The sequence below is a fragment of the Symphalangus syndactylus genome, chromosome 12, assembly GCF_028878055.3.
Source record: "Symphalangus syndactylus isolate Jambi chromosome 12, NHGRI_mSymSyn1-v2.1_pri, whole genome shotgun sequence".
NCBI classification, from domain to species: Eukaryota; Metazoa; Chordata; class Mammalia; order Primates; family Hylobatidae; genus Symphalangus; species Symphalangus syndactylus.
In genome coordinates this window covers 56,992,040-57,136,218 of record NC_072441.2, presented here as the reverse complement: position 1 = coordinate 57,136,218, position 144,179 = coordinate 56,992,040, and the positions used below count along the sequence as shown (strand labels likewise).

The 144,179-nt window shown below is 35.0% G+C and overlaps 3 protein-coding genes and 1 pseudogene across 11 annotated transcripts; all 4 read right to left on the bottom strand.

The window, feature by feature from the left end:
- Positions 1-30,284: 30,284 nt before the first annotated feature.
- Positions 30,285-38,614, bottom strand: AMY2A (amylase alpha 2A). The gene is made up of 10 exons (XM_063624382.1): positions 38,341-38,614; positions 37,849-37,995; positions 36,840-37,037; positions 36,161-36,391; positions 35,273-35,406; positions 34,336-34,458; positions 34,143-34,242; positions 32,061-32,179; positions 31,822-31,947; positions 30,285-30,508 (listed from the first exon to the last, which is right to left on the bottom strand). The coding sequence occupies exons 1-10, from the start codon at positions 38,506-38,508 to the stop codon at positions 30,319-30,321; spliced, it is 1,536 nt and encodes a 511-aa protein (XP_063480452.1). The 5' UTR covers positions 38,509-38,614; the 3' UTR covers positions 30,285-30,318.
- Positions 38,615-71,248: 32,634 nt separating this feature from the next.
- Positions 71,249-96,733, bottom strand: LOC134733753 (pancreatic alpha-amylase-like). Of its 2 annotated transcripts, none has more exons than XM_063624372.1 (11): positions 96,636-96,733; positions 79,647-79,860; positions 79,155-79,301; positions 77,823-78,020; positions 77,143-77,373; positions 76,309-76,442; positions 75,287-75,409; positions 75,093-75,192; positions 73,017-73,135; positions 72,778-72,903; positions 71,249-71,470 (listed from the first exon to the last, which is right to left on the bottom strand). In XM_063624372.1, exons 1-11 carry the CDS (start codon positions 96,731-96,733, stop codon positions 71,281-71,283), a joined length of 1,680 nt encoding a protein of 559 aa, XP_063480442.1. In that variant the 3' UTR covers positions 71,249-71,280. The 2 variants fall into 2 exon arrangements, with proteins under 2 accessions (XP_063480442.1, XP_063480443.1); XM_063624373.1 differs by lacking the exon at positions 96,636-96,733 and adding an exon at positions 93,266-93,381.
- On the bottom strand, positions 80,026-85,875 carry LOC134733756 (actin, cytoplasmic 2-like; annotated as a pseudogene).
- RNPC3 (RNA binding region (RNP1, RRM) containing 3) lies at positions 96,507-126,200 on the bottom strand. Of its 8 annotated transcripts, none has more exons than XM_063624380.1 (16): positions 126,051-126,200; positions 125,592-125,787; positions 124,113-124,160; positions 117,993-118,111; positions 116,990-117,073; positions 116,374-116,485; positions 115,616-115,684; positions 114,326-114,468; positions 110,334-110,459; positions 108,364-108,512; positions 106,708-106,833; positions 105,446-105,540; positions 104,747-104,805; positions 100,686-100,818; positions 99,966-100,037; positions 96,507-98,474 (listed from the first exon to the last, which is right to left on the bottom strand). In XM_063624380.1, the coding sequence occupies exons 2-15, from the start codon at positions 125,781-125,783 to the stop codon at positions 99,978-99,980; spliced, it is 1,515 nt and encodes a 504-aa protein (XP_063480450.1). In that variant the 5' UTR covers positions 125,784-125,787; positions 126,051-126,200; the 3' UTR covers positions 96,507-98,474; positions 99,966-99,977. The 8 variants fall into 8 exon arrangements, with proteins under 8 accessions (XP_063480450.1, XP_063480448.1, XP_063480449.1 ...); XM_063624378.1 differs by having other exon boundaries at positions 108,364-108,515; positions 126,051-126,198; XM_063624379.1 differs by having other exon boundaries at positions 96,507-96,711; positions 108,364-108,515; positions 126,051-126,198.
- Positions 126,201-144,179: the final 17,979 nt, after the last annotated feature.

Sequence of the window (144,179 nt, the reverse complement as noted above, 5' to 3'; positions counted from 1 at the left end):
CCAGTTAGTATCAGAGCCAGGAGTGCAACTTGAGTTTCTGAATTATCATTCCAGTGACGTTGCTATCACTCCACTCTACATTGATCTTTATAATAAATGCAATCATTAGTTATACAACTTACTAAAATAATTTTCTTTATTGAATCCAATGATATTCAAGATATTAAATAATATATTTAATTTATATTTTCTTTGAATATTTTAATTGATTATTCTTTGTGTTTACATGACAATGTGATTATGTGTAGTCACAATTTGTTACTTTTAAAAATTACAGTTCAAAGTGCTGCAGAATAATATAATTGCTAAATTAAATTTTTAGTGCTATGTAGTCAATTTTTATTTATTTACATTTGTAATTCAATACATATAAATCTACTTTATAAAATCAAAAACTTAGAGATATTTAAGGAAGAGGATCTTTTGAAGTAATTAAACAAGTTTCTATCTCAATTTATAAAATTACTTATTTACTTATTATTTGTAGTCCAGATAAAAAGGTTTTATTGGAATAAGAACTATAATTTGTTGCATGTTCATGAGGGTAGGGATTGTGCTCTCTTACTCCATTTCTACAACTTCTCTATGAGATAAATATAATCTACTATTATTAGCTAAGGACATTAAAGCATAGAGAAGTTAAATAAATTATCCACAGGCTCACAACCAAGTTGCAGACATTCAGTTCAAAAAACCTAGGTCTGTCTCACTCAAAAACCCTTATTTTTACCAATGAGAAAAATTGGTTCTTCATTTTCATTTATTAATATTTTTACTCTATGTATTTGTATTGATTTACATGTAGGTTGTTTTTCAGAGGCTGTGTATTAGTATCTAATGAGGAAATACATTTTCTTTTAATTACTCACTCATTAATTCATTCACCACATTTTTATTTAAAGAGCCATTTTGTATCGATAGCACACTAGGTGCTAAAGATTTAATGTACACTTAGATGTGAATAAATATTTGAATAATTGTGAAGATTTGTCTTTCTCAACATTTGTTTATTTGATGGGCTTTTCTCAAATTATTATAATATTTATGGGTATAACAAAATTGATATTAATACAATGATTTTTCAATAATAAATTTTGAAAGTATTTTTTTAAACAACTCTCTGAGATATTTCCTCCCCCTTGGAAACATGCCAAATTCTTCATTTAATTTTTTTTCTCCAAAATCTCTGGAACTCTGAGAATATAGCTTTGCCTGACCAAAACTATATTGAATATAGTTTCTTAGCCTTTTTTTTAATGAGTCCCATAATGTTGATTCATACTTGCACAGTATTCATCCCAAAGCAATAAAATCTAGGACAGTAATGACAGGAAGACTCGCCTTAATTGGCAACATGTCAGCATGTTTTTGGGTGACATGTAATGACGGACTTGGTGGCAATAAAAGCGTGGATAAACCTGACCGAGCAGCATGTAAGGTATTCACATAATGCAGATGATTTAATTCTATAAGCAGTCAATATTCCCAGGATAAATCATTTATTTTTCTCAAAATAAACCTATCATATTTTTAAGATTCAAAACTCATGTATTAAAAGACAGTCTTGACTCTAATAATCTACCAAGGATGACTTAAATAATACAAACCTGTTCCAAATCTACTTCAACTAATTTGATGGAAGATACAAGGTCAAGAGCACCTTGTTCAATTAATTTGATGAAAGATACAAGGTCAGACACCTTGTTGAACCTACTTTGATTTGTGTCTAAACTTCTAGGAGAGTTTAGAGAAATCTTCGCTTCCAGGAATGAACTGAAACTCACACTGGGACCCCCATATTGGCCTATATAAGTCCTTATACATCAAAGACAAAATGATATAAAGTATTATCTAAAGCATATGAGATGAAAAGAGACTATGAAATCTTTATAGGGATTATTTTATTATACCTCCAAACATAAACACCACCAATCTCTGGTATATGTGGAAGAACATTTATTTAATATATATCCCTGAAGAGTCTACCATATAGATACCCATTTTCACTGCCTCTAGCTCCATTATGAGCCACCACTTACTTCTTCCCTATTTGTCACATTCCATAATTATTTTGAAGAACACTGCTCTTCCACTTACGTGGCAACAGAGGGCCCTGGCCACTCTTACCTTTTATTGTTCTAAATCTTTATCTTCCTTATGTGCATTTTAATCATTATTAAAGGATGGGAGAAACTAGAGTCAAAAATAGGAGACGAGAAATTCAAGACAATAGCTTAATTTACCACATAGTTCAAAGAAAAATACAGAACAGATACTTAGCAAACAGTTTTTTTCCCTAGCATACCTTATTCCTAAAGATTAAGCCCATCATCAAGTCTGCCCTTCTCTAGGAGCACCTATTTCTTCAAAGTGCCATAGTACAGATATATAACACTTATTAGTAAAATTAAGCTTTGCTCATCATGTTGGTCATGCTGTAGAATACATGTTTCTCCAAATTCCCCAGGTGCAGTGAGAGACAGCTCCTCATTTTCCAAAATCTATTAACACCATGAAGTGACTACAGCAGGACTACCCAGGGTTTGACCTAACATAGATTTGCAATAGGCAAATAATCTATGCCTATGACTTCAGAAAAGTTGAAATTGGTAAAAAACATATTTTGGAACAAACTTGTATTTTGTAAAATAAAATCATGTCATAAAAAGTCATAATACAAGCCCAAAACTTTGTTAGAATTCCTTGCACTTATACGTAATTTAGCATTTTGTTTGTTTTTTTAATACAAATAAGGTAGCTTCCAAAATTATTTCAGTAGTTAGTAATTTTAGAAATTTGAACCTAGAACTGCTTTTGGAACTCCAATTCTGGTGACCTTTGATAATTATAAATTAATGTGAGGTGCAGAAAAAGGATTCTTCTCTTTCTCCAGGAGAAAATTGCTGTGAAAATCTCTCTATCTCTCTCTCTCTCTTTCTCTCTCCCCCCCTCTCTGTTGTGGGTATTATGAATCAATTTCCAAATTTAGAAGATTATAATTTAGCACTCCAATATATCCCTCATACATATTTTCTGTTTCTTATTCTCCCTAATGGTTTTATTAGTCCAAATTCAAATTTACTGTCTTCAGTGTTATGGCTATATAAACAATTTTTATTCAGAGCTAAATATTATGCCAATACAGCCATGTATTGCTTAACAACTGGTTTATGTTTTGAGAAACGCAACTTAGGTGATTTAATCGTTGTATGAACATCATAGAGTGCACTTACACAAACCTAGATTGTGTTGCCTAATATAAACCTAGGCTATATAGTATAGCTATCATTCTATTGCAGTCCATCATTGACCAAAATGTACTTATGTGATGATGCATGATTATATTTCATTGCCTTTCTTAGACAATAATTTTTGCTTTTTATAAAGTTATATTTTTATTTGCTTGGCATCTTCAAATCTGCCTAAGTCTTTCCAAACTTCCAACAGCTTTTTAAAATGCCTTTCAATTATTCATATGGTCAAACCTGTCAGAAGATATATCAACTTTATTTTACATTTTTTAAAAAACACCTTTTTCTCAAAGTGTACTATAACCTTGATCTAATATTTATTGGTCTGCCTCTAGCTGCTGGAACCCTATTGTCATTCTATTGATAATTCCCTTAGCCTCTCTTCTATATTGGAGTTCTTCTATCTCAGGAAACTTATTTTTCTCTTTCTGATTTAAATACTCATTTGGGGGAGAAAAGGTACATGAAAGTTTTATTGTTTTAGCTTTTTGCATATGATTCTTATCTATTTTACCCAAGAAATCATGACTTACAGTTTGTCTGGCTGCACAATTCTAAGTTGGAAATCATTTCCCTGGAAAAAGAACACGAATAGACATTTTTTTTTTCAAAAGAGGACATGAAAATGATCAGTAGGTATACGAAAAAAATGCCCAACATCACGATCATCAGCAAAATGCAAATCAAAATCACAATGAGATACTATCTTACCCATGGACATATGGCTATTCTTAAAAAGACAACAACAACAAAAAACGGATGCTGGTGAGATTGTGTGGAAAAAAAGGGAACTCTTCTCCACTGCTGGTGGGGACCTACAGCTACTATGGAAAACAATGTGGAGATATCTCACGAATAAAAAAATAAAAGTAGAATTATCATCTCATCCAGTAACCTCATTACTAGCTATTATACAAGGGAAAAGAAATGAGTATATCAAAGAGATAACCACACTCTCATATTTATTGCACTATTCACAATAGCAAAGATATGAAATCAACCTGTGTCCATCAATGGATGAATGAATAAAAGCAATGTTATAAATATACACAGCAGAATACTTTTTGTCCACAAAAAGGAATGAAATCAAACCATTTACAGCAAGATGGATGGAACTGGAACTCATTCTGTTAGGTGAAATAAGCCAGGCACAGAAAGGCAAATATCACATGTTCTTACTGTTACGTGAAAGCTAAAAATATTGATCACATGGAGGTAGAAAATAGAATAACAGATAGATACTAGGGGCTGGAAAGAGTTTCTGAGGTGGCAGGAATAAAGAAAGGTTTGTTAATATAAGGTCCAAACATACAGTTAGTTGGAAGAAATAAGTTCTAATGTTTAATAGCAGAGTAAGGTGACTACATATAAACAGCAATGTATTGTATATTCCAAAATAGCTAAAGGACTTGAAATGTTCATAACATATGGAAATAATACTTGAGGTTATGGACATCCCAGATACATGGACTTGATTATTACAAAGTCTAGGCGGGTAACAAAATATTACATGTACCCCATGCACATGTAAAAATATATTAATGAAAAAAATTCCTCTTCTACAATAAAATTTTATTATTGTTAATCTGACTAATTGAGAATTCATGATGATTTAGAGATTATTTGGCAAAATGTTGCCTGTGCAAAGCAAGCTTTCTTCCTATATTGTGCAAATTATTAAAGTAATATAAATATGTATATAACTTCAAAAATGATTTTTAAAATCTTGTTCTACAGTACTCAAGCTTTTAATGTCACTGCTATTGTGTTTTCTATTAACAGGTAATAATTTAGCACTCCCTGTAAATCAAGTTCTCTATTAGCCTATTTATTTTTTTCAACAAACTTACAGATAAGAAATTTAAATAGCTTGTCTCACATTACTTAGCAAATATATTGTATTTTTGAGATCTGACTCCAAACTCTATCTATTGTTTTGAACTAGTACTCCAATGCTAATCTCATTTTAATCCACCAGAGGAGAACTATTTATTCTCTCTCTCTGGAAACTTTTAGCAAACTTTTTATATGTTAATTTGAAATATAACAATAATATTTCTATCAACATTTTATTTTTTTATCTATGTATATTGTTAAGCTCATAATTTTCTTTATCCTATTTTCCCTAAAATTTATTCAAACTCATTTAAATTAGATTTTTAGTTTTATGGTGGTATACTTAACAAATAAAACATACATATTCAATGTGTACAATGTGAGGTTTCGATTTTTTTTTTAATTAACCCTAGTTGAGAAAGGTAAATGCTTACTGGTACATACTAAAAAGTATTCAGGGCAATGCTGCTTAATATAAACTTGCTAAAACAATCAATAGACTACTCAAATGCTTGTTTAATAAGCAAAAGCTACAATTGTAATTAGCACGTTTTTACTGATTTCCTTTACACTGCAGCATTTTTTTCAACTAATATATATCTAACATATAGTAAAATACATAAATCTTAAGCATATAGCATTATAATTTTTATAAGTCTATATATCCCTATCGTCATCACATAAATCAACCAAAATATGGACTACTTCCAGCTCCCACTCCCCTGTCTCTTGCCCTTTCTCAACAAGTTACTCACCAAAGGTCATCATTATCGTGAACTCTATCACGATGGATTTGCCTGCTCCTCAATTTCATATAAATGGAAACTTGCTATATGTATTCTTTTGAGTCTGACTTCTTTCGCTTAGTTGGAATTTGTAAGAATCATCTATGTTGTGTGTAGCAGCAGTCCATTGTTTTTAAATGCTGCGTGGTATTCCACTGTGGGAAGCAAAAGTAATTTATTTATTCATTCTACTGTGGATGGGCATTTGCGTTGTTTTTAGTTTAGAACTTATGACACATCAGTCATTTTATTTGATAATAACACTAGGATTTGCTGAAGTATATAGAATTGATAGCCTTACACACATTGTTTAAGTTGTGCCTACTCTTTTACGTATGTCATCCTTGGTCTGTTTGTCTCTCTACTGTTTGAAGCAAACCTGGAGCTCCCTGTAGGAATCTGATATCTTTTTTTTCTTTCTCAACTTCTATTTTAGGTTCAGGAGGTACATGTGCAGGTTTGTTACATGGGTAATTGCATGTTGCTGGGGTTTGGTGTACAAATGACTTCATCACCCAGCTAGTGAGCATAGTCCTCAGCAGGTAGTGTTTTGACCCTCACTCTCCTCTCATTCTGCCCCCATCGAGAATATTTTAAATTGATTTTCACAATCAAGCTAATTAACATATTCATCTCTTCACATCGTTATGATGTGTTGGGGAAGGAGAATACTTAAGATCTACACTCAGTGAGTTTAAAGTATACAATACATTATTATTGACTATAGTTACCATGTTGTACATTAGATCTTATAACAGCAAGTTTGTATGGCTGTACCTGTAGTATTTTTCTTTCTCTGCCTGGCTTATTTCACTTAGCGTAACATCCTCTAGGCTCATTCATTTTGTTGCAAATGGCAGGATTTCCTTCTTTTTAAAACTGAGTAATATTCCATTGTAGTAGGTAGATAGATAGATAGAAAGATGATAGATTTAACAATTTACATACCTACTTATCTATCAACACTTAGGTTGTTTCCATATTTTGGTTCTTGTGAATACTGCTGCAATGAACATAGGAATGCATATATCTCTTCAAGATAGTGATTTTATTTCCTTTGTATATAAAAGGAAAAGTATGTAAAAGGTATATACTTTTTTTTTTTTTTGAGACAGAGTCTCTCTCTGATGCTCAGTGCAGTGGTGTGATCTCGGCTCACTGCAACCTCCACCTCACGGGTTCAAGCAATTCTCCCTGCCACAGCCTCCCAAGTAGCTGGGATTACAGGTGCCCACCACCACACCTGGCTAAGTTTTGTATTTTTTAGTAGAGATGAGGTTTCGCCATGTTGGTGACTCTGGTCTTGAACTCCTGACCTCAGGTAATCTGCCTGCCTCAGCCTCTCAAATTGCTGGGACTACAGGCGTGAGCCACCACACCCACAGGTATACACTTTTATACCTAAAAGTATAATTGCTGTATTATATGGTAAGTAATTATTTAAGGAACATCCATGCTTTATTCCATAATGGTTGTACCAATTTAAATTCCCACAAAAACCCTATAAGGGTTATCTTTTTGATACACTCTTGTCAACACTATTTATCTGTTGGCTCTTTGATATTGGCCATTTTAAAAGATATAATGTGACATCTCATTATGGTTTCAGTTTATATTTCCCTCATGTTGTGCATCTCTTTATACATGTGTTGGCCATGTGTAAGTCTTCCTTAGAAAAAATGTCTGTTCAGGTCTCCTGCTCATGTTTTAATCAGGTTATTTGTTTGCTGATTATGAGTTTCTTATATATTTTAGATATTAACCCATTATCAGATACATGGTTTGCAAGTATTTTCTACCATGCCATGGGTGACCTTTCTATTTTTATTTATTTATTTTACTGTGCAGCAACCTTTTAGTTTGATGTAGTCCCATGTGTTTATTTTTGTTTGTATTGCCTATATGTTGGGATTCATATCCAAAAAATCACGCCTAGGTCAATGTCATGTAGGATTTCCCTGTTTTCTTCTAGGGATTCTTTGGTTTCAGATGCTATGTTTAAATTCCTTATCAATTTTCAGTTTATTCCTGTGCATAGCATAACAGTTCAGTTTCTTATTTTGCATGTGGGCCTCCAGTTTTTCCAGCGCTATTTATTGAAGAGACTATCCTGTCTCCATTAGGTGTTTTGGGCATGTAAGAAGTGTGGTACCTCCTGCTTTGTTCTTCTTGCTCAAGATAATTTTACGTAATTAAGGTCTTTTGTAATGTCATACAAATTTTAGAATTTAGTTCTGTTTCTGTGAAAAATGCCGTTTGGCTTTTGATAGGGATTACATTGAATCTGTAGATTGCTTTGTGTAATAGCATTTTGACAATATTGATTTCTCCCATTGATGAACAAGAATATCTTTCAATTTCTATTATTTTTCTACTCTATATTTCTTTATTTTGCTTTGATCTTTCTTATTTTCTTTCTTCTATTAACTTTGGGTTTAGTTTGCTCTTCTTTTTTAATAGTTCCTTGAGGTTTAATGACAGATTGTTTATTTGAGATCTTTATTTTTTTAATGTAGGTGTTTGTCATTTATTTTCTTCTTAGAGCTGTCTTGATGCATCCCACAAGTTTTGATGTATTGTGTTTCCATTTTTGCATCAAGATTTTTTTATTTTCCTTTTTATTTCCTCTTTAAACCACTGCTTGTTAAGAATGTGTTATGTTCACTTATTTTTGAATTTTCCAGATTTCTTCCAGTTATTGATTTCTACGTGTATACCACTGTCATCAAAAAAGATATTTGATACAATTTCAATCTTCTTAAATGTATTAAGACATTTTGTGACTTTAAAGTATGCTCTATTTTGGAGGATGTTTCTTGCTAGCTTGAGAAGAACACCTGTTTTCTGGCTGTGGATGAAATGTGCACATACATCTGTCAGGTCCATTTGGTCTAAAGTGTAGATCAAGTCTAATGTTTTTTCTTTATAGATTATCTGTCTGAATGACCTATCCATTATTGTAACTGGACTATTGATAATTGCAACTATATCAATAGGGTTACCTATATCTCTAATATTATTGATTGCTGTGTATCCCTCCCTCCAGATATTAACGTTTGCTTTATATTTTCAGGTGCTCCAATGTTAAGTGCATATTTATTTATAATTGTTTCATCCTTCTAATCAACTCACCCCTTTATCATTATATAATGACGATCTTTATCTCTTGTTATGATTTTATCTTAAAGTATATTTTGCTTGATATAAGGATAGCTATCCATGCTCTTTTTGGTTTTAATCTGCATGGAATATCAAATTTTCTCATCCCCTACATTCATACCATATGTGTCCTTGAAGCTGAAGTTAGTCTCTTGTAGGCAGCATATTGTTGGGTCTTCTTTTGCAATCCATTCAGCCATTCTGGCTTTTGACTGTAGAATATAATGAATTTATCTTCAAGGTAATTATTGAAAGTAAGAACATACAATTGCCATTTTGTTCATTGTTTTTTAGCTTTTTAACATATTACTTGTTCCTTTATTTCTCCCTTGCTGTCTTTCTTTGAGATTTTATGATTTTCTGTAGTGACATACTTTGATTTATTTTTATCTTTTGGGTATCTGCCATAGGGTTTTGCTTTTTGATTAGCATGAAGCTTACATATAATATCTTGTAGTTGGAGCAAACTATTTTAAACTGATAACTTTGATCATATTCAAAACTCTATACTTTTACTCAGCCTAGCATATGTTATATATTTGATGTCACATTTTTATATATTTTTAATATTGTGTATCTACTATCAAATTATCGTAACTATAATTATTATTACTTTTGTATTTTAACCTTCATACTAGCCATAAAAAAGAGCTACACACCACTATTACACTATTAGTGTCCTGTATTTTTTATATATTTACCTTAATCAATGAGTTTCATACTTTTCTGTGCTTTCATGTTGCTCTTTAGCAACCTTTTACTTCAAATTCAGAAATTCTTTAAAACAATTATTTTGAATTCTTTGTCATGCAATTTATAGATTTTTGTATTTTGGGGGTCAGTTATTGGAAAATTAATGTGTCCATATGGTGATAACATGTTTGCACAGTTTTTCATGTCAAATAATTGTTTTAAAGGAGAGTAATGAGGTACAAGAGAATAAATAGGCAACTTAAAACTTGAAAACAACAAAACACAAACAAAATGAGAAGTTCAACAGAGAGGTGGAAAAAATAGAACTCAAACTAAAATTCTGGAGCTAAGAATAGAATAAATAAAATAAAGAATGTAAAATGAAGAATTGACAGCAAAATTAATCAAGAAGAAAGAATCTGTGAAATTGTTTCAGCCAGGAAAAACCTGCAAAGGGTATTTCAGAGATAAGGTCTCTTCATCCTAGAAAATATCAGTAGTCCCTTTCACCAGAAGTTCAGCTGACAAAGAGAATAATCCAGTTCATCTTCCTTCTAGTCTTACTCCTGGGTCATTTGCTAATAAAGAGAGTGAATACATTGCAGACCAACTGCTTTAATTACTTCCTCACACTGCTGAATGAAGTTTGTTCAACAATTGCCAAGCTGATCATCAAACATATTCTTTGCTATTGCTTACAACACTTCCTGACTTCTAAAATTAGATTTATATATAGCTTTAAGGCCCAGCATATCCCAGTAGCTCACTGTTCAAATTAATAAATATTTGATTGGGTCTTTAAGGCTAAAGACCTCAAAATTTCTAAGAAGTTTGTGCCACGGAAAAAATTTGTTGGTTATTTTCTTTATATATCAGTCCAGATTTCACCGTATTAGTATTTCTATGCTGGTTCTTATAATTTATTTGAGCTGGAAATTTCATAGTTTTAACATAGATGATGGGGTTATTTTCCTACAGATTTTGCTCTTTTTGTCACTTTCTGTTTTTATTAAAGAGGGAGTTGGAGTGGAAATACTTTTGCTCTGCATCTTCAAACATAAAAAATGAAACATTTCAAAAGACCTACCATGTCATAACTAAAATTTATGTGGTTTGAAGAAGTCTACCAAAAAAATTTGCCTCAATTATATATGTTTGATTTTTTTGTGAATTAACTAAAACTTTTGTAAGACTCTATATTAACTTTGGAAAGATGTAATACGCTTTTGAAAAGCAAATGATTATGTTTTAATTACCGTTTTGGATTCTAAAAGTATATGAATGACACAGGCAAGTATAAGGGTAAAAAAGGGGGTAAGAAAAGAAAAAACAAAACTAATCTTCATGTTCGCTTTTAACTATTTTGAATAAGAATCTATGGAGTCAAATTTTATTGTCAGTGATAAGGAATTTAATTCACTTCAAGGAAACGGCAAAAATATTGCATTAGAATATGTGAGTATTTTAAAAATATATACTTTGGATTGATATTTTTCCATATTTTGGATCAACAAGAGAATCAAACACAAAATTATCCTTAGGCATAAGAAATTATTGGCCAGTTTCCACTAAATGATAAGTTTTCTGGAGAAAATGCCATACCTAATTTATCTTTTTACCTCTCATATCTACTATTATACCTGCTGATGGTGTGCATTGTACTGCTGTCAATTTGTGATAGAAATATTTAAACAATGTCTTTTAATTAATATTCTCCTAATTAATTAGTATATCTCAATTACAATGTCAATGTTTTCTTTTCATTTGTACCATGTCATTTATCACTAAAGGCTATAAATTTTCTTTCCAATGAGGTAAAATTAAAAAAAAAAAAAAAACTATTCTCTATTGGAACATGGATAGCACATTTTCAGTAAAATAATACTTGTCAAACACAAAGATGGAAAAAGAAATCCTAGTCAATTTAAAATACAGAGGACTGGCATTGATGGAACACAGTGTCTAAGAGAGAATTGTACAGAATTCCTATAGTAACACCCAATTTTTGTAAAATATACCTCCAGGAACAGAGACTCCATTTTAGATCTCATTGTGTCTGAAAGGCAATCTTTCTTAGCAAAGTTCCAATATTCCTCTTCAATTTCAATATGATATTTTATTCTAAGGTTAATAGATATTAGTAATGTATCCAACCACAGAATATCGGCTACAAAAAGAATAAACATGGAGTAGATAATTCTATGGCTTTGATTTTATTGTGAGACTATCAGAGGAATCAATTTGGTCTAGACGTAAGATCTTCATACTTTAACACATTCAGTTCCAAATAAGGCAGTGCCATTGTGAAAATCTTTGAGTTCAGGTATGATAAGGCAAGTTACTAAATATTAATAACAATCACAGTACTGCATGAAGGCATATATCTCAAAATATGTCTTGACATTTAAATATTATAACAAATGCTACATATTTTGACAAAATAATAAATACATATGGATGACTGAGTGAAACATGTCAGTTCCTAGCAGTGTTATTTATATGTTTGTGCTGGAGGACAGGGAGCCTGGAGCAGTGTTAGGCACTAAAGTAAGTTTAAAGCAACAATCCAAGACAGTCCAAAAAGGAGACAAATAATGTACCTGTTTTAGTCTGCTTGGGCCACTATAACCAAATAGCATAACCTGAGTGGCTTATAAAAGCAGAAATTTATTTTCCACAGTTCTGGAGACTAAGTTCAAATTCAAGCAGATTTTGTGTCGGTGAAGGCTAACTTCCTGGTTCATAGAGGGTACCTTGTACTGTGTCCTCATTTGTTGGAATAGGCAAGCATCTTATTCATAACAGCACTAAAAAGAGTACCACCCTCGTGACCCAGGTTCCTAATACTATGCCCTCATGTGTTAGAATTTCAACGTATTACTTTTGGAGGCACACATTCAGACCATAACAATGTTTGATTATTGAAATAATTCTAATAGTGTTGTGATTATTAACAGCTAATGATGATGGATTCATGGAGAATTCTGAAGTGTTCCTGCTTGCCTACAGGGTTTACTGTAGTACATAAACTGTATATATACTATAATATATACACTGTAACATATATAATAATATATTTCTTGTTCTGAGAATAAGGCAAGATCATGAGGTTGTATCCTAGAATGAAGTTTAATGCCTATAAGATTCCAAGAAACTTAATACATGTAATTGGAAATGTTTTATTTCTTCATGGTGGAATTCTCGACATGATCAGAAGCTGTACTGATGCTATAATTCAACTAATGAGAAAGACTGCAAGAGGCAAGAACTTTCTTTTTCTCAAGAGTTTGGGAAACTATGAGGAAAAAAAAACTCATAAAGAAAGAAAGGCAAAACTTTATCAAAGGATAAAGGACAACAAATGATTCTGAGATCTAAATATTGCCTCTTGACCTCAGACTTTTTTTGTGGTGGTTGTTGTTTGGCAAGTCCGTAGATTGAAGGTTAAGGTCAGAGAAGGATATTTGGCAAATAAACTGAAAATCTTTGTAACAAATTTGGATTAAAAGGAAACAATGATTTGAGACCTAATGTAGCACATCACTGTTGAGGGAAAGAGATTCTTCGCAAACAAAACAAGACTTTGGCATACCAAGAGCTTCCACCCCTCAGTAGGTAGATGAGTTCAATTAGTGGTTTTGTCATGAAAGAAGAACTTCAGTACAGCATGGCCTTTTTACAAAAAGCATTAGCATCAGCAGGAAAGAGACTGGTTCCTATATAGATTAAAGGCAATTTCACCTGGCTGCTTAACAGGCACCTCGGAAGCCATAATACACAGAAGAAAAATAACTGGTACTTCATGATTCTGAGGAATATGTTCAGACATGAGATATGGTACCCAGCCTTTCAGATAGAGAATGTGGAGACATTGAAAGCAAGCTGTAAGTGCCACAGTAATAAATGGTGTCAGTCTTAGACACACAATGAAACATAAAACTTGCAACTCATTTTCACTTAAATCTGGAAGTTAATACCTAACTGAAGAAACAAAGCTGCTGTTTAAAGAACACATTCTATTCAACAACGCCACACTTTCAGGAAGACTAACAAATTAATTACTCACAAGTCCAGGATATGATGAAAAATTAAGATTATGTGGTAATAGAAGACCTTGGAGACATAAAGGGACATGTATGTGTCAGAGAAGGTGAAAGTGAGTCTAGAGAAAAGGAGATTTGGAAAAAGAATACAGAACAAAAGAATCAATTGGTTAGGCTGGGAGCGGTGGTTCACGCCTGTAATCCCAGCACTTTTGGAGGCCAAGGCAGGTGTATCACCTGAGGTCGGGAGTTCGAGACCAGCCTGACCAACACAAAGAAACCCTGCCTCTAGGAAAAAAAAAATTAGCTGGGTGTGGTGGCGCATGCCTGTAATTCCAGCTACTCAGGTGGCTGAGGCAGGAGAATCCCTTGAACCAGGGAAGCGGACATTGCAGTGAGCTGAGATTGCGCCATCACACTCCAGCCTGGGCAACAAGACTGAAACTCCATTAAAAAAAAAAAAAAAAAAAAAGCAGTCAGTGTTAGGATAAATGCTTTGGCTTTTGAATGACAAATACAATCGAACTGACTGAAGTCCAAAGACAATTTGTTAGCCTTCTAACTGGGACGTGCAGGGATACAATAGATTAGACCTAACTCCAACACACAGCCTGGAGTAAAGCCCAGGCAAACTGCAACATAAAGCAGAACTGCCCTTAAATAACCTGGAAATTTGGGAGAAAAAAAATATTGTTTAAAGTTACGGAGAATTTAAGGTTGTTATGTAACATTATTGCAGTAAAAAATTAAATATTAAACATTTTTATACTACTTATGAGCTACATTCAACTGATTTTCACTTAAATGTACAAAAAATGCTTGGGAAAATAGTAACACAATTTCCACATGTGATTAGATTATCTCACAATACTCTCAAAATTTTTAATTTTTTAACCTTTCAAAAATATTTTCCATGTAAGATATTAAAATAAAATGTATAAAATATCACATTTTAAAGCTTTTTCTTTATACTTGACTTTGAAAGCAATATTTTATGGCTGTATAAATGTTATCCAGTCGCCTAGGACAGGGAGGAAAAAGGTGAAGCAGGCAATGATCTCACGTCAATCCATTGAAACTTAAGACAGAAATCCTCACTGAGAGTTTTTGTACACTGGGTTCTACATAACATTTCAATTTCCATGGAGTAACAAGGTGAGATTATTTGAGATTATTTTTCTACATTAAAAAGCAAGTTTGTAACCTTCTTTATTACATAGTCATCTTACACAAAAAATTTAAAAAAATCTTCTTACTACTAAAAGTAATTTGTGTATATCTTAATTAAATCTAGATACAGTTTAAAAACAATAATTATGCTAAATTAGACATCATAGAGGAAATATCTCCTTTCCCCATAGCCTAGATAATCACAGTATGAAAAAATGCCTTTTCCTATAACTCCTATAATCATATCATTTCCAAATATGTCCTGTGTTAAAAATTGTCAGTGCAATGTTGATAACAAATTGCATATTTTAATCCACTAAAGAAAAAGAGATCTATATCTCCTACCATCTTTGAGAGTTTATATCTATAATATTTTTCTTTCCAAAGCTGTGATTATTCCAACACACTATGATAACTTAAAAATTATCAATGTAAAATATTTCGGTTCACTGGGAAGGATACACTTTTTTAAATTTTTAATTGTTGTTGGTACCTAGCAGGTGTATATACTTACAGGGCATATGTCATATTTTGATACAGGCAGACAATGTGTAATAATAACATCAGGGTAAATAGTTATCCATCACCACAAGCATTTATCCGTTATGTTACAAACAATCTAATTATATTCTTTTAGTTATTTTAAAATGTACAATTAAGTTGTTATTGACTATAGTCACCCTGTTGTGCTGTCAAATACTAGGTCTTATTCATTCTCCTAACTGTTTTTTTTTTGTACCCATTGAACATTCCCACTTGCTTCTCATCCCACCCTTCCCAGCCTCTAGTAACCATCTTTCTACTCTCTAAGTCCATGAGTTCCACTGTTTGGATTTCTAGCTCCCACAAATAAGTGAGAATATGTGATGTTTGTCTTTCTGGGTCTGGTTTATTTTACTTCACATAATAATGTACAGTTACATCTATGTTGTTGCAAATGACAGCATCTCATTTTTTTATAGTTGAATAGTACTCTATTGTATGTGCGTACCATATTTTCTTTATCCATTCATCTGTTGATGGACCTTTAGGTTGTTTCCAAGTCTTAGCTATTGTGAACAGGGCTGGAATAAACAAGGGAGTGCAGATATCATTTCAATATACTGATTTTCTTACTTTTGGTTATATACCTAGCAGTGGGATTGCTGGATCATGTCATAGCTCTATGTTTAGTTTTTTGAGGAACCTCCAAACTGTTTTCCATAGCAGCTGTACTAATTTACATAACCACCAAAAGTGTATGATGGTTCCCTTTTCTCCACATCCTCACCAGCATTTCTTATTGCCTGTTTTTTAAATAAAAGCCATTTTAACTGGGGTGAGATAATATCTCATTATAGTTTTTATTTGTATTTCTCTGATCAATGATGTTGAGCACATTTTCATATGCTTGTTTGCCATATGTATACCTGCTTTTGAGAAATGTCTATTCAAATCTTTTGCCCACTTCTAGATCCAATTATTAGATTTTTTCCTCTAAAGATGTTTGAGCTCCTTAGATATTCTAGTTATTAATTCCTTGTCAGATGTGTGAAAGGAATATTGGGCCCCCAAAATCACTAAGGAAAATTCAAGCCGGAAACTGCTTAGAACTAACCTTCCTCCCATTCTACTCAAAGTCATCCCTCTGCTCACTGAGATAGATACAAATCTGATTTGATTCCTTTGGAAAGGCTAATCAGAAACTCAAAATACCAGGGGATTTGAAGATTTCAGTGTAAACCTTCACCTAGTAAGTGCTTTTTATCCTGCAATGACAGTCATTTATGGCACTCTATGAGAAGATATTTCACCCCAAGTAAATATCTTCCTCCCTCCCCATTCTGGTTGCCTTTCCTTCATGTAAAAGCTCAGAACTGCTGAATGAATTTAAAGAGTTTATTAATAAGAAAAGTTAATTTTCTACTGCTTGGAGGCATGTATGGTTAAACCCCAAACCTCTCTTTCTAAACTCTCTTTCTAACTTCCCCAAACCTCTCTTTCTAACTTCTGCCTGGAAAAAATTTAGAGTCACAGATTTAACATAACTTTTCAGACGCTACAGCATCACCTCATGAAATAGGATTTTTTTCTCTGTAAAGAGTCTTTTCGGCCCTTTGCCAAAAACCTCTAGTACCCAGATTTCTTCCCCTTTTGTGTTCCTCTATCAGCAAGCAGACTTTATGCCCCATTTGTAAGGAAAAGACTCTACATTCAACAGCTGGGAGGAAGCCACCCTTGAGAGACAAATTCTAGCCTCAGTGCTGTTCCCATCAGAAGGAGGACAGCCAATAAATGCACATGTTCTCGTGAGACACCTGTTCTGTTTCCAAATACATTGGCATTTAAACAGAAAGGGGATTTTATGTTTAAAAGTCAATGTGTAAAACTTTCTGGGAATGCACTTTTTTTCCAGGGCCATAGCTAGAGGAGGCAGGAATAGGGTTAAAGCACTCCCTCTATTAAAGTGTCTCACCCAACTTTATCTACTGTACAGTCTCCTGGGAGGCCTAGGAACCCAGAAGAGCAGTAAGATGAGGCATTGTGCTGGTAAGCATGATTACTCCTGCCAGCTAGCACCTCCAGGTCCATGGGTGCAATTCATGCTTGCATCCATGGGGAGCACCTGTGATGGTTGCTGGGACCCAAAGGAGATGGGAGGAAAGAGGAGAAGGGGGACACCCCTGTAATCTTTCTCTTCATCCTGGGTCACTTCGAAAGGAGACAGGAGACTAAGGGACACTTTCTACTCCCCTCTTTTTCTGCATGGGTAACAACCCATCTTCAAGCCTGCATTCCCCTTGAGTGTAGCCTGGCTATTCTTTAAACTTCAGACCCTGAAGTTCACTCTAGGCAAGCACCAACTTCACTCATGTATAGAGGCCTTCCAGGATATAACCCAAGTATTTAAACTCTCCTGGAAGGATGTTATGTTACTCTTCAACCCTAACTGCTGCTGAGAAACAGGCAGCCCTACAGGTAGCACAAAAAATCAGAGATGAACAGCATGTCTCCTATAGCCAGTCAAAACGAGAAAGAGGGTGAGAAAGAGGCATAATTCCAATTCCCAGTAGGAAAAGAGGCAGTATCCCTTGAAAACTCTAATTGGAACCCTACTAAGCCCATAGATGAATGAAAAAGAAAACACTTTCAGATGTATATGGTAGAAGGTGTACAGAGGACCAGAGCCAAACCTGTTAACTACTCTAAGCTATCCATGATAGATCAAAACCTAGATAAAAATCCCTCAGCCTTTTCATAAAGGCTTGGAGAGACTTTGGCAAAACATGCTTCCCTGTCTTCTAATTCAATTGAGGGACAGCTCATCTTGAAAGACAGGTTTACTCAAGCAGCTCCTGATATTTGAAGGAAGCTACAGACATAGGCTGTAGGACCAGATGGCACCTTAGAAAACCTTCAAAGAGTAGCCACCTCAGTCTTTCATAAGAGGTACTAGGAGGAGGCTCAGGAAAAGCAGAGAAAATAGAAGAAAAAGTCAGAAAGGGGGTACCTTGGAAAGGAATCCAAGCCTGGGACTCCATGAGCTCACTGTTCAAGTCAGCCCCTGAAACTGGTAAGTAATAAACTTTTCTGCAGGCCTCCATCTTGTTTTATGTCCTTGAGCATAACCTGTAACCATGTGGCAGTACTTTCTTTCAGCCATTGCCATTTTACAATGGTGACCCAGGTTCAATCCTGGCTCGGGTAATGAATACTTTCAAGTTAATGGCTGTGTGACTTTTAATCATCTCTTCCTCCTCCATGAACAACTTTAACTGCCTTTCGTAAACCTTCCTTTCTGTCAATTGCCTTTAAAGTTTCTAGATCTGGTAAAAGCTGCTTACTGACACTTATAAAATATCTTGTATACTCATGGTTAACTTATAACCTAATTGAGAGTTGTTGGCTTCACCTGTGATGTTACTTTTGGTAAAGTTCAAAAGCCAGAAATATTACCTGCTTGGTTTGGCTAAAGTCAAGTAAAAGAATATTTCACACTATCAAGTGTTTTAAACCTCTAACATTTGACAGGCTTCCCAAAATCAAACTTCACATTCAAAATTGTCTCTCCTGAACCCTAGCTTTTGTATGCTACAGAGGGCCCTGAAGCATCCAGAAGAGAGGTAAACAGAATTTTTTGACGTGTTTAGGTAAGTGGGATTTCGAAAATTTTGTTTAACCTTATTCAAGTTATATTTTAGTGATAATATTAATATATGTTCCAAGATTGTATGGGATTTTAAAAATTCTAATGCTTGAGTATATGCTATGGATCATAATTAGGATTATTATATTAAGTTATTACAAACCACAGAAATAACCAAATATCTTTGCCAGTCATGTTTTTAACTGTAACTAACTTGAACACTTTGTCATCTACAGATAATTGTTGTCTTGTTTTAATCCTCTTCTAAAGATATTTTACAATCAGCTGTATGACTTTAAAACATGCTCTCAAATATGGGTTTCTGATAACTTTGGAAATCATGACATGAGAATAAAAGAAAACATACAAGAGTCGTGAAGAGCTTAACTGTTTATGAATATCAGACAGGAGTTAACTGCATGAACTAAACTAATAGAAGTCTGAAATAATATTTTTTTACTTTTTGCTTAAAACATTGCTATTCTTTGTTTTGTTCTTCAGGGTTAAGGAAACTTTTCTTTTAAGCTATCTACAGCTTTTAACAATTAGTAAGGTATACTCCAGTGAACAAAATTTGGAGCATATTTGTTTCTCTCTGCCAGGTTACTCTAGAATTTGGAAACTATTTGGAAATATTCTTAACTTATGGCAATATAGTTGTTTGCACCAGTGCAGTAAGAATCTATTTTCTTTTGCAACATGACACAGTTGGAGAAACTGGTTGTTTTACCAAGGCTTTGATTGGATGGATATGCTTCTCTTTGAGCAATCAAGCTTCACTTACAGAGCCAATAAAAGCCCATTGGGAAATGTGGCCTCCTACCTTGTCTACATAACCTGTGTACAGGATTTCTGATCGGTGATGAGGAAAGAATGTCACTATATAACAGGCCCAAGAACCTCATATTCTTGCAGCCTTAAGAAGAGAGGAACTCACTCAACTCATAGGTATTTGAGGGTACAAACTCATGGCTGGGCTTGGCTTTAAAAAAGTCCTATCTGAGATGCCTCGTGGAACAGAGCTCCATCAAAGCTAATTTTAAAAGACTGCAAAAATAATTACTTTTGCTGCCCTTTATGCAAATAATCAAGCCAAGTATAAGCCTAAGTTTAGATTGCAAAAAACTCAGTCATAATGTGTTTTTAACAAAATGACTATCATGATTTGTTTTGAACAAAAATGAGGACTGCAGAGAGAAAAATTTGATTCAAAACTTATCATACACTTGTCATTAAATTCTAATCTCATTAGTTGTTTTTAAGTTTTGCCTACTCTATTAGTCTGTTCTCATGCTCCTAACAAAGACACACCTGACACTGGGTAATTTATTTTAAAAAGGAGGTTTAATGGACTCACAATTTCACATGATTAGGGAGGCCTCACAGTCTGTGTCCCCACCCAAATACCAACTTAAACTTCAACATGTCGTGGGAGGGACATAGTGGGAGATAAAGAACCATGGTGGCAGGTCTTTTCCATGCTGTTCTGTTCTCGGGGTAGTTAATAAGTCTCACAAGATCTGATGGTTTAAAAAAGGGGATGTTCTCTGCGCAAGCTCTTTTCTCTTGTCTACTGCCCTGTGAGACATGCCTTTTACCTTCTGCCATAATTGTGAGGCCTCCCCAGGGACATGGAACTGTAAATCCAATAAACCTCTTTTTTTTCTAAATTTGCCAGTCTTGGGTATGTCTTTATCAGCAGCATGAAAATGGACTAATATGGTAAATTGGTACCAGGAGTGGAGTGCTGCTAAAATGATACACAAAAATGTGTAAGTGACTTTGGAACTGTGTAATAGACAGAGACTGGAACAGTTTGGACATCTCAGAAGAATACAGGAAAGCGTGGGAAAGTTTGGAACTCCCTAGAGACTTGTTAATGGCTTTGAGTAAAATGCTAATAATGATATAAAATCCAGGGTGAGGTGGTCTCAGATGAAGATGAGGAACTTGTTGGGAACTGCAGCAAAGGTGACTCTTCTTATGTTTTAGCAAAGAGACTAGTGGCATTTTGCCTCTACCCTAGAGATTTGTGAATCTTTGAACTTGAGAGAGATGATTTAGTGTATCTGGCAGAAGAAGTTTCTAAGCAGCAAAGCATTCAAGAGGTAACTTGGGTGCTGTTAAAGACATTCAATTTTAAAAATGGGAAACACAGCATAACAGTTCGGAAGATTTGCAGCCTGATATGACTGAAAAGACAAATCTCTTTTTCTGAGAAGAAATTCAAGCCAGCTGCAGAAATTTTCATAAGTAACAAGGAGCCAAATGTTAAACTCAACGATAATGGGGAAAATGTCTCCAGGGCATGTCAGGGCTCTTCACAGCAGCCTCTCCTATCACAGGCCCAGAGGCCTAGGAGGAAAAAGTGATTTCTTGGGCTGGGCATAGGACCCCTGAGATGTGCAGCTTAGTAACTTGGTGCTCCACATCCCAGCCACTTCAGCCATGGCTAAGAGAGGCCAAGGAACAGCTCAGGCTATTGCTTCAGAGGGTGGTAGCCCCAATCCTTGGCGTTTTCCATGTAATATTGAGCTGGAGGTGCACAAAAGTCAAGAACTGAGGTTTCAGAACCTCCCCCTAGATTTCACAGGATGTATGGAAATACGCAGATGTCCAGGCAGAAGTTTGCTGCAGTGGCAGGGCCTTCATGGAGAAACTCTGCTAGGTCAGTGCAGAAGAGAAATATGGGGTCAGAGCACACACACAGGATCCCTACTGGGGCACCACCTAGTGGAGCTGTGAGAAGAGGGCGACCTTCCTCTAGATCACAGAATGGTAGATTCAGTGACAGCTTGTCCACGCACCTGGAAAAGCTGCAGACACTCAACACCAGCCAGGCAAAGCAGCCAGGATGAGGCTATACCCTGTAAAGCCACAGAGGCAGAGATGCCCAAGGCCATGGGAACCTACCACTTTTAAATAAATAAAAGATTAATAAGAGAGGGAAAAACATATTTAATTATGTAGATAGCCAAGAACATAAGGGGCATCCACAAATAGAGTGCAAAAATGAAGTCCTTATGATACAGAGTTCCTCCCAGCAATGGCCAAAAGAAATTCAAATTTAGACAAACCCTCTGAGAGGGTTGGTAGAACATCAGTAGCAAGAGAGTGCAACCTGCATCTCTATCTGACCATCTACAAATCCTCAGGGCATCCCATCTGATGATTGACTGTCTGTACAATAAGCCCAACAATGTGTACCCTGCCACCAGGAAGAAAGCCAAGCCAAGCACTCAAGACACAAAATGAAACAAACAGGAAAGCAATGGTTCTCCCTGGGAATGAAAGGGACAATAACAAATGATACTCAGGAGAAAATTCACCAGAATCACATTCCAAAGAACTAATTACAATTTTTTTTCTCCTGCAAATCTGAATTTGGAAAAGAAAAAACAGAGTCCTGTATTTGTATTTTTGTAGGCAAAATTCCAGGATCTGGTTCAGTAAAATTTTTACATCAGTTTTGTCGGATCTGAAGTCAGCTGCAGCCTCTGGAGCAAGTGGGATGCCTTGCCTGTCCATTCATGGTTGCCTAAGCCATAGGAAAGCAGAAACACTTTTTCTCTGCCCTCCTAGGTTCAGTGTCTCGGACCCTACAAATTAAACTGATCACAGTCAGGTTAACAAGAGAAAATATAATTAATTATGTACATACATATAGAAATTCACAAAGAAATGTGATGCAAAGAGGCAATTAGTATTTGGGGTGTATATGTTATACTAGCCAAAGAAAAGAAGTTTAGGGCTGCTTGGTGCAGGAGGTAAGTTATGAGAAAGTAGGGGGAAGAAATGTATTCTAAATAAGGATTGTTTAATAAGGTTTCTTATGCAGATAAGTCATGGAGTAGTTTTCTTACAAGTACACTAGAGGGAGACGTCTTTACAAATTGAAATTTATGTCTTGCTTTTAGAAAGGTGAAAGTCAGTGAGCTAATTGCTTTCTGCTCAAAAAAATTATTGTGGCAAAATGGCATATTTTGGAGGGGCATATTTTGGTCCACTTCAGGATATTTTGCTGGATGAAAGTCTATATTTTAATGCATTATAGTGATATTCATCATAAGATAGGAAAACACTTTATTTCTTCTACAAGGAGAGCAGTATCACTAAAATCATCAATGCCTGGTAGAATGTGGGCTTTCTTTAATTTTATAGCATGCTTGAGTTGTCATTTGACTGACAGACAAATCAAGGGATAATTCTATTTTTTCCCTCCCCATCGTATAAAAATAGTAAGCAGGAAGCAGGTTGTCATAAAAATCAAGTATTTCGACATATGCCAATAGAAGCCTGGAGTAAGCATTGACAAATAGAGGTTCACGCAAATCTAAAGCCATTCAGAGGTTGGCAGTCCTATGTGCTAGTGAGTGAACTACGATGGAATTTAGTTGCATGTAAATTACAAAGCTGGAAGCTGGGGGAGGAGGGAAGTAAACTATAAACGTAGTGTACACTAAAACTGAATAAATTAATTCTGTAGTAATATTAATAAAGGGACTGACAATTACTTCCTAGAATTTCCCAGTGATAACATATAATTATGCTGTGTAAGTAGAGATATCTTTCATATTCAGACATGACATTGCTGGTATGAAGATATCAAATCTAATAGGAAAGTCTTGATAGAAAATGGATCCTTCTGTTATTGGTCACATTCTACCTTTTCATCATATTTTTCACTAGTATTCCATAAATGTGCTTCTCTAGCCTCACTGATTGACTGATCTGTTCTCTGCCACTCATCTCATTTATTCCTTTGTGCTTTTGTCATACTTTTTTTCTTTTGGAATAAATTTCCCTCCTTTCTCTTCCTTACAAATCTCTCTTACCCATCTCAAGATCTTCCTTTATCATTAAGCTTTCCCAGGCCATTTCAGCATACGTAGGATCCCCTTCCTTTGAAACCAAACAACCTATTTCCGTACTTTATTATGCATTGCTTTAACTATTCCTCTGCATTTTTATTAACACATCATATAGTTATATTTTGCCTTGCCAACTATCCTCTGTACTTAAACATGGGTTACATGTTTCAAAGCACCTAAAAGAGTGCTGTGAAAAATAAATATATGTTGCATTGGTTGATGTGGGTCTTCACTGTAACGTACAGATTTATTTAATCTTTGCTTGAGGCCATAGAGCACACATAAGATATCTGATCATAATACCTGAGCATAACAAACCTGATGCTAAAGTTTTGGAATTAGACTTTCCTACAAATTTTATGACCTAGAACTAAATTAGAAACAACACTAAAGTTAGACAGCGTTTTGTGTCATCTAGCTTCCAGCTAACAGCACACCCAGACTGAATATGGCAAGATGTCAAACAAGAATACATTACTTTCTGCTCCAATTCCAATGCTTTGTGAATTTTCTTTGAGTTAGATTTTAGGAGAGTATCAGTACTGTGCTGGCCCAAAGTACTGAGAATAACAATTTATATATATATATATATATATATTTTTTTTTTGAGATGGAGTCTCACTCTGTTGCCAAGGCTGGAGTGCAGTGGCATGATCTCGGCTCACTGCAATCTCTTAGCCTCATTCAAGCCATTCTCCTGCCTCAGCTTCCCAAGTAGCTGGGCCTGGGACTACAGGCATGCACCACCACTCCTGGCTAATTTTAGTATTTTTAGTAGAGATGGGGTTTTGCCATGTTGGCCAGGCTGGTCTTGAACTCCGACATCAAGTGATCTGCCCACCTCAGCCTCCCAAAGTGCTGGTATTACAGGCATGAGCCACCATGCCTGGCCAACAGTCATATCTTTACTGAAAAGATGAGGAGGTATGCATTTAGCCAGAACCAGTGGTTAGTATATTATATATGGTTTTTCATTTAACACAACAATCTGAGAGAGTATATATTGTTTCCATTTTACAGATTAGAAAACTAGGTTCAGATAAGTTTTTCAAACATGTCTACTGAATTGACTGTGAAAATACAATAATTATTCAAAAATATCTTTTAAAATATTAAAGAAAAAATAGTGAGTTACATTTGGCAAATTTGCAATTATAGGAAAATAATAAATACTACTTTATTGAAGTCTAAGTGGTGTTTGTTTTACCTAAAAACCTTTCAACACACCTGTTTCTGCCTAAAAGCAGATTACCTGAGTGACCCTGAGCCACACTTCTTTCTTCTATCTTCAAAGTTTATGTTGAAGGACAGGACAAAATGAGCAAATAGATAATGTATACTGTATATTTGCACATCTGTTCAATTTCTTGTGAAAGGTGTTTAAAAGTCTTTTAATATATCACTTTTCCTACTGTTTTGTTAAGTATCATTGTTATTGGCACTCCTAAATGATTTTTTCTAAACCTTTATGATTTCTTACCAAAAAATTCTAAGTTGCATCTGTTATATCTAGATTTTTTTATATCTACCTTTGTGTGTGTGTGTGAGGAAAGTTGCAAGAGCAAACAAAACAGAAGAAAAATTGAGACTCACTTAAAATAGCCCTTAGTAAGACCCTGAAATATTTTCCAGTCACTTTCAAAACAAAAGAAGGAGTTTACTTTGATATATTCATAAAAATAAAGTGTTCTAAAACCCTTAGTTAAAATGATTAGAGGTTTTTCTATCTTTTCCAAAAAAGCCATCTCATTTTTCAAAAATGGAAAGTGATCTCTTTAAAGATTTGGCTTATTGAAAATCAGTGTCATTTTGGAAGCTATCATATTGATCTAGCATTTAGGTGCACTTTATGTGGAAGCTGATTGATAATAATGATACTAATAATCATAATAATGAGTTCACTTTGGACAGGTACTGAGCTAATGCCCCAACCATTCCCTGTGACTAGTCACATTCTATGATTGTAAGCTTGTTGGTTTCAGTGTGACTTGTAAATGAAAGTCTAATTATACATAGTAATGATTTTCAACACGAGTTATTTTCCGTTCTAAGAATAGAGAAATAACTCAGTAATTTCACAGGGAGAATTAGATCTGTAGATAAAATGTAATATCTAAAGGATGAAACTGCTATTACAAATTAGTATTACAAAGTTGTAAGAACATGGTAAAAATGAATTTCAAATTTATTATATTCACATGAATGTGGCATCATTTTCCCAATACTAAATTAAGAAATCTTCATTGACTTACTAGGAGTAAAGCTCACCAAAAAATTTATTGCTGTTATGGCTTACAAATCCTGAAAACATGATGGGTTGTTGCCAAAGTACTTGACTTCCCCATGATTTTTATGACCTGAGAAATCAGAGTTAACCAGAAGTTTATTAAATTTGGGAAGAAATAGGAAAAAAATGAGAGAAACATCTCTATTCCAAGGTCACATATTCATTAAAAATGTTCTCCTCAAAAATAGAGACATATTTGTCTCTTATTTTTCTCTTTTATTATCTCAGTTCATTTTACAAATAATTATTGATCTCTTCATAAGACATTCTGGATATTGTTCTGAGACTAAGGATTCAGTAAAGAACAATGCAGATATTTCCCACAGCACTACGCTGAGTGATAAGAAGTACAGAGATTGTTAACAGTAATCAGGGGACTTGACCTAATACTGAATAATTATTCATGCAGGATCAGCATTTGAATTAAGATTTGAATGATGAACAGGAGTTAATTAGGAGAAGAGGTAAGAAAAGAAAATTCCAAGTAGAAAGAGCAGAATGTCTCTTGCATTGAAATTAAAGAACTAAAAAGATCTTGTTGAGTTGCAGTAACTAAAAGATTAGCATGGTTAGAGATCAGACATTAAAGAGGAGAACTGAGTGAGGTAAGACTTCAAGTACAGGGTTCCAAGTCCTATTAAAAATTTTGGCTTTTTATCCTAAGGTAAGTGGTGGTGGTTTTCTGATTTGAAAAGATCACTCAGATTGCATGGTAGATAATGGAATGGTTGGAGAAATGACTGAAGTGGATGCTGATGCTGCAGTCAACCCCTCAATAATCAGCCTAACTGCACGTAAGCTACTCTAAAAGTTAAAATTTCAAGTAATAGACATGCTTGATGTTTTATTCTCTGAGAAAAGTTCTGTAACCTCTTGTACAAATACATTCCCTTATACAAAAACTGATATCCCATTATAAAACCCCTTTCAAATATCTTTTCAGAAGCTTGCTAGCTTAAGTCTCTAATGTTTATCTTTTCTCTGCTGCTGGGGGTAAAGATACATGTTCACCACTACCTGTGTATCAAGGGCACTCTCCTCTACTCCTCTGCTAACCACTAAAAATTCTTAAAGTGGCTCTCTGGTTACTCTTTTATAAAAATGAAAGAATGTGGTTCTGACATGTTAAGAAACTAATATGAAGTGATCGCAGCCCCTGGCTTGTGATTACATTCTCTGTTTACATTCTGCTGTGCATTTGTTATAAACAATAAAGTCTGGCTTTAAATTAAGAGTCGACAGTCTTTTCACTATATTGCTGGAGGTAAAATAGGAGATTTTGGTCATTTAAGGAAAGGATTACTAGATAGTAGAAGTAGAAAGGGAAAAGAACATAGTGAAGAAATGGAAGGCAAAAATCTAAAGTATACAGTGCTTGATTTGTTCTAGCAAATGTAAGAGAAGAGGGTTTCAAACGTGAGCCCCAAATTTCTGAACTACAGGACTGAGTAAATGGTAACGCTAGTTCCTGAGTTCGGGAGTACTTATAAAAACAGGAGCCAACCATGCTAAGAACTGAGTTAAGAGGATTCCAAAAAAGTGGAGAAACGCATACAAAAAGTACACAACATAAAATAAAAATACATGGCATATTTAATAAAATGATGAAAGACCAGAATACTTAAGGCTATGGGATTGTCAAGGGAAAAGAATAGAACTGAGGCTCATGTCTGATAAGGTGTGATTTTGTAGGCTACCACGAGTAGTTAGAATTATTCTGAATGCAATAAAAACTTAAGAGTTTTAAGCATTAACATTTTAATTGGATATCAATTGTATGAATATAAAGTTGTGGTCTTTAGTAAAATGAAGGGAGAAAGTAAAATAATGGAAATAGGAGACCAGTTGCAGAGTTGTTTTGGAATGCAGAGAAGAGATAATTGTGACCTGGATAAAAGGGTGATAGAGGATACAAAAGAAGTGCAATAAATCAAGAGATATTTTGAAGATACAATTAATAGTTCATGCTAAGGTTTGTATGAAGAGATAAAGTTGTTGAGCTAGGAGAGAAAAATCAGAAAATATCCTGGGTTTCTAAGCAGTAAGAAAATAATGTAGTAAAAGGTTTATGCAAGGAAAAAAATGAAGGTTCCATTTTAAATATGTTAATTATGAGATGTCTGTGGAACATGGAAATGGTGATAACAAGCATCTGATGGAAATATGAGGCTGAAGTCCAAGTTCTGAATTGAAGATACCCAGGAGTCCACGGAAAATATTTGTTTAAAATCCATGGAAATGATTCCAATCACCTAGAGAAGAGAAGATAAAGAAGAGAAATAGATAAAAGTTAGGACTTAGGTGGAACAGAATAAGATGATCCAGTTAAAAAAGAAAACCTGAAAAAGAGCAATAATAAGAAATATATTGGACTGGTAACATAAATGTCCTTGATGATGTTGACAAGAGCAGATTGAATGAAGTGATAATGGTGAAAACTGGACAGTAGAGAGATGAATAATGACCTAGGCTGAGGATGTGGAGACAGTGTGATAAAAAGAGATGTTTAATTAGGACAGGGAGCAAGGAAATGAGCAAAGAAATATACCAAGAAGAATATATGAGGGCAGTCATAGATGTTTTTAATTAGAAGACAGTAATACATGTCATCTAGGATGACTAATGCAGAAGAAAGGGAAAGACTGCTCAATCAAAAGAGGGAGGATAATCTAAAGTCCTCCAAAAGATAAAAATGGAATGGTATCATTAACTTAAGCAGAGAAAATGGCCTTTCTTAGAATGACATGTACTTTCTTTATTATAGTAGGAGAAAAAAAAGGAAAATGCTAGGGGAAGATGCAGGACAGCTCTCCAAGTGGCCTTGGAGCAACCCAGTTTTTCCCTCTCTCTTGTTTGTGCTTCTCAAGAATAGCTGTAGAATGAGCTGGGAATACAATATCCTGAGATAAGGCTCAGACTCTCTTACTGTGTCTCTGAGAACAGCATTTCCTTAAGTGCTTTAGCCCAGTGTATCATGTGATGCCTGGATTATAAAACACGGGGCAGGCTTCTTTCAAGAGTCCCTCAGCTGTGGTGCACATGAGACTTCACCACTCTGGGCAAATGGTCTGAGTCTTGGGAGACTGGCTCCTCATGAATGCCAGGCTTCTGTGTCACTTGATGCCTATCCATAAGCAATAGGCCTGCTTCATGCAACTTTCTGTGTGTATGTTCTAAATCACTGGACTCAATCAAATAGTAGAAACTGCAGCCCAAGATGCAGTGAGTCGAAGTGGTACCAATGCACAGTGAATCTGCTTTGTGGGAGAGACACTTTATAGGTGAAAAGAATAGATAGTTTCTGAGTTGTGGCCTCTATGTTCTCATTTAAGCATAAACAAAACAACTGAGAGTTATAAGGAAACCTAGATGAGAGCCCTAATGAATTCCATATTTAAAGTCAAGATGAAGAAGAATGAATAGGTAGAGAATTGGGAGGAAAACCCAGACTACAAGGTGTCATGAAAGCCCTAAATAAATATCCATATTGTAGAATAAGAAAAAGAACAAAAAGTCATAAACAACAAGTCTAAGCAATTAGGAAAAAAATGAAAAAGAAGAAAGACTATAAAGTAGGAGAAGATTCCAGTGAGCTCAATAGAATTGAGAACTGTAGATTGTATAATTTACGTTTCTTCTACTTTTTAACCTTATTAACAGCAAAAGTACTTGCGTATTATAAAAAGCATACAACCAGGCTAACTTTGCTTGGGAATCAACATCAAACCAGCTATCTCTAACTAACTGATAAAAACACGCCTTGGAAGAATTATAGAATGACAAAAATTAAAGGTACGCAGCTGGGTAAATGATGCTAATGACAACAAACATATTGGTTAAGATGCTTTTCTGAGTTCATAGCTTAAATAGGTTAAAGTCAGTCTTCTAAAGCATAACAACATGCTGACTGTTATTCTCTTACAATTATTCAATAATTAAGTGGGATTTTAATACTATTGGGTGTTTTTGTGAATTTTACAAGTTGATTACTAATTAGAGATTTTACTAAAAACTAATGAAGTAGAAGTATTACTGTACATGTAAGAAAAGAAACACACTTGGCTATTGTTTGGAGGATATGCATTTAATTTTAAATTTTATAATTTAGATTCAGCATGGATTGCAATAAATGGATCTTCAGCAGAGTTACTAATAGTAAAATGAGCTTTGCCATCATCAGAAACGTAGATTTTAATGCCTGTGCAATTGCCATCAATTTTATCTCCAGAAATGACATCACAGTATGTGCCAGCAGGAAGACCAGTTTGCAAAGTTAAAGAAAATGACCTGTAAAATAAAATTTCAGATTTAACTTCAATACAATGAAAATCAATAATACAGGCTAACACAAATAAAGAGCATAACTTTATGTTGTAGAACCCTAAGCAGTGAAGTCTCATTAAGAAGAAAACCCATATGCCTCCCTAGTAGGTGTAAATAGCTTTCTAGGACCAAAAGTAACCTTACAGAAAATGTAGCAATTCCCTGGTCCATAGTGAAAATATTGCCAAAAAATCAAAGTTGAAGAATATCACTGAAGATTGGCAGGAATGGTCACACTTTGATAAAAGTGTTACCTTGTTAAAATCAAATTTGTTCTCAACTGAACTTAATACAAATTACTTTTAAAAATTTAAAGGTATTATTTTTTTAACCTCCTTTTTTCCCCATAAGGTCAAAAAGAATTTGGGGTGTACGTAAAAACAATCTAGCATTTCTATGAAGAAATGATAGTTTGAAATATAAAGCTTTCTCACAAAAATTTAGTTTGGTATTTTCACTCACAAAAGAAAGAAATTAAAGAACTAGACATGGGCTTTTTTGGCAGGAAAGAGATCAACTAGATTTATATATTTATGTATTTATTTATTTTTCATCAGTGAAATATAATTTATACTAGAATGAGCTAAGTATGAGTATCAGTTGGCCTTGCACAGAGACAATTCAACTGTTTGCAAGGAGGTCTTTCTTCGGAGCTATAGATTAGGGAATCACTTATACTTCAGGTAAAGGATATAAGAATCACAGATGAAAGACCAATAATGAGAAGTTTCAGAACTAAAACTCAAATCTCCTGAAGCAAATCATTAACCACAAGATACATATTATTTATGCATATGCTTTAAAAAATGTTATTTGTCACAAGGAGACAAAGAAGTAAAGAAAGTATACCAAAAAACTACATGGAGCAGTCATTGAGAAAAAGAGTTAGAAATAAAGATATATTAGTACTGAGGCAGCATTTTTCCATGATTAAAAAAACAGGACTATAAGACATGTACTTTTAATGATTTCACAATCCTCATATTAATTACTTTGTGTATTTTGTGGCATGTGTAGGTGAGCATATGTATGTGCATTCAATATATGCATAAGATATTGTAAGGGTGCACAGAAAGGGCTCTGCTTACAACAGAAAGCCCTTATGAAAACAGGAGAATGAAGGAGTAACAGCCATCATCTTTTTACTGCTGCCCAATTTTGATCTCTATTGTCTTCTCGCTCCACTGACTAAATGATAAATGTCAATGAACAGGAGAAAAAGAATAAACCAAGAGCATACTGGTACATAATATTATTTTTAATTGATATTTACTTACCAGTCATCATTGTTGAAAACAATGAATCCTCTGTTTCCTCTCCCAAAAGCCACTTGGTTGCTCCCATTATCATACCAGTTTGTAAAAGGCTGGCCATCCACTACATTGCGGAAAGCAACCATGTTCCTACAAACACAATAACATATATAAAACGTTGATATTCTTAAACTTCAACAGTTTTAAATAAAATGCTAAGGAAAGTTTACTATTAGAGGACATATCTAAATACATATTCTCACCTTATTTGGCGCCATCGATGTTCACAGACCCAGTCATTGCCACAAGTAGTGTCTGGATTAATAGTAACTTCTTTAGTTACTCCATTATCATTTGGTGGCCCAACCCAATCATTAACATCCTTAAGTAAGGGGGGAAAAGCCAAATTTTAACATCATGTATTTACCTCTTCCTTCTCCTTTACACCAAACTCAACCTATCCTGTTACTTGTGTCTCTGCAGTCAGTGACTTTATCTAGAATCCAATGCCTTCATTAATGTTTACAGCCCTTTACTGGGTCTTCAACATCTCTCTATCCTCTGGTTTTCTTTTGGCATATTTCAAACAAAGGTAACAAATTTTTATCCTCTCCTTTTCATTCCAAGGAACCGCACAGGCTTCTTTGCTCTGTCACCCAGGCTGGAGTACAGTGGCATGATCATAGCTCACTGCAACCTTGATCTCCCAGGCTCAAGCGATCCTCCCATCTCAGCCTCCCAAGTAGCTAAGACTGTTGGTGTGCACCATCGCAACCAGCTAATTTTTTAAAAATTTTCAGTAGAGACGAGGTCTTGCTAGCTTGCCCAGATAGGTCTTCAACTCCTCAGGTCAGCTGATCTTCTCGCCTGGCCTCCCAAAGTGCTGGGATTACAGGTGTGAGCCACTGCACCTGGCCTGCAAGGGCTTCTTAACATCACTGTAAGCCACGCAATGTCATTGAAATGGGAAGGGCATTAGTACCAGAAACACCAGGGTTAAAACATAGGCTCTATTACTAGTAGCTAAGAAAATGTAATCAATATACATAATTTCTCTGTGTCTCAGTTTCCTCCTTTGTAAAGTGTGAATATTGATTTTTTGGTATAAAAATTAAGTAATATATGTGAAAATGCCTTGAACGTGACATGTGCTAAATAAATATTAGAATCCTTCATGCTTCTTTTTAGATAAATGTACAAAAGAATACATGTGAACATTATTTATAAATTGACCACATTTTTAATATTATGTTTTTCTAATCGGCACTTTAAAAAATCTTCCTTAAAAAATCCAGAGTAACCTTCGGAAGTTTTTCAGTGTTGACCTTAGAATCATATCATATGGTGTAAAGTGAACAAAACTAAGAGTTTTTAGCATGCAGCAGTCCTGGCAAAGTGGAAAAGTTATAGTAATAGAAAAAATAAAAATACTCTGTGACTCCTAACATCAGAAATAAGACCAATTAGTAGAAATTATAAGAAGTTGGCTCAATATAAAAGTACACCTTCTAAATATTAAAGATGTTTAACAATAGAACCAAATGCTATACAAAGTAGCGGAATTCTCAAACTGAAAGGAATCTAAAAAAAATCTAGCTAGATATCTGTGTGATTCATAGGAAGGAGGAATTTGTGCTTTAGTTCTGAAATCTCTGATGCTGTTTCTGAACCCTTTAGTTTAAAAGAAAACCTTCTACTAGCTTTCCAAATATCTTTACGCTCTTATTTCTCTGTTCCTTTTTGAAACTTCTCATCAGATTAATGTCTTTACCATACTCCCAAATATTTTTCTCATTCTTACCTTTCTTAGAATACTCTCTAAATTTCTATTATTTAATACACATAATTTCCTTCCTCTTATTATATACTTTCCCTATTTAACTCAGCTCAACTGAATCATTTCTTTCTATTCCATATAACTTTTTAAAAGTATTTAACAAACATTTATATTGTTCTCACTACGGGCAGATGATGTTTTAAGTTCTCTAAAATTATTGGCATGTATAATCTTATTATCAACCCTGAGGTAGGTACTTATTCGAAGTATGTATTTTAATCCCTGTGTCTAGCTCTTAGTTTTGACTGTTTTTTTTTTTTCTTTCCTGCTGGCTAGGGGAATGTTTGTCATATCTCTGAAAAGGCTTGCATACTCTTTGTCAATGGAGAATATAAATTTTGCTCCTTTAATATAACCTGCATTACTAAAATCACAGCCCTGTATCAGGTTTACAATCAATTAAATATTTGTTGAATAAATATATAATTAATAGTTGTCATATTAAGTTAGAACAAGATTGCTTCCTTTTTCTTCAGAAAAGGATATATTGAACAACTCCAAAACTTACTTTTCCATTTTCAAAATATCTTGGCCAACGATAGCTTGACATTACTCGTGTAAATCCGTATGGATGTGCAAGCATAAATCCAACTGCCATTTTGTACAGCCTGAAAGTAACATAATTATATTATCATAGAATATCAGAATATTCTTACCATCATTAAAAGATGTGTTAAAAAATAGAGAACTTGGTTTTCTACCTGGCATCCCAGAAGGTAAGAATAGAGGCTCCTCCAGCCCCATGTCCTCGTTGATTGTCATGGTTATCCACAAAGACAAGTGCTCTGTCAGAAGGCATGAAACCCCAACCTTCTCCCCAGTTCCTATTTTTGAAAAATAAGATATACGTTGATGTATCATTTCACAACAGTTTGAGAGTAACTTAACTGTGCATCTCTTTCTGCATGGCATGGCATCTGAAGATTAAATTCCTTCTCTAATTAAATGGTCATTCTGTAAGATATGTGTATATATATATATATGCACACACACACACTCAAATATATATACACACACACACCATATACACACACGTGTGTAATCTACATATGTAGTCCATGTTCGTATATACAAGTATGGAATACTTATATTCATATTACAAATATAAGATTTTTGTTATTAAAACGGTCCTTTCAGAGGTTTCAGCACATTATAATTTAGAGGCACTCCAGAAGGGTCAATATCCATATCACAGTATACAGAATGTCAAACTAGATTAAAATACGGCCTCAATACTGTATTGTTATAATGTAAATATTTTCATATTTTTAATTCATATAATATATGTAAATTCTACAGTATGGACACTGTACATATTTTATAAATGATAGGATCATTTTAATAATAACCTGGCTTTAAAAGATTATATGCAAACATCAGTCAAATCCAGTATATTCATCTCGTACTTAGATGAAAATTCCTAGGGAATGTTTAGCATTACTAGGCATACTCTCTTGTGACAGACACTCTAAATACAAAAGATGATTGACTAGAGTTTAGGGCACTAGAATACTTATCATTAACAGTTGACTCCTTGATAGTTGTCTGAATAAGAATGTTCCAGAAGATAACTCACACTGGGGTACTATGACTAATAAATCTATGAAATAATTCAGGGGAAAAGTTGTATTAATTTACTTTAAGTAAGACATCTTCTCTCCATTCCACTTGCGAATAACTGTGCCGAGTTTTGCACCATACTTGAATTCTGTCACCCGGCCATTTCCAAAGTAGTCACTGCTTTTAATTGGCTCACCACCCAGATCAATTACCTAGCAGAAATTTAGGAAAAAATAACATTTTGCATAAGGACTTTAAAGCATTTTAACCAATAAGTTAATATTATATAAAAATAGCTTTAAGCTATTTTTTATTTATTAATAAATTAAGCTATTTATTATTACTTTTTGTCTTGTTTTGTTTTTTAGTGACAGGGTCTTGCTGTATCGTCCAGGATGCTCCCAAACTCCTGGCCTCAAGCAATCCTCCTGCCGCAGCCTCCCAAATTGCTGAGATTACATGCACGAGCCACCATGCCTGGTCCTATTTGTTATACGAAATGTGCAAAATGGTTTTCTTATTATCTCAACAGGTAATATTCTTATATTCTTTTATTTGATAAAGTATACACTACAATATTGAAAGAAGCATAATGTCAAATTTACCTGTTGTCCTGTGAGAATAGTTCCATAATTTTTAGTCTTGTACATCAGTGATAATAATAACAGCTCACACTAATGAAACATTTAGTATCGACTGAAATTCCTTGATAAATATTAACTTGTTTCATTATCCAAAGTACGTAAAGACATAACTATTATCAGTATCCTACATTCTGTGTACCTCCATAAAACATGTTGTGATAAAGAATTAGATATGCTGTATGTGAAGAAGAGGAGGTAAAGAACACTGTTTTATGTAAATGTCTCATTCCTTATCCTACAGAAATTGCATTTTTAATTAAATCTGCCATTAATTTTCTAATGAATAAGATGATATTTTACATGCATATATGTATTGATGTACCTCCTGGAAAATGAAAGGTTTACTTCCTTCTGGGAACCAGTTACTGTTTAGATTATGCAGTTTGTCCAAAATTGCCTTTATATCTCCAGGCCACATGTGCTTGGAAGCATCAAGTCTGAACCCTGCAACACCAATGTCAATGAGATGGTTCATATATTCGGCAATCTCAGAACGCACATAATCTTTCTCCAGTGCAAGATCAAGAAGACCAGTCAGACGACAATCTCTGACCTGTTGAGGTAAAAATGTTATGATTGATTCATAAAACCTCATTTTTCATCTGCGAATCCATTTGATTATTCATTTATTCCGTGATTCCTCAAGAGATATTCTACAGTGACTTCCTTGCATTGGGCACTGGGGATGCTCACCTTCTACTACAGATGTATCTTTAAAATATTTTCTAATAGAAAATAGAGAATTTAAGAAATAAAGCCGATGAGATTTTTAATTGATTGGGAACTTCTTAAAAGTGGGCAAATGTGTATTATTTAAAAATCTTAAATCAATATTTAAAAGTCCTTAAATATGGATTTGAGTTTCTTAAAGTAGTCAAACTTGTTAATCTGTGTCCCTAAGAGATCTAAATTCATATTTAAAATGAAATTCAATTAGCTACATGTCTACAAGAAAAGGCATATATCACTCCTTATTCAGATCACTCTCGTAAAAATATTACCTGAGTAGCATCGTTGTAGTTCTCGATATCTCCACTTCCAGTTTTACATTTACCATCATTAAAATCCCATCCAGAATATGGGACTGCTGGAAAGTCCCTACTTCCAGGGTTGAAGTAACTTCCACAGGTACTGCTTGTTCCTGCACTCACACCATTACCACACATATGATTAATTACAGCATCCACATAAATACGAACCTAGAAAGCAAAGTTTCTACTTCAGTGTGACTTACAGAGAGGTAGAAATTTAAAGCATTATTGATTCAAGTTTATAGTATGTTAATAAAACTCCAAAATATTTTATATCTTATAACTGTTTTCCTACAAGATCAAAAATCAACTGTGAAAGGAAAGTAATGTGAACTAAACACCTACATTCATTCTAGACACTTGGTCAAATATTTATAGGAATGATAAATTGAGAGACCAGAAACTACCATAAATAGAAGGAAATGCAAAAAGCCCACTTCGGGGAGACAAAACTCAGATGACAGTGGAAAGGTTATTGTTGTGGAAATTTCAGTGGGTCACCAGGAGAAAGCCTGTACTCTCTACTAAGCTTTTGAAGACAAATAAGGTAGCTATTAATCTCAACTTATGCTCCTTATTAAATAGAGAAGCTAGCTTTTCACCACGAAAAACCAAAGAATTATGGATGGAGACACAAGTCACCTAAAAATGAGAGCAAATATTGTAACTGGAATTATAACTCCTAACCAGAAAAGTCTTTCCAGGAAATACGGATAGTTATAAGGGTTAAAATTTGATGTTTTGCTTTAGAAGGAAATTCTGCTTTAAACTTTAACTTATCTCTTTAGTAGATAGACAGCACATACACAAATATTCACAGAAGTTGAACATAAGCAAACAGCTAATTTTGAGTTTTAAATTATGAAGTAAAATTTAGAAAATAAAATATTGAAAACTTTCTGCTGAAAAGGTGCAAGAAAGAAGAGAGAGAAATCATTTTCCTATCTGTTATTTTTAAAGGAAACTAGAATTCACTTACCCCAACATTGTTGCATCTAGTCACCATGTTTCTAAATTCATCTTCATTTCCAGATCTTGTGCATAATTTATAGCTAACTGGTTGGTATCTTTCCCACCAAGGTCTGAAAGGGTTCTGAATTACAACATTTTCATTTGGTGGAGAGACCTACAAATTAAACAGTCTTCATAAGTACCAAATTGTGTCTTACTCTATATCATTGAATGTTCTAGAAACTAATCAATAATATAAAAAAATTCTTGAATCTTGGTAGATGCAGCTATCTCTTGAAAATATTAGCAGCACATTGCAGGGCTCTTGTTGATGAAAGATTATCTCAGAAACAAAATATAAAGTTGCCGAGAATACTACGTAGATTTTTCCTCAGGAATCTCTTTTACTTAGAATACTACCTGTGAAGTAAAATGTTGCCCAAGCTTCATAGATAAGATCAGAATGCTATTTACTACAAGCACAGTGAATTCTGCAATTTATACTATGAATCATACCCACCTGAACCCCTCCAAATCCTTTGGGTGCTAAATATCGCTCACATTCAAGAGCAATATCAACCCATCGCCATTCAAACAGGTGAACAATAGATGTCCGTCCTTGTTGTGTATTTGGGGAATACTGAGCCCAGCAGAATCCAATGGTGAAAAGCAACAGAAAGAACTTCATTTTGCTTTGAAGTTGACAGTGTCCTTTCCAGAATCTATTTATATTCCTGTAAGAAGCACATTTGACAAAGTTAATATTAGCATGAACAAATACTTGAGGGCAAACTGTTTATTCATAATTTGAAAAGGATTATCAATAATAATCCTAACAGGTGAAGAACATTAAAAAGTCTCTCATGGATATCATCTAAATGACCTTTTAGATATTAATGTTTTTCTTTGGTTCTGGCAGCACTTTTATTTTTCCTTACACAGTGACCTGTTGCTGGGGCCTAATGTTATCACGTAACAGTAGAAAACCAAAATTTGTTGTCATCTCTTTTAAGATCGAGAATTGAGTACAAAAAAACTTTACATAAATTAAAAGGATGAATACATTTACAGGTATAAATGTGAAACCCTTCCAACTCAAGGCAAGTAACAGCCCACGCTGCTCTGGTAGACAACATAAGCTAAGAAAGGAAACTGGGTCCTATGGCTTGGACTTTCCAACCCTGACAGACCGAGAGGACAGAAACAAGTGGTCCAGGAGCCCTTACCAGCCTCTAGACAAATCTCAGAACACTGAGCCCTGAACACATTAATACCCTGCACAGATCAGAGACTGCTGACCACACAGACTCACCAAGCCAGACTTGTCTTCCACAAGCACGTTTTTAGCCATGAAGTGACCAAGCCACTTGTAGTAAAGACTGAAATCAAAGATATGTACAGATACCAAGGGGAACAGTTAACTTGAATACAAGGTCAAAATCAGCAACACATTCTACAATCCAGTGCTGATATTGAGAGGAGAGAAAGACATTCTCCTATTGTTTTATCTTGCTTTCTATTCAGTAAAAACAACAAGGAAGTAAAACCAATGACAGGCAGCCTGGCGCCAGGCCCGAAACCAGGCCTGGGCCTGACTGGCCTAAACCCAGTAGTTAAAAATCAACTTACGATTTAGAAGCCGATATTATTCATAGATTCCAGACATTGTATAAAAGAACTCTGCGGAACTCCCTGCCCTGTTCTGTTTCTTCCTAACCAGCGGTGCATGTAGTCCTTGTCACGTATCCCTTGCTTGCTCAAATCAGTCACGACCCTTTCATGTGAAATATTTAGTGTTGTGAGCCCTTAACAATGACAGAAATTGTGCATTTGAGGAGCTGAGATTTTGAGACAGTAGCTGGCCGATGCTCCCAGCTGAATAAAGCCCATCCTTCTACAACTCGGTGTCTGAGAGGTTTTGTCTGTGGCTCGTCCTGCTACAATGTCAGATACAAGCTTCAAGGACAACTTCTTTCCAAAGGCTTATTCCAGTTTGGTGAGGCTAGCATGAGGTGTATTTTTTAATTCACCTGACCAAATGCACAAAGGGAGAACACATCCTTTTTTTAATTGTCTATATAGAGTCAGAAGTGGAGTCTTTTAAAGGATTTAAATAAAACAGAATATTCTAACTGGACTAAGATCATATGGTATGCGCTTGTTAATATGAACATTTATTTCCAAATATTTTGTTTTTATAAGAAGTGTTATAATGAACATCTGTATACATGTTTACACATGGGTAATTCTGTAGGCTAAACGTAGGTGAAACTTGAAGCACATTTTTATATTTTCATATTATGCAAAATTGCCCTTAGAAATTTATCAATTTTTACTTTCTAGTAGCAGTATATTATAGTACCTTTTGCCACATGCCCACCAAAAATTAATATTATCATAGCTCTAATTTTTGCATAATAGATTAAAAATGATTTGGTTCGGAAGCAGTGTCTCACTCCTGTAATCCCAGCACTTTGGGAAGCTGAGGTGGGCAGATCACAAGGTCAGGAGACGGAGACCATCCTGGCTAACACAGTGAAACCCTGTCTCTATGAAAAACACAAAAAATTAGCCAGGCATGATGGCGGGCGCCTGTATTCGCAGCCACTCTGGAGGCTGAGGCAAGAGAATGGCGGCCTGAGCTTGGGAGGCGGAGCTTGCAGTGAGCCCAGATCGCGCCAATGCACTCCAGCCTGGGGGACAGAGAGAGACTCCTCTCAAAAAAAAAAAAAAAAAAAAAAAAAAGATTTGTGTTTTTCCCAATTACTAGCAAGGCTGAACATCTTTTCACATTTTTTGACCTTTTAAGTTTTCTCTTGAAATTTGCTTCTTCCTTTTCCCATCTAGTTTTGCTTTATTTTTTTTTCTTCTTGAGTGTTTCGGGTTCTTATGTTGTTATCGTTTGTCATGTATTGCAAATATATTGTCCTAATAAATCGCTGCTTTTTGAAGTCTTTCCAATGCAAATTTAAGTAATCATGAATGCTGGTAAGAATTAGGACAGTGCCAAAGGTATGCCTGCATAATTATTTTTTGTCCAACTACAGTCATGCATTGCTTAATGACAAGAGTAGGTTCTGAAGAGAAAGCCCTTAGGTAATTAAGCCACTGTGCAAATGTCATAGAATGGACTTCATTAACCTAGATGGCTTAGCCTATTTCTCCTAGGCTACAAACCTGTAAAGCATGCTATTGTACTGAATACTATAGGCAACTGTAACACAGTGTACTTGTGTATCTAAATACATTTAAACATAGGAAACTTCCGATAAAAATATGGCATAATAAACTTAACTGGACCACCATCATTTATGTGGTGAATGACTGTATTCAACATGCAAAAGGTTTTAAGTTTTCAAGTGATTATTTGTTTAACTACAGTGATTCCTCCTCCCTCCATATCCATGAGTAATTGGTTCCAGGAGCCACCATGGATACTTTAAGTAATAACTACTCGAGTCCTTTATATAAAATGTAGTATTTGCATATAACGTTTACATCATCTCAGATTACTTATAATAACTAATGCAACATAAATGCTATGTCAAAAGTTGGGATACTGTGTTGTCTAGAAAATAATGACAAGAAAAAAGTCAACACATGTTCAGTATAGATGCAAACATCCTTTTTCTTGTCTTTTCCTTAGATTTTGTTTAATAAGATTAGATATAAGACTAAGTGGTAAGGAGGATGGGAAGAGAGACAGAGGAACAATGTATTAATGACAGCTTTGGTGGTTGTTGTTGTTGAGGTATCCCTATGTCACCCAGGCTGGAGTGTGGAGATGCAATCATGGTTCACTGCGGGCTCGAACTCCTGGGCTTAAGTGATCCTCCCTCCTCAGCCTCCCAAGTTGTTGGGATTACAAGCTAGACCCATTATGCCTAGCAATGATAGGTTTTTTTTTTCAAAGTTAAATGTCATTTTTTTTTATATGGAAATATCTTTTACTACTTTTTCTGAAATATTACTGATTACTTAGAACCCAAAGTCTGGAAACCATTGAAAAAATTTATTCCAATAGTTTCTTTTCACTGTTAACATTCTCTGATCCTATGATTTATTCTTCTCTTGACTTTCTACATCCTAATGGCAATATGAAAATCAAAGAGCTGAAGGAAATGTGGCTGTATCAATCAGGACAGAATAGTTTATTCTTCAGTAATAAAAGAAACTAAAATTTTTCAGTGGCTTACAATAACCAAGTTTCTCATGTTCAACAAGGATCAACAAAGGCACTCTTATTAGTCCCTTTGTAATGTCACAAAAACTTCATTTTGACACATGCTTTCACAATCGGGAAGTCCCCAAAGTAAAACACTCTTTCTGCTTACATTTCACAGCCAAAGCAAATCACATGGACATTCCCAAATTCAACAGGATGGGAGCATTTCATTTGCAGGGAAGATCAATGATATTTCTGAACAACAGTACATTGCATATATGAGATCAGAAATAAAAACTACAAGAGGAAAAATAAAAGAATTTTCATTGGAGTGAACATTTGAAAAACAAGAAATGCGAGTTTAAATATATATTTTTAAGACAAATGCAATATATACAGAGCTTCTCACATTCAACCTCAGTCTCTTACATCTCCATCCTTTCCTTTGATAGCAAGACATTCAATTTCTTCCAAGTTTATATGATCATTTCTATGCATGTTTTTGTGACTTACTTCATCTAATGTTCTCATAAACAACATATATTGGTATTTTGTGTAGTTACCTTTTTCTAAGCTTTGAAAAGTTTCATAAAATTGCTCACATCTTCTTCAATTTTGGATATTCAAAGATTCTGGTATATAAATACCATATTAATTGCTATTTTATAATTTACAAAAAAATTAAAATAAAATTTCTTATGTAAAATATATATATATATATTTTAATCTTACTCCATCACCCAAGCTGGAGTGCAATGGTGCAATCTCAGCTCACTGCAATCTCTACTTCCGGGTTCAAATGATTCTCCTGCCTCAGCCTCCTAAGTAGCTGGAAGCACAGGCACGTGCAACCATAACCAGCAATTTTTTTTTGTATTTTTAGTAGAGATGGAGTCTCACCATGTTGGCCAAACTGGTCTCAAACCCCTGACCTCAAGTTGATCCGCCTGCATTGGCCTCCCAATCCAGTGCTGGGATTACAAGCATGAGCCACTGCACTGGCCTCTTTCTTTCATGTCTAATTGACACCTTTTAAATGGATATAACCGCCTCAAGTATTTATATATTAGTCATAGATGTTCTAGTCTTATTTGATTTCCTAGATTTTCTTCATTGCTTAGATCTTGTGCATGTTGGGTACAGGGTATATCTTTCCTGATGCTTTTTCAATGTTGTGTGTGTGTGTGTGTGTGTAATATTTCCTGTTAGCTTTTATGTAGACGCTCTATATAACGTTTGTTTTCAGAAAATATAGGGTGGGATATTTTGCAGCTTAAGCCCCTGGGATGAGAACTCTCTATTCCTCTTGAAAATCATCAGTTGTACCTCTTAGATGTCTGACACAGGGGGCTAGCTCACATATCTACTGAATAATCCTACTGAGCTCATTATTTATTACCATGCATTACTAAAGATAATTAAGTGTAATAAAGTATCTTACAGTTGACACATTAAAGAACTTTCCATTACTCACAAAAGGAAGTGCTGTCTTCTCACAGAGTAGTAAAGATAAAATAATGAGTACAAGCACTCAGCACAGTTCTTCTTGAGATTTCAGAATTCATTTAGATAATCCTTTAAATCTCCTAGGTTCTCATTTTCTTGAATTCATCTCCTTCCATCACCTTGCCTCTACACTACTCCCCTCTTCACATCCTAAAACTTATACTCACTAAGTACTATATACTTAGTACTATTCTACTATACTTAGTATACTATACTTAGTAATATTATAAACTATTATGCTCTAATATTTTCCATTTCAGTCACCCCTCTCTTATTTAAATCCCCCAAATTTCTAGTTTCTACCTCAAGAAGTCCATTGCATCTTCAACCACACTGCAATCTACAATTGATCATTCCATTTTCCACTGTCTCAAACTTCTTTATTTTCTCACTTCACTCCTTAACCCAGATTACTTTCCATATCCCTCTTTCATTATCGTTCTCTTAAATGTATCAACATCTCATCACTGACTGTTTTATTCACCTAGAGGAATCTCACCTTTAGTTAAACTGAATTCTGTACTTTTTCAGTTCAGCACCTATGCTGAACTCAACTGGAAAAAACACAAAACCACATTGACTGATACTACTTAAATAAACCACAGATTGCCTAAGAGTATGTTTACTTTCCTACATTCCTAGCTATTCATTTTACATCTCCTTTTCGTTCCTTAATCCTTGGTGACTTCCTCCCTCTTTATGAGCTTGCTTCCTATTTCACTGAGAAAATATCACAAAAATTTGACATGCTCCTCTTATCTACCGAACTACAAACATCTGGACCTCCATAATCTGCCCTTCATCCTACTGTTACTAATGAGCTGTTTGTGTGCCTATCTTTAAAACCAACCCTTCTATTTGTATCCCAGGTCTATGGCTTCAGTAATATCCCTCTGTTTCCTGCATTATGCTTTTTCTGTCTACTGAATCAGTCCCATTAGCATACAAACCTGCTATATCATCGATCTTAAAATACACAGCTTTTTGATACTACATTATCCTCCATTAACAACCCATTTCTCACATCCCCTCGAAAGCAAGACTCCTTAAGTGTTGTCTTCCATACTCACTAGACTAAATTCCTCTACAACATTCTCTTGAATACCTCCTCTTACTCCTCACATCCATCAAGTTTGTCAAAGTCAAGGTCCCAAATCTTGCTCTACCCAATGCTTAATCCTAAGAACTCATCTTTCCTAACGCATTAACAGAACTAATATATTTGATCACTCCTTCCTGTTTGAGATAACTTTCTTCATTTAGCTTCTAGCTATTCCTCCTTAGTCTTTAATAGTTCTTGAACTATTTGATATCTCACCATTGGGATGCTCCAGGGTTCACTTCTCCATGCTTCTAATTTCTGTTTCTAATGTTCTTACTTTCCCTACCTCACGATATTGTAAAAGTTAAGAAGCTATGATTCACAACAGCATTTTTACAGAAGACCTGAGTCTTTTTGGGCAGTGCCTCTAAGGTAAAGGTAATCACAGCCTCAAGAAAGTATCTATAAGAATGAATCAAATAGAAAAAAGAATGTATTCCTACTTATATACAGCTGAAACTAATTTCATTAAAGGAACAGAATAATTTTATGTGGGAAATATTTTCACCTTTGAGTGATATTCTGACAGATGAAAGTTTTGGGGGTACAAAAATGGAAGACTATATTACGGCAAGGATACAAATTTTCTAAATTGGGATAAATCCCCCACTTCCAAAAAACCAAAAGCCCAATAAAACTCAGTGTCAGACAAATATAAAAAGAAGATTACAATAAAAACAATGTGAAACTGCATTGACATCCAGGTAAGAATTTTTAAAAGGCAGTTTTTGTAATCATAAATAAATTATATTATAAATTTGCCTTAAAAAGAAATGTATGTAATCATCTAGTTATTTTCTGCTGCATGTGTTAAACCAGGTAAACAAGAAATGCAAACACTATTCCATTGGAAAGAAAACAATTTATTGTATTTGAGGAAAGTCATTACAATACATGTAATATATTTCCAATTTACTGATTTTAAGGCGTATAGACTTAATTTTTAAATACACTTTCAAAGCTGTTACACACAGTTCCGTAGTCCAAGTGGTCAATTTCTTCTTCTCAAAGTTGGAAAGCACTTGAAGCACACAAGATTCAAAAGAAACCTAAAACATCATAAAAGCCCATTAAAATAATAAGTATAACACAGGTCATTAGTTTAAAAATAACTGAGAGCTGAACCATTCATATTTAGAAAATTAGTGAATCATGTCAGTATAACAAAATTTATCTAAATGAACCGCTTATAAAGAAACTGATTTATAACATTTACAAAATCATTTCAACTATGCCTATAGAAAAATAATTACATTTTCAATATCTATAGGTTTTGTAATTTTAAGGTGATAATAACCAAATTTTCAATTGTTTTCATAGAACTAATAATAGTATCAGATTTTTCAACAAAGAAACACAGAGGCTCCAACCCTCCTAGTTATTAATATAAGGTTGGATGGCTATGTTGATACTAGGTACCTAATCATTTTATTCCAACAAACCAGTATCCAAACTGGTCAGTCGTTAGAATTACTAAGGAAACCTTTTCAAATCTGATTCTGATACTCCATTCCCAGAGATTCAGATGTATTAGTTCTAGGATGGAGCATAGGAATCTTTATGCATAAAAACTCTTGCTTGGTGGTTCTCAAACCTGGTTGCACATTAAAATCAGTTTGAGAGGTTTATTCCAACATCCGTGCTACACTCCCAACATATTAAATCAAAATTCTGACCAAGGGAACCGGGCATCAATACATTTCTGAAGGATTTTTTAGGAGGAAGAGGTTCGCACTCTGTCAACCAGGCCAGAATCCCGTGGAGTGATCACAGCTCACTGCAAACTCAACCTCAGGCGCTCAAGTGATCCTCTTGCCATAGTCTCCCAAGTAGCTGAGACCAGAGGTGCAAGCTATTTATTACTAGCTATTTATCCAAAGGAAAATAAATGAGTATATCAAAGAGATAACCACACTCTCATATTTATTGCACTATTCACAATAGCAGAGATATGAAATCAACCTGTGTCCATCAATGGATGAATCAATAAAAACAACGTGGTATATATATATATACACAGTAGAATACTTTTTGTCCATAAAAAAATGAAATTTTTTCATTTACAGCAAGATGGACGGAACTGGAAGTCATTGTGTCAGGTGAAATAAGCCAGGCACAGAAAGACAAGTATCACATGTTCTTATTCTTACATGAAAACTAAAAATATTGATCTCATGGAGGTAGAGAATAAAATTATAGATAGATACCAGAGGCTGGAAAGAGTTTCTGTGGGTGGGAGGAATAAAGAAAAGTTTGTTAATAGGTCCAAACATACAGTTACTTGGAAGACATATGTTCTAATATTTCATAGCAGAGTAAGGTGACTACATATAAACAGAAATGTATTGTATATTCCAAAATAGCTAAAGGACTTGAAATGTTCTTAACACATGGAAATAATACTTGAGATTATGGACACCCTGGATACTTTGACTTGATCATTATAAAGTCTAGGCAGGTGACAAAATATTACATTTACTCTATGTGTATGTACAAATATATTAATGAAAAATTATTCCTCTTCTACAATAAAATTTTATTATTGTTAATCGGACTAATTGAGAATTCATGATGATTTAGAGATTCTTTGGCAAAAATGTTGCCTGTGCAAAGCAAGCTTTCTTTCCTATGTTGTGCAAATTGTTGAAGTAATATAAATATGTATATAACTTCAAAAAATGATTTTTAAAATACTGTTCTACAACACTCAAACTTTTAATGTCACTGCTATTATGTTTTCCAGTAACAGGTGATAATTTAGCACTCCGTGTAAATTAAGTTCTCTATTAGCCTATTTATTTTTTTCAACAAACTTACAGACAGGTCTCTTGCTCATGTTTAATCAGGTTATTTGTTTTCTGATTATGAGTTTCTTATATGTTTTAGATATTAATCCATTATCAGATATATTGTTTTCAAGTATTTTCTACCATTCCATGGGTGATTTTTTATTATTTTTATTTATTTTATTTTATTTTTATTTTTATTTTTATTTTTATTTATTTATTTATTTATTTTTATTTATTTTTTTACTGTGCCACAACCTTTTAGTCTGATGTAGTCCCATGTGTTTATTTTTGTTTATCTTGCCTATACATTGGGATTCATAGCCAAAATATCATGCCAAAGTCAATGTTATGGAGGATTTCACTTGTTTTCTTCTAGGGATTCTTTGGTTTCAGATGCTATGTTTAAATTCCTTTTCAATTTTCAGTTTATTCCTGTGCATAGTATAACACTCCAATTTCATTCTTTTGCATGTGGGCCTCCAGTTTTTCCAATGCTATTTTTTGAAGAGACTATCCTGTCTCCATTAGGTGTTTTGGGCATGTTATTGAAGATTCTTTGACAGTATTGGTGTAGGCTTTCTATTCTGTTCCATTCTTCTATGTGACTGTTTTCATACCAGCATCTCATATATATATATATATGTATATATGTATATATATATATATATATGTATATATGTATATATATATATGTATATATGTATATATATATATATATACACACACACACTCATATATATATACACATATATATGTGTATATATATATATATATATACATTACTGTAGTTTAGTAATATAACTTGAAAGTGAGAAGTGTGGTACCTCCTACTTTGTTCTTCTTGCTCAAGATCACTTTAGGTAATTATAGTCTTTTGTAATTTCATACAAATTTTAGGATTTATTTCTGCTTCTGTGAAAAATGCCATTGGACTTTTGATAAGAATTACATTGAATCTGTAGATTGTTTTGTCCAGTAGCACTTTGACAATATTGATTTCTCACACTGATGAACACAGAATATCTTTCAATTTCTATTATTTTTCAACTTTCTATTTCTTTATTTTGCTTTGATCTTTCTTATTTTCTTCCTTCTATTAACTTTAGGTTTAGTTTCCTCTTCTTTTATTCTAGTTCCTTGAGGTTTAATGATAGATTGTTTATTTGAGATCTTTGGTTTTTTTTTTTAATGTAGGTGTTTGTCATTTCAAATTTTCTTCTTAGCACTGTCTTACTGCGTCCCGCAAGTTTTGGTGTATTGTGTTTTCATTTTTGTATCAAGATTTCTTCATTTTCCTTTTTATTTCCTTTTTAAACCACCGGTTGTTAAGAATTGTGTTATGTTCACTTATTTTTGAATTTTCCAGTTTTCCTCCTGTTATTGATTTCTAGTTGTATACCATTGTGGTCAAGAGAGATACTTGATACAATTTCAATCTTCTTAAATGTATTAAGACATTTTGTGACTTCAAGTATGCTCTATTTTGGAGGATGTTTCTGGTTAGCTTGAGAAGAACACCTGTTCTCTGGCTGTGGATGAAATTTGAGCATACATCTGTTAGGTCCATTTGGTCTAAAGTGTAGATCAAGTCTAATTTTTTTTTCCTTACAGATTGTCTGTCTAAATGATCTATCCATTGTTGTAATTGGAGTATTGATAATTGCAACAGTGTCAGTAAGGTTACCTATATCCCTGATATTATTGATTTTTGTGTATCTCTCCCTCCAGATATTAATGTTTGCTTTACATTTTCAAGTGCTCCAATGTTAAGTGCATATTTATTTATAATTGTTTCATTCCTTTAATCAACTCACCCCTTTATCATTATATAATGACAATCTTTATCACCTGTTACAGTTTTATCTTAAGGTATATTTTGCCTGATATAAGGATAGCTATCCATGCTGTTTTTCTGTTTTAATTTGCATGGAATATCAAATTTTCTCATCCCCTAAATTCACACCATATGTGTCCTTGAAGCTGAAGTGAGTCTCTTGTAGGCAGCATATTGTTGGGTCTCCTTTTGTAATCCATTCAGCCACTCTGGCTTTTGAATGTAGAATAGAATGAATTTATCTTCAAGGTAATTATTAATAGGTAAGAACATACAATTGACATTTTGTTCATTGCTTTTTAGCCTTTTAACATATTTTTGTTCCTTTATTTCTCCCTTGCTGTCATTGTTTGAGATTTTATGATTTTCTGTAGTGACATGCTTTGATTTCTCTTTGTCTTTTGGGTATCTACTGTAGGTTTTTGCTTTCTGATTAGCATGAAGCTTATACATACTATCTTGTAATTGGAGCAAACTATTTTAAACTGTTAACTTTGGTCATATTCAAAACTCTATACTTTTACTCAGCTCACTATATTTTATATATTTGATGTCACATTATATATTTTTAATATTCTATATCTATTAACAAATTACTGTAGCTATAATTATTATTAGTTTTGTATTTTAACCTTCATACTAGCAATAAAATAGATTTACAAACCACTACTACACTAATTAGAGTGTTCTGTATTTTTTATATATTTACCTTAATCAATGAGTTTCATACTTTTCTGTGCTTTCATGTTGCTCTTTAGCAAACTTTTGATGCAAATTCAGAAAGTCTTTAAAATAGTTATTTTGAATTCTTCGTCATGAAGTTTACAGATTTTTGTATTTTTGCAGTTTTTCATGTCAAATAATTGTTTTAAAGGAGAGTAATGAGTTACAAGAGAATAAATAGGCAATTCAACTAAAACTTGAAAAAAATGAAACAGAAACCAATTGAGAAGTTCCACAGACAGATCGAAAAAAATAGAACCCAAACTAAAATTCTAGAGCTAAAGAATAAAATAAATGAAATAAAGAATGTAAAATGAAGAATCAACAACAAAATTGAGCAAGAAGAAAGAATCTGTGATTTTTTTTCAGTCAGGAACAACCTGCAAGGGTATTTCAGAGATAAGGTCTCTTCATCCTAGAAAATATCAGTAGTCTCTTTCACGAGAAGTTCAGCTGACAAAGAGACTAAACCAGTTCATCTTCCTTCTAGTCTCATTCCTCGGCCATTTGCCAATAAAGAGAATGAATAGATTGAAGGTCAACTGCTTTAATTACATCCTCACACTGCTGAATGAAGTTTGTTCAACAATTGCCAAGCTAATCATCTAGCATATTCTTTGCTATTGCTTACAACACTTCCTGACTTCTAAAATTAGATTTGTGTATAGGCTCAAAGCCCAGCATATCTCAGTAGCTCACTGTTCAAAGTAATAAATACTTGATTAGGTATTTAAGGCTAAAGACCTCAAAATTTCTAAGGAGTTTGTGCCATGGACAAAATCTGTTGGTTATTTTCTTTATCTATCAGTCCAGATTTTACTGTATTAGTATTTCTATATTGGTCCTTTATTTGTGTGTGTGAGATGGAGTGTCACTCTACCTCCCAGGCTGGAGTGCAGTCGCGCAATCTCTGCTCACTGCAAACTCCGCCTCCCAGGTACAAGCCATTCTCCTGCCTCAGTCTCCCGAGTAGCTGTGACTAAAGGCACCCACCACCCTGTGTGGCTAATTTGTTTTGTATTTTTAGTAGAGACAGGGTTTCGCTGTATTAGCCAGGATGGTCCTGATCTCCTGAACTCATGATCTGCCTGCCTCAGCCTCTGAAAGTGCTGGGATTACAGGCATGAGCCACTGCGCCTGGCCTCAATACTGGTTCTTATAACTTATACTGGTTCTTATAACTTATTTGGGCTGCAAATCTCATAGTTTTAACATAGATGAAGGGGTTATTTTCCTATAGATTTTGATCTTTTTGTTACATTCTGTTTTTATTAAAGGGAGTTGGAGTGGAAATACTTTTGCTCTGCATCTTCAAATATAAAAAATGAAATGTTTCAAGAGACCTACCATGCCATAACTGAAATTTCTGTGGTTTGATGAAGTCTACCAAAAAAAAATTTGCTTCAACTATATATGTTTGATTTTTGGGAATTAACTAAAAGTTTTGTAAGACTCTATATTAACTTTGGAAAGATGCAAAAAGCTTTTGAAAAGCAAATGATTACATTTTTAACTATTGTTTTGGATTCTAAAAGTGTGTGAATGACACAGGCAAATATAAGTGTAAAAATGGGGGTAAGAAAAGGGAAAGCATAACTGATCTTTATATTAACTTTTAACTATTTTAAATAAGAATCATCTGTGGAGTTAAATTTGATGGTCAGTGTTAAGGAATTTAATTCACTTCAAGAAGAGAGCGAAAAACACTGCATTAGATTATGTGGGTATTTTAAAAATATATGCTTTTGGTTAATATTTTTATATATTTTGGATTAACTAGAGAATCAAAGGTAAAATTATCCTAAGGCCTAAGAAATTATTGGCCAGTTTCCACTAAATGATAAGTTTTCTGGAGAAAATGCAATACCTAATTTATCTTTTTACCTCTCATATCTAGTATTAGACCTTGCTGGTGGTGTGCATTGTACTGCTGTCAATTTGTGATAGAAATATTTAAAAGATGTCTTTTAATTAATATTCTCCTAATTAATTAGTGTTTCTCAATTACAATGTCAGTGTTTTCTTTTCATTTATACCATGTCATTTGTCATTAAAGACTCTAAATATTCTTTCTAATGAGTTAAAAGAACATGAACAGCAAATTTTCAGCAAAAGAATAGTTGTCAAACACAAACATGGAAAAAGAAATCCTAGTCAATTTAAAATACAGAGAGGACTGATACTGATAGAATACAAGTGTCTAAGATAGAATTGTACAAAATTCCTATATTAACACCCAACTTTTTAAAAATATACCTCCAGGAACAGAGGCTCCATTTTAGATCTCACTGTGTGTGAAAAGCATTCTTTCTTTGCAAAGTTCCAACATTCCTCTTCAATTTCAATATGACATTTTATTCTAAGGTTAATAGATATTAGTAATATGTCCAATCACAGAAAATCAGCTACAACAAGACAAGAAACGTAGAGCAGATAATTCTGTGGCTTTAATGTTATTGTGAGACTAACAGAGAAATCAATTTGGACTTGATGTAAGATCTTCATACATTCAGTCCCAAATAAGTCCCAAATAAGGCATTGCCATCGTGAAAACCTTTGAGTTTAGGTATGGTAAGTTACTAAATATTAATAATAATCACAGCACTCTCTTAAGGCACATATCTCAAAATATGTCTCACATGTAAACATTGTAACAAGTGCTATATATTTGAACAACATAATAAATACATTGGATGACTGAGTGAAACATGTCAGTTCCCAGCAGAATTATTTATATGTGTGTACTGGAGGACAGGGAGCTTGGAGCAGTGTTAGGCACTAAAGCAAGTTTAAGCAACAACCCTAGAGAGTCCAAAAAGGAGGTAAATAATGTGTCTGTTTTAGTCTGTTTGGGACACAATAACCAAATACCATAAACTGAGTGGCTTATAAAAGCAGAAATTTATTTTCCACAGTTTGGGAGGCTAAATTCAAAATCAAGCAGATTTTGTGTCTCGTGAAGGCTAACTTCCTAGTTCCTAGAGGGTACCTTGTGGCTGTGTCCTCATTTGTTGGAAGAGGCAAGCATCTTATTCATAATAGCACTAAAAAGAGTTCCACTCCCAAGTTCCTAATACTATGCCCTCAGGTGTTAGATTTTCAACATATTACTTTTGGGTGTGCACATTCAGACCATAACAATGTTTGATTATTGAAATAATTCTAATAGTATTGTCATTACTAACAGCTAATGATGGATTCATTGAGAATTCTGAAGTGTTCCTGCTTGCCTACAGGGTTTACTGTAATACGTATATATATACTGTATCTAAACTACAATATATATATACTGTAATGTATATAGTAATATATTTCTTGTTCTGAGAATAAGACAAGATGATGAGGTTGTATCCTAGAAGTAAGTTTAATGCCCATAAGAATCCAAGAAACTTAATCCATGTAATCGGAAATGTTTTATTTCTTCATGGTGGATTTCTCGACATGATCAGAAGCTGTACTGATGGTATAATTCAACTAATGAGAAAGACTGCAAGAGTCAAGAACTTTCTTCTTCTCAAGAGATTGAGAAACCATGAGGGAAAAAACTCATAAAGAAAGGCAATGCTTTGTCAAAGGATGAAGGACAACAAATGATTCTGAGATCTAAATATTGCCTCTTGACCTCAGAGTTTTTGTTTTTGTTGTTGTTGCTTCGCAAGTCCACTGACTGATGGTTAAGGCCAGAGAAGGATATTATGCATACAAACTGAAAATCTTTGTCATAAATTTGGATTAAAATGCAACAATGATTTGAGACCTAACGTAGTACATCACTGTTGAGGGAAAAAGATTCTTCACAAACAAAACAAGACTTTGGCATACCAAGAGCTTCCACCCATGTGTAGGTAGATGAGTTCCATTAGTGGCTTTGTCGTGAGAGAAGAACTTCAATACAGCATGGCCTTTTTTAAAAAAAAGCATTAGCATCAGCAGGAAAGAGACTGTTCCTATATAGATTAAAGGCAATTTCACCTGGCTGCTTAACAGGCACCTCGGAAGCCATAATATACAGAAGGAAAATAGCTGGTACTGCATGATTCTGAGGAATATGTTCAGACATGAGATATGGTACCCAGCCTTTCAGATAGAGAATTTGGAGACACTGAAAGCAAGCTGTAAGTGCCACAGTAATAAATGGTGTCAGTCTTAGACACACAATGAAACATAAAACTTGGAACTTATTTTCACTTAAATGTGAACATGAATACCTCACTAAAGAAACAAAGCTGCTGCTTAAAGAACACATTCTATTCAACAAGGCTGCACTTTCAGGAAGAATAACAGATTAATTACTCATGAGTCCAGGATATGATGAAAAATTAAGATTACATGGAAATAGAAGACCCTGGAGACATAAAGGGACATGAGGGACATGTATGTGTGAGAGAAGGTGAAAGTGAGTTCAGAGAAAAACAGTTTTGGAAAAAGACTACAGAACAAAAGAAGCAGTCAGTTAGACTAGGTGCGGTGGCTTATGCCTGTAATCCCAGCAGTTTGGGAGCCTGAGGCAGGCGGATCAACTGAAGTCGAGAGTTCGAGACCAGCCTGATCAACACGAAGAAACCCCATCTCAGAATCCCTTGAACCAGGGAAGTGGACATGGCAGTGAGCCAGGATCGTGCCATTGCACCACAGCCTGGGCAACAAAAGCAAAACTCCATCTAAAAAAAAAAAAAAGAAGCAATTGGTGTTAGGATAAATGCTTTGGCTTTTGAATGACGAATACAATCGAGCTGACTGAAGTACAAAGGAAATTTGTTAACCTTTCTAACTGGGATGTGCAGGGATACAATAGATTAGAGCTAACTGCAACACACGGTCTGGAGTAAAGCCCAGGCAAACTGCAACATAAAGCAGAACTGCCCTTAAATAACCTGGAAATTTGGGAAAAAACACATATGTTGTTTAAAGTTACCGAGAATTTAAGATTGTTATGTAACGTTATTGCAGCAGAAAATTAAATATTAAACATTTTTGTACTACTTATGAGTTACATTCAACTCATTAAATGTACAAAAAATGCCTGGGGAAATAGTAACAAAATTTCCACATATGATTAGATTATTTCCCAGTACTCTTTTAAAAATTTTAATTTTTTAACCTTTCAAAAACATTTCCCATATAAGATATTAAAATAAAATATATAAAAATATCACATTATACATTTTATTTTCTATACTTGAATTTAAAGGCAACATTTTATGGCTGTATAAATGTTTTCAAGCCTGCTAGGCCAGGGAGGAAAAAGGTGGAACAGGCATTAATCTCACCTCAATCCATTGAAACTTAAGACAGAAAACCTCACTGAGAGTTTTTCTGCATTGGGTTCCACATAACATTTCAATTTTCCATGGGGCAAGAAGGTGAGATTATTTTTCTAAGTTAAAATGTAGGTTTGTAACCTTCTTTACTACATAGTCATCTTACACAAAACATTTTAAAAAATCTTCTTACTACTAAAAGTAATTTGTTTATCTCTTAATTAAATCTAAATATAGTTTAAAAACAATAATTATGCTAAATTAAACATCATAGAGGAAATATCTCCTTTCCTCATAGCCTAGATAATCACAGTATAAAAAATGCTTTTTCCTATAACTCCTATAATCATATCATTCCCAGAATATGTCCTGTGTTAAAAATTGTCAGTGTAATGTTGATAACAAATGGCATATTTTAATCCACTAAAGAAAGAGAGATCTATATTTCCTGCCATCTTTGAAAGTTTACATCTATAATTTTTTTCTATAAAAAGCTGTGATTATTCCAAAACGCTATGATAACTTAAAAATTATCAATGTAAAATATTTTGGTTCACTGGGAAGGATACACCTTTTTAAATTTTTAATTGTTGTTGGTACCTAGTGGGTGTATATATTTATAGGGCATATGTCATATTTTGATACAGGCAGACAATGTGTAATAATAACATCAGGGTAAGTGGGTTATCCATCACCACAAGCATTTATCCTTTATGTTACAATCTAATTCTTTTAGTTATCTTAAAATGTACAATTAAGTTGTTATTGACATAGTCACCCTGTTGTGCTGTCAAATATTAGGTCTTACTCATTCTTCTGCTTTTTATACCCATTGAACATTCCCACTTGCTTCCCATCCACCCTTCTCAGCCTCTAGTAACCATCTTTCTTTCTATGATCATGAGTTACACTGTCTGTATTTCTAGCTCCCACAAATAAGTGAGAACATGTGATGTTTGTCTTTCTGGGCCTGGCTTATTTTACTTCACATAATAATGTACAGTTCCATCTATGTTGTTGCAAATGACAGCATCTCTTTTTTTATATTTGAATAGTACTCTATTGTATATATGTACCATATTTTCTTTATCCATTCATCTGTTGATGGACCTTTAGGTTGTTTCCAAGTCTTAGCTATTGTGAACAGGGCTGGAATAAACATGGGAGTGCAGATATCATTTCAATATACTGATTTCCTTACTTTTGGGTATATACCTAGCAGTGGGATTGCTGAATCACATCATAGCTCTATGTTTAGTTTTTTGAGGAACCTCCAAACTGTTTTCCATAGCAGCTGTACTAATTTACATAACCACCAAAAGTGTATAATGGTTCCCTTTTCTCCACATCCTCCAGCATTTCTTATTGCCTTTCTTTTAAATAAAAGTCATTTTAACTGGGATGAGATAATATCTCATTGTAGTTTTTATTTGTATTTCTCTGATCGATGATGTTGAGCACGTTTTCATATGCTTGTTTGCCATATGTATACCTGCTTTTGAGAAATGTCTATTCAAATCTTTTGCCCACTTTTTGATGCAATTGTTAGATATTTTTACTCTAGAGTTGTTTGAGCTCCTTAGATATTCTGATTATTAATCCCTTGTCAGATGTGTGAAAGGACAATATATTGGGCCCCTGAAATCACCAGGGAAAATTCAAGCAGAAAACTGCTTAGAACAAACCTTCCTCCCATTCTACTCAAAGTCACCTCTCTGCTCACTGAGATAGATACAGATCTGATTTTATTCCTTTGGAAAGGCTAAGCAGAAACTCAAAATACCAGGGGATTTCAAGATTTCAGTCTAAACTTTCACCTAGTAAGTGTTTTTTGTCCCGCAATAACAGTCATTCATGGTACTCTATGAGAAGATATTTCAACCCGAGTGAATACCCTCATCCCTCTCCATTTTAGTTGCTTTTCCTTCATGTAAAAACTCAGCACTGCTGAATAAATTTAAACAGTTTATTAATGAGACAAGATAATTTTCTACTGCTGGGAGGCATATACAGTGACAGCCGGTTAAACCTCAAACCTCTCTTTCTAACTTCTGCCTGGAAAAAATTTAGAGTCACAGATTTTACCGAACTTTTCAGAACCTATAGCACCACCTCATGAGATAGGATATTTTTCTGCATAAAGGGTCTTGTTGGCCCTTTGCCAAAAACCTCTAATACCCAGATTTCTTCCCCTTCTGTGTTCCTCTATCAGCAAGCAGACTCTATGCCCCAATTGTAAGGAAAAAACTCCACATTCAACAGTTGGGAGGAAGCCACCCTTGAGAGACAAATTCTAGCCTCAGTGCTGTTCCCATCAGAAGGAAGACAGCCATTAAACCCATGTGTTCTTTTGAGACACCTGTTCTGCTTCCAACGACATTGGTATTTAATCAGGAAGGGGATTTTATGTTTAAAAGTCAATGTGTAAAATTTTCTCAGAATGCACTTCTTTTCCAGGGCCATAGATAGAGGAAGCAGGAATAGGGTTAAAGCACTCCCTCTGTTAAAGTGTCTCACCCAACTTTATCTACTGTACAATCTCCTGGGTGGCCTAGGAACCCAGAAGAGCAGTAAGATGAGGCATTGTGCTGGTAAGCATGATTACTCTTGCCAACTAGCACCTCCAGGTCCATGGGTGCAATTCATGCTTGCATCCCTGGGTGGCACCTATGATGGTTGCCAGGACCCAAAGGAGATGGGAGGAAAGAGGAGAAGAGGGACACTCCTGTAATCTTTATCTTCATCCTGGGTCACTTCAAAAGTTGAAAGGAGACTAAGGGACACCTTCTACTCCCCTCTTTCTCTGCATGGGTAATAACTCATCGTCAAGCCTGTATTCCCCTTGAGTGTAGCCTGGTTATTCTTTAGACTTCAGAGCCTGCAGTTTGCTCTGTGCAAGTGCCAAATTCACTCATGTATAGAGGCCTTCCAGGATATAACCCAAGTATTTAAACTCTCCTGGAAGGATGTTATGTTACTCTTAAACCCTAACTGCTGCTGAGAGACAGGCAGCCCTACAGGTAGCAGAAAAAATCAGAGACGAGCAGCATGTCTCCTTTAGCCAGTCAAAATGGGAAAGAGGGTGAGAAAGAGGCAGAATCCCAATTCCCAGTAGGAAAAGAGGCAGTATCCCTTGAAAACTCTAATTGGAACCCTACTGAGCCCATAGACGACTGAAAAATTAAAAAAACTTTCAGATGTATATGGTAGAAGTCTTACAGGGGACCAGAGCCAAACCTAACTACTCTAAGCTACCCATAATAGATCAAAACCCAGATGAAAATCCCTCAGCCTTTTTATAAATGCTGAGAGAGACTTTGGCAAAACATGCTTCCCTATCTCCTAATTCAATTGAGGGACAGCTCATCTTGAAAGACAGGTTTACTCAAGCAGCTCCTGATATTTGAAGGAAGCTACAGAAACAGGCTGTAGGACCAGATGGCACCTTAAAAAATCTTCCAAGATAAGAATAGCCACCCTAGTCTTTCATAAGAGGTACTAGCAGGAGGCTCAGGAAAAGGAGAGAAAATTCAAGAAAAAATCAGAGAGAGGGTACCTTGGAATGGAATCCAGGCCTGGGACTCCATAAGCTCACTGTTCAAGTCACCCCTGTAAACTAGTTAGTAAGAAACTTTGCTGCAAGCCTCCATCTTGTTTTATGTCCTTGAGCATAACCTGTAACCATGTGGCAGTACTTTTTTTTAGCCATTGCCATTTTACAATGGTGGCCCAGGTTCGTTCCTAGCTTGGGTAATGAATACTTTCAAGTTAATAGCTGTGTGACTTTTAATCTTCTCTTCCTCCTCCATGAACAACTCTAACTTCCTTTCTGAAATCTTCCTTTCTCTCAATTGCCTTTAAAGGTTCTAGATCTGATAAAAGCTACTTACCACCACTTATAAAATATCTTGTATACTCGCGATTAACTTATAACCTAATTGAGAGTTGTTGGTTTCACCTGTGATAATACTTTTGGTAAACTTCAAAAGCCAGAAATATTACCTGCTTGATTTGACTAAAGTCAGGTAACAGAAGATTTCAAAGGATTTTCTTAAAGAATGCTCAGTTTGATTAAAAGTGTATATTCATGTTATAGGTATATTTAAAAGGCCTTTATGTTTTTCTCTTCTTGGATTGTATTTTTCTTGAAAAGAACTTTTCTGTTGACTGAATTACTTTTCTCCACTCTGTCTTTCCACTCTTAAGGCACCCAAAATAACTTTTGCTGGCCTGAAACTTCTTGGGAAAAACAGAAAAGGCACGATGGATTCCATTTTGGGAGAAACCTCTGTTTTCCTCATGGAATCCCAGAATTTAGAGGCTGATAGATCCCGCTCAAAATCTGTTTTTGTCTTACAGCTATACAAGTTGATTAGGCCCTAGAAACTGCATGGTTTTCTATCCTTGCTCTTAAAGGGCTCCACTGGGAAGCTAATAATTCAATTACAAAATGGGACAAGAAAAAGTCTTAGAACTACTGGATCTTCTTCTGTTTGTCTGTGTAGTGATATAGGTGTTATGTGTGATGTCTGTAACAAGCTCTAATTGATTGCCTTAAATAAAAATAAGCACTTAAATCAAATATTTTAGAGGAAAGTTAAAACTGTAATGCCTTTTAGTTTATGTGACTTTAACCTGTAAGAAATAGAAATTGTTTTAAAGATTAAATCAGTACAATGCAAATGTCATCAAAATGTAAATAGAAAGTTTCAATCATGTAAGTTAGATACCAGGTTTGCTAAATGTTTCAAGGTTGTACACTGCCTACCTTACAACTTGGTAAGGACTGGGGACATATGAAATTAACCATGCCCCTAAATGTGATGTAAAGTCAGAATTTATCTGCATCTAGTACATAATTAAAACAACTTAGCAGGTTTTACATTAAGGTTAAAAATTGATAAGATTTACCATTAAAACATGTAAATAAGAGAACTAAAAATAAATTTACATGCAAGGTGTGTAAGAACAGTAAAATGTGTTTGTCATAAAAGATTATAAAAAGGTATAAAATGTAAACCTTGCCAATGAAAAAGAATTGTTTTGAAACCAATATAAGGGTAAAATTTGGCTTTCTTTCCCTTGTACAAATTTTTCATGTAATAGAGAAGAATAATGAAATATTTTGTTTGCCTTGTTGGTAGACTGCCAAAGAGAGAAAAGAGTAGAGAGGAGACAAACTGTTTGGAAAGCCAAGCCTTCCCTCTTAATGAGTAAAGATTGTTGCCTAGTTTTAAAATTTCTGAGTCACCCTTTTGCCAAAATAAATAACTTATATGTTACCTGGAATTGTATTTCACACTATCAAGTGTTTTAAACCTCTAACATTTGACAGGCTTCCCAAAATCAAAGTTCACTTTCATCATTGTCTCTCCTGAACCTTAGCTTTTGTATGCTACAGTGTGCCCTGAAGCATCCAGAAGAGAGGTAAACAGAATTTTTTGACATGTGTATGTAAGTGGGATTGCCAAAATTATGTTTAACCTTATTCAGGTTATATTTTTGTGAAAATATTAATATATGTTCCAAAATTCTATGGGATTTTAAAAATTCTAATGCTTGAGTATATGCTATGGATCATAATTAGGATTATTATATTAAGTTATTGCAAACCACAGAAATAACCAAATATCTTTGCCAGTCATGTTTTTGACTGTAACTAACCTGAACACTTTGTCATCTACAGATAAATGTTGTTTTGTTTTAATCCTCTTTAAAAGATGTTTTACAATCAGCTGTAGGATTTTACAATGTGCCCTCAAATGCAGGTTTCTGATAACTTTGGAAATCATGACATGAGAATAAAAGAAAACATACAAGAGTCATGAAGATCTTAACTGTTTATGAATATCAGACAGGAGTTAACTGCATGAACTAAACTAATAGAAGTCTGAAATAATCTTTTTTACTTCTTGCTTAAAACATTGTTGTTCTTTGTTTTCTTGTTCAGAATTAAGGAAACTTTTCTTTTAAGCTATCTACAGCTTTTAAGAATTAAGGTATACACCGGTGAAGAAAATTTGGAGCATATTTGTTTCTCTCTATCAAGTTACTACAGAATTTGGAAACTAGTTGGGAATATTCTAAACTTATGGCAATATAGTTGTTTGCACCAGTGCAGTAAGAATCCATTTTCTTTTGCAACATGACACAATTGGAGAAACTGGTTGTTTAACCAAGGCTTTGATTGGATGGATATGCTTCTCTTTGAGCAATCTAGCTTCACTTACAGAGCCAATAAAAGCCCATTGGGAAATGTGGCCTCCTACCTTGTCTACATAATCTGTGTACAGGGTTTCTAATCTGTGATGAGGAAAGAATGTCACTACATAACAGTCCCAGGAACCACATATTTTTGTGACCTTAAGAAGAGAGGAATTCACTCAACTCATAGGTATTTGAGGGTACAAACTCATGGCTGGGCTTGGCTTTAAAAAAGTCCTATCTGAGATCCCTTGTGGAACAGAGTTCCATCAAAGCTTATTTTAAAAGACTGCAAAAATAATTATTTTTGCTGCACTTTATGCAAATATTCAAGTCAATTATGAGCCTAAGTTTACATTGCAAACAACTCAGTCGTAATTGTTTTTAATAAAATGACTATCATGATTTGTTTTGAACAAAAATGAGGACTGCAGAGAGAAAAATTTGATTCAAAACTTATCATACACTTGTCATTAAATTCTAATCTCATTAGTTGGTTTTAAGTTTTGCCTACTCTATTAGTCTGTTCTCATGCTCCTAACAAAGATACATCTGACGCTGGGTAATTTATTTTAAAAAGGAGGTTTAATGGACTCAATTTCACATAGTTAGGAAGGCCTCACAATCATGATGGAAGGCAAAAACTTGGAAGTAGACAAGAAAGAGGATGAAAACCACATGAAAGGCATTTCCTCCTATAATACGATCAGATCTCCTGAGACTTATTCACTACCATGAGAACAGTATGGGGAAAACCACCCACCATGATTCAATTGTATCCCACAGATCCCTCCCACAACACATGGGAATTATGGGAGCTACAATTCAAGAAGAGACTTGGGTGGGGACAAAGCCAAACCATATCACTTACATTTTAGACTAACTCTGCTTATTCCTGTAAACAAACCAGCAATCTCTGGCTGCAACTCAAAATAAAAAAGGAATAAGTAGTGTAAAAATCTGGATCAATATTCTAGTTTTGGGCTATTATCCTGCAAATCCTACCAGGTTATGGGAGTATACAGGGTACCCATAACCCAGAGGTTTCTTTGTTTGGGAAAATAAAACCAAGGAAGTTAACCAAAGCAAAGCCCCATGCACCCAAATCTTAGCAGGCATAACTATAGCCACCATTTATCTGGGCATGTCTGAAGGCTTGAGATTTTTGAGCTATCATTACCTATCCCGTTGTTTCATTTTTATACATGTCCTCTAATAACCCATTTTTTTTTTCTTGCCTAAAGTCTATCAAGCTACAAATGTTGATGCAAATGAAACCATGCATGGACACGAATTTACTCCAAGGACCCTTAGAAAGGTCCCAGAAGGAACCCTAGCTGCTGTTCCCCATACAATGCCCCTTTCCAGCAGGAAGTAGCGAGCATCACCCCACCTCGCTAACAGCAGTTAGGCTCTCCACTCCCGGGGGTAAAAATGACAGAGGAGAAATAAACAAAGCAGTCAGGCAGGCAGTTAGGGAGGATACTCAGTTGAATTCATTCAAACAAAAGAACAGCCTAAAAAAATCAAACTATAGTCATAGATAAGTAAACTTGCAGAGGGGGATTTGACTAAGACATGCCCACAGCCACACAGATAAGAAAATCTACACAGGTGACTTGAGCAGACATACTCACAATAAAAAGTTCCATACCCCATGATATGGTTTGGCTGTGTCCCTACCCAAATCCCAGCTTTAATTTCAACATGTTGTGGGAGGGACTCAATGGGAAATAATTGAACCATGGTGCAAGTCTTTCCCATGCTGTTCTATTTCAGGGTAGTTAATAATCTCACAAGATCTGATGGTTTAACAAAGGGGATGTTCTCTGCACAAGCTCTTTTCTCCTGTCTACTGCCATATGAGACATGCCTTTTACCTTCTGCCATAATTGTGAGGCCTCCCCAGGCACGTGGAACTGTAAATCCAATAAACCTCTTTCTTTTCTAAATTTCCCAGTCTTGGGTATATCTTTATCAGTGGCATGAATATGGACTAATATGGTAAATTGGTAACAGGAGTGGAGTGCTGCTAAAATGATACACAAAAATGTGTAAGTGACTTTGGAACTGTGTAATAGACAAAGACTGGAACAGTTTGGACGTCTCAGAAGAATACAGGAAAGTGTGGGAAAGTTTGGAACTCCCTAGAGACTTGTTAATGGCTTTGAGTAAAATGTTAATAATGATATAAAATCCAGGGTGAGGTGGTCTCAGATGAAGATGAGGAACTTGTTGGGAACTGCAGCAAAGGTGACTCTTTTACGTTTTAGCAAAGAGACTAGTGGCATTTTGCCCCTACCCTAGAGATTCATGAATCTTTGAACTTGAGAGAGAAGATTTAGTGTATCTGCCAGAAGAAGTTTCTAAGCAGCAAAGCATTCAAGAGGTAACTTGGATGCTGTCAGAGCATTCAGTTTTAAAATGGGAAACAGAGCATAACAGTTTGGAAAATTTGCAGCCTGATATGATTGAAAAGACAAATCTCTTTTTCTGAGAAGAAATTCAAGCCAGCTGCAGAAATTTGCATAAGTAAGAGGAGCCAAATGATAAACTCAAAGACAATGGGGAAAATGTCTCCAGGGCATGTCAGGGGTCTTCACAGCAGCCTCTCCTATCACAGGCCCAGAGGCCTAGGAGGAAAAAGTGATTTCTTGGGCTGGGCATAGGACCCCTGAGCTGTGTGCAGCCTAGTAACTTGGTGCTCCACATCCCAGCCACTTCAGCCATGGCTAAAAGGGGCCAAGGAACAGCTCAGGCTACTGCCTCAGAGGGTGGTAGCCCCAGGCCATGGCATTCTCCATGTAATATTGAGCTGGAGGTACACAAAAGTCAAGAATTGAGGTTGTAGAACCTCCCTCTAGATTTCACAGGATGTATGGAAATACGCAGATGTCCAGGCAGAAGTTTGCTGCAGTGGCAGGGCCTTCATGGAGAAACTCTGCTAGGTCAGTGCAGAAGAGAAATATGGGGTCAGAGCACACACACAGGATCCCTACTGGGGCACCACCTAGTGGAGCTGTGAGAAGAGGGCCACCTTCCTCCAGATCACAGAATGGTAGATTCAGTGACAGCTTGTCCATGCACCTGGAAAAGCTGCAGACACTCAACACCAGCCAGGGAAAGCATCCAGGATGAGGCTACACCCTGTAAAGCCACAGAGGCAGAGATGCCCAAGGCCATGGGAACCTACCACTTTTAAATAAATAAAAGATTAATAAGAGAGGGAAAAACATATTTAATTATGTAGATAGCCAAGAACATAAGAGGTATCCACAAAGAGAGTACAAAAACGAAGTCCTTATGATATGGAGTTCCTCCCAGCAATAGCCAAAAGAAATAAAAATTTAGACAAACCCTCTGAGAGGGTTGGTAGAACATCAGTAGCAAGACAGTGCAACCTGTATCTCTATCTGACCATCTATAAATTCTCAGGGCATCCCATCTGATGATTGTCTGTCTGTATAGCAAGCCTAACAACGTGTACCCTGCCACCAGGAAGAAAGCCAAGCCAAGCACTCAAGACACAAAATGAGACAAACAGGAAAGCAATGGCTCTCCCAGGGAGTGAAAGGGTCAATAAGCAATGATATTCAGGAGAAAATTCACCAGAATCACATTCCAAAGAACTAATTCTTATAATTTTTTTCTCCTGCAAATATGAATTTGGAAAAGAAAAAACAGAGTCTTGTATTTGTATTTTTGTAGGCAAAATTCCAGCATCTGTTTCAGTAAAATTTTTACATCAGCTTTGCCGGATCTCAATTCAGCTGCAGCCTCTGGAGCAAGTGGGATGCCCTCCCTGTCCATTCATGGTTGCCTAAGCCATAGGAAAGCAGAAACACTTTTTCTCTTCCCTCCTAGGTTCACTGTCTGGGACTCTACAAATTAAACTGATAACAGGCAGGTTAACAAGAGAAAATATAATTAATTATGTACATACACATAGAAATTCACAAAGAAATGTGATGCAAAGAGGCAATCAGTATTTGGGGTGTATATGTTAGACTAGCCAAAGAAAAAAGTTTAGGGCTGCTTGGTGCAGGAGGTAAGTTATGAGAAAGCAGGGGGAAGAAATGTATTCTACATAAGGATTGTTTAATAAGGCTTCTTATGCAGATAAGTCATCAGCTATTAACAGTTGTCTATGGAGTAGTTTTCTTACTAGTACTTTAGAGGGAGATACTATTACAAATTGAAATTTATGTCTTGCTTTTGGAAAGGTGAAAGTCAGAGAGCTAATTGCTTTCTGCTCAAAAAAATTATTATCCCAAAGTGGCATATTTTGGAGAGGCATATTTTGGTCCACTTCAGGATATTTTGCTGGATGCAATTCTATATTTTAATGTCTTATAGTGATATTCACCATAAGATAGGAAAACACTTTATTTCTTCTACAAGGAGAGCAGTATCACTAAAATCATCAGTTCCTGGTAGAATGTGGGGCTTTGTTTAATTTTATAGCATGCTTGAGTTGTCATTTGACTGACAGCTAAATCAAGGGATAATTCTATTTTTTCCCTCCCCATCGTATAAAAATAGTAAGCAGGAAGCAGGTTGTCATAAAAGTCAAGTATTTCGACATATGCCAATAGAAGCCTGGAGTAAGCAATGACAAATACAGGTTCACGCAAATCTAAAGCCATTCAGAGGTTGGCAGTCCTATGTGCTAGTGAGTGAACTATGATGGGATTTAGTTTCATTTAAATTACAAAGCTGGAAGCTGGGGAGGAGGGAAGTAAACTATAAACATAGTGTACCCTATAACTGAATACATTAATTCTGTAGTAATATTAATAAAGGGACTGATAATTACTTCCTAGAATTTTCCAGTGATAACACATAATTATGGAAAGTCTTGATAGAAAATGGATCCTTCTGTTATTGGTCACATTCTACCTTTTCATCATATTTTTCACTAGTATTCCATAAATGTGCTTCTGTAGGCTTACTGATTAACTGATCTATTCTCTGCACTCATCTCATTTATTCCTTTGTGCTTTTGTCATACTTTTTCTTCTTTTGGAATAAATTTCTGTCCTTTCTCTTCCTTACAAATCTCTCTTATCCATCTCATGACCTTCCTTTATCATTAGGCTTTCCCAGGCCATTTCAGCATATGTACTAGCTCCTTCCTTTGAAATCAAACAACCTATTTCCGTACTTTATTATGCATCGCTTTAGCTATTCCTCTGTATTCTTATTAACACATCATATAGTTATATTTTGCCTTGCCAACTATCCTCTGTACTTAAACATGGGTTACATGTTTCAAAGCACCTAAAAGAGTGCTGCGAAAAATAAACATATGTTGCATTGGTTGATGTGGGTCTTCACTGTAATGTACAGATTTATTTAATCTTTGCTTGAGGCCATAGAGCACACATAAGATATCTGATCATAATACCTGAGCATAACAAACCTGATGATAAAGTTTTGGAATTAGACTTTCCTACAAATTTGATGACCTGGAACTAAATTAGAAACAACACTAAAGTTAAGACAGCGTTTTGTGTCATCTAGCTTCCAGCTAACAGCACACCCAGACTGAATATGGCAAGATGTCAAACAAGAATACATTACTTTCTGCTCCAATTCCAATGCTCTGTGATTTTTCTCTTTGAGTTAGATTTTAGGAGAGTATCAGTAGTGTGCTGGCCCAAAGTACTGAGAAAAACAGTTACTTTTTTTTTTTTTTTTTGAGATGGGGTTTCACTCTGTTGCCAAAGCTGGAGTGAAGTGGCGTTATCTCGGCTCACTGCAATCTCCCAGCCCCATTCAAGCCATTCTCCTGCCTCAGCCTCAGGAGTAGCTGAGACTACAGGCATGCACCACCACTCCTGGCTAATTTTAGTATTTTTAGCAGAGATGGGGTTTTGCTGTGTTGGTCGGGCTGGTCTTGAACTCCTGACATCAAGTGATCCGCCCACCTCAGCCTCCCAAAATGCTGGTATTACAGGCGTGAGCCACCGTGCCTGGCCAACAGTCATGTCTTTGCTGAAAAATGAGGAGGTATGCATTTAGCCAGAACCAGTGGTTAGTATGTCATATATGGTTTCTCATTTAACATGACAAACTGAGATAGTATATACTGTTTCCACTTCACAGATGAGAAAACTAGGTTTAGATAAGTTTTTCAAAAGTGTCTACTGAATTGATTGTGAAAATATAATAATTATTCAAAATATCTTTTAAAATATTAAAGAAAAAATAGTGAGTTACATTTGGCAAATTTGCAATTATAGGAAAATAATAAATACTACTTTATTGAAGTCTAAGTGGTGTTTGTTTTACCTAAAAACCTTTCAACACACCTGTTTCTGCCTAAAAACAGATTACATGAGTGACCCTGAGCCACACTTCTTTCTTTTATCTTCAAAGTCTATGTTTAAGGACAGGACAAAATGAGCAAATAGATAATGTATACTGTGTATTTGCACATCTGTTCAATTTCTTGTGAAAGGTGTTTAAAAGTCTTTGAACATATCACTTTTCCTACTGTTTCCTTAAGTATCACTTTTATTGGCACTCCTAAATGATTTTTTCTAAACCTTTATGATTTCTTACCAAAAAATTGTAAGTTGCATCTGTTATATCTAGATTATATATCTACCTTTGTGTGTGTGTGTGAGGAAAGTTGTAAGAGCACAGAAGAAATATTGAGACTCACTTAAACTAGCCCTTAGTAAGACCGTGAAATTTTTTCCAGTCAGTTTCAAAATAAAAGAAGGAATTTGCTTTGATATGTTCATAAAAATAAAGTGTTCTAAAACCCTTGGTTAAAATGGTTAGAGGTTTTTCTATCTTTTCCAAAAAGCCATCTGGTTTTTCTAAAATGGAAAGCGATCTCTTTAAAGGTTTGGCTTATTGAAAATCAGTGTCACTTTGGAAACTATCATATTGATCTAGCATTTAGGTGCACTTTATGTGGAAGCTGATTGATAATAATGATACTAATAATCATAATAATGAGCTCATTTTGGACAGGTACCGAGCTAATTCCCCAACCATTCCCTGTGACTAGTCACATTCTATGACTGTAAGTTTGTTGGTTCTGTCTGACTTGTAAATGAAAGTCTAATTATACATAGCAATGATTTTCATCACAAAGAGTTATTTTCCCTTCTAAGAATAGAGAAATAGCTCAGTAATTTCACAGGCAGAATTAGATCCGTAGATAAAATGAAATATCTAAAGGATGAAACTGCTATTACAAATTAGTATTACAAAGTTCTAAGAACACAGTAAAATGAATTTCAAATTTATTATATTCAGATGAATGTGGCATCATTTTCCCAATACTATTTTAAGAATTCTTCATTGACTTACTGGGAGTATAGCTCATCAAAGAATTTACTGCTGTTATGGCTTACAAATCCTGAAAACATGATGGGTTATTGCCAAAGTAGTTGATTTCCCCATGATTTTTACGACCTGAGAAATCAGGGTTAACCAGAAATTAATTAAATTTGGGAAGAAATAGGAAAAAAATGAGAGAAACATCTGTATTCCAGGGCCACATCTCAGTAAAAATGTTCCTTCTCAAAAATAGATACATTTTTTTCTCTTATTTTTCTCTTTTATTTTTATCTCGATTCATTTTACAAATAATTATTGGTCTCTTCATAAGACATTCTGGATAATGTCCTGAGACTAAGGATTCAATAAAGAACAATGCAGATATTTCCCACAGTACTATGCTGAGTGATAAGAAGTACAGAGATTGCTAACAGTAATCAGGGGACTTGACCTAATACTGAATAAATATTCATGCAGGATCAGCATTTGAATTAAGATTTGAATGATGAACAGGAGTTAATTAGGAGAAGAGGTAAGAAAAGAGCATTCCAGGTAGAAAGAGCAGAATGTCTCTTGCATTGAAATTAAAGAACTAAAAAGATCTTGTTGAGTTGCAGTAACTAAAAGATTAGCACGGTTAGAGATCAGACATTAAAGGGGAGAACTGAGTGAGGTAAGACTTCAAGTACAGGGTTACAAGTCCTGATAAGAATTTTGGCTTTTTATCCTAAGGTAAGTGGTGGTAGTTTTCTGATTTGAAAAGATCACTCAGATTGCATGGTAGATAATGGAATGGTTGGAGAAAGGACTGAAGTAGATGCTGATGCTGCAGTCAGCCCCTCAATAATCAGCATAAGTGCACATAAGCTATTCTAAAAGTTAAAATTTCAACTAATAGCCATGCTTGATGTTTTATTCTCCGAGAAAAGCTCTGTAACCTCTTGTACAAATAAATTCCCTTGTACAAAAACTGTTATCCCATTACAAAACCCTTTCAAATATCCTTTTTGAAGCTTGCTAGCTTATGTCTCTAATGTTTATCTTTTCTCTGCTGCTGGGGGTAAATATACATGTTCACCACTACCTGTGTATCAAGGGCACTCTCCTCTACTACTCTGCTAACCACTAAAAATTCTTAAAGTGGCTCTCTGGTTACTCTCTTATAAAAATGAAAGAATGTGGTTCTGACATGTTAAGAAACTAATATGAAGTGGTCCCAGCCCCTGGCTTGTGATTACATTCTCTGTTTACATTCTGCGGTGCATTTGTTACAATAAAGTCTGGCTTTAAATTAAGAGTCGTAGTCTTTTCCCCATATTGTTGGATGTAAAATAGATTTTGGTCATTGAAGAAAAGGATTACTAGATAGTAGAAGTAGAAAGAGAAAATAATATAGTGAAGAAATAGAACGAAAAATCTAAAGTATTCAGTGCTTTATTTGTTCTGGGAAATGTAAGAGAAGAGGGTTTCAAACGTGAGCCCCAGATTTCTGAACTGCAGGACTGAATAAATGGTAATGCTAGTTCCTGTGTTCGGGAGTACTTATAAAAACAGGAGCCAACCATGCTAAGAACTCAGTTAAGAGGTTTCCAAAAAAAATCGAGAAAGACATACAAAAAGTACACAACATAAAATAAAAATACATGGCATATTTAATAAAATGATGAAAGACCAGAATACCTAAGGCTATGGGATTGTCAAGGAAAAAGAATAGAACTGAGGTCCATGTCTGATAAGGTGTGATTTTGTAGGCTACCATGAGTGGTTAGAATTATTCTGAATGCAATAAAAATTTAAGAGTTTTAAGCATTAACATTTTAATTGGATTTATATTGTATGAATATAATGTTGTGGTCTTTAGTAAAATGAAGGGAGAGAGTAAAATAATGGAAATAGGAGACCAGTTGCAGAGTTGTTTTGGAGTGCAGAGAACAGATAATTGTGACCTGGATAAAGAGGTGATAGAAGACACAAAAGAAGTGCAATAAATGAAGAGATATTTTGAAGATACAATTAATAGTTCATGCTAAGGTTTGTATGAAGAGATAAAGCTGTTGAGCTAAGAGAGAGAAATCAGAAAATATCCTGGGTTTCTAAGCAGTAAGAAAATAATGTAGTAAAAGGTTTATGCAAGGAAAAAAATGAAGGTTCCATTTTAAATATGTTAATTATGAGATGTCTGTGGAACATGACAGGAAAAACATCAAACCAGCTATCCATAACTAACTGATAAAAACACTCCTTGGAAGAATTATAGAATGACAGAAATTAAAGGTACGCAGCTGGGTAAATGATGCTAATGACAACAAACATTGGTTAAGATGCTTTTCTGAGTTCATAGCTTAAATAGGTTAAAGTCAGTCTTCTAAAGCATAACAACATGCTGACTGTTATTCTCTTACAATTATTCAATAATTAAGTGGGATTTTAATACTATTGAGTTTTTTTGTGAATTTTACAAGTTGATTACTAATTACAGCTTTTACTAAAAATTAATGAAATAGAAATATTACTGTACATGTAAGAAAAGAAACACACTTGGCTATTGTTTTGAGGATATGCATTTAATTTTAAATTTTATAATTTAGATTCAGCATGGATTGCAATAAATGGATCTTCAGCAGAGTTACTAATAGTAAAATGAGCTTTGCCATCATCAGAAACGTAGATTTTAATGCCTGTGCAATTGCCATCAATTTTATCTCCAGAAATGACATCACAGTATGTGCCAGCAGGAAGACCAGTTTGCAAAGTTAAAGAAAATGACCTGTAAAATAAAATTTCAGATTTAACTTCAATACAATGAAAATCAATAATACAGGCTAACACAAATAAAGAGCATAACTTTATGTTGTAGAACCCTAAGCAGTGAAGTCTCATTAAGAAGAAAACCCATATGCCTCCCTAGTAGGTGTAAATAGCTTTCTAGGACCAAAAGTAACCTTACAGAAAATGTAGCAATTCCCTGGTCCATAGTGAAAATATTGCCAAAAAATCAAAGTTGAAGAATATCACTGAAGATTGGCAGGAATGGTCACACTTTGATAAAAGTGCTACCTTGTTAAAATCAAATTTGTTCTCAACTGAACTTAATACAAATTACTTTAAAAAATTTAAAGGTATTATTTTTTTAACCTCCTTTTTTCCCCATAAGGTCAAAAAGAATTTGGGGCGTACATAAAAACAATCTAGCATTTCTATGAAGAAGTGATAGTTTGAAATATAAAGCTTTCTCACAAAAATTTAGTTTGGCAATTTCACTCACAAAAGAAAGAAATTAAAGAACTAGACATGGACTTTTTGGCAGGAAAGAGATCAACTAGATTTATGTATTTATGTATTTATTTATTTTTCATCAGTGAAATATAATTTATACTAAAATGAGCTAAATATGAGTATCAGTAGGCCTTGGGCAGAGACAATTCAACTGTTTGCAAGGAGGTCTTCGGAGCTATAGGATAGGGAATCATTTATACTTCAGGTAAAGGATATAAGAATCACAGATGAAAGACCAATAATGAGAAGTTTCAGAACTAAAACTCAAATCTCCTGAAGCAAATCATTAACCACAAGATACATATTATTTATGCATATGCTTTAAAAATGTTATTTGTCACAAGGAGACAGAGAAGTGAAGAAAGTATACCAAAAAACTACGTAGAGCAGTCATTGAGAAAAAGAGTTAGAAATAAAGATATATTAGTACTGTGGCAGCATTTTTCCATGATTAAAAAAACAGGACTGTAAGACACGTGCTTTTAATGATTTCACAATCCTCATATTAATTACTTTGTGTATTTTGTGGCATGTGTAGGTGAGCATATGTATGTGCATTCAATACATGCATAATATATTCCAAGGGTGCACAGAAAGGGCTCTGCTTACAACAGAAAGCCCTTATGAAAACAGGAGAATGAAGGAGTAACAGCCATCATCTTTTTACTGCTGCCCAATTTTGATCTCTATTGTCTTCTCGCTCCACTGACTAAATGATAAATGTCAATGAACAGAAAAAAAAGAATAAACCAAGAGCATACTGGTACATAATATTATTTTTAATTGATATTTACTTACCAGTCATCATTGTTGAAAACAATGAATCCTCTGTTTCCTCTCCCAAAAGCCACTTGGTTGCTCCCATTATCATACCAGTTTGTAAAAGGCTGGCCATCCACTACATTGCGGAAAGCAACCATGTTCCTACAAACACAATAACATATATAAAACGTTGATATTCTTAAACTTCAACAGTTTTAAATAAAATGCTAAGGAAAGTTTACTATTAGAGGACATATCTAAATACATATTCTCACCTTATTTGGCGCCATCGATGTTCACAGACCCAGTCATTGCCACAAGTAGTGTCTGGATTAATAGTAACTTCTTTAGTTACTCCATTATCATTTGGTGGCCCAACCCAATCATTAACATCCTTAAGTAAGGGGGGAAAAGCCAAATTTTAACATCATGTATTTACCTCTTCCTTCTCCTTTACACCAAACTCAACCTATCCTGTTACTTGTGTCTCTGCAGTCAGTGACTTTATCTAGAATCCAATGCCTTCATTAATGTTTACAGCCCTTTACTGGGTCTTCATCATCTCTCTATCCTCTGGTTTTCTTTTGGCATATTTCAAACAAAGGTAACAAATTTTTATCCTCTCCTTTTCATTCCAAGGAACCGCACAGGCTTCTTTGCTCTGTCACCCAGGCTGGAGTACAGTGGCATGATCATAGCTCACTGCAACCTTGATCTCCCAGGCTCAAGCGATCCTCCCATCTCAGCCTCCCAAGTAGCTAAGACTGTTGGTGTGCACCATCGCAACCAGCTAATTTTTTAAAAATTTTCAGTAGAGACGAGGTCTTGCTAGCTTGCCCAGATAGGTCTTCAACTCCTCAGGTCAGCTGATCTTCTCGCCTGGCCTTGCAAAGTGCTGGGATTACAGGTGTGAGCCACTGCACCTGGACTGCAAGGGCTTCTTAACATCACTGTAAGCCATGCAATGTCATTGAAATGGGAAGGGCATTAGTACCAGAAACACCAGGATTAAAACATAGGCTCTATTACTAGTAGCTAAGAAAATTTAATCAATATACATAATTTCTCTGTGTCTCAGTTTCCTCATTTTTAAAATGGGAGTATAGTTTTTTGATATAAAATATAGTAATATATGTGAAAATGCCTTGAACGTGACATGTGCTCATTAAATATTAGAGTCCATCATGCTTCTGTTTAGATAAATGTATAAAACAATACATCTGAACATTTTTTATAAATTGACACCTGTTTTAATATTATGTTTTTCTGATTGGCACTTTTAAAAATCTTAATTAAAAAAACCAGAGTAACTGTAGGAAGTTTTTCAGTGTTGACCTTAGAATCATGTCATATGGCGAAAAGTGAACAAAACTAAGAGTTTTTAGCATGCAGCAGTCCTGGCAAAGTGGAAAAGTTATAGTAATAGAAAAAATAAAAATACTCTGTGACTCCTAACATCGGAAATAAGACCAATCAGTAGAAATTATGAGAAGTTGGCTCAATATAAAAGTACACCTTCTAAATATTAAAGATGTTTAACAATGGAATCAGTTGCTATACAAAGTAGCGGAATTCTCAAACTGAAAGGAATCTAAAAAAAGCTAGCTAGATATCTGTGTGACTCATAGGAAGGAGGAATTTCTGCTTTAGATCTGAAGTCTCTGATGCTGTTTCTGAACCCTTTAGTTTAAAAGAAAACCTTCTACTAGCTTTCCAAATATCTTTACGCTCTTATTTCTCTGTTCCTTTTTGAAACTTCTCATCAGATAAATGTCTTTACCATACTCCCAAATATTTTTCTCATTCTTACCTTTCTTAGAATACTCTCTAAATTTCTATTATTTAATACATATAATTTCCTTCCTCTTATTATATACTTTCCCTATTTAACTCAGCTCAACTGAATCATTTCTTTGTATTCCATATACGTTTTTAAAAATATTTAACAAACATTTATATTGTTCTCACTATTGGCAGATGATGTTTTAAGTTCTCTAAAAGTGTTGGCATGTATAATCTTCCTATTAACCCTGAGGTAGGTACTTATTCAAAGTATATATTTTAATCCCTGTGTCTAGCTCTTATTTTTAAGTGTTTTTTTTTTTTTCTTTCCTGCGGGCTAGGGGGATGTTTGTCATATCTCTGAAAAGGCTTGCATACTCTTTGTCAATGGAGAATATAAATTTTACTCCTTTAATATAACCTGCATTACTAAAATCACAGCCCTGTATCAGGTTTACAATCAATTATTTGTTGAATAAATATACAATTAATAGTTGTCATATTAAGTTAAAACAAGATTGCCTCCTGTTTTTTGAGAAAATGACAGTTCAAACAACTCTAAAACTTACTTTTCCATTTTCAAACTGTCTTGGCCAACGGTAGCTTGACATTACTCGTGTAAATCCATATGGATGAGCAAGCATAAATCCAACTGCCATTTTATACAGCCTGAAAGTTACATAATTATATTATCATAGACTATCAGAATATTGTTACCATCATTAAAAGATGTGTCAAAAAAATAGAGAACTTGGTTTTCTACCTGGCATCCCAGAAGGTAAGAATAGAGGCTCCTCCAGCCCCATGTCCTCGTTGATTGTCATGGTTATCCACAAAGACAAGTGCTCTGTCAGAAGGCATGAAACCCCAACCTTCTCCCCAGTTCCTATTTTTGAAAAATAAGATATACGTTGATGTATCATTTCACAACAGTTTGAGAGTAACTTAACTGTGCATCTCTTTCTGCATGGCATGGCATCTGAAGATAAAATTCTTTCTCTAATTAAATGGTTATTCTGTAAGATATGTGTATATATATATATGCACACACACACAAACACACACTCAAATATATATACACACACCATATACACACACGTGTGTAATCTACATATGTAGTCCATATTCGTATATACAAGTATGGAATACTTATATTCATATTACAAATATAAGATTTTTGTTATTAAAAAAGGTCCTTTCAGAGGTTTCAGCACATTATAATTTAGAGGCACTCCAGAAGGATCAATATCCATATTACATTATACAGAATGTCAAACTAGTTTTAAATACGGCTTCAATACTGTATTGTTATAATGTAAATATTTTCATATTTTTAATTCATATAATATATGTAAATTCTACAGTATGGACACTTTGTACATATCTTATAAATGATAGGATCATTTTAATAATAACCTGGCTTTAAAAGATTATATGCAAACATCAGTCAAATCCAGTATATTCATCTCATACTTAGATGAAAATTCCTAGGGAATGTTTAGCATTACTAGGCATACTCTCTTGTGACAGACACTCTAAATACAAAAGATGATTGATTAGAGTTTAGGGCAGTATAATACTTATCATTAACACTTTGTGCACATGTACCCTAAACCTTAAAATAGAATAACAAAATAAATAAATCAATAAATAAAAAAAACAAAAAAAAACAATTGACTCCTTGATAGTTGTCTGAATAAGAATGTTCCAGAAGATAACTCATACTGGGGTACTATGACTAATAAATCTATGAAATAATTCAGGGGAAAAGTTGTATTAATTTACTTTAAGTAAGACATCTTCTCTCCATTCCACTTGCGAATAACTGTGCCGAGTTTTGCACCATACTTGAATTCTGTCACCCGGCCATTTCCAAAGTAGTCACTGCTTTTAATTGGCTCACCACCCAGATCAATTATCTAGTAGAAATTTAGGAAAAAATGACATTTTGCATAAGGACTTTAAAGCATTTTAACCAATAAGTTAATTTGTTTTTGTCTTGTTTTGTTTTGTTTTTTAGAGACACCGTCTTGCTATATCATCCAGGATGGTCCCAAACTCCCGGCCTCAAGCAATCCTCCTGCCACAGCCTCCCAAAGTGCTGAGATTACATGCACAAGCCACCATGCCTGGTCCTATTTGTTATATGAAATACTCAAAATGGTATTCTTATTCTTATTATCTCAACAGCTAATATTCTTATATTCTTTTTTTGATAAAGAATACACTACAATATTGAAAGAAACATAATGTCAAAGTTACCTGTTGTCCTGTGAGAATACTTACCTGATTTTTAGTCTCATACATCAATGATAATAATAACAGCTCACACTAATACAACATTTGCTATCTGACTGACATTTCTTAATATTAACTCATCTCATTTTCCAAAGAAAATAAAGACATAACTATTATCAGTATCCTACATTCTGTGTACCTCCATAAAACCTGTTGTGATAAAGAATTAGATATGCTGTATGTGAAGAAGAGGAGGTAAAGAACACTGTTTTATATAAATGACTCAGTCCTTATCCTATAGAAATTGCATTTTTAATTAATTCTGCCATTATTTTCTAATGAATAAGATGATATTTTACATGCATATATGTATTGATGTACCTCCTGGTAAATGAAAGGTTTACTTCCTTCAGGGAACCAGCTACTGTTTAGATTATGCAGTCTGTCCAAAATTGCCTTTATGTCTCCAGGCCACATGTGCTTGGAAGCATCAAGTCTGAACCCTGCAACACCAATGTCAATGAGATGGTTCATATATTCGGCGATCTCGGAACGCACATAATCTTTCTCCAGTGCAAGATCAAGAAGACCAACCAGACGACAATCTCTGACCTGTTGAGGTAAAAATGTTATGATTGATATATAAAACCTCATTTTTCACCTGAAAATCCATTTGATTATTCATTTATTCTGTGATTCCTCAATAGATATTCTACAGTGACTTCCTTGCATTGGGCACTGGGGATGCCCACATGCTACTATAGATGTATCTTTAAAATATTTTCTAATAGAAAATAGAGAATTTAGGAAATAAAGTCGATGAGCTTTTCTATCGGTTGGGAGCTTTTTAAAAGTGGGCAAATGTGTATTATTTAAAAATCTCAAATCGATATTTAAAAGTTTTTAAATATCGATTTGAGTTTCTTAAAGTAGTCAAACTTGTTAACCCGTGTCCCTAAGAGATCTAAATTCATATTTAAAATGAAGTTCAATTAGCTAGATGTCTACAAGAAAAGGCATATATCACTCCTTATTCAGACAACTCTCATAAAAAAATTTACCTGAGTAGCATCATTGTAGTTCTCAATATCTCCACTTCCAGTTTTACATTTACCATCATTAAAATCCCATCCAGAATATGGGACTGCTGGAAAGTCCCTACTTCCAGGGTTGAAGTAACTTCCACAGGTACTGCTTGTTCCTGCACTCACACCATTACCACACATATGATTAATTACAGCATCCACATAAATATGAACCTAGAAAGCAAAGTTTCTACTTCAGTGTGACTTATAGAGAGGCAGAAATTTAAAGCATTATTGATTCAAGTTTATAGTATGTTAATAAAACTCCAAAATATTTCATGATATCTTATAACTATTTTCCTACAAGATCAAAAATCAACCGTGAAAGGAAAGTAATGTGAACTAAACACCTACAGTCCTTCTAGACACTTGGTCAAATATTTATAGGAATGGTAAATTGAGAGAACCAGAAACTACCATAAATAGGAGGAAAGGCAAAAAGCCCATTTCGGGGAGACAAAACTCAGATGAGACTGGAAAGGTTACTGTTTTGGGAATTACAGTCGGTCACCAGGAGAAAGCCTGTACTCTCTACTAAGATTTTGAAGACAAATAAGGTAGCTATTCGTCTCAAATTCTGCTCCTCATTAAATAGATAAGCTACCTATTCACCACAAAAAACCAAAGAATTAGGGATGGAGAGACAAGTCACCTAAAAATGAGAGCAAATATTGTAACTGGAATTATAACTCCTAACCAGAAAACTCTTTCCAGGAAATATGGATAGGTATAAAAGTTAAAATTTGAAGTTTTGCTTTAGAAGTAAATTCTGCTTTTTTTTTTTTTTTTTTTTTTTTTTTTTTTTTTTTTGAGACGGAGTCTCGCTCTGTCGCCCAGGCTGGAGTGCAGTGGCGCCCTCTCGGCTCACTGCAAGCTCCGCCTCCCGGGTTCACGCCATTCTCCTGCCTCAGCCTCTCCGAGTAGCTGGGACTACAGGCGCCCGCCACTACGCCCGGCTAATTTTTTTGTATTTTTAGTAGAGACGGGGTTTCACCGTGGTCTCGATCTCCTGACCTCGTGATCCGCCCGCCTCGGCCTCCCAAAGTGCTGGGATTACAAGCGTGAGCCACCGCGCCCGGCCGTAAATTCTGCTTTAAACTTTAACCTATTTCTTTAGTAGATAGAGAGCACATACACAAATATTTACAAAAGTTGAACATAAGGCAACGGTTAATTTTGAGTTTTAAAGTATGAAGTAAAATTTAAAAAATAAAATATGGAAAACTTTCTGCTGAAAAGGAGCAAGAAAGAAGAGAGAGAAATCATTTTCCTGTCCGTTATTTTTAAAGGAAACTAGAATTCACTTACCCCAACATTGTTGCATCTAGTCACCATGTTTCTAAATTCATCTTCATTTCCAGATCTTGTGCATAATTTATAGCTAACTGGTTGGTATCTTTCCCACCAAGGTCTGAAAGGGTTCTGAATTACAACATTTTCATTTGGTGGAGAGACCTACAAATTAAACAGTCTTCATAAGTACCAAATTGTGTCTTACTCTATATCATTGAATGTTCTAGAAACTAATCAATAACATAAAAAATTCTTGAATCTTGGTATATGCAGCTATCTCTTGAAAATATTAACAGCACATTGCAGGGCTCTTGTTGAAGAAAGATTATCTCAGAAATGAAATATTAAGTTGCCAAGAATATTACATTGCTTTTTCCTCAGAAAACTTTTTTACTTAGAATACTTACCTGTGAAGTAAAATGTTGCCCAAGCTTCACGGATAAGATCAGAATACTATTTACTACAAGCACAGTGAATTCTGCAATTTATACTATGAATCATACCTACCTGAACCCCTCCAAATCCTTTGGGTGCTAAATATCGCTCACATTCAAGAGCAATATCAACCCATCGCCATTCAAACAGATGAACAATAGATGTCCGTCCTTGTTGCGTATTTGGGGAATACTGAGCCCAGCAGAACCCAATGGTTAAAAGCAACAAAAAGAACTTCATTTTGCTTTGAAGTTGACAGTGTCCTTTCCAGAAACCATTTATATTCCTGTAAGAAGCACATTTGACAAAGTTAATATTAGCATGAACAAATACTTGAGGGCAAACTGTTTATTCATAATCTGAAAAGGATTATCAATAATAATCCTAACTGGTGAAGAACATCAAAAAGTCTCTCATGGATATCATCTAAATGACCTTTTAGAAATTAATGTTTTTTTGGTTCTGGTAGCACTTTTATTTTTCCTTACACAATGACATGTTGCTGGGGCCTAATGTTCTCATGTAACAGTAGAAAACGAAAATTTTTTGTCATCTCTTTAAACATTAAGAATTGCATACAAAAAAACTTTACATAAATTAAAAGGATGAATACATTTACAGGTATAAATGCGAACCGCTTCCAACTCAAGGCATGTAACAGCCCACGGTGCTCTGGCAGACAACATAAGCTAAGAAAGGAAACTGGGTCCTATGGCTTGGACTTTCCAACCCTGACAGACCAATAGGACAGAAACAACTGGTTCAGGAGCCCTTACCAGCCTGTAGACAAATCCCAGAACACTCAGCCCTGACACATTATTACCCTGCACAGATCAGAGACTGCTGGCCGTACAGACTCACCAAGCCAGACTTGTCTTCCACAAGTACGTTTTTAGCCATGAAGTGACCAAGCCACATGTACTAAAGACTGAAATAAAAGATATGCACAGATACCAAGGGGAACAGTTAACTTGAATACAATGTCAAAATCAGGAACAAGTTCTACAATCTAGTGCTGATATCAGACACAAGCTTCAAAGACAACTTATTTTCGAAGGCTTATTCCAGTTTGGTGAGGCTAGTATGAGGTGTATGCCTTTGCCAGGTGCAAATTTTTACTTCTGAATTAACCCATGAAGCAAATGCTAGCCATCTGTTCGCAGTCCATTTAGAAGCATTTGCGGTGGACGACGGAGGGGGCCGAGTCATTGTACTATTGCTTGCTAATCCACATCTGCTGGAAGGTGGACAGTGAGGCCAGGATGGAGCTGCTGATCCACACCGAGTACTTGTGCTCTGGGGGTGTGATCATCTTGATCTTCATAGTGCTGGATGCCAGGGTGGTGATCTCCTTCTGCCTCCTGTCGGTGATGCCTGGGTACATGGTGCCACCAGATAGCACCGTGTTGGCCTACAGGTCTTTGCAGATGTCCACGTCACTCTTCATGATGGAGTTGAAGGTGGTCTGGGTGGATGCTGCAAGATTCCATGTCCAGAAAGGAAGGCTGGAACAGCGCCTCGGGACACCAGAACCTCGCTGCCAATGGTGATGACATGTCCATCAGGCAGCTCATATCTCTTCTCCAGGGAGGAGGAGGATGTGGCAGTGGCCATCTCCTGCTCAAAGTTCAGGGCAACATAGCACAGCTTCTCCTTGATGTAGTGACCGATCTCCCACTTGGCAGTGGTGGTGAAGCTATAGCCACCGTTGGTGAGGATCTTCATGAGGTAGTTGGTCAGGTCCTGGCCAGCCAGGTCTAGATGCAGGATGGTGTAGGGGAGGGCGTAGCCATTATAGATGGGCACCATGTGGGTGACCCCATCTCCAGAGCCCATGACAATACCAGTGTGCACCCACAGGTGTAGAGGGACAGCATAGCCTGGATGGCCACGTACATGGCCAGGGTATCAAACATGATCTGAGTCATCTTCTCTCTGTTGGCCTTGAGGTTCAGGAGGTCTTCGGTCAGCAGCACCGGGTGCTCCTCCAAGGCCATGTGCAGCCCCTTGTAGAAGGTGTGATGCCTTCTCTATGTCATCCCAATTGGTCATGATACCATGCTTAATGGGGTACTTCAGGGTCAGGATGCTGCACTTGCTCTCGGCCATGTAGCCCACATAGGAGTCCTTCTGGCCCATGCCCACCATCATGCCCTGGTGCCGGGGGCACCAATGATGGAAGGAAACATGGCTGGGGGTTGTCGTTCCCAGCAAAGCCAGCTTTGCACATGCTGGAGCCATTGTCAATCACCAGCGCGGCGATCTCTTCTTCCATTGTGACTGTTGGAGGAGTGGGATAGCAGAGCGGCAAGACAACATGGTGCATGGGCTGGCAGAGGTGACTTTTTTTCTTACTGATAAAATTTTAACCTTTTCAAACCTCTGGCAGTGTGTACACACATACACACACACGCAAAAAAACATAAATGACAGTAAATATATATTTAAACACATAAGGACTGTATTTATATATATATATATACACACACACATATCTATACAGTCCTTATTTATGTGTGTGTGTGTGTGTGTGTATAGACTCTGTGTGTGTGCGTGTGTGTGTATATATGTATATATGTATGGTTTGGCTGTGTCCCCACCCAAATCTCATCTTGAATGTAGTTCCCATAACCCCCATGTGTTGTGAGAGGGACCTGGTAGGAGGTAATTGAAATTGAATCACGGGGGCGGTAATCCCATACTGCTGTTTTCATGATAGTGAGTGAGTTCTCCCAAGACCTGATGGTTGCATAAGGGGCTTTTCCCCCTTTTGCTCAGAATTTCTCCTTCCTGCCATCAAGTGAAGAAGGATGGGTTTGCTTCCCCTTCCACCATGATTGTACATTTCCTGAGGCTTCCTCAGCCATGTGGAACTGTGAGTCGATTGAATCTTTTTCTTTATATATTACTCAGTCTTGGACACTTCTTTATAGCAGCATCAGAACAAACATATATATATATACACACACACATACATACAAACATATATATATACACAAACTATACATATTCCATATATATATATAACACAGTGTGTAATATATATATATACAGTCTATGTAGTCTTTATATATGTGTGTATATGTGTGTATGTATATAAATCCTAAATAACAAATAAATAAGGACTGTCTTTCATTTGTGATATCTGTCACTAATAGAAAATAACAATTGAAGCCAACTGAATTCTCAAAATTTAACTATTTTCAAATTTTTGTCATGTTTCCATTTCAAACAGACATACTATGTGATATTTCCATTTTTAAAATCAGCCCTGTTTCCCATCCTTAATTCAAATTTTTGATTATTTAAATTTCTCCATTAATGATTTAAGAAAACATTTAAAATCTCAAAGCCCATGAATTGGAGAAACTAACTTTTTTCCCCTCGATCAACTCATGTGCTTAATATAGTGCATATAGTAGTAGGATTTGTGGTGGTGGTGGTTTTCTCCCTGTATGCAAATATTTCTTGTACCTGATAAAATGCTAAATAAATAAATTTGCACACTTTTTCCTTCTTAATGTAAGTGAAATGCTATGAAAGGGAGTAATAGTACAGGTAGGAAAAACTTCATCCATCCATTCAACAAGTGTTAAGTGTGTGTCTGCTTTTTGCTAAGCACTGTAGGTGATGTTCAGGAGACAATGATGAAAAAGACAGGTTTCTCAGAGAATGTAAGTTCTCAGAGAACTTACATTCTGGTGGAAAGAAAAGAAAATATATTAGTAAATAACAGTAATAGCAACAGTACTAACAGTGATGATAAAAAATAATTTCAGATAGCAGTAAGAACTAGTATAAAATCATAAAATAGAAAGTGACTTTTCCATCAGGGTATTATAGACTGGATGGTAAGGGAAGACATCCCTTAAAAGAGTGACTTTATGATGTGATTTGAAGGATTAGAAGTGTCCAGTCATTTAGAGATCAGAGAAAGAGCAACAGATAGAGGAAAGAGCAAGAGTAATGTCCCAAGAAAGGAAAAATCTAGTACATAAGACACATTAAAAAGAAATCAGTGTGGCTACAGCACATGTGATAAAGGGTGGGATAAAATGAGATGAGATCAGAGAGGTAGGCCAGATCATGTAGAACTTTGTAGAACATGAAGAAAGAGCTGTTAAAGCTGTAACATGGGGAACCGAAAGACTAATAAGCTTTAAAAGAAAACCACCCTTGTTTCTGGGAAGAAACCAGATTATAGGAGGATAAGAGTGGAAAGAGGTAGATGTTAGAAGACTTTTACAGTGGTCCAGGAAAGAGGTGAGTGGCTTGGACTAGGGCATAGACAGGGTATATTTCAGAGGTAAACAGGCAGTAGATTTATGAATAGATTAGAGCTGAAGGATGAGGAAAAATATTAAAGATATAGGTATTTGGGGATGATACCATTTGTTAACATGAGACAAAATGAGGAAGTACCAGCTTTGACGAAGGGTATCAGGAGAGCTGTGGATCTTAACTATTCCACTGTTGATCCCGATGCTGCCCTTTTGTCCTTCCCCCAGCCAAGCCTGTGAATTCTCTTCATTGCAAAACTAGAAGTTCCTCATATTTTATATGAAATGTCATACCTTCATGACTTTCCTAGTGGTTTTCTCTCCCATATCATCCCCTTCCACATCTAACTTAGTGTGGAAGCAACTACTTTTCCTTCCACATTAAGTTGAAACCACAACTTTATGAAGCTTACCTTCATATTCCCAGGCACAGTTAGCTCCTCTGCTGTATGAAAGCTTTTTAATTTATATGAAATTAAGCTATATTTGACTTATTTTGTAACTGTATTATAATTAACAATTTACTTGTCTGTCATTCTGGACCAAGCTTCTTGAAGGTAGACTTCATATCTAGTATTTCCAAATCCTAGTAAAATGATTGACATTGTCTTATGTGCTCAATAAATGGCTATAACATGAAAACTCTAGGTTCCAGGTATTGTGCAAAACATTGGCATAACATGGGTTATGTCCTCACTGATCTTTTAAAAATCAATGAACTCTATATTAGAAATTGTGCAATAAACTTGACTCTAATCCTAGCAAAAGTGTTGTACACATGTTGGAACTAAGGCCCAGAGAGACTGAGTAAATTGTCCAGGCTCATATGGTAAGTGACAAAGACAGGATTTGATAATAAGCCCGACTGCAAGTCAACATTCTCTGTACTACACTAATGTTTCTCCTAGAATTCTAGAGTTGTGATGTCTAATATGGTAGCCACTAGAAACGACTGGCTGCTAACCAGTTGAAATGTATGTGGTTTGAACAGAGATGAGTAATAAGTGTAAAACACACTCGGATAGTGTGAAAATAAAAAGTAAAAAAATATATTTTTATGATGTTTACAGGTTGAAATAACATACTGTGATACATTAGGCTAAACAGAATTTACCATTAACATTAATTTCTCTAGTGTCTTTTTGTTTCTTTTAATGCAGTTAGTAAAATACGTTAAATTACATATATGATTTACATTCTATTTGTATTAGAGCTGTTCTAGAAGTTATGTTCAGTTAGAGAAGGCATATGTCCATACACAAAAACAAACAATAAAGTGAAAGATATGAACATAGTTTTAAGAGGGTTACGAGTAAAGTGCTTCAGGATTTAATTGATAGGAAAATTTCTTTCTGACAGATGGGAATAAGGGGAGATAAAATTGAAGAATGGGCTTGACATCAATGAAAAGAGATAGGTAAAATTGCTTTTAAGTAAGAAAAACATGTAGAACTGCAAGGAAAATGGCAAGAAGTCAATACAGTGTTTTAGAAACTTAAGTCAAGTGTGAGGGAGACATGACAGTTAAATTTGGAAAGGTATACTGGGGACACTCAAAATCAGGGAGAAGAAAAAAGTACTTTCTCAGAAGGTTTTTTGGTTGTTTTAAACAGGAAAGTAATAATAAAAACTTTTAATTATATCAGATGGACCAGAAAACAAAGAGATAGGAACATTAGTAAGCAGAGCAGTGACAGAAATCTGAATTAAGATTATAGCAGTAAGAATGAAAATTAGGGAAGTATGATAGATTGTTATATTAAAGGGCATCCAATGAATGACACTTCCCAGTAGCCATACCTATATGGAGTCTCTTTCTACAAAGACTATGGAATTAGCTTGATATTTGTTTTATCCAATGGGATATCAGCAAACAAGACACAAGCAAAGTTTGATTGGGGTTTGCAGAAGGGGGTTTGATCTCTTGGAACTCTGAGAACATACATTGTGTTGTGAGCCTAACTGGGATGAAAGATCACTTGAAGTCTAGTTGTCCCTAGTCATTCCAAAAATCTGAGTTGACTCACCAGCTAATAGTAGTTGAGTGATGTGCCAGGAAAAAACATGGTGTATATAGTCAGCCCTCCATATCCATGGGTTCCACATCACCAGATTCAACCAACTGTGGAAGAACATATTTTTAAAGAAGGATAGTTGGATCTGAAATGAACATATAGACTTTTCTGTCATTATTCCCTAAACAATGTAATTATCTGCATAGCATTTATATTACAGTATATATTACATCTCTAGCAATATAGAGATGATTTAAAGTATACAGGAAGATGTGCATTGGTCATATGCAAATACTATGCTATTTTATATAAGGCACTTGAGCATCTGTAGATTTTGGTATCCATGGGATGTCCTGGAACCAATCCCCCACAGATACTGGAGAGATGACTGTAAAAGGCTTGGTACTATCTGTGGTTTCAGGCACCTGCTGGGGGTCTTTGAACATACACCCCTGGAATAGAGGGGAAATGTTTACGTAAAACAGAGAGAGGAGATATAACAGACTTGGTGGAGACTGTACAGAAAATGGTGGTTAATCAGATATAAGAGAATAGAGAATATAAAGAGTCAAATGGGGACTCCGTGATTTAAAGTTTGGGTGAATATTAGAATGGCAATGTCTTTATGACTGATAGTGTAATCTAAAGGCAGATTTGGTTTAGAGAAACTGATGAACTAATATGAGTTAGAGGTACCACTTTTAAAACAAAAGGGTATATAAAAACAATAAAAAAAGATATGAAGAAAGAAGCAGAGAATTGGGAGTTTTCAACAAAGCAATGACAGTCTAAGAAATGGAACACAAAATACTTAACTGATTTAACACAGACACTGAACAGAACAGATGCTATCCCTAAGCAACTACTATACAGAGGGCAGTGTATACCGGCCGAATTATCAGGCCTGGAGAGTTGTACCCTTGAGGGCTGACAAAATACCAAAAAAGATACTGGGTGAAGCCACCGATCTTTATAAATGATGGGGTATACGGAGTAGGAAGGAGAGAATAAAGAGATGCCTTCAAAGTAGCAAAGGGAGTTTTATTACCCGAGATGATTTTTAAAAACAAATAGGGAAGGAAAATTTGCAGGGAGTACAACAGACTAACTGGATACGGGTGAGTATCAGAATCTAAATAGAAGACTGACTAGATAGTGATACAGGGCTGATGGTGTAAAGAGTTGACAGAGAAGAGGGGCACCATTTGAACTTTGTGCTTGACTCAAAGTTCCAAATGTGAAAACGTAATTATTAGGCATTAAGACAAACTATAAATCCTGACTTTTCCATTTATAACCTGTGTGATGCTGGAAAATAACCTCTCTAAATGTATCTATTAACTAGAAAAAGTAATATTTCCCTCATAGAGTTATTGTGATTCAACAAATAATGCAAATAAAGCTGTTATCCCAGTGTATGGATATGGTAAAAGCTCAATATGGTTGATAATGTTATTTTTGTATTGGTATTTTTACCTGGTCCTATTAAAAATCCTATCAACTCATATTGTCTTCCCGCCTTCACTCTACTAACACTTCGCCATTCTGTCTTCCCATTCTACCCTTCTTAACTTCTAATACTTTCTACTTCTCAGAAGTATTTTCATTTCCACTAAACGAATGGACAGAGATGAAAAAGAATCACCAATATTTTCTACCTGCAATTTTTTCCTTCCTTCCCTCACACTATTCTTCTTGCTTATTGGCTTAGGATTTCTGGCAGATCCATGTTAGTTTTGAAATATACTTTTCAACAATGCCAGATGAATGAACTCTGTTCTTGTAATAGCAAATCATCATTTTTCACAATGCATTTGGAATGTTGATAAAATAAGGGATAATTTGCAGACATAATTTAGGGAATTTAGCACTACATGAAAGGTAGAGTTAAACACACATATAATAAGCTTCTACTAAGAGTCAGGCATTGTCATATATTTTCTCATTTAATCTTAATTTTCACCTCAAACAAGCAATCTGAAGAGCTATATGCCCCATAGGAGAAGCATGAAAACAATTACAGTATATTTATGTCTTCTGAAATAAAAATCTGCACAAACAATTCTTGGCATCTTTGGCATTAAAAACAAGACAAAAATAAGGATTTAAAATAGTTGTTATGTCTACTTTCTGAAATAGTTATCCTAAAAGAGTTATCCTTAGAGAAGCTATTCAGTTATTAGTAATATATGGCATTATTGCCCATATTTTGTACTTCCTAGAATGCTCTAAAAAGAGAAAACTTCACTTTGCTCTAAAGCTCTAATGGTTACTATAATGTGCCAAATGACATATCTTGGGAATTCCCTAAGAATATGAAATAGGACATTTGATAATATCCTGACAACAAAGCAATAGTCACTAAAGATTTATATTTGGAATGTCAAAACATATTCTCTCCTCTCATCTGGGCTCATATAAAAAATAAAATATATCCAGTATCAATAATTAACTCAAAATTAGCCAGTTTCTGAGGGTCTCAAAAGTATTTTTTCAATCAATATCATATATGAGGTATTTATTTTATTTGACATCCATAATATAAATGGCATTATAGGGAAATGGCTCTAGTGTAAACTCAGTATCCCTCTTGACACATCAAGTACCATAAATTTAATCATTTAGCTCAAAGTCTACTTAAATCACACCAAAGCCTTGACTTAAATAAAATGAAAGAGCTCTATTAAAATGTTAAGCAGAAAGTAGCAACTTCCAAATAACTTGTCTTTCTAGAGCTTCCTTTCTACTTATGTAAGTATCAGTTATTTACAAGTTCTTTCCCCCTATCCAAAGTAGCCTCTCATTTGTACTAGATACTATAGTATTTTAACATGCAAATGAATTAACATTGACCAAAAAAAAAAAAAAGACAAATTATCTATTAATGTCATTCATAGTTCTTAGCCTAGATGCCTTATAAATATCTTTGGAAGTAATTTAAGTGTGATTAAAAATTACAACTGAAATACTTTAATGTCACATTTATGCACTTGATCAAGTTAGTTTTTTCTCTTACTAAAAAATAAAGTCTTAATTCCTCTGAGTTTTGCAATAAATTAGGTACAATTTTCTCAAAATAGTAAACCTTCAACCACCAGCCCTTCCCCCAACAGTTTTCTGTTTTTCTTTTGAAAATATAATAAGAAAGAAAATAAACCTGAACTCAGGATAAGTTGCATGTAAAGGTTAGAGAAAAGAAAGTACAGATAATCAAATTTGCCTACCAGATCTCTGAAATCAGAGAAACCTTTTGAGCCAAGGCTACGACACATTTTCAATATAAATAGTACATTTTGTACTGCACAGCACTGAAACATGATTTGTCAACAAACCGAAAATAGATCGTGAAACTCTATATCAAATCATGTGACAGAAACCACTTATTTCAAGACAAAAAGTTGGAGGAGGACTTACATAATACTCAAAAAAACATTAAAACAACTTACCACATTAACTTCTTTCCATCAGCAATCTCCCAAACCCACAGTTCAGTGTTTTACAATCATAAAATAAAAATCTCAGTTCTGGTTTTGCTTTTTTCTTCAGTTGGAAAAAAAATTGCTGAATTTAGAATCTTACAGATTTTCTATAACCTCTTACTTTCAATATGTGGCCCTACAGTCCTACTCCAATTCTCCAAATCAGATTTGTACAAGGAGTCTTCTCTGAACTCCAGTATTATAACAGGTTGATCACTACACTCCTGTTTCCTAAGCAAACCACTGTCTTCTCTCCTCTGCTCAATTTGCTGCCCTGCCACCTCTTCTTACTACGCTATATCTCGTCTGCTTTCTGTCTTCCTTTTTCTACAATATCCTCTCACAATCTCTGTTTTTTTTCCCCTGAACCATTTATAACAATACATAGGGAATATATAGAGAATAAACACATAGGGAATAAAATAACCTTAATAAAATAACCTTAAAAATAAAATAACCATATAAAATAAAAAAAACCGGAAAGACCAGAATGGCATAGGGCTGGGTTAAATTAGTCAAATGAGACTAGAATGTAAGCAGTCACTAAATCAAAAATTTAACTCTTTGAGACCAGCCTGGCCAACATAGCAAAACCCTGCCTTTATTAAAAGTACAAAAATTAGCTGGGCATGGTATCTGGCACCTGTAATCTCAGCTACTTAGGAGGCAGAGGCAGGAGAATTGCTTGAACCCGGGAGGTGGAGGTTGCAGTGAGCCGAGATTGCGCCACTGCACTCCACCTGGGCAACAAAAGCAAGACTCCGTCTCATAACAAACAAAAAAACAAAAAAATTTAACTCTATGCATCACTATCTACTAGATGCTTCACCATGTACATTTTTTTCTATATGAACCTTAGAAAAAAATTAAAGTCTATGGATTTCATACTAGGTCCTCAATTAGAAAATGAGGATATTGTTGATAAATATAAAAATAAAATAACCACTAACAACATACAGTTACTATGTGCCATTTCTATGCATTATCACTTTTACTTCTCACACGTGCATACCCTACATGATAGAAATATGATTATCCTCATTTTTAAAATGAGAAAACAGAAACACTAAAAAATTAAATAATGGGATTTATTAATGGTCAAATTGTAGTACATGTTGGGACTGAATTTCAAAGCCAAGAAGCCTAACTCCACAGTGAGCTCTTAACCTACTAATCAGTCTTATATTCCCTTTCATTGGATTGTTAGAAAAATCAAATAAAATATTATGTGAAAATATTTTAAAATCTGAGTTCTGCTTAATCTGATTAATTTTTAAAAGATTAACAGGAGTAAAAATTCTTCAAAAATAATGTCTTGGAGGATTAAAAATACAGGAGTAATTTCAAAAATAAAAACGACTGCAAACTGGAATAAAACAGTGTTCAAGTATTCTAAGGTCACATTATTGTCTTTGGCAATGGACATAGGCATTAACTTTGGACTTTGAGAATATGCATGGGTATAATCAGTGCTAATCATTAACAAAACAGAAAGTGTGCCTAATTCCTGTGGTATAGGGTAAAAAAAATTCAATGTAAATTGATTAAATGTTTCTGCTAAATGCATTTTCAGACAGATTTTTTAAAAACAGAGATAGAAAAAAGGTAAAGGTAAAGCTAGAACCAAATAAACGATGTAAATTCTAACCAAAGGAAAGATAGTGAGGCTTTATTAGTATTGGACAAAGATCTAAGGCAAAATTAATGCCAAAATAAAATGGATGTACATTTATAATTAAAAATGTTTGACTCTCTTGACTAGAAATTCAACAAATCTATGTGTTTACTCACCTTATAACATGTTTAAAATTGCTAAAGCAAAAAAATTGACAGTACAATAATAGGGAAATCCACAATTATGAGAGAGTTTGAACATAACAACCTTATTAAGGGCAAGCAGATTTCAACAAGTTTTAATTAACCTGACCAAATGCACATATGGAGAACACATTTTTTTTAATTGTCTATATACAGTCAGAAGTTGAGTCTTTTAAAGGATTGAAATAAAAGAGAATATTCTAATTGGACCAAGATCATATAGTATGCATTTGTTAATATGAACATTTATTTCCAAATATTTTGTTGTTATAAGACGTGTTATAATGAACATCTGTATACATGTTTACACATGGGTAATTCTGTAGGCTAAACGTAGGTGAAACTTGAAGCACATTTTTATATTTTCATATTATGCAAAATTGCCCTTACAAACCTATCAGTTTTTACTCTCTAGTAGCAATATATTATGGTACCTTTTGTCACACTCCCACCAAAAATTAATATTTTCATAGCTCTAATTTTTGCCTAATAGATTAAAAATGATTTGTGCTTTTCCCAATTACTAGCAAGGCTGAACATCATTTCACATTTTTTGGCCTTTTGAGTTTTCTCTTGAAATTTGCTTCTTCCTTTTCCCATCTAGTTTTGCTTTATTATTTTTCTTATTGAATGTTTCCAGTTCTTATGTTATTATCCTTTGTCATGTATTGCAAATATATTGTCCTAATATATCACTGCTTTTTGAAGTCTTTCCAGTGCAAATTTAAGTAATCATGAATGCTGGTATGAATTAGGACAGTGCCAAAGGTATGCCTGTATTATTATTTTTTGTCCAACTACAGTCATGCATTGCTTAATGACAGGAGTATGTTCTGAAGAGAAAGCCCTTAGGTAATCAAGCCACTGTGCAAATGTCATAGAATGGACTTCATTAACCTAGATGGCTTAGCCTATTCCTCCTAGGCTACAAACCTGTAAAGCATGTTATTGTACTGAATACTATAGGCAACTGTAACACAGTGTACTTGTGTATCTAAATATATTTAAACATAGGAAACTTCTGATAAAAACATGGCATAATAAACTTAACTGGACCACCATCATATATGTGGTACATGACTGTATTCACCATGCAAAAGGTTTTAAGTTTTAAAGTGATTATTTGTTTAACTACAGTGGTTCCTCCTCTCTCCATATCCATGAGGAATTGGTTCCAGGAACCACCATGGATACTTAAAGCAACAACTGCTCGAGTATTTTATATACAATGTAGTATTTGCATATAACTTTTGCATCATCTCAGATTACTTATAACTAATGCAACGTTAATGCTATGTCAAAACTTGTTATACTATGTTGCTTAGAAAATAATGACAAGAAAAAAACTCAATACATGTTCAGTATAGATGCAACCATCCTTTTTCTTGTCTTATCCTTAGATCTTGTTTAATAAGATTAGATTTAAGACTAAGTGGTACGGAGGATGGGAAGAGAGACAGAGGAGCAATGTATTAATGACAGGTTTTTTTTTTTTTTTTCATTTGGGGTCTTCCTGTCACTCAGGCTGGAGTGAAGAGATGCAATCATGGTTCACTGCAGCCTCAAACTCCTGAACTTAAGTGGTCCTCCCTCCTCAGCCTCCCAAGTTGTTGGGATTACAAGCATGACCTATTATGCCCAGCAATGGTTGGTTTTTGTTGTTGCTGTTTACAAAGTTAAATGTCATCATTTTTTATATTGAAATATCTTTTAATACTTTTTTTTTGAAATATTACTGATTACTTAGAACCCAAAGTCTGGACCATTGAACAAATTTATCCCAATAGTCTCTTTCACTGTTAATATTCTCTGATCCTATGATTTATTCTTCTCTTGACTTTCTATATCCTAATGGAAATATGAAAATCAAAGAGCTTAAGGAAATGTTGTGGCTGTATCAATCAGGACAGAACTGGTTATTCTGCAGTAATAAAAGAAACTAAAATTTTTCAGTGGCTTACAAAAACCAAGTTTCTCATGTTCAACTAGGATCAACAAAGGCACTCTTATTAGTCCCTTTGTAATGTCACAAAAACTTCATTTTGACACATGCTTTAGCAATCGGGAAGTCCCCAAAGTAAAACAATCTTTCTGCTCACATTTCACAGCCAAAGCAAATCACATGGACATTCCCAAATTCAACAGGATGGGAGTATTTCATTTGCAGGGAGGATCACTAATATTTCTGAACAATAGCATACTGCATACATGAGATCAGAAATCAAAACTGTAAGGGGAAAAATAAAAGAATTTTCACTGGAGTGAACATTTGAAAAATAAGAAATGCGAGTTTAAATATATATTTTTAAAGAAAAATACAATATATAGAGCTTCTCACATTCAACCTCAATCTCTTACACCTCCATCCTTTCCTTCGATAGCAAGACATTCAATTTCTTCCAAGTTTGTATGATCATTTCTATGCATGTTTTTGGGACTTACTTCATCTAATGTTCCCATAAATAACATATAATGGTATTTTATGTAGTTACCTTTTTCTAAGCTTTGAAAAGTTTCATAAAATTGCTCACATCTTCTTAAATTTTGGATGTTCAAAGATCCTGGTATATAAATACCATATTAAGTGCTATTTTATAATTTACAAAAAATTAAAATTTCTTACGTAAAATACTTTTTTTTTAAAATCTTACTCCATCACCTAGGCTTGAGTGCAGTGGCGCAATCTCGGCTCACTGCAACCTCCCCCTCCGGGTTCAAATGATTCTCCTGCCTCAGCCTTCCGAGTAGCTGGGACCACGGGCATGAGCCACCATGCCCAGCATTTTTTTTTTTTTTTTTGTATTTTTAGTAGAGACGAGGTCTCACCGTGTTGGCCAGGCTGGTCTCAAAATCCTGACCTCACGTTCATCCACCCGCGCTGGCCTCCCAAAGTGCTGGGATTACAGGCGTGAGCCACTGCGCCTGGCCTCTTTCTTCATTTCTAATTGATACTTTTTAAATAGATAACAACCACCTCAAGTCTTTATATATTAGTCATAGATGTTCCAGTCTTACTTGATTTCCTGGCTTTTTCTTCATCGCTTAGACCTTGTGCATGTTGGGTACAGGGTATATCTTTCCTGATGCTTATTCAATGTTTTGTGTGTGTGTGTGTGTGTGCGCGCTTTAAGATTTCCTATTAGCTTTTATATGGACGCTCTATACAGTTAGTTTTCAGAAAATATAGGGTGGCATATTTTGCAGCTTAAGTACTTGGGATGAGAACTCTATTCCTCTTGAAAATCATCAGTTGTACCTCTTAGGTGTCTGACATGGGGCTAGCTCACGTATCTGCTGAATAATCCTACTGACGTCATTATTTTTTAGCATGCATTACTAAAGATAATTAAATGTAATAAAGTATCTTACAGTTGACACATTAAAGAGCTTTCCATTACTCACAAAAGGAAGTGCTGTCTTCTCACAGGGTAGTAAAGATAAAATAATTACTAAAAGCACTCAGCACAGTTCTTGTTGAGATTTCAAAATTCATTTAGATAATGCTTTCAATCTCCTAGGTTCCCAACTTCTTGAATTCATCTCCTTCCATCATCTTGCCTCTATACTACTCCCATCTTCACATCCTAAAACTTACAATCACTAAGTACTATATACTTAATACTATTATACTATACTTAGTACTATTACATATTATTATACTCTAATTTCAATTTCGGCCACCCCACTCTTATTTAAATCTCCCAAATTTCTAGTTCGTACCTCAAGAACTCCAATGCATCTTTAACCACACTGCAATCTACAATTGATCATACCATTTTCCACTGTCTCAACCTTCTTTATTTTCTCACTTCACTCCTTAACCCAGATTACTTTCCATATCACTCTTTTATAATCATTCTCTTAAATGTAACATCTCATCACTGACTGTCTTATTTACCTAGGGAAATCCCAACTTTAGTTAAACTGAATTCTGTACTTACTCAGTGACAGCACCTATGCTGAACTCAACTGGAGAAAAACACAAAACCACATTGACTGATACCATTTAAATAAACCACAGATTGCCTAAGAGTATGTTTACTTTCCTACATTCCTAGCTATTCATTTTACATTTCCTTTTCCTTCCTTAATCCTTCATGACTTCCTCCCTCTTTATGACCTTGTTTCCTATTTCACTGAGAAAATATAACAAAAATTTGACATGCTCCTATTTACTGAACTACCAACATCTAGAACTCCATAATCTGCCCTTCATCGTACTGTTACTAATGAGCTGTTTGTGTGCCTATCTTTAAAACTAGCCCTTCTATTTGTATACCAAGTCTATGGCTTCAGCAATATCCGTTTCCTGCATTATGTTTTTTCTCTCTACTGAATCAGTCCGATTAGCATACAAACCTGCTATATCATCGATCTTAAAATAAACAGCTTTTTGATACTACATTGCCCTCCATTAACCCATTTCTCACAACCCCTTGAAAGCAAGACTCTTTAAGAATTGCCTTCGATACTCACTATATTAAATTCTTCTTCAAATTCTCTTGAATACCCTTACTCCTGACATCCACCAAGTTTGCCAACGTCAAGTTGCCAAATGTTGCTCTACCCAATGCCTCATCCTAAGAACTCATCTTTCATAACTTATCAACAGAGCTAATATATTTGATCACTCCTTCCTATTTGATATACTTTCTTCATTTAGCTTTAGCTATTCCTCCTTAGTCTTCTTTAATAGTTTTTGAACTATTTGATATCTCACCATTGGGATGCTCCAGGGTTCACTTCTCCATGCTTCTAATTCCTATCTCTAATGTTCTTACTCTCCCTACCTCACGATGCTGTAAAAGGTAAGAAGCTATGATCCACAACAGTATTTTTACAGAAGACCTGAGTCTTTTTGGGCAGTACCTCTAAGGTAAAGGTGTAATCACAACCTCAAGAAAGTATCTATAAGAATGAATCAAATAAAAAAAAGAATGTTTTCCTACGTATATACAGCTGAAACTCATTTCATTAAAGGAACAGAATAATTTTATGTGGGAAATATTTTCACCTTTGAGTGATATTCTGACAGATGAAAGATTTGGGGGAACAAAAATGGAAGACTGTATTACGGCAAGGATACAAATTTCTAAATTGGGATAAATCCCCCACTTCCAAAAAACCAAAAGCCCAATAAAACTCAAAGCCAGACAAATATAAAATAATTACAAAAACCAAGATTACAATAAAAAAAATGTGAAAGTGCTTTGGTATCTAGGTAAGAATTTTTTAAAGGCAGTATTTATAATCATAAAAAAATTATATTATAAATTTTATATATTTTTATAATGTTTTCCTAGATGTGTTAAACCAGATAAAGAAAAAATACAAACACTATTTTATTGGAAAGGAAACAATTTATTATATTTGAGGAAAATCATTAAAATACATGTAATATGTTTCCAATTCACTGATTTAAAGGCATATAGATTTAATTTTAAATACTCTTTCAAAGCTGTTACGCACAGTTCCATAGTCCAGGTGGTCAATTTCTTCCTCTCAAAGTTGGAAAGCACTTGAAGGACATGGGATTCAAAAAAACCTAAAACATCATAAAAGCCCATTAAAAATAATAAGTATAACACAGGTCATTAGTTTAAAAATAACTGAGAGCTGAACCATTTATATTTAGAAAATTAGTGAATCATGTCAGTATAACAAAATTTATCTAAATAAACCGGTTATAAAGAAACTGATTTATAAAATTTACAAAATCATTTTAACTATGCCTATAGAAAAATAATTACATTTTCAATATCTATAGGTTTTGTACTTTTAAGGTAATAACCGAATTTTCAATTGTTTTCATAGATCTAATAATAATAGCAGATGTTTCAACAAAGAAGCACAGAGGCTCCAACTCTTTATTTTCCTAGTTATTAATATAAGGTTGGATGGCTAGGTTGATAGTAGGTACCTAATCATTTTACTCTAACAAAGCAGTGTCCAAACTGGTCAATCCTTAGAATTACTAAGGAAACCTTTTCAATTATGATTCTTATACTCCATTCCCACAGATTCAGACGTATTAGTTCTAGGGTAGAGTATAGGAATCTTTATGCATAAAAATTCTTCCTTGGTGGTTCTCGACCTTGGTTGCATATTAAAATCAGTTTGAGAGGTTTATTCCAACATCTGTGCTACACTCCCAACACCTTAAATCAAAATTCTGACCAAAGGAACCAGGCATCAATATATTTCTCAAGGATTTTTTTTAGGAGGGAGAGGGTCTCACTCTGTCACTCAGGCTAGAATGCAGTGGTGTGATCGTGGTTCACTGCAACCTCAACCTCTGGGGCTCAAGTGATCCTCCTGCCTTAGCATCCCAAGTAGCTGAGACCAGAGGTGCAAGCCACCACATTTGGCTAATTTTTGTATTTTTTTGTAGGGACAGGGTCTCCCTACATTCCCCAGGCTGGTCTCAAACTCCTGGGCTCAAGTGATTCTCCCATCTCGGACTTGCAAAGTACTGGGATTACAGGTATGAGCCACTGCACCCTTTTAAAATTAGTATTTAAGTTCCAGATCACTGTAATGTGCAGCCAAGACTGAGAACCACTGTTCTTGGTGATTACGGTCATCAACCAGTCTGGAAACCACTATTCCTATATACCTGCCAAGACTGTTTTTCACTTAATGCACTACCCTTAGTCGGCATTATGTGTTCTCCCCTCTATTACGCTTTTCTTCTCTTGTTTAGAAAAAGAAAGGGGAAAGAAGAAAGATACTTCTATTGCTATCTATGTCAAAAGAGATTCACTAAGACTTCAGATGAGAGGTCTGCTACTCTTTAGAATTTACATAGTAATCCAGACATCTTAATTTTCAATGTAAGTACTTTTTAAAAGAACAACATTTCCTTCACCCAATTAAATTGTAAACACATTCTAAATACCTAAACCAGATATATTACACAACAGAAAGCATATGTTATTGAATTAGGTTTAGGAAACATACAAATAGAAGAAACAAGACTGTATTCTGGGTTAAAGTAAATGAACACATTCTCTAAGTAAGTTGACCTGATTCACTAACTTTCCCTCAAAAAATTATATAAAGGACAGCACAGAAAATTCAACAACAAATCTAAAAACACATAAAAGATTTGTTCAGTCTATACAAATAATTTTAGAAATATTTCATTTGAATAAAGTGTAAAAAAGTATTCCTTAAACTGGATCAACAGGTGGGGAAGGACAAACATTTCTAGGAAAAAAACAAAAAAACACTGCCCCAAAAAGGATACGACAAGAAAGGATACACTTTGCATGACAGTATTACAGCAGTATTTACGCAGGAATGCTTCTAAAGAAGAACAGCAGAATGCAGTTTAATTTTTTTCTTATTTTTCAGCACCAGATTTACAAATAAATGATTTTTAAAAATACAGACTGAAATCCATCTTTCCTCTAAAGTGTTTCTAAGACTTGTGACTACCCAGTATAGACATACAACAAAATTCAAATATTCAAGCCATCTCAGAGGGACTAAACATTAAACAAAAATTTCCATTATTTACCCATATTTGTCAGTTAAACACCAGTAATTGTGACCAATTACTTCATATTCTTTTATCTTACAGAGGAACAAAAATTTAAATAAAAAACAAAGGAATATATTTCTACTTATTTCTTGAACAATGTAATAAACATTAACATTTAAAATGCTTAATTCTACCATATTTAATCATCAAATTAAGTATGCACTAAAATTACTTGTTTTAAAGACAAAAAATATTTAACTCCACAAACATATATTGTTGTGAAGTGTGTTAATAATTTTATATACTCAGCACTGTAGAATTGTTTTTTTTTTGTTTTTTTTTTGAGATAGAGTCTTGCTCTGTTGCCAGGGTGGAGTGCAGTGGCGTGATCTTGATCTCGGCTCACTGCAACCTCCGCCTTGCAGGTTCAAGCGATTCTCCTGCCTCAGCCGCCCACGTAGCTGGGACTACAGGTATGCGCCACCACACCCAGCTAATGTTTGTATTTTTAGTAGAGACGCGGTTTCACCATGTTGGCCAGGACGGTCTTGATCTCTGCACCTTGTGATCTGCCCACCTCCACTTCCCAAATTGCTGAGATTACAGGGGTGAGCCACTGTGCTCAGCCAGAATTATTTTTAATGACAGTTTGATCTTTTTTTTTTTTTAACTTTTATTTTAACATTTACTTTAGGTTAATTTTAAGAGTTAGAAAATGTATCTGTGTTTATCCCAAGAGTTTTCAAGCTGTGATCTCTGGATTAGATGCCTCATCATTGCCTGAAAACTCATTAATCTTGCAAATTTTCAGGTGCCAACAAGGGTGACCAACCTGTCCTGGCTTGACAGACACATTCCCCATTTCAGCACTAAATGTCCAGCATCCTGGAAATCCCCTCATTAAAAGGAAAACTGGTATAACTAGTTTCCCTAGGTCCCCACATCAGACCTAACAAATCAACTCTTTCAGGGAAGGAAGGAGTCTACGAATCTGTGTGTTATTAGGCTCTCCAAGTGATTATGATACATATTAGGGTTTAAGAACCATTGCTTTACTATAGGCAGAAAAAGTTAAAAAAAAGAGTAACAGGCACACTCCCCTTATAAGATTCATTCTCCAAACTTAGTTTTTACATATAAATGGGTTTTAATCTGTAGTTATAGTTTTGACGTTTAATGGGACTTAACTGCACAGATAGATATTTCCTTAAAAAAAAAAAGAGATACCTGAATTACTACCTTGTCAAATGTTTATTCTTAATTTTATCTCAAGAATTAGTCTTGTCTTTTTATTATGTTTTATTCACACTTACCTTTATTAATTTTTAACACTTTCTTTTTCCTTCCTTAGGATCTTGTTTTGGTCTAGCAGATCGAGCAAACTGCTAATAATTTAAAATTAAGGTTTCTTTCATGAATATGCAAGTAATCTTTTCTAAATAATTCTCAAAAACTTTCTAATGTATGGTGGGAGTATGGTTTTTTAATTTACCTTGAGTGCCTCCTGCCTCTCTCCATGACTTGAGACGAAATTAATAATTAAATTTTCCTTTACAGTCATTATTTTTTATACCTGGGCCTTTGCTTCTTTACCTATCTTGCTGATTTCTAGTTTGCAAGCTGCACTGACAACTAAAAGCAAGATGGTTAATCAATGATATACTCTAGTTATTAAAATTCTCATGTAGAAATATAAATTACAATAAAATCATAAAATGTATTAGTTCTTTTATGACTCCAAATGTACTTCTGGATACTCTAGTCTCTTAGCATGACTATGTACTTTTGAGCTGCATAAGTGAAACATTTAAACTTGGCTGAAATTGAACAACCTCATGCTGCTGAAGCTCTTTTTATTAAAAATCTAAATAACACTGTCATCTGACTCAGTCAGGTGGGTTTAATTGTAACAAATGAATATCTACTGCTAGAATGCCAACTGTGGAAATTTCTAAAGGGTAACATGAAAATTAATTTCAGTTATATCCTTCTAAAAATTATATAATTTTGAAATAGATGGATTTAAAGGATACAACCACCATGGGTTTTCCAAAAAGCACATATCCATTAGCTTCCTTTAAGGCTTTTGCTGCTGCTTTTTCATTAGGAAGTCCAATGAAAGCTTGTCCTTTCATACGACCTTCTTTCATCAAACGTATATCAAACCTAGAAGGAAGGAAGAGTTTTGATTCAAAGAATGTCAGTTTCAATGATGTGAATGAAAATGTGTTGAACAATCTAAAATTTTGCTATTTCAAATAAAAGTGACTACACCATTTGATAGGTACATCAATTATTCAGTTTTCTAAAAACATACTTCATGTTCTGCACTAAAATTGATTCTACAAGTAGGTAGTACTTGTTTAAGATATATTTTTAACTATTCTCAACTATCACAAAAGTATGTGATTTAAAAATTATACTACTAGCAACTAGAAAATCAAACTTTTTTTTTTTTTTTTTTTTTTTTGAGACCGAGTCTCACTCTGTCACCCAGGCTGGAGTGCAGTGGCATGATCTCAGCTCACTGCAAGCTCTGCCTCCTGGGTTCACACCGTTCTCCTACCTCGGCTTCCCGAGTAGCTGGGGCTACAGGTGTCTGCCACCACGCCTGGCTAATTTTTTGTATTTTTAGTAGAGATGGGGTTTCACCGTGTTAGTCAGGATGGTCTCGATCTCCTGACCTCGTGACCTTGTGATCTGCCCACCTCGGCCTCCCAAAGTGCTGGGATTACAGGCGTGAACCACCGCACCTGGCTGCAAACTTCTTAAATTACTATTTATCTCAATTTTTTAAGTTCCTTACAATCTCGCACTGCTCAAGTGATTAAAAAAACAACAACTACTACATAACCAAGAATGGAAAAATAGAAAGGATTAACAGCCAGTTATAAGCAATTATAGAATTCATTATATTATTATTATTATTATTATTATTATTATTATTATTATTTTGAGACAGAGTCCTGCTTGGTTGCCCAGACTGGAGTGCAGTGGCGTGATCTTGGCTCAATGCAACCTCCACCTCCTGGTTTAAGTGATTCTCCTGCCTCAGCCCCCCGGGTAGCTGGGATTACAGGCGTCTACTGCCATGCCTGGCTAATTTTTGTATTTTTAGTAGAGATGGGGTTTCACTATGTAGGCCAGGCTGGTCTTGAACTCCTAACCTCAAGTGATCCCACCCGCTTCAGCCTCCCAATGTGCTAGGATTACAGGCGTGAGCCACCACACCTGGCCTAGAGTTCATTATATTATTATAAGCAATTACAGAACTTCAGAGTAGAAAGGAACCTCAATGATTATCTAATTAAAACCATAATTTTACAGGTGATGTTTAGAGACAGTGAGTGACTCTTCAAAGCAGATAGCTAAGATCTAAAGTCAGAAACACAAACCAAATTTTTAATATAGTGGTCTACTATTCCATAGTGTATTCATTTTTTGAAATTTTTGAGAGAAAATCATAGTCAAAAGCTATTTAGAAAAATCAGACTGTAATTTGCAACTGAAATATTACCTAATATTTAGTCTATGAGACTACCAAAATAATACAACATAAAAAACTATCAAAAAATGCAGTAAAGTATTTTTTTTCCTTATAATCATGACTCAAAGATGGCAACAAAGAAAAAGACCTAGCATTTTGCATGGCCAGCAGAAGAAAAAATATTTTGGCATCCTGATAAGAAGAGGTATTTGCCCCCAATGGATATAAACAGAGAATTGTAAAACATGGTTCCATTTGTGTATACCTATCTAAAAAAATACATAGGCCAGATAAGATTTTTAAAGTATTGGTGTCACTTGAAGATTAAAACAAAATTTAGTTATAGTCACTTCTTTATTTTATCTGCACTCAAAAGCCTCTTACCTTATCTTTTCTACTTCTTCTTACTTTTAATTTATACAACAGGGAGTCTTTCATACTTTGGAATTAACAAATATGGTATTGTAAAGAATGAACTTCTAACTCCAAACATTAGCTGATATGGTTTGGCTCTGTGTCCCCAAATCTCATTTGAATTGTAACTCCTACAACTCCCATGTGTCATGGGAGGAACGCTGTGCAAGGTGATTGAATTATAGGGGTAGGTCTTTCCTGTGTTCTCGTGATAGTACATGAGTCTCACAGGGTTTGATGGTTTTAAAATAACAGGAGTTTGCCTGCACGAGCTCTCTCTTTTTGCCCGCTGCCAGCCATATAAAATGTGACTTCCTCCTCCTTGCCTTCTGCCATGATTGTGAGGCTTCCCTGGCCTCGAGGAACTGTGAGTTTTCCATTAAACCTCTTTCCTTTGTAAATTGCCCAGTCTCAGGTATGTATTTATCAGCAGAGTGAAAACAGACTAATACAGTAAATTGGTACCAGTAAAGTGGGATACTGCTGAAAAGATATCCAAAAATGTGGAAGCAACTTTGGAACTGGGTAACAGGCAAACGTTGGAACAGTTTGGAGGGCTCAGAAGAAGACAGGAAAATGTGGGAAAGTTTGGAACTCGCTAGAGACTTGTTGAATGGCTCTGACCAAAATGCTGATAATGATACGGGCAATGAAATACAGGCTGAGGTGGTCTCAGATGGAGATGTGGAACTTGTTGGGAACTGGAGCAAAGGTGACTCTTGTTATGTTTTAGCAAACTCTTTGTTTTGGCAAAGAGACTGGTGGCATTTTGCCCCTGACCTAGAGATTTATGGAATTTTAAACTTGAGAGAGATGATTTAGGGTATCTGTTGGAAGAAATCTCTAAGCAGCAAAGCATTCAAGAGGTGACTTGGGTGCTGTTAAAGGAATTCAATTTTAAAAGGAAACAGCATAAAAGTTCGGAAAATGTACAGTCTGACGATGCAACAGAAAAGAAACAGAAGAGGAGAAATTCAAGCCAGCAGTAGAAATCTGCGTAAGTAATGATGAGCCCAATGTTAGTCCCCAAGAAAATGAGGAAAATGTCTCCAGGGCACGTTGGAGGTCTCATGGCAGCCTCTCCCATCACCTGAGGCCAAGGAAGAAAAAGTGATTTTATGGGCCGGGCCCAGGGTCCCTGTGCTGTGTGTAGCCTAGAGACTTGGTGCTCTGTGTCCCAGCCACTGCAGCTGTGGCTCAAAGGGGCCAACAAAGAGCTTGGGTGGTAGCTTCAGAGGATGCAAACCTCAAGCCGTGGCAGCTCCCACATGGTGATGAGCCTGCCAGTGCACAGATGTCAAGAATTGGGGTTTGGGAGCCTCCACCTGGATTTCAGAGGATATATGGAAATGCCTGGATCTAGGCTTCCCTGGCCACGTGGAACTGTGAGTTTTCCATTTAACCTCTTTCCTTTGTAAATTGCCCATTCTCGGGTATGCCTTTATCAGCAGTGTGAAAACAGACTAACACATTAGCTTTTATAACATTTATAAATCACAACCCTCTCTTTCGCTTTCACAAAACTGGAAGCCTTGCTCAATGCAGTTCTTTTAAAAGATGGCAATCTACTGTCAGAGTAAGAATCTAAAAAGTTTTGACTTATTGCTACATATTCCTGGATGATTCATTGAAAGAATGGTTTTCAAAGCATAGTCTTTGGATCAAAAGCTTCAGCATCATCCAGGAGCTTTTTAGCAACACAAATTCATGAGTCCTACCCATGAAACCTAGAAAATCAGACTTTCTGCAGGTGGGCCCAGAAAACTGTTTTGCTAGGCTTTCCAGGTGATTCTTATGCAATGTTAAAGTCTGACAACCATGTAGAGAGAAGATTAAGGTCAGAATCTATCACCGGCCTGTTTCTGTAAAAAGTTTTATTAGAACACAGCCATGAATATTCATTCAGGTTTCATAGCTGCCTTCACAATACAACTACAAAACTGGGTAGTTCCAACAGACACATTATGGTCTGCAATAAAATCAAAATATTAAATTTTTACTAGCTGCCCATTTACAGAAAAAGTTTGCCATCTCCTATTCTAGACATGTAAAAGATTAATTGTGCAACAGAATAGACCAACTTTTGCATATAATTTTTATCTCTAAAAGGAAAATGATGGGATTAAAAAAGTAGTAAATTTGTAATAGATAAAAACAAAATATAATTTAAGATTATATTTTACTGTCACTTACATGATCCGCTGTGTTTCTGATGAAAAGTCAACATATCTTCCAAAAATATATTTAAGGTCCTAGAATTTCAATAAGAAAAAGACAAATAACAAAGCCAGGGAAAAAAACTGTTAATAAATAAATAAATAAATACAGCAATGCATCAATAGAAGAGGTCACGCTGGACTAAGGTAGGCTTTAATCTAATATGACTGGTGGCCTTTCAAAAGCGGAAATTTGGACACAGATACTCACAAAGGGAGTATGCTATGTACAAAGGCAGAAATTGTGGTGATGCCGCCACAAGCCAAGGAAGGTGAAAATTCGCCAGCTTCTGCATACCAGAAGCAGCTATGGGAGAGGCACGGAACAGATCCTTCACTCAAAGCCCTTAGAATGAACCAATCCTGCCACACTTTTGACTTCAGTTTGCCTCCAGAACTATGAGACAACACATCTCTGTTGTTTCAGCCACTTAGCCCTAGGAAATTAATACACACCCCAAACTCTGTCTCAGTATTTACTGCCAGAGAAGCCAAGCTATGAGAGTATTATTTTAATAAAAAATTAACCTGAAAATACTAAACAATAATTTGTCACGCCCTGAAGCACAGTAAGAAAACCACATTCTTAAAGGTAGTTTCACACAGACTTTAACATATCAAGTATAAAACCTTCAAATTATTTTCATTTACATGAAAAAAATCAATTTATACCTACCTTTTCTTGAACATGTTTAGCTAAATTCTTTACATAAATTCTACAGTTTGGTTCACCAGGTTCATAACTTCTGAAAACTGAAAGTGTTTCCATTTCTTATTAAAAAACAAAAAAACAAAGATATAAAATTAAAATATTTTAAGTAAGTTTTTAAAGATAATTATAATTTTCAAACCTAATTGTTAAATAGACAAAGCTTTATGAAAATGTTAACATTTTCATTTTACCATAAAATTTACCATTTCATTACCAATAAAATGAAAATTAGTTCATTTTCATATGAACTAATCAATAACAATATTACATAAAATTAGTAACATAAAATTAGTAACAATATTACAAATGGGTTTAAATATACTCACTGAAAATCTGAATTGATTATATAAAAAACTTTATATATATATATATAAAACTTTTGTTTTAAAAATTTCAGACTTCTAGAGTAACTAAAATTTGTCCAATAAAATATCTACTATTAAAGGTCCATTAAGATGAGTCATGTTATAAAAAAGAGCAAAGTATATATGTTAACTGATTTGGGTAATTATTTTGCTTAAAGTGAATTTCCCAAACCATCAGCCACCTCCATATTTAAATGCAAGAATGAAGTAAACACAGTATCAGGCATCTCAGACAAACTATGGCCTAAGAACCCTTGTATAGCTCCTCTCACTTAATGTCAGTAATCTGTTCTAGAAAATCAGATAGATGTTTTGTGTAAAAATCCTAGCTGGAAGTCTATTTCCCATTACTGTAGGAAAAATTATGTGTTACACATCAATCTAAAGCCTCTAAATATTTTCTGACAATGTATTAAAACAGTAAAAGTCTTTGAGAAGTAGAAAATTATCATGTTAGGATATAAAATCCTAAAATCATATATTTCTAATCACCATTTTTTTTTAAATCGCTTTGTATGTATCTCAGAGAGTATTTGTGACAGTCTATCAGCTGCATTTGGAAAATGTAACTCCAGACTTGTGGGACACACTGACTTATTTTAAATGCCACATAAAAGTTTTAGGAATGAAAACAAAATTTTTTCCCAAATATAGACTGGAAACACTGTATGGAAAGGAACATTCCCTCCACTATGAAGTATGAGTATTTTAAAAAAACAGAAGAAGTGATTACAAACATTAATTGGAGAGATGTTTTAAAGTATGTGCCTTAAATTAAGGTAAATGGCATGACAGATTTGTTTCTATAGAGTCAAAGATATGTAAAATGGAATATGTGCTTAGTTTATTTCGTGACATTACCTTCTCTAGAAATTCTGCCCTTTTCCAATTCCCTTCTAGAAATACATTCTGATGGCATTTCATCAGAGTCTTCTTTAATCTCCTCTGTGATGTCCAAATTAGGTTTGGGGAAGATTTTTCCAAATCCTATATTGGATGCATCAACTTCAGTAGCAGGTAAATCTAAGAGTTCAATATTAACATTAACCATTAAGAATCTCTCCTTTAAAAACAGTTTTTGGGTCCCCACCTCCTATTTTATATTTAATAATATATCTTTTGGCACTAAAATTCTTTGGTGTTTCTCAATATACTAAAAGAGGCATACACAAACATTTTTTATAAAGGTCCAAATAGTAAAAAAAAAATTGTGTTAAAGGGTGACTAGCCATGAGATAAGAAAAATTTATAAAAAGAAAAATGTTAAATAAACACACAAAAAAGGAGCTACTTGAAAAGGCACTACATTCTCACTCACCATCCAAGAAAGGAATTAAAACTAGTCACAGTTTTTCACTCACTATGTTTGTAATACTTACTAGAATTCTATCCTATATTCACACAAGTGCTCAAAGATATATGTGCAAAGACATATTCCAGTATTTTCTGTAATAGTAAAAGAAGGGAAACAACCTCAACTTCTATGAAAAAGCATGATAAAATATTGACAAAATTATATTATGGGCTATTACACAGCCAAAAAAATGTAAAGTATATGTTTATGCTTTGACATAGTAAGCTACCCCTAACTAGACTGTAAACTTCAAAAAAGAGACCATAGCAAACTTGTCCATGGAGGCCGCTAGATAACAAACTTTCAACAAGTCATTACTGAGTGAATGATAAATACTGTCAAAACATAATGTTCATTTAAAAAATAAGAGAAAAATGTGTTCATACATGTACAGGATAAGGTCTGAAAGGATACATACATACACACACACACACACACACACACACACGTACATATATACACATACCAAATTGCTAACAGTATTTGCCTTTAGGTAGCAGGACAGAGGAGAGTGAGGTTTGAGGTGTTAACTTTTTAACAATTTTACTTTGTTTTGGTTACATTTCTATCAACTTGCATTATTCAGAAATTTCAAAATAAAGACTTAAAGAACAAAAGAACACCACTATATTATCAAATTCAGGGTTAAAACAAGTAAAAAAAATCTGTAATTTCAATACATTTGTTTTAAACTTAAGAATAGTATTCTTGGCAAACAATCTTCCAAGTCTTTTGGATTAAAAAAAAATATATATATATTTACATTAAGTCTACAACTCACAAACTAGTCACATTGCTTGTTTTCTAACCAATATTAATATAATTACACTAATAAAACCATAGGCCACGACATGAAACAAGCAATGAAAAAGTCAATAAAAGAAACTCCATTACATTTTTAGTGTAAACATCAGCAAAAAGCACTAAATTTCATTCTAGAGGTCATTACTAGCAAAGGGTAACAGTGACAATCTCGCCGTTTACCATCAATTTCTGTTACATAAAAAAGTTGAAAGTAGATATTATTCCACGATTTTGAGGAAACACTAACTGCATATTTTAAATAAAGTTGACAAATACTAAAATATGCAACATTATATGTAAAACTTAATTCTAACACAAAAAGTTGATTTCAGCATGTGAAATAACTAGAATATCCTTACCATGATTTTTTTCCTCACAATTTTGTTCCTTTTCTAAATCTTTCTTAAATGCAGCTGGCATGTCGGTAGATATATGGAATTCAATTCTTTTATTAGCTACAGGTTGTGGTTGGTCAAATACATCTGAAGGTAACAGCACTGGATGTAAACTGCTATTTAAAAACAATCATAGCATTAGTTTGTAATTGCAAATAAAATCCTGAGTAAAATATTATTTCAAGTTTACTTTAAATTTTAAAAGTTAACACCGACAAAGGATTCACTACACTTTTGATATTCAAAAAAGTGAGTGACTTACACTTATCAGTTTGATAAACTTTAATGCTCTCATATAGGTACTACTAAATTATTAGTTTACACATAAAAAGACTGAGGTTCAGCGATGTCAATAATTTGTATAAGGTCATTCTGTAAATGACAGAGAAGGGATTTGATGACTATTGATTCTAAACCCCAGGATATTTACCAATATGCAAAACAGTGAATTCTATGTTTGATATTTTAAACATATCTATATAACACTAGACTTTGATGACTTAAAATTGTCAATAGTCACATTAAAACCATGAAAAGAAACAGATGAAATATTGATAATGTAACTTATTAATACTTATTATATCCAAAATATTATTTCAGCATATAATCAATATAAAAAGTTATCAAGATATTTTACATTATGTTTTCATACAATTTTAATGTGGCTCACATTAATTTCTGTTGTTCAGCGTCACTAGAGATTCAAAGAGAAAAAAAGGTAAAATACTCCAAATCAAACATGTATAAAACAAGTATCATTTTACTGGCAACTTCTGGATTGTAACAAAATGTCCAAAACACAATGGAAAGGTAACGTATATCTACTAACATTCTTTGATAACTATGGTCTGACCCTTATCCCAAATCTGCAAATTCCTTAGGAAGTTTATTACAAGATAAAGTAGTGCAAAAGGAATTCTTAATTTTTAAAAATATCAATGGTATTCCAATGGCTTCTTGAATAAATTCAAACTCCATAGCCTAACATTTAGGGGAGGTTTCACATCCTTCTAGCTTTCCCTTTCATCATTTCTATTCCTATTTAATAAATTTTCCTACCTCTGGAAACTTTCCTTTTATTCTTCCATTCACATAGGATACAGTTTCCCGGCCTAATTTTTATCTCCCCTCCTTAAAGGGCCAGCTCAAATGTCTCCTCTCTCTTATAACCTTCTCAAATTTCTCAACTGGCTGTGACTTCTCTTTTCTCACAACCTTTTAGTTCTTGGTTTATATTTCCTATGTCATGTATTATAATTGCTAATGCAATAATCTTCTGTGCATTTGGCTTATTATCCTTAAGACTATTAACTCACTGTTTGAAAAGACAGCATTAAACTTTAAAAGTATGCTTCAAACTACCCACAGTATTTAGCAGAAAACCTTACCATACATTCAATAAATACTTAAAGGCACTCGGGTGGGTCCTGTGTGCCAAGTAAAGATATGTGAATTTTTATCTGCTGGGTACTTTTTAAGTAGAAAATGTTTGATATCAGGTGATGGAGTTAAGAGAAACTAAATAACTGTATATAAACACACTGGTGTTTACATTAGTGACATTATTCACTAATATATTACACTAGTGACAGTAATGTCACTAACAAAACTGTAAATGCACGAGGAGAAAGAGAAAAGAAATGATAAAAGGAAAGTAAATGAATTTTGTTTTGGACAATATCTTAAGTGCCTATAAGATATTCTGAGTCTGCAGACAGGAAGCTGGAAGCAAATACATTAAGGCTTACGACAGAGAAGAGAGTAGTGGTCAACTGTGAGAGAATTATGAATATTTGTAAATTTGGCAACTAGGAAGCCAATGTAAACCAAGAACACTGACAGGAAACAAATGCCAGATTGAAGAATGATGTGAATTAAGCAAGTAAACAAAGCACATACAAACAACCCTCATTTCATAGTTTAAATAAAATTACCTGTGTGAAGGACACAAAGGTGTATTCAACATATCCTTTATTTTTCTCTTTTTTCTCACATGGCGCTGCTTTATTGTTTTAGGTCTTTTGGGCTGAAGATTTGCTAGTTCCATTAATTTGTTCATTCTACAATGAGGAGAGGGATGATACATAAAATTTCCTTTCTAGAAGCATAGCTATTTACCACTGTTTCTATTAAAAGTTAAATTGTACTTTGGTGTATAATTTAAATTATACAATGATTTACTTACATCAAATATATAGAACACCATCAATTAAGAGATAATCAATCTGATAAAAGCTCAAATACTAAATTGCCTTGCTTAGCTTTCATCTTACTTAGAAAAAATTAAAAATAGACTTAATTACATGTTATCAATTTTTAAAATGTATGTTTCATCATAAGCAGCTGCCCAAATAAAATGGCTGGACTTCATGCCAAACAGCTGAACAAGATATGTAATATTAATGTTCTTAAATCATTTTTATTCATATTCTAATTATTAAACAGAGCCTGGACTGAAACATGTCATTTAAAAGCATTTTGTGCATAACTGTTGCAAATCATTCTATAAATAAGGTAACTTAAATTATTGAGAACAGTTTTCAAATACCGTACTATGCTCTGAAGTAGTTTCAGGAAGTGACAACACCTTGTACATAGCTTTTCTCTATTAAGAGTATGAATATTTAATATTAAAGATAGATCTTGTCTAGGCATTTCTGTATCATCTACAGAGCAGGAACTTGGAAACCGCTAGTCCCAGCTCTACTTCTGAGGGTTGTATTTGTAAAATACACACACAACAAAATACAAAAGAGAGGAAGGAGGGTATTGTTCAAATAAGCTTTAAACCTTTTTTCCCTGAGGAAAAATGAAAGCATATGCTGTAATTTAAACTCTTTCAAAAAACCATGGTTTACCAAAAACTTTACGAAAAAATTTAGTTATTCAAAGTATATGTTTATATTTATAAATTGCTGACCCGAAGTACACCAAGCCTCTACAAGACTGCTAGGCATATATTCAGTAATCAATAATCATTGGCTGAATAAATGAATAGTACAGGTTGAGCACCCCTTATCCACAATGGCTGGAACCAGAAGTATACCAGTTTTGTAATATTTGCATATACCTGAGATCTCTTGGGGATGAGACACAAATTTAAACACGAAATTCATTTACGTTTCAAATATACAACTTATACACAAAAGACTGAAGATAATTTTATACAATATTCTTAATAATTTTGTACATGAAATAAAGTTTGTGTACATGGAAACATCAGAAAGCAAAAGTGTTGGCTGGACATGGTGGCTCACGCCTATAATCTCAGCACTTTGGGAGGCCAAGGAGGGCAGGTCACTTGAGCCCAGGATTTTGAGACCGGCCTGTGCAACATGGTGAAACCCTATCTCTACAAAAATATGAAAAATATTAACCAGGTGTGGTAGCACATGCCTGTAGTCCCAGCTACTGGGACTGATGCGGGCAGATTGCTTGAGCCTGGGGGGTTGAGCAGGCAGTAAGCCATGATTGCACCACTGTACTCCAGTTAGGGCAAAAGAGTAAGACCCTGTCTTAAAAAGAAAAAAGAAAGAAAGAAAACAAGCAAAGGTGTCACTAAGCCAGCCATATGTAGTATCATACTGGTACTCAAAAAACTTCAGAGTCTGAAGCATTTTGGATTTCAGATTTAGTTTAGAGATACTCAACGTGTACCATTTTTGTTTTGTTTAGGTCTTGTTACATTTCCTGAAGATAACAGAGAAACATGAAACTAGAGCTTGGTACATGCAAAGGCTATGTTGTCTCTCAGGACTCAAGATGAATTACTGGCAGAATTCCTCACTACATCCTTTAATGGAAACCTAAGTAAACAAACAAAAAAGGGTTTGGCCAGGTTACTATAGCATTTCTAATTACTATCATTATTTTTATAAAGAAAGTGAAGTTCACAGAGGTTAAGTAATTAGCCCACAGTTAACACTCAACAAGTTAAAGTAACCATCTATCAGGAACTGCCAGCTTCCCTAAATGTCTCTGTTTAAGACAGATACTGTATTCACTCCCATTTTATAGTTTCAGCCCCACCTATGCTTTGATTTTAACTCTTCACTTAGAAAGAGAATATACTGCACATTGTACCACTACTTGGGTGGACACTGACTCGGTCAAATTGCAATTATTTGTATATGTTGCTCAGAGTCTGCTTGGGTTCTGCCTCATGCCAACCACTCATGCCTCCTATATACCACTTCTTCCATACACAGTCACCTAAGATTTCGATTATTTTCCCATTAGAGTCCTGCAGATAGGGGTTGACAAACTACAGCTTAATGACCAGATCTAGCTAGCTGCCTGTTTTTGTAATTAAGGTCTAGTTGGAATAAGGCGACACCAACTCATTAGGTATACTATCTATGGATGCTTTCCTACTACAAGGGTAGAGCTGAGTAGCCACAACAGAGACCACATGACTCTGAAAGTCAAAAATATTTACTCTTTGGACCTACAAAGAAACAGTTTGGCAATTTCTGTTCTAAGCCAGGCTGTGGATTATATACATGACCATTATTAACAATGTACTATTCTTTGTCAGAATCCTTAAATAAAATGCATAGATTGTCAAGAACTATCAATAAAAAGAATAATTCATCTGCAGTAGTTACTATGAATAGTTTTGTATGAAATCCTAAAGAATTACTCTAGAAACTATTCTGAGGTAAGTAGAGTCCAGAAGAATAAGCATCTGTCAAAACATGAACATGGTCGATGTTCATTATTTGCAGTAGTTATGTTCTAAGGTTACCATAAACACTAAATCACTGTCCCTAGGAAAATTCAGCATTAGGTTCCTGGAAGCCTTTGTTTACAACATCTTGTCATCTGATCGATACATTACCTTGTTTGATATGTGTTTATGTCTAAGAACACCTTACTTAATATACACTGTTGATTCATTAACATTGACTCACAGTCAATACTACCGTAACTCTGGCCTGAAGGAAAGCCATGTATTTTCTCCATCAGGCTCGACATAGCCTTCTTGAGCTCAGGAACACTAAAGAGCACTTCAACACCATGTTCAAGAGCCATTTTAAACACAAGAGTCACAACAAAAAAACTGAAAAATGTGAAAAAAGGTAGTGCTGAACAGACCATGAAAAGGATACTTGTTTGTAGTATAAGAACTGAAACAAGAAGGCAGAGGGTGTCTTTATTTGACTTCATCTGGGAACGTGTGTGTTGGCTGACTCAAATTTTTCACCACATGGTACAATGTCCATTTCCACAAAAAAACTTTAAAAAGTACATTGAGGCTGGGCGCGTGGCTCATGCCTGTAATCCTAACACTTTGGGAGGCTGAGGCAGGCGGATCACCTGAGGTTGGGAGTTCAAGACCAGCCTGCCCAACATGGAGAAACCCCGTCTCTACCAAAAATACAAAAATTTATCTAGGCATGGTGGCGCATGCCTGTAATCCCAGCTACTCGGGAGGCTGAGGCAGAAAAATCGCTTGAACCTGGGAGGCGGAGGTTGTGGTGAGCTGAGATCGTGCCATTGCACTCCAGCCTGGGCAGTAAGAGTGAAACTCCATATCAAAAAAATAAATAAATAAATAAATAATAATAATAATAATAAAAAGCACGTCGATTATTGATTTTGAAGTCACAAATAAATTTTAGCACATAGGCAAATTCTCAAATATGGAATCCACAAATAACAAGGCTCAAACGTACTTTATAATACCATAATCATCAATCTAAAAAATTACACATCATCTAAAAATTTTCACTTAGGTCTTGTTATCTATTCTCAGGTCTTAACTAATAGCTGCTATATATGCTTGAGGTGTTGGGGGGCTGAGGACAAATTCTTATCACCCCAAATTATTAAGAATTATACACACAAAATCTAGGGAGAGCAAGAGTCTCTTTCTTACATTCTATGTTTCTTGGAAACTAAACAAATATTTCATGTTACAAACCTCTGTCGGTCCTCATCATCAGTGCTTTCATATTCTGATTCTTCACTAGATAATTCCTCATCCTCGTCTGGCAAAGGAGGTTCCTCAGGTGGCTGAGGAGATGTGGGTGGAAGAGGTGCATGCAATGGCATATAGTCTTCATACTAATTAAAAGAATAAAACGAAAATACTATGGCAGTCTAAAATATTTATAGAACAAACTCCATTTGAATACTTCATTCTCATTTCTATCACATAGTCTTTTTTTTTTTTTTTTTTTTTTAACACATTCTACACATATTGAGGGAACACCTTGTATGGCAGATCACTAGCTGATCACAAAATTTGTCTCTTCTTCCTTTACCCTCAGCTGAACTAAATTTTCAAAGCTCCTCTGCAGTTATATTTCCCCTTGTAACTGAGTTATAGCCAATGACCATTAACAACTCCCACATACAATTCTTCCTTCCTGATCTGCAGACTGTGTAGCAATGTCTTCATCAACCTGGAAAGGCACATGGTCAAAACGATTCAGGTGTTTTTCATGGCTCAGTAGAGCAAAATATCCCTCTGCTCTACTTTTGGAAAGGATCTGACATAACCAAAAATAACTTTTATTGTAGTAAATGACTAAGAATTTATTTGTTAACAGCAGCTAGTACAACCTTAATTAATTCTCCAGTAATATATCAAGCATTGAGTAGGTGTTGGGGTTACAAAAAAAAAAACCAAATCCTAAAGTTAATAGTACATACATTAGAAAAGCAACAAATCCCAAACCACATTCTCTTCTATTCATATATGAACACTCAAAGTATTAATAATTTTGCATTGCTATTATTTATAAATATATTAGGAGTACTACAGCAAAATAATAACTAAAATTATTCAAGAGCAGGTATGGCCTACTTCTAAATTATTGACAGATTTGCATAGTCAAGTCTAATAAAAATATCAGCCCCCTTTTTCATCTTTTGCAAACAAAGCTCTATTTGTGACAAAACCAGAATAATGAAATCTTTAGGTAATTTAGTTAAGTGTAACTACCTTATAGGATGGCACAATGTTTTGGCTCAAAAAACTTAACCACACTGGATGAAATGATAGCCTTTATTGCCAAAAGCATTTCTTTCATATTCTGGCTTTTCCTTACTTACAGTTCTCAGTTCTACTATTATCATCATATTACTTTATACCCGTTCCTTATTTTCAATGTACATCAGAGGTTGCTACAACACTTGTATAATTCAGCCTCAATAATCCCATTCAGGAAGAGAAATTTTGACTTGAAAATTCTAAGAGCTTTCTTACCATGGGAGGTCGCGCAGTAATTGGTCCAAAAGGTGTCGGCAAATTCATTTTATTCATAAGATGAAGGACCTTAAAGCGGTAAGACATTTAAATTCACATATAAAATGATTCAACTCACATCTTGTATTTTATGTACTAAGAAACTTTGCTGTAACACTATGTATTAATTGAGTGTAAAGGAAGACCTGCCCATCTCTTGCCTTTATAATCTCTGCATAAGGTAAAACAAGGCATTAGTATATCTCAGATTAACCTTCCTAAAATGTCAATTCTACATGTTCAATTAGTCCCATCACTAAGAATGTAATGTTCTTGCAATATAAAAACTACTGAAATGATTTTATATCTTTAACCCAATTATTGTAAAATTATAAAACAGAGAAACACATTAAAAAATAAACATCATCTATACTTTGTACTTCCAAAAAATATGTTATTACTGCCAATATTTTTAAGCATTTGCTCAGTGGTCTACTATAACTTTTCTTTTAAGAATCTCTATGTTAATGATGTATTCTAAAGTAATAGAGAATTATCACAAATTACATTTCCCAAACTAGCTTCTGTTTATTAGTATCCACTTATATTATACCTTATAAAAGTCTCTACTTGAAAGTAGTAAATATTTAATTACATTTAAAATACTGTATCACTGGCTGTCTAGAATTAGTCTGATTACTTTTATGAGAATCAGCATGAAAAATAAAGTATCAAGCTATACAAACAAGTCCTTTTAGGAAAAGTTTTATTCTACTTACCTGTACATAGAACTTAGGCACACTTGCCAAGGCATTTACAATGTTTGCTAGGATTGTGCTGGAAGGTGGTGGGTACATATACTTGAGGCATGAATTCAAAGGAAAAGTCAGCCTATAAAATAGAAAACATTTAAGATGCTTATGTTTTAGTAATTTCATATCAGTAACTCATTTTAGGTAACCTGATAACAAACACACTGCTCAAATGATACAGTACTATTAGATTTACATTGTTCCTAAAAGATCCAAAGTACATTTAAAAAGAAAAATAAGCTACTGCATTTCTTGGCAGAGGTTTATCTTGTAGCTTTGAACATTTTAATAGATGCTTTCTCTGCACTGAATTCAGTGACAAACTCATAACTCAAAATGTTTATTCAACATATTAAAAATATACATGACATTAAATATCTTTGTTTTTAATTAATTATCTTATTTGCAATAAGATATCTGTATATAACACAATATACAATAAGCAATAAGATATCTGTATATCACAATATATAATAAGATATCTGTATAACACAATATACAATAAGCAAAAAGCAGTAAGATATCTGTATATCTGTATATAACACAGAACAAAAGCAAAAGAAAAGCAAACAAAAATGCTAACCCATGGTTTGGTGCAATACCATTTTCTACTGTTAAGTAACCAAGTTCTTTCTTTTCTTTATCATCTTCGACGGGGTCATCAGACCTGGGACATACAGAATCAAAGTTAATCTAATCTTTCCAAAGAGTGAAAAACTGCACACAGAAAAGATAAATTACCTTTTCAAACATGTCATTATAAAAACAGTTTCATTAAAAAAAAAACAAAAAAAACTTTCAAGTATTTCTCAAGCAAACGCCAATAAATGGGAAGGAAACTAAAATTAACTAAAATTAACCTTCACTGAATCCTTTCTGTATTATTATTACATTGAGCACTACACATTTTCATATACTCTTCACAGCAAGACTATGAAGATGGCATAATTGTCACTGAACAAAAATAAAACTAAAGTTTACATGGTATAAAACAGTGGTAATCAAATGTCTTTAATGCGTATCATAATCACTTGGAGAGTTTATTAAAACTCATAGACTTCTAGAACATTTTCCCATCCCTTCCATCCCTCAATTAAGTTTCTGATTCAGTAAGACTGGGTTAAAGCTCAAGGTTCTGTATTTTGATCAAGTTTACAGATGATATAGCTGATCTAGGGACCACACTTTGAGAACCACTAGTGTAAAGCAAATTTGTGAAGGTGTACTAAAAAGAGTCACAGCTGGAAACACAATGCCAGTTTTGATTTCATGACACTGTGATATCTCTGATACAAAGACTTCATACTAGTTATTTTCCCTCCATTGAAAGTTGAAGATGAATTCCTTTCAGCCCACTCCCTTCCCACTTCATAATGATTAGCCCGTAATATTAAATCTGGTTCCTAATGCACAATTAGCAGCAAAAATAAAGATACTGTTTTACTGTACTAGGTTTAATGGAAAAATCTGTCATTACTCTTCCAATTACTTACTTGCTAGTCTGAAAACAATATAATAACTGTATAACTGATTAAAAAAAAACACACACACTTTAAAAATGTTACAAAAATGTATTATCTACATACCTTTTTTTTTTTTCAGAGCCTGAAGTGGGACATGGGGAGTGAACTCGATCTTGCTCTTTTGCAAATTCAACGACTAAAGTATGACCTAAAAGTTTCAGTTGATGGAGTCTTGTCAATGCCTTCAGTTAAAAGAACAAGAGTAAACATTTCACAATTGTACCAAAAATGATTTGTTAGAGGCCAATTTTTATACTTTTTTTTTTTTTTTTTGCTAATGCTGTAAACAGTTCCTTGACTATTTCCTAATTTATTTTTAATCTCAGGCTATCAAGCCTTTATTACTTATTAAAGGACTACTTCCTATAACTTAGGAAAATAAAAATCTGGCTAAATCCCACTTTATGCCAGCTCTGCTTATACCCAGGCAGCTGAAAATGGCTAGAAAACAAATTAACAAATTTCCCTGGCCTCATTTTCAATTTATAAAAACTACCACAAATCTCAGGGTGATCTTTAATTATGCCACAAAATTACTTATTACAATCTTAGTCTATTTTTTCCACCTATATCTAAAAGAGTATTTTGTACTTTCTCCATGTTCCTTAACCTCACAATATTTTTCTTATATTCCGTTAGCTTAGCACCTTGTTTTCTACTTTGAGACAACTGAAGTGATGACATGAGAATATCAGACTCCCACTATAACTCCCCATCTACCAGCATATGCATGCTGTCTGTTATCATCTATTAACTATCCACATGCCTATCTAAATCCAGCTGCTTAACTTATATACTAAATTCCATCCTCTCATCTACTCAAGGGTCTTTACTTAGCTATGCTCTGGAAATGTGTGTGGTGAGGGGTGTGGAGGGTGATCTTATACTGTTAATTTACTGTCGTCTATTGGATTATCCATATCAGTACGAAAACATGCTCCTATGTCTCCCATCCTAAATTTGTATTATTAGTTTTGTAGTAAAACTCTGTACAAGTTATCTAAACCCTCTATCTACAACTCCTCTCTGCCTATTCAGTTTCAAACCTATTTCAATCAGGTTAATGCTTTAATAAGTTTACTGAGACTGCTTATCATAGACAACAAATTTTGTATTGTTGGGCTAATGATCAACTCCTACTCTTCACTTGGTTGCATTTAACATAGTTAATCACTCCTTCCTTGACACATGTCATTCACTTGGCTTCAAGACTTCCTAAGTTCTTAGTTTTCTTCCTAGCTCGCTGGTTTGTACTCCTCCATCTCTTTGACTTGTGCCTTCTCTCAAGTTCTTAATGTTAGAATGCTCCAGAGCTGTCGTCCTGCTCTTCCTTTCTCTCTCAACATATTGTCTTGGTGATTTAATCCAGCATGCGAACTTTAAATCTGTATGCTAATGATTCACTAATTTACAATTTCAGCACAGACTTCTGTCCTGAAGTCAAGGAACACATATTCAAATAATGGATAGCGCCCCACAGGTATCTAACAAACATTTCAAATTCAACATTTCAGAAGCTAAACCACCTAATCTCTCCCCCAGCCCCAAATGTGCTCCACCAGGAGCCATCTCTATTTCAGTTGATAGCAGCTCCATTCTTCCAGTTATTCAGGTCAAAAATCTTGTAATCATCCTTAATGCTTCTTTCCCACATTCCATATCCAAGCCATTAAGAAATCCTGTTTGCCTATACCATAAGGTCATAGTCATCAAAACAGCATGGTACTGGTATAGAAATAGGCACATAGACCAATGGAACAGAATAGAGAACACAGAAATAAACCCAAATGCTTACAGGAAACTGATCTTCCAGAAAGCAAACAAAAACATAAAGTGGGGAAAAGACACCTTATTCAACAAATGGTGCTGGGATAATTGGCAAGCCGCGTGTAGAAGAATGAAACTGGATCCTCATCTCTCACCTTATACAATAATCAACTCAAGATGGATCAAGGACTTAAATCTAAGACCTGAAACCATAAAAATTCTAGAAGATAACATCAGAAAAACCCTTCTAGACATTAGGCAAAGATGTCATGACCAAAAACCCAAAAGCAAATGCAACAAAAACAAAGATAAATAGATGGGACTTAATTAAACTAAAAAGCTTCTGCACAGCAAAAGAAACAAACAACAAATAGACAACCCATAGTGGGAGAAAATATTTGCAATCTATACATCCAAAAAAAGACTAATATCCACAATCTACAAGGAATCCAAACAAATCAGCAAGAAAAAAACAATCCCATGGGCTAAGGACATGAATAGACAATTCTCAAAATAAGATATACAAATGGCCAACAAACATGAAAAACTGCTCAACATCACTAATGATCAGGGAAATGCAAATCAAAATCATGAGGCAATACCTCCTTACTCCTGCAATAATGGTCATAATGGAAAAATCAAAACATAATAGATGTTGGCAGAAATGTGGTGAAAGGGACTTTCACACTGCTGGTGGGAATGTAAACTAGTACGGTAAGTATGAAAAATAGTGTGGAGATTCCTTAAAGAACTAAAAGTAGACCTACCATTTCATCCAGCAATCCCACTACTGAGTATCTACCCAGAGGACAGTAAGTCATTATACAAAAAAGATAGTTGCACATGCATGTTTTATAGTAGCACAATTTGCAACTGCAAAAATATGGAACCAGCCCAAATGCACATCAATCAATGAGCGGATAAAGAAATTATGGTATATATATAACATAGAATACTACTCAGCCATAAAAAGGAACAAAATAATGGCATTTGCAGCAACCTAGATGGAATGGGAGACTACTATTCTAAGTGAAGTAACTCAGGAATGGAAAACCAAACATCATATGTTCTCACTCCTAAGTGAGAGCTAAGCTATGAGGACCCAAAGGCATAAGAATGATAAAATGGACTTTGAGGACTCAGGAGAAAGTGTTGGGGGTGGGGGTGAGGGATAAAAGACTTCACAATGGGCACAGTGTATATTGCTTGGGTGACAGGTACATCAAAATCTCAGAAATCACGACTAAAGAACTTATTCATGTAACTAAACACCACCTGTTCCCCCAAAACCTATTGGAATAAATATAATAAGAAATCCTTGCTTCTACCTTCAAAATATATAAAGAATCTAATCACCGCTAACCACCACCATTGTGGTCAAGGCAACCATCAATTCTGGACTGAATTACCACAGTATTTTAACGGATTTCCCTGTTTCTACCTTTCTCTCTCTTTAGTCTAGTCGCAACAGCAAAAGCAATTTTTTGAAATATCAAGGTCACCCCCTTGCTCCAATGGCTCCCTATTTTACTGACAGTAATCTAAGTTCCTTACTATAATCTACATAATATAGATTCTATGACTTCTCTGACTTCAAATCCAATGATCACTCCCATTCCTACTCCCACAGATCACTCCCACTATGTCTGCTCCAGTCACAGTGGCTTCCTTGAGCAACATGACAGGCATGGTCACATCCTAGAGCCCCTGTTCCAGCTGTTCCTCTAATTCAAACGTACCTCTCCCAGAAATTTCATTAGCTAACTCCCTTCGCATCCTTCAAATTGTTGTTCAAATATAACCCTAACTACAGCCTGACCTCTCCCCACTTAGCACTCCTGATCTTATTGCTCTACTTGTCCTTTTTCCATAGCATTTATCATCTTCTAAAATATTAAAGTTTATTATTTGTCTGTCTCCCCTTTTGAGAATATGAACTATAATCATCTTTGTCTTCACATCTAATCCCAAAACCTAAAACAGCATCTAGTACATAGTAGGTACTTAATATTTTTGAACACATGAAACTACATGCCTTAACCAGGGACCAGTTTTGTGCAAGACAATTTTTCCACAGGCCGGGGTGGGGGGTGGGGAGAAGGTTTCGAGATGAAATTGATTCATCTTGGATCATAAGGCATTAGTCAGATTCTCACTGAGAGCACAACCTAGATCCCTTGCATGTGCAGTTCACAACAGGGCCCAAGGCACTGCTGATCTGACTGGAGGTGGAGCTCAGGCAGCCAGGGGGAGTAGCCCTGAATAGAGATAAAGCTTCCTCGGCCTGCCAGTCACCTCCTGCTGTGCGGCCCAGGTTCTAGGTACTAGGTTCTAACAGGCGGTGGCTAGGTACTAGGCCAGACCGTGGCTGGGTACCAGTCCGTGTCCCGGGGTTTGAGGATCCCTGCCTTACATCATCATACAAAGCTAATTTTAAAATGTTTCAATAATTTTCAAGACCCTAAATGAACTTTAGACCTCTTTATTATCAGTGAAGCCTTGATTATCTGAAATGAAGGTCATCTAACCTGACTTACTCCAACTTTCTTCTTCTCAAAATGGGTATCACGTATGTTCTTATTTTCAAAGATTTATGGCTTTTCATTTTTAATGTTAACTCCTCCTACCTGACTCGGCTACTTACTCCATTCTTGAACATTTCTCCCTTTGTTTTCTTAATCTATCACTTTCCAATAAGGCCAAATGTTCTCTAGCCTAAAAGCCCTATCAATACTGCCATTAACCTCTTACTGCTTCCTTTCACTACAAACATTTCCAAAGACAATGACTGGCTCCATGTCCTCTCCTCCAAGTTATTCTTGACCCTAAAACAATGCATTTTTCATTACCATACTTTACACTGCATTATATTTTTAAAAATACTTTTTTTCTGAAAAAAATTACCTATCATTATAAAAGTACATATTGATATAATATGAAAGCCCTCTGTAATTCTACTCTCAGAGAAAGATGTTTTTAACATTTTGGTGTATAGTTCTACCATATGTTTTTCTGTGTATATGCTAACATGTATACTATTAGTTTCAAAAAATCTGAGGTTACATCATATATAATGTTTTGCAACTTTATTCATGTACTCTATCTGGGCTATCATTCCCTATTAACACATACCATTTGACATCATTCTCAGACAGTTGCAGCCCAGTATACGGATAAAATGTGATTTATGGCTTCCCTTCCTTTTACCGATGAGAATTTGGGTCATTTCTATTGTTTCATGGCAAAAAGACTTTAAAAGATGTGTTCATTCCTCATTTTGCATCATCACAGGATTTCATCTTCTTAAAACACACTTCTCTTTGCATCAGTGATAATTTCCTTTCTAGTTCTCCTACTTTAACTGCTCCTTCCCATTCTTCTCTCCTAGCTTATTATCCTTTGGGCAATCACATCTATTCACATGGTTGAAAAATCTTTCCATTCTTCACCTTGCCTCAGCACTCACTAATATTTTTAAATATTTCCATAAAAGTAGCCCAATGACCCTTCCAAGTTAACAGATGACAAGTGAATTCATCATATGCCTTTGCAAACATCCTCTGGATCCTCATGTCAGCTAATATAACTACCCAAATAACTCAATCCTCAATCTAAATATCCTGAACTATTCTCTCTCTCAACCCCTATATTATAAAACCTACAAACTCAATCTCTATTGAGTATATATCTACTTCCCCCTTTGTCTTCTTACTGTCTTCTTCAGATATTTATTCTTGCCTTGGCCATTACAACAGCCTTCCATTTGGTCTCCTACCTCTAATAATTCTGTGCATCTAATCCATGATATGAACTATACCAGATATCTTTCACAGGCCTGATCATATTATGAGCCAGCTCAAAAGTATCAAGTGTCCACCTACTAAACCAAACTCAATACCTCTCCCAGACTCAAATCTATTTTTCAAGTCCCATTTCCATCTCAACCCTTAGCTCCTGCTCCACTTAAAACTTCCAATGTCTCACAGCTTTATTTGGTGTTTCCCAAGCCCAGAAGGCCCATCTCCCCTTGTTTCCTTCTGAAAAAAGCCAATTAATCATTAGACTTCTAGCTAAAAGATCACCTCCTGTGAATGATTCCCTGGCATTATAAAGAAATGTATATTCTCCTTTTAACACTCGAAACATCTTACCTTGTAACAGTCACAGAGATATTTATCAATCTAAATCATTTAGAAATTGTTATTTTAATTATATATGCAGTTAGTTTTGCTTTATAGATAATCTACTAAAGGACTGGGCAAGATCTGCCAACTGACAAATCAAATGTAGTCTGTTGGGGAAACTGTTGGAATACAAACGCTTTTGCTTCTTAAAAACCACAGTTTAACATTATCTGAACCAAGATTGGATAAGAGGATACTGTTGACAACTTCAGTCGTCAAGAAAAAGTCATACCTTTACAGCTGCTTTTTCATTAGGGAATGTGGCAAAAGCTGTATGTTTCTGAAACAGAGTTAAGGTACAAATTACTTCCAATATAATTTCAGTTTCTCATAAAGAAATCTGACATTTTACCAGTGGAGTAATGTGACAAGTTAATAAAATCATGGAAAAGGATGAAAACTCAAGACCATTTAACTGATTACTAATTTCAGTCCAGTGGTTTTCAATACTTTTTGAGTCAGACTTGACATGAAAGCTATGCAACCTCTATCATATAAAGACACACGTTTTACACATGCAAATAGTTCAAAAGACCAAAAGTTTAAAGACCTGTTCTACACAGAGGGTCACTTTTAACCTACTAAAAATTTATTTCCTTCATTTATGACAGATCTAAAGATTGTAAACTTTCCTCTATACATAACAATGCGCAGTTTAAAAACATTCACCAAGAGAGAAATCGTTCTTCAAGGTGCATATTTCCTTCGTGCTTTATCTTTGTAATAATGTTCAATGGGAGAAGTCTATTTTTAAACATAAATTATACAGATTTTAAAAATCATCAGAAAAGAAACACAAATCAACAGTAAAAGAATCACTATGTTAACGAAGAGCTCTGGTCAATGCTTATTAAAAGTTACTTTAATAATTATATCGCACATTCTAATTTTGTCTAATCTGATCACGATGACCTGATGTACTTAAATTGAGCCATATAGAATTTTTTTTTTTTAATTTGCGGGTATAAATGACACTTAAACTGATCAAAATTGGTCTTTCTTCTAATTCAGTAACTCTCAACTTGGGCTGCACATTAACATTAAAATCACCTAGGTAATCTTTAAAACCACTGATTTCTTGCCCCATCGCTATTCCTATTTTAATGAAAAGAAATCTAAAACATCTTTGGATATAAAGCAAAACAAAGTAATTGTGTAAATTCCTACACAGGTACTCTTAACAGCCCCCAAAAATTGTTCCCTATAAGATGCCATCGGGAAATTTTTATGAAAAACCTCTTTTTCTAGTTGAAATTCTGCATTTAATTTACTCAAGTCACCAATGTAGCTTCTCCTCTATTTTAATGAACGATTTAACATTGGCTTATAAATGAACTAGGACTTTAAAAAATCCCTTGATGCACATTTGTAAGAATACTCTTGAGTCCAGGAGAAATAACCCCAAATTCAAAAAAGTTGTGAAGCTCTCAGGATGGATCCGAAAACTCAATATAACTAAGCTAATTTCCATTCTTCTGCTTTGTCGTTCTCACTTGCCCTTTTCTGCAGTGCTATGACTAATCCAGACTCGAGCCGATTAAAACTCCACTTCGCAGAGCAGATATTTTGATACAAAAGAGGTAGGACGGGGGAGCTCCCATCACACAAGTGCATCTTCCCCACTCGTTTCCATTTTACTCTTGTCAGCGCTCCCCCTCCCCGGTCACTTCCCAAATGCCTTCCCGGAGACTCCGGAGGGGCGCGCCCTTACCAATCGCCCCTTATCTGACAGGACTCGCACAGACTGAGCCCCGAAGTACTTCAGCAAGTCCTCTTTCTCCTCAGCGGTAAGCTCAGCCGGCAGGTGTCTGACCAGAAGGGTTCGGTCGCCCCGAGGCGGGGAAAGCGAAGATGAGCTCGTGCATCCCCTTGATATCGCAAGCGGCTGCTCGGGAGCTGCCATTTTCCTTGGAGAAGCAAAAACAGAAATCGTGGGAAGAAGTCTCAGTCAAAATCGCGGCATCAACACAAGCTGAGAGAAATATTTTTTCCGCCTCGCGCTAAGAATTCTGGAAACCAGGAAATACCGAGACAGAAAGTCACCTTATCGCGAGAACTGCGCCAACGAAAAGCCGCAACCCTTCAGAGACTCTTTCTTCGGGGAAGGGCGCGGTGCTAATGATAGTAAAGCAAAATGATTTAAATTCCAGGTAGCTCCGGAAAGACTTACAAGCAAAAATTGGCCCAGAGATGTGCGAGGGTTAACACAAGTTGTCAAAGAAGAAAACAGGAACTCCAGCCACTTGAGGGAAAGACGCTGCACGCTCAAGGACAAGAGGACTTACGACTGCGCATGTGCGGGTTGGGACCGTCACAAGGCGGTGCGCAAGGCGGGGCGGGGCGGGGCGCAATTGGGGGCGGGGCGCAAGGGGGCGGGGCGGGGCGCAAGTGGGGGCGGGGAGGGGCGCAAGTGGGGGCGGGGAGGGGCGCAAGTGGGGGCGGGGCGGGGCGCTGTGGCGAGCGCTATCTGGAGCTTCCCGCGGGGCTCTTAATCCCTGGCCTTTGGAAAGTGAATTGGCCTGAATATCAAGGAGGAGAACTTGGGTGTGGAAATACCGGGTATGTTCTTACAGTGTTTAGATGGTAAAATATAAAGCTAGCCAGCTCTTGTCAACTCATTAGACACCATGTAGGGAGGAGAACTCAGTTTAAGGGGCAAAACGTTGAGACTTTTTTCTTGAATCAGTAGGCATTTAGCAGACGAATAGGCCCCTGCCAGGGTTCATTTCACAGAAATGGCAGCCTTTAGGAAGAGGTAACCTAGTAAATAAATTATTGCGTGTGTGCGTGTGTGTGTGTGTGTAGGTGTAGGTACTTTTCTCCTTTTTTTACAGCTGAGGACACTGATGTACAAAGAGGTTAAATCACACAGCTAGAAAATAGAAGAACTAAGTTTTGACCCTTGGTGTTCTGACTTGGGGTCTACATTCTAATCCACTGTTCTGCCTAGATTCTGAATGGAGTGAGGCAGGGATCATCCCCGGACGGTCAGGAATGTACCCCTCACCCCATGCAGAGAGGACTTTGAGGATTCTAAAGAGAGGTTTTATGCTAGATGTAGCTGCTACAGTCTGGAGAACCAGAGTTCCTCTTACAGCTCTTTTTGCCACTTAAATAAATGTTAGAGATACAGCAGTAAGCAGTATACCAACAATCTGCTGTCCAGCATTGGTTGGGGAAAAGGAGAGTGACAGATATTAATGAAAACTAGAAGACAAACATGAGAAGAACCTTCCCCACACACCCACCAAAATATCAGATAGGTAGAGCCAGACCATGTAGATGCTGTAGATTTGTTAGGAGCCCTTTTTATTTGAAGAACATTTAGAAACTGAGAAATTCTTTAAGTAGGTGTGTGTTGAGGGGAGAGAATCAAAGTTTAGGTATGAAAATTTCTCTGGCTGCAACGTGAAAAATAGAAGCAGAAAGACCAATTGGACTACTGTAGAAGTCTGGAGAAAAACACTGCCATAATAGTTTGGTGAAAGTGGACATGTAGAGAAGGAACTGGAATTGAGATATGTTTTAGAAGTAGAGTTGATAGGAACTTGCAGATGAAGAATAGTAAGCAAGGATGAATTCTGGATTTTTGGCTTAAGCTCCATATTATCCATCTGTAGATGATGATGCCATTTACTGAATGTGAGAAGATTGACCAAGTATAGCTAGGTTAGAAACTGTAGTGGGACATTGGGAATAGAGGAGCATATATTAAGTTTAAGGTATCTATTCAGTATCCCTGTTTCAAGTAGGAAGTTGAATGTGTATGTTTGGCATTCATGGGAAAGGTCACCACTAGGTATGGCATCAAACTATATGGTATTTATATCTGAAGAATGACAAAGGGTATAGATAGAATCGTGCCCAGAATGGAGTCATGGGACATGCAGATGTTGAGAAGTTGAGGCAAGGAAGAAGAAGACAATCAATTCCTGCCCTCTCAATGCTTACTTTCTAAAATTAAGACAGAATAAACATGTAAATAAAGTTCTTTTCAGAGAATAATAAGTGCTTTGGAAAAAATAGGGTAGTGTTATAAACCGATTGGAGTGGTCTTACTATTTTAAACACTGTCCTTCACTGGCTTTTTTTTGTGTTTTCTTTGAGGACTTATTTGGAGCTTCTAGCAAGGGAGCACTGTTACGCGTATGCCCTTACGGAAAAATCATCCTCCTCTATGTGGGTAAGTCATCCCCCTCAGCCGAGTGTGCAGCTTTGGAAGAGACATATATGGGGCAGTTAGGAGGGAAGGGGAACCCAGCTAGTTAGCCAGATCAGCCGAATCAACTATTGGGATCAATTGGTGACAGGTATCATGCAAAATCACCCTCACATCCTCCCTGTGACTCTTATGTTTAGTAAAATATTCCAGACATAGTGTACATTCTGTAAATACCTATTCAATGAATGAATGCATGAAGGAATTCACTTTTATATTTACCACTGCCTCCTATGGTTAGGAATTACTACAGGGGCTATCAGGCAGAGTTTAATGGTCATTATCTACTGTAATTCAGGTATCATGACTGAGTGGAATAGTTACATGACAGAATTTTATTTTCTCTCCACTTAATTGCTTTTAGTTGTACTCAGTGAAATCTACCTTATCCTTTCCTTGACAATATCTCAGGTAGAGGTCATAATTTTCTAGTCACTTTCAGTTGCTATCAGTACAGTTGGTTTGAGATGTCAAGTTCAAACTCCATTAAGGTGTCTCTTCTTACACTCCTCTCATATCAGGCTTGACCTAAAGGATTGCAGGAATATGTAATACACTTTAATCTTTTCTGTGTCTGAGTGTAGGTATGTGTGGTCATATCTGAGAAGTACCTTTCTCCCCTCTCTTTGTCTAGCCCAGAAGTTCCCAAACTTTCTCAGTTATTGGTACCTTTATTGTCCCAGCAGTTTTTTCTAGCACCTCTTGATGCCACCTTCGTTCCTATTCCACTCTGGTTTTCCAAGAAGCACTTGTTTTGTATGAGAGCAACAGCCAAAAACCCAGCTTTTCAAAGATAAGACATTCTTAAAAGGAATTAAGCAGTATCTAATGTTCAAATTGAGAAACATCTCAAGCTGGTAGTTCAGGTAGTGTCTGGTAAACAGTGAGTATTGCTATGTTTCCCTCAAATATTTAAAATATCCTATAGTACCTGTATAAGGTGGCAAGGGTACCTTGGGCACCTTAGCACGGTTTGAGAACTGTGAATTTAACTCATTTTCGGTCTTGATTTTCTGTGTTGGGGAATGGGAGGTGGGAAAAGTAGTGGAGCTTGGAAGTGTCTGACTTCACTGAGCAATTGTTGGTTCTTTATCTCATTCTTATTCTCAGGGGTTTTGTGTGTTGATGGAGGTCCCCGCTAATGTGGTGGTTTTCTTGGGTTCATTTTCATCTTCATCAGTTCCTCCATGTCACTGAGTACCTTCTCAGACAGAATTACCTTTTTTGCTTCCTTTGGTTTATGTCCCTAGTTTTCCTCACTTGACCACATGGCTATTTGTACTTCCCTATTACATCTTCCCTTTTACCCCCAGACTCCCCATTTTTCCACACGAAGACAGGAAAACTGCCGGGTCCTATCTCTGGCATGCTTTGGAGAACTACAATAGGGAGAAGGGTTGATCCCAATATTTGTCCTGGCTTCTAGCCAAAAGCATTCCCCTCACCCTTCATAGCCAAGCTTCTAAGAGAGACATAATTATTCTTATTTCTTCACCTCCCATTCACTCCAAAGTGTGCTCCTACCTGACTTCTGATCCCATCAGTCCGCAAGGTAGTTCTTGTTAGGGTCACTAGTTACCTCCTAGTTAGTAAATCTAATAGGCCTTTTCAGTTCTCATTTTAGCTTGTCAGCAATGCTTGGCATACTTGACCACTTCTTCGTTGAGATGCTATCTTCCCTTGGTTTCCAAAACACACCACTTCTCCTACTGTTTGATCTCACTTTCTCTCCTGCCTTACTCTAGTAAATCTTTGACTCCATGCTTTCTCCTATTTCCTGTCACCTTGAATCCTTCCCACTTTCATTCTTAGATGGTGACCTTGCTTCTTAATCTCATTTGGGGAAAAAAAAATGAACCAAGTTATAGAGGATTCCCATACCTATTAATCCTAACTGTATCTGTGAGTCTTGGTTAAGCTAACTTCTCTCTTGGGAAGTAAATCTCCTGCCTTCTCATGTACTTTACTGATCCTTTCTCATCAGTATATACAAATGCAATTATTTATCCTTTTGTTTAAAAAAGCCAAAAGCAAATAAAATAATTTAAAAAAACTCTTCTTTCCACTTTCCTCTTTGGCTACCATTCCATTTCTTTCTGTTAATAGCAAAACTCTTGGAAATGGTGGTTTATATTTGTTGTCTCCAATTTTCTTCTCCCATATTCTGTTTAGAATATTACAATCAGATTTATATCCCAATTGTTTTTCTGAAATTGCCCTTCTCGAGGTCAACAGTGACCTCTACATATTGCTAAATCCAGTGGTCATTTCTTAGAGCTTATCCTTCTTGATCTATAAGCATTGCTCACCAAACACAGTTGTTTACACTGCTCTAAAAACAGTCAAACAAAAAACACCCTACAAACAACCAATAAACCAAACTCCCTTCATTTAGCTTGCTGAATACCACACTTGCCAAGTTTTTCTCCTGTCATTCTGATCACTCTCTTTGTTTCTTTTGCTGATTGCTCTTCATCTCCTTGACCTCCAAAGGCTGGAGTTTCCCATGCTCAATCTTTTCTCTTTTTGCCCTACTTGTACTGGACAAGTACCACCCAAATCTCATCTTGAATTGTAACTCCCACAATTCCCACATTTTGTGAGAGGATCCCGGTGGGAGATAAAGGAATCATAGAGGCGAGTCTTTCCCATGCTGTTCTTGTGATAGTGAATAAGTCTCATGAGATCTGATGGTTTTAAAAAAAGTTTCCCTGCACTAGCACTCTCGCTTTGGCTACTGCCATTCATGTAAGATGTGACTTGCTCCTTGCTTTCCACTATGATTATGGGGCCTCCCCAGCTATGTGGAACTGTAAGTCCATTAAACCTCTTTTTCTTCCCAGTATCAGGTATGTCTTTATCAGCAGCATGAAAACAGACTAATACATTAGTCAATCAAAAAATTAAAATGTACTAAACATTTCAGAAGATGCCTAGAGAAAATGTTTCACCTGATAAATGGTACTGTCATAAGTAGTTGTTTTTCTGTAACGTGACAATGCTAGATTATCTTCTCTTACGTAAAAACGTCAGAAAATACAGCTGGTACCAAAAAATTGGAAAAAGAAAGACAAATTAATAGAAAATGTGTTTAAAGAATATAAACAGGTGATTTTACAAAAAGGAAACCTGAATGGCCCATTAACATATGGAAAGGTGTTTAACCTTACTAGTGGTAATGGGAATGCCAATTAGGCACCACAAGAATATATCAATTCTCAATTCTCAAGCTGGAAAACATTATACATAGCTATAAAATTTAATGTTGGTGTGTGCATGAGGGCAAATGTTTGTCACAGGCATTTAGAAAAGTAAATCTTCATATTTATTTGGATAAATGTTACCACATTTTTTGATCCACTAATTCTGCTTTTCAAATCTATCTTATACAAATAAAAGCATCTATATACAGATATTGAAAGATTGAATTAGCTGGACCTAATGGGGCTACCAAAAGAAAATCAGAAAACAAAACAAACTATTTTACAACTTCAACATGCTTTATTGTATCTCCCTTCTCTGCAATCACCCTTAGCATTCCTATTTATTTTGATTTTAAAAACAATCTATTATTTATAATTAAGATTCACTTTCAGTTCAGTTTTTAATAATAATCTCACTTCTAAATATACACCCTTCTCTAAGCTCAAGGAACCTATGGTGGGGAAGGTGATGTAGTCTTTTCTTTCATTTTCTTCATCTCTTTGTCTTTCTGCTTTAGAATCCACTGGGAAAAGTACTTCTCTCTTTGCTGTTGATGTCGTATCAAGGCAGGCAACCAAATATATGGGTCATCTTAGTAGTCCTCTGGAGGGCCCTGCAGCATTTATGCCATATAATTTCATGATACCAGTAATATACTTGCTGGTTGACCACTTATGATTCTTCTTCAGTTACTGCCTCTAACCCCTTTGAGTCATTCACCCCAACAGATAAACCTCTTGGGTATGGCCCTATACACATAGAGTCCAGCTACCACCTACAGTGATTTGCTGGTCTAGATGTCAATTATTTTCCAGGAAATCTCAAACTTCTTAGGACTAACTTACAAGTGGCCTGAATAAATGATAATTTCTCCCTCACTTAACTCTCTAAGTACCTCTGATCTCCCCCTTATTCAGTCGCAAGAGAGGCATGCTCCTGACTCATATCAAAACCAAGGTATTAAAATTAAACTTTAATAAAATATATTAAAAGCTATAGTGGTGTAAAAGTATAAAATGATTTCTTTTGTCAATTAACTCCAGTGACAGCATTGAAAAACTTTGTTCTGTAAAAATTACAAGCTGTCAGAAAGTTTGCTTTTTGAAATTAGTGAGATGGGAACACCCCACTATTGCCTGAAGAGCTAAGCTATGTGGGTACTTTGACACAAAGAAGCAGCCTCAATTTTCCACCCAGGTGCAAAGCTTCAGATAATGTTTTTCAGATACAGGATTCAACAGTCATCTTAACTTTGTAGTTTTCAAGGAAACAGAACCCTATACCCACTTCTTAGTCCAGGCTTTATGCTAATACAGCCAGGCTATTCTTTCAGCCTATCAAAGAACTGTTCATTTAAATTTTATTTAAACCCCACCCTACTCTTAAATGAATCAGAATGCTGGCTCTTCCTTCATCTGTTTTGGCAATATGCCCCATCAATTGTGTAGTCTTTTTTTTACTGCTGCAAAATGATAAACTTACCTTTGTCAGACCATAGATGTGTCATAGTCTGATGGTCTTTGAGCAGGTTTATTAGTCATGCCTGAATAACATTTTCTGTGCCCAACACTCTCAAAGGTATTAAAGAGACATATATCACAGTAGATGAAAACTAGCATGTGACTGAGTTGTTATAGGGCTGAAAGCTGCTTAAGAAAGTAGAGAAAAGAAATAAAATAAAGCAGAGCCTAATTTTTATCTCCAGAATCCTTTAAGTACCTCCATTTAGTTGACTCTTTATGTTTCACCCTTACATTCACCTTATGCTACATGGAAGCTAAACTATACTTTCTTAAAGACACCCACATATTTTTGTCTTTCTATACTCAAATATGCTGCATATGCCACACCCCTAATGATTTTCTTGATTCTCATCTAAATGTGACCTTTCATTTGATTTTCAGTAAACTCTTTGGCTTGTTATGACACATATAATTTCCCTTTTATTATAATTATTGGAAAATGTGATTTGGTTGACTTTTAGATTTCATCATATGTCTTCATCATTTTCTCTTACCTGGAATGTTCCAATAGCCTCTTGATTAGTTTCCTTGCTTCTATTCTAGGCACTCTACAGTCTATTTTCCTCACACTAACTCATGTGATTTTTAAAACATAAATTACATCAGATTACTTTCCTGTTTGCAACCTTTAATTGGCTTCCCATGACAGTTAGAATAAGACCTACAGTCTTTCTCTTGTCATATAAAGCCCTTCTTGGTACTTCTGTTGTCTTAACGTCCTACTTCTCTGCTTCGTGAGCACTCCCCATTCTTGCAGCAGTGGGAGTGGGGGTATAAAATAAAAAGCCGAATCTTTTCAAATGTCTTTTATCTCTCTAACATTCCTCTTCCAGATGCTCGTATCCCTCCTGTTTATTCAGTTTTTATTCAGATGTGCTTTCCTCAGAGAGGACTTTCATGCCATCTTTGGAGATAGCATTTCTCCTCACCTAACCAACACTAATAACTTAACCTTGCCGTATTAATTTCTTGTAAAGTTACAGCCTAGAAATATATACTAATGTGTGTGTGTGTGTGTGTGTGTGCGTGCATGCATGTGTGTGTTAGAAGCTCTATGAGGTAAGAATTTTTGTCATGTTTGCTACTTTGTTCACCTGCCGAAAGTAGTACCTGGCACATTATAGATATGCAATAATTACTTGTTGAATGAGTGAATAAACAGATGAATAAATGAATAAATGAAAGTTATCCAATCATATATTTACCTTGCTTGTGTTTGTCACACTATTACACTTTCAGTTTTATATTTAGAAGTGGCTAAATCATAGATTTGAGAGGCAAAATATCTGAGATTTATATACCTGCTCTGTTATGTGACCTAGGAGAAGTCACTTAATCTGTCTTCCTCAATGTTCAAATATATAATAGAGATAATAATATGTATACCTCATAAGCTCATGAGTATTATATTAATTAATGTGGCACAGAGTGCTATAGAAGTTGTTATATTTGTTATTTTTACATTTAATTGGTGAGTATTTGAATAATATCTATCTTCTTCACTAGACTTTTGGGAGCCATATTAATTTTTATCCATCACTTTATCTTCAAGCCACAGTTCATAATATGTACTCTGTAAATATTCTTTGAACTTTTTTTATAAAAAGCTGATTTCAGTTTTGAGATCATGCATGCATGTATGTTTGAGTGCACTGGGCCTGTTTTCATATTCTGTAGTTACCAGTCATTGTCACTAGATGGCACGTTTGTCCCAGCCAAGGCAAAATGTTTTAAGACCAGAAACTGAAGAGTAGCCCTAAATAGGGGAAAATGTCATGTATGTGTTTTTGTAGACTGGTAGGATGATAAACATTTACTTATAAATAATTATCTGTAGTTTATTCTTTTTTAATTTCATTAGGTACCGTACCCTCCTGGGGAGCTCATCTTTTGTATAGTGATGCATTTTAGCATAACTGTCATGCCATTGACCCTTTGTTAGTATATTCACATGTCTCTATTTAAAAAGCAATGTTTAAAAAGGTCTCTTAATGTATTCTTTATCAACAGATGTTTCCCAAGTCTTTCAAAATCATATCTTTTACCTGCTGGTTCCAAAATATGTTTTGATTTTGGCTAAGACATAAGCTACCCTTTTTGAGCAAGAACTTTGTCTTTTTTTCTGATTACTATCCACCCTATATCAATGTGAAGTATATGTCCCTTTTGATTATTTTAAACTCTCAATGTACCATCTTGGAAAAAGAAACTGTTAGGCTCAATGCTATTGTACCTGTCCAACTTCACCTATGTTTGGCAAAATTACCAAAAGGCTCCTGGTATAAAGGAACAAAAAAAGAGTGTTAAGGAACCTACAAATTAAATAATTAATCTGTAAACGATCATCTTATTGAATTACTACAATGATCTTTATAAACATAAATTTCTTAGAATTGGTTAAATGTATATATATATATGCTTTGGCAAGTTAAATTTACCAAAATACATTAAAATTGTGGGCATGTAAGCAAATATAAATAATAGTACCTTTAATATGGTGCTGATTGTTTTTCGTACAGCAATATTTAGAATCATTATTTTCTTTTCGAAAGTTAGCTACTGAATAAAATAGCCCTAAAAATTAACTATTTTTTAATATCCTTTATTTCTGTGCCTTGATGCGTCATATTATAGGATAAAAAAAAGAAATGTGGTTACTTTTCTTACAACTGCTAGAATACTTTTTCCCGCTTTTCCTCTTGTCTTAGTCCATTTGGACTGATATAACAAGATACCATGAACTAGTAGCTTATAAACAACAGAAATTTATTTCTCACAGTTCTGGAGCCTTAGAAGTCCAAGATTGAGGCATGAGCAGACTCGGTGTCTGCTGAGTTCTACCATTTCCTGATTCAAAGATGATGCCTTCTCACTATGTCATCACATGGTAGAAGGGGCAAGGCAGCTCTCTAGGACCGCTTTCATAAGCCCATTAATCCACTCATGACTTAGTCACCACCCCAAAGGCCACATCTTCCAGTATTATCTATCACCTTGGAGGTAAGATTTCAACATAAGAATTTTGGGCAGGATACAAACATTCATACTTTAGTACGTCTTCTTATTAAGAAAAGTGATTATCTTGGCTGTGCGGGCCCTTTTTTTGGTTCCATATGAAATTTAAAGTAGTTCTTTTCTAATTCTGTGAAGAAAGTCAATGGTAGCTTGATGGGAATAGCATTGAATCTATAAATTACTTTGGGCAGTATGGCCATTTTCACTATATTGACTCTTCCTATCCAGGAACATGGAATTATTTTCCATTTGTTTGTGTCCTCTCTTATTTCCTTGAGCAGTGGTTTGTATTTCTCCTTGAAGAGGTCCTTCATGTCCCCTGTAAGTTGTATTCCCAGGTATTGTATTCTCTTTGTAGTAATTAGGAATGGGAGTTCACTCATGATTTGGCTCTCTGCTTGTTTATTATTGGTGTATAGGGATGCTTGTGATTTTTTCACATCGATTTTGTATCCTGAGACTTTGCTGAAGTTGCTTATCAGCTTAAGGAGGTTTTAGGCTGAGGTTTTTTTTTTTTTTTTTTTTTTTTTTGACAGAATCTTGCTCTGTTGCCCAGGCTGGAGTGCAGTGGCATGATCTCGGCTCACTGCAACCTCCGCCTCCCAGGTTCAAGCGATTTTCTTGCCTCAGTCTCCTGAGTAGCTGGGACTACAGGAGCGTGCCACCATGCCTGGCTAATTTTTTGTATTTTTAATAGAGATGGGGTTTCACCATATTAGCCAGGATGGTCTCGATCTCCTGACCTCGTGATCGACCTACCTAAGCCTCCCAAAGTGCTGGGATTACAGGCGTGAGCTACATCGCCCAGCCAACGATGAGGTTTTCTAAATATATAATTTTGTCATCTGCAAACAGAGACAATTTGACTTCCTCTCCTCCTATTTGAATACGCTTAATTTCTTTCTCTTGCCTGATTGCCCTGGACAGAAATTCCAATACTATGTTGAATAGGAGTGGTGAGAGAGGGCATCCTAGTCTTGTGCTGGTTTTCAGAGGGAATGATTCCAGCTTTTGTTCATTCAGTATGATATTGGCTATGGGTTTGTCATAAATAGCTCTTACTATTTTGAGATATGTTCCATCAATACCTGGTTTATTGAGAGTTTTTAGCATGATACAGTGTTGACTTTTATCAAAGGCCTTTTCTGCATCTATTGAGATAATCATGTGTTTTTTGTCATTGGTTCTGTTTATGTGATGGATTACGTTTATTGATTTGCATATGTTGAACCAGCCTTCAAACCCAGGGATGAAGCCAACTTGATCGTGGTGGATAAGCTTTTTGATGTGCTGCTGGATTCGGTCTGCCACTATTTTATTGAGGATTTTCACATCAATGTTCATCATGAATATTGTCCTGAAATTTTCTTTTTTCATTGCGTCTCTGTCAGGTTTTGATATCAGGATGATGCTGGCCTCATAAAATGAGTTAGGGAGGAGTCCCTCTTTTTCCATTGTTTGGAATAGTTTCAGAAGGAATGGTACCAGCTCCTCTTTGTACCTCTGGTAGAATTTGGCTGTGAATCTGTCTGGTCCTGGGATTTTTTGGTTGGTAGGCTATTCGTTACTGCATCAATTTCAGAAGCTGTTATTGGTCTATTGTGGGATTTGACTTCTTCCTGGTTCAGTCTTGGGAGGGTGCATATGTCCAGGAATATATCCATTTCTTCTAGATTTTCTAGTTTTGTTTGCATAGAGGTGTTTATAGTATTCTCTGATTGTAGTTTTTATTTCTGTGGGATCAGTGGTGATATCTCCTTTATCATTTTTTATTGTGTCTATTTGATTCTTCTGTCTTTTCTTCTTTATTAGTCTTGCTAGTGGTCTATTTTGTTAATCTTTTCAAGAAACCAACTCCTGGATTCACTGATTTTTTTTGAAGGGTTTTTGTGTCTCTATCTCCTTCAGTTCTGCTCTGATCTTAGTTATTACTTGTTTTCTTCTAGCTTTTGAATTTGTTTGCTCTTGCTTCTCTAGTTCCTTTAATTGTGATGTTAGGGCATCGATTTTAGATCCTTCCCATTTTCTGATGTGGGCATTTAGTGCTATGAATTTCCCTCTACACACTGCTTTGAATGTGTCCCAGAGATTCTGGTATGTTGTCTCTCTGTTCTCATTGGTTTCAAAGAACTTCTTTATTTTTGCCTTCATTTTGTTATTTACTCAGTAGTCATTCAGGAGCAGGTTGTTCACTTTCCATGTAGTTGTGTGATTTTGAGTGAGTTTCTTAATCCTGAGTTCTAATTTGATTGCACTGTGATCTGAGAGACTGTTATGATTCCTATTATTTTGCATTTGCTGTGGAGTGTTTTACTTCCAATTATAGGTCAATTTTAGAATAAGTGCTATGTTGTGCTAAGAAGAACGTATATTCTGTTGATCTGCGATGGAGAACTCTGTAGATGCCTATTAGGCCCATTGGTCCAGAGCTGAGTTCAGCCCTGAATATCCTTGTTAATTTTCTGTCTCGATCTGTCTAATATTGACAGTGGAATGTTAAAGTCTCCCACTATTATTGTGCGGGAGCCTAAGTCTCTTTGTAGGTCTCTAAGAACTTATTTTATGAATCTGAGTACTCTTTTATTGGGTGCATATATTTTTAGGATAGTTAGCTATTCTTATTGCATTGATCCCTGTACCACAAAGCTGTAGGCATCACGCTACCTGACTTCAAACTATGTTACAAGGCCACAGTAACCAAAACAGCATGATACTGTTACCAAAATAGATATATACACCAATGGAATGGAGCAGAGGCCTCAGAAATAACACCACACATCTACAACCATCTGATCTTCAACAAACCTGACAAAAACAAGCAATGGGGAAAGGATTCCCTGTTTAATAAATGGTGCTGGGAAAACTGGCTATCCATATGCAGAAAACAGAAACTGGACTCCTTCTTTACACCTTATACAAAAATTAATTCAAGTTGGACTAAAGACTGAAATGTAAAACCTAAAAGCATAAAAGCCCTAGAGGAAAAACTAGGCTATACCATTCAGGACATAGGCATGGGCAAAGACTTCATAACTAAAACACCAAAAGCAATGGCAACAAAAGCTAAAATTGACAAATAGGATCTAATTACACTAAAGAGCTTCTGCACAACAAAAGAAACTATAATCAGAGTGAACAGACAACCTACAGAATGGGAACAAAATTTTGCTATCTATCCACCTAACAAAGGTCTAATATCTAGAATCTACAAGGAACTTAAATTTACAAGAAAAATAAAACCCCATCAAAAAGTGGGCGAATGATATGAACAGACACTTCTCAAAAGAAGACATTTATGTGGCCAAGAAACATATGAAAAGAAACTCATCATCTCTGGTCATTAGAGAAATGCAAATCAAAACTACAGTGAGATACCATCTCACACTTAGAATGGTGATCATTAAAAAGTCAGGAAACAACAGATGCTGGCGAGGATGTGGAGAAATAGGAACACGTTTACACTGTTGTTGGGAGTGTAAACTAGTTCAACCATTGTGGAAGACGGTGTGGCAATTCCTCAAGGATATAGAACCAGAAATACCATTTGACCTAGCAATCCCATTGCTGGGTATATAACCAAAGGATTATAAATCATTCTGCTATAAGGACAGATGTACATGTATGCTTATTGCAACACTATTTACAATAGCAAAGACTTGGAACCAACCCAAATGCCCATCAATGATAGACTGGATAAAGAAAATGTGGCACATATATACCATGGGATACTATGCAGCCATAAACAATAATGAGTTCATGTCCTTTGTGGGAACATGATTGAAGCTGAAAACCATAATTCTCAGCAAACTAACACAGGTATAGAAAAACAAACACCACATCTTCTCACTCATAAGTGGGAGTTGAACAATGAGAACACATGGACACAAGGAGGGGAACATCACACACCGTGGCCTGTCGGGGGGTGGGAGGCAAGGGAGGAAGAGCATTAGGACAAATACCTAATGCATGTGGGGTTTAAAACCTAGATGACGGGTTGATAGGTACAGCAAACCACCATGGCACATATATACCTATTTAACAAACCTGCACATTCTGCACATGTATCCCAGAACTTAAAGTAAAAATTTTTAAGTGATTATCTGTTACCTTTTTCTACTTTTTAAGAATGTCTTAAAATGAATATTAATTTATTCTGGTGTTGATTTTTTTCCAAGTCAACCCAAACATAGCTGAGATGCTGCCATTAGCAATGTAGGGATTCAAACATACTGATAGTCTCTCTCAGGTTAATTGATTCAATGTAAAAGTAAACATTTATTGATAGTGATTTCCTATATTACGGAAGACTTGTATGAGACTTGCATTGACTTCTACTTCCTCTTTATTTTTCCTACCCCATTTCCAACTTCCCTTTCAAATCTGACTCATAAATTTATTTTATATCCAACTTGAGAGGATATTAATGACATAATATAATATAATGAGAAGGTATTATCCAAGTACATTTTTCAACAATATTACTATCCTACAAATCTCTGAGATTTTGTCACTGTCTCACTTTTTAAATAATGATTATAACTTAGTTGAAATTATACATTACTGTTATCAAAAGATAATATGTATTGTTGAAACTCTATACTGATTCACAAAAGAAAAAAATGTAACCCTAACAACTATTGATAATCTTCTAACAACTTAGTATAATTCCTTCTACTCCTTTCTCTTCCTCTATTATTAATATATATTTATAAAAATTGAACTCAGTATTACCATTCATATTGGTTTGTAATGGTTAGCAATGTTTAGTTAACTTTTTTGTGTGATTATACATTGTTCTTCAAATCATGTTTTGTAGGATTCTGACATTGCCTAACACTGTACATCTACGTATCTGTATCTCCTGTGACATTATATTGTTGTATCTACCTATGGGTTTATACTTCTTCAGAAGTAATCTAAACTTCTGTATAATTTCAGAAGGCTTAGTCTGCAAAATGATCTTCACTTCAAATGTCACCAAGTTACCCCCAAATGCTTGTATGTCCTACAAATTTGTATGGGTTGCTGATTACCATCTTAGTTCTCTGCTTTTCTTGCTTTACATTCCCCTCCTCTGCCACTTTTTGATGGGTGTGGCAATCGTGTTTCAAATATGGATGTAGGTTCATTCCTTAATTTTCTCCCTCCTTTACCTCAGCCTTTAACAATAATGTATTAAAGACAGGGAATAATAGAAGAAAGTTTGAATACATTTTTAAGAAGAAAGCTTGAAACTAGATATGAATACTCCCAGAGTTTATAGTTAAGTCCTCTTTGGTGTTACATGGGTACCTTATTGGCCCCTTCTCTCTTTAGTTTCTGCTTATAGAATTCACTTCTTATTTAAAAAGGAATGCCTTTGAGAAAGTTTATTTTCCTAGATGTTCAAGTCTCAATTCTAAATCCTTACTTTCCATCATGAATCTCCTCCCTTCCAAGATGACTGACAGTTGGAATTCCAACACCCTTTGGAAAAACCTTGACTCCTATTAATATGAATAGGTCTTGTTCTAGAAAGCACCATCAGGGAATATCCAACAGGGTGTACCCACTAGGGCACAGTATCATTCTACGCTGGTAAATTTCCCAATGTAGAAGAATATCCTGTGAGGGAATTACAGCTGAATAATCCAGGTTGGGTTCCAGCAACCTCAGTCCTGCTCCTAAAGAATCTCTCCATTTGCTTAAGCTCAAATTTTACCTTCTCACCTTTATCTAGTATCTTGTTTTGGTTTATTCCTGTGTGTAACTCTTTGAATAAGGATAGGCAGACAAAGGAGACAGATATCCTATCTCTGCAAAATGAATACTTTTCAGAGACATTGTCTTAATCTAAATTTAGCTAAGATCTATTCTTATAAAAGAAGCAAGCAACATTAATGCAACTTCTTTCATGGTAAAGAAATTATTCACAACATTATACGAGATAGATAACTCTTCATCTTTTTACATTTTTTATCCCAAATTAGGATCTTTGCTTTACTTTTTTTAACCAAAGACTCGTTAAATTATTTCTACATTCAGAAAATAATGAAAAAACACCCCACAAACTTAAAGCTTTCTTCTGCTTCTGTCAAGATTTAAAAAGCTTTAACTACTTTTGGATAGCAAGTTTTAGATAATCTTAGCTAGATTGTTTATTGTATTTAATTAAGTCAGAGAATAGCTATTTCTTAAGAACAAAAACAGTATCTTACGCTATTCTTGGTAATGTTTATGGCATACTTAACCAATAGAAGGCTAGCATCTAGTCAATATTTGCTAAATAAAAGATTTTGGTCAGTACAGTTATTCAGTAACACCACAATTACCTAAAATTAAACAAACTAGCCGCTTATCCTATATAAAATACAACCTAGCAAGAAAAAGAAATAATTGGCAAAAGTCTCTGAGCAGTGCAAATAAATGTAAAAAAAAAAAAAAAAAAAAAGTAATGCAATAAAGCTTATCCCATATATGCAGAACTTATCCCTATCCTACCATTTCTCAAACACGAAGTTTGAACTGGGTTACCTCACCCTATTTCAAGGCCAAACTCATATTGGCTTGAAGTAATCATGATCTGGTAGTGAGCGGGACTGCTGATCCAATCAAAGTACACTTCAGGGCTTCTGTGGTGAAAATGCCAAGACATATCGTCTCTTCAACACTGGACTTGAAATGACCAGTATCTTGAAAGTAGCAAGACATTTTGCTAAAGGAGAGAAGATGGCCTAAGATCAGGGTCTCTGAAGGGAGTAGAGCCTGGAAATTTATTCTGGTCAAGTTTACTTTCTGTCCTGGGAATAACTCTACCCATATGATAGCCAGTGTCTTTTTTTTTTTTTTTTTTTCTGTCATCCAACTTCGTTGAGTTTCCTATCACTTGCAATCAAAAGAATCCTTACTGATTGATTTATTTATAGGTGACTTCATTAGTTCTTTATTTAAATTCATATCTTTAGTTTATGAACAATTCTAAAAACCTCTCTTTTGTGGATTTCAAGCAAACACTAGAAATAGAAATTTGAAGGAGAATGATGGGCAGGCCCATTTTCATTAGTAAGCCATTCAGTCAGTCAGTGTTTGTTAAACATATGAGGCTGGAAGATTCATGAAGGCACTGGAACATGTCTTCCTTATATATGTCTTTGTCCTCATCCTTAAAAAAGGTCTTGCACATTGTACCTGCTCAATTAATATATATGGAATAAATGAGTAAAACAATTATAATTTAGTATAAGAATTTAGCATTATAATTTAGTATAAAAATCAGGATTATTATTGTTTAAAATATTTGATAATTAAAGAAAAACAGATAATTGTGTATGGTTAATACATGAAGCTACAGATAGTATAAATGGGTAAGAAAAAACTCTTATTATTAGTTTGTGATCCTAAGAGATTACTTTATTCCTCTAAACCTCATCTGCAAAATGTAGATAATATAATAGTGAGCTAATGAAGTTCTGTGAGAATGTAATGAAATAATTTATGTGAAGTGCCCCATTAGAGTTCAGTATATATTAGCTACTATTGTTGTAATGAATAAATCAACTTTGCCTTCATGTAATAATGCTTGATTGTTACTGTGTTGTTACAACTTTTAAATTTTTATTGAAAACTAAATTTTATAGTTAAATTTGACACTAAGTATATTCAGTCATGTTTTGATTTACATATTCATTATTATTAAGTAATCATATCAGATTTTCACATCAAATGTTTCAATTTAAGAATATTGCTGTCAGATACTTTTATAGAATGCCTAACAACAATAATGTTGAAAATCTTCATTGACTTGTCCAACTGTACTTTTTTGTAGCAGATACTATTTATTAGAAAAGAAATGGAACTAGAGGTAATTAGAACTACAGTCATAAGGATCAAGAACATTTTAATAAAAGAATAAGACAACAAATTATTGAAAGTCTTCAACTAGAGCTAATTAGAACTACAGTCATTAGAATCAAGAACATTTTAATAAAAGAAGAATAAGACAAATTATTGAAAGTCTTCACTTTTGCTAAGTAAAAATCAAAGAGAGCCTGAAAATCATCTCATTAGGGCTTTTCCAATTAGAAAATTCTAAATAACCACAGAGTTAGTACAAAAGATAATGAAACAAAAAAGCAATTTGCATCTTAACTTACCCTATCCAAGTGTGCTTTAAGTGTATTCATTTGTCGCATTTTTTCTTTCATGTTAAAATTACCTATCAGAAAAATAAATATTCAAGAATCAAGTACTACTTTTGTCCACTGTTTCCTGCTATCTTAATTTCTTTTCTCTTGCATTCTTACGCTGTTATAGATATATAACTACCTCGCTGGTTTGGAGTATATATATATATATATAT

Excerpts from the sequence above, each read along its gene's own strand:
- AMY2A (XM_063624382.1), bottom strand. The coding sequence starts at position 38,508 with ATGAAGTTCTTTCTGTTGCTTTTCACCATTGGATTCTGCTGGGCTCAG. Across the intron at positions 35,407-36,160 it reads AACCTTTCATTTTCCAGGAG|GTAATTGATCTGGGTGGTGA; the intron begins GTACATCAATAC and ends AATTTCTGCTAG. Across the intron at positions 30,509-31,821 it reads GTTTTCAACAATGATGACTG|GTCATTTTCTTTAACTTTGC; the intron begins GTAAGTAAATAT and ends TTTATTTTACAG.
- LOC134733753 (XM_063624372.1), bottom strand. The coding sequence starts at position 96,733 with ATGGGCTTTTATGATGTTTTAGGTTTTTTTGAATCCCATGTCCTTCAA. Across the intron at positions 76,443-77,142 it reads AACCTTTCATTTACCAGGAG|ATAATTGATCTGGGTGGTGA; the intron begins GTACATCAATAC and ends AATTTCTACTAG. Across the intron at positions 72,904-73,016 it reads CATCGATGGCGCCAAATAAG|GAACATGGTTGCTTTCCGCA; the intron begins GTGAGAATATGT and ends TTGTGTTTGTAG.
- RNPC3 (XM_063624374.1), bottom strand. The coding sequence starts at position 125,783 with ATGGCAGCTCCCGAGCAGCCGCTTGCGATATCAAGGGGATGCACGAGC. Across the intron at positions 110,460-114,325 it reads GATGATGAGGACCGACAGAG|AATGAACAAATTAATGGAAC; the intron begins GTTTGTAACATG and ends TCCTCATTGTAG. Across the intron at positions 104,806-105,445 it reads CTAAACATGTTCAAGAAAAG|GACCTTAAATATATTTTTGG; the intron begins GTAGGTATAAAT and ends TTGAAATTCTAG.